We start from the raw sequence: 144,179 nt of genomic DNA, 5'->3' as shown, positions 1-144,179 counted from the left end.
AGATAGATAGATAGATAGATAGATAGCTGACCTCAAAGGATGCAACAAAAGGCCAAAAAAGCAACAACCCAACAGTTGGTTCGACCGGGAGTGTAAAGATACAGTCCTGATCAAAAGTTTAGGACCACTTGAAAAATGGCAAAAAATCATATTTTACATTGTTGGATCTTAACAAGGTTCCAAGTAGAGGGGAGATGGCACTATGATACTGGCACATTATGGGGGGATGTGGCACTATAATACTGGCACATTATGGGGGGAGATGGCACTATGATACTGGCACATTATGGGGGAGGTGGCACTATAATACTGGCACATTATGGGGGAGATGGCACTATGATACTGGCACATTGGGGGGAGATGGCACTATGATACTCGCACATTATGGGGGGAGATGGCACTATGATACTGGCACATTATGGGGGGAGGTGGCACTATAATACTGGCACATTATGGGGGGAAATGGCACTATGATACTGGCACATTGGGGGAGATGGCACTATGATACTGGCACATTGGGGGGGGGGAGATGGCACTATAATACTGGCACATTATGGGGGGAGATGGCACTATGATACTGGCACATTATTGGGGGAGATGGCACTATAATACTGGCACATTGGTGGGGAGATGGCACTATGATACTGGCACATTGGGGGGGAGATGGCACTATGATACTGGCACATTTTGGGGGGGAGATGGCACTATAATACTGGCACATTGGGGGGGAGATGGCACTATGATACTGGCATATTATGGGGGGAGATGGCACTATAATACTGGCACATTGGGGAGGGTGGCACTATGATACTGGCACATTGGGGGGAAGATGGCACTATGATACTGGCACATTGGGGGGGAGATGGCACTATGATACCGGCACATGGGGGGGAGGAGAGAGGCACTCCGCACTTGATACTGGCATATGGGGGGAGGAGAGAGGCATTTAATACTGGCACATGATTAGGGGGGCATCTATGGGGACACTTACTGGCACATTATTGGGTGGCACTGTGGGGCCACTTCTTATTGGCACATTATTGGGGGTCACCATGGGGCATCTACTGAGGCCACAAAGAAGGGGTATTTTATATGGGGGGCTCTGTGTGGTACTAGTATTATCAGGGGTATTATCTGTTTCTGCAGTATAGTATTGGGGAGCACAGCGGAACAGTATTGGGGGTGTTAGGATGATTTGTCCAGAAGATGGGAGGATGATGGAAAAGTAGTAAATTAAGATTTTTTTTTTTGTCAAACTGCAGAGACGAAAAATGGCTGAAAAATGGTGGTCTGGTCTGAAGGTCTGAAAGGAGAAGATGAGGAAAGAGAACATCAAAGGAGACGTCACTGGATGTAAGAGGTATGTGGCGCTGTATTACCCTGTATGTTCTGTAGTGATAGGGGCGTAACGATCGCGGTCATATAGGGTGCAACCGTGACTGGGAGGTGGAGGTTCAGACAAACTGACGCGGTCTGACTTTGTTTCTTACACCGTTCACACAATTATGTACAGGATTCGTAGGATTCGAGATTTGAAAGATTCAATATATTCGAGAACCTTTTCGGATTCGGATTTTAAAAAAAATGGATTCGTCCCACCTCTAAAAATAATGATTAAACTGAAACAGGCTGTTTTTCAGCTGATCCAAATTTTAGGACCACATGCCTTTGAAAGGCCAAATCTGTGCAAAGATGTGGATTAATTGTCATTTTCTGTCAGGTAGTCACACGTTGTGATGGCAAAGGCAAAAAAACTCTCCCTTTTTGAACGTGGTCGGGTTGTTGAACTGCATAAGCAGGGTCATTTGGAATTTCTAAAATGATCCTGAGGGTTATGGAACAAAAAAGGCAAGTGGAAGACCCAAAAAAATTTCATCAGCACTGAGCCGGAGGATCCAATTGGCTGTCCGTCAAGACACTGGACGATCCTCGACCCAAATTAAGGCCCTTACTGATGCTGACTGCAGCCCCATAACCATCAGACGGCATCTGAGACTGAAGGGCTTCAAAAACAAAAATGTCTTCAAAGACCTTATCTCCCTGAACGCCACAGAACTGCTCGTTTGGACTTTGCAAGAGAGCACCAAACATGGGACATTCAAAGGTGGAAGAAAGTTTTATTCTCTGATGAGAATTTTTTTTACCTTGATGGTCCTGATGGTTTCCAACGTTACTGGCATGGCAAGCAGATCCCACCTGAGATGTTTTCTTCGCGCCACAGTGGAGGGGGCGCTATAATGGCCAGACAGTACATGTCCTTCGTGCAGCCGTCTTCACTACTTGGAGAAATGTTCCCACTCACCTCATGGAAACGCTTGCATCAAGCATGCCGAAACAAATTTTTGAAGTGATAAACAATAACGGCGGAGCTACTCATTACTGAGTTCATGTTTGGAAGTTGGATTTCTGTTTTGGGGGGGGAGTTAGTTTTTTTTGGAGGTGTGGTCCTAAACTTTTGATCAGCTGAAAAACAGCCTGTTTCAGTTTATTCGTTGTTTTCATTAAATTGAATGCTTAAAAAATGTTTTGTCTCACTCCCATTTCTTCTTGTTGCATGTTGAAGCTCTACTTGGAACCTTGTTAAGATCCAGCCATGCTAAATATGATTTTTTGCCATTTTTCTAGTGGTCTTAAACTTTTGATCAGAACTGTATAAGGAAGGCGCTAAGAATGGCCTCAAATAGGAAACACCAAGACCCGAACAACCCCAGTCTGAGGGAAGCCTACAACAACATACTAAGGAAATACAAAAATACCCTCAGAAAGAAAAAGCAAGGCAACATCTCAACCAAGCTACTCCAACTCCAAGATGCTCTCCAGGACAACTCATTCTGGGAACTATGGAAGCACATGGACAAAACCAGCAAGAACACCAACCTCCACATCCAAAACGGCAACATCTGGCTCCAGTACTTCAAGGATCTTTACAAAGCCATCTGGAGGGAGGGCCAAAGCTCAGAACAAAAAGAAATCCTGAAAAAGCTGAAGGATATGGAGGAAATAAATCAAATATTTCCAAAAACCTCTAGAAACAACGATCACACTGCAGGAGATACCAGAGAGGATCTCAGTGATATAGAGTAAAAAATCCAGCGGCCCAAATGGGATCCTTCCAGAAATGATCAAATACAGCCCACCAGGTATCCAGGCCGCATTAGTAAAACTCTACAATGTTGTGCTGAGTGCTAGCTATTTCCCCCAGAGCTGGAACCAGTGCATCATCACTCCCATACACAAGGGAGGAGACAGGTACGACCCAGCCAACTATAGAGGGATATGCGTCAGCAGCAACCTGGGAAATCTCCTCAGCAGTATCCTGAATAAGAGGATCCTCAGCTTCCTCACCCAGCACAACATCCTCAGCAGAAGCCAAGCAGGCTTTATACGAAACCACCACACCACGGACCGCATCTACACCCTGCAGAGCCTCATCAAGAGCCATGTCCACAATACAAAGCATTGAAAGATCTATGCCTGCTTTGTGGACTTTAAGAAGGCCTTTGACTCAGTGTGGCACCTGGGCCTATTCCTGAAACTTCTTGAAAGCGGAATAGGAGGAAAAACATATGATGTCATCAGAAGTTCCTACACTGAGAACAGATGCAGCGTGAAGGTAAATGGGAGGAGAACGGCTTATTTCCGGCAGAGCCGAGGAGTCAGACAGGGCTGCAGCCTTACTCCAACCCTGTTTAACATCTACATCAATGGAGTCCTCCACAGCTCTGGAGTCCTCCACAGCACTTGGTCTCACCCTCCATGACACAGAAGTGAAATTTCTCCTTTATGATCTTCTGCTTCTATCGCCAACTGAGAAAGGTCTCCAAGATAACCTGAAAATCCTGGAGAAGTTCAGTAACACTTGGGCACTGCCCATCAATCCAAAAAAAACCAACATTATGGTGTTCCAGAAAAGAAACCGGAAAGCAGCCGTGCGTCCTCCCTTCCTGCTAAACAACTGTCCACTTTCAGAAACCGACAGCAAAACCTTCTATGCCATCAGAAGGCGTCTGTATCATCTTAAAGCACCAGTGAACGTCTGGCTTAAAATTCTTGACACCATCATTGCCCCAATCCTCCTGTATGGTAGTGAAGTCTGGGGCCAAGACATATGCCTAGACCGGGCAAAGTGGGACTCTGGGCCAACAGAACTATTCCACCTAGAACTCTGCAAACACTTTCTCCAGGTCCACAGGAGCACCTCAAACAGCGCCTGTCGAGCAGAACTGGGCAGATTCCCACTTTACTTTGCTGTCCAGAAGAGGGCACTATCTTTCAGAGCCCATCTGCATAGCAGCAGTCCCAGCTCCTATCACCACAAAGCCTTGCTACACAAAGAAGCCCCAGAAAAACAAAGCACCCTGGAAGAAGTCACCCAAACCCAGCCTACCCAAGCCACCAACCAATACAGCCTGGCAAAGGGGGGAATCTAGAGGACAATACACAAGAGCAAAGAAAAGTATATAAGCATCTGGAGGAACGACATACGAACATCACAGATGCTGACAGTATACCAGAGCCTGCAGAGGGAGTACAAACTGGCCCATATCTGGAGAAACTCCCCAATCCAAGAGACCGACAGATCCTGAGCCGGTACAGACTGAGCACCCACAGCCTGCTATATTGAATCTGGGCATCACCGACAGAGGTACATGCCCAGGAAAAGTAGACTATGCCAGCAGTGTGACCAGGAGGCCGTGGAGGATGAGGCTCATTTCCTGCTGCGGTGCCCTAAATACTCAGCAGTGAGGGAGACTCACTTCAGGAGACTGTCTGATCTCTGCCCAGACTTCACCTCCATGGAGGAGGAAAAGAGACTCTCCATACTGTTGGGGGAAGTGGAGAACACAGTGGCCATAGCAGCACAATATATTACTGCCTGCTATAGACTGAGAGGAGCCTGATATACCATGGAATCCTTTATCCCCACCCTGGACGTGTCCCCACCCCCCAACCCTGCCCAATTATTTCCCACTTGCTTTGGCAATGCTAAAATGTATTTAGTCCTGCCAATAAAGCTTATTTGATTTGATAGATAGATAGATAGATAGATAGATAGATAGATAGACATGAATAGGCCCATATTAAGCATGTCTAGGATATTAAACAGTGAAAAGCTATGTACACCTTTGGGGCAATTTTTTTTTATCAGTGGAGGAGAGCGCTGCTATTACATGCAGAAATCTCCTCCACAGTGGGGGGAGGAGTGATTGTTAAAGGGGTATTCCGGTTACCATAAATATAACTTATGTTTTAGACTAATTCATCATCAATAATTACTTGAGATGAGCGAATTTCCGCTTATGAAATTTGTTTGCGATTCGTTTACTGGTAAAAGCAGAATTGCGTTATGGATTCCTTTACCATTGTTTGCAATGGCTGAATACAGACTATTACCAACTAAAAATGTGATCTGTCAGGTTGAATTTTTTTTAGCTGTTGTCTGCTGAAAGTGTGTATGGCAGAAATATGGCTGTTCATCTGCCACTTTGTGCAATCTCAGTTTCAGTTTCATTTTTTTAAATTATGTCCCTCATCTGCCTGTTAAGGGCTCCTGCCTGTTAAGCTAGTTTTTTGTGAAAATCTTACCTAAATGGTGCATGCTTCCATATTTTCTGTGTGGTCATTGTGGAAGATTGCACCATTGATGTATAATTCGGTATAATAGTATTCGGTGCTGTCTGTGTGGAACAAAATACTGCATCAAAAACTACACCACACAGTGTATCATTGTGGGTTTCCAGTCTTAGCGTACGACCACATTGCATGGTCGTGTCGCATTTGTGATGTTGCCCTCTGTGGTTGAGAAACCACATGGCTGTAAGGGATGCAGCTGGCTCTTGTTAATTTTTTATGGTGAGAGCAGTGAGACTATGGAACTCTCTGCCTGAGGAGGTGGTGATGGAAAGTTCACTAAAAGAGTTCAAGAGGGACCTGGATGTATTTCTGGAGTGTAATATTATTATAGGCTATAGCTACTAGAGATGGGTTGTTGATCCAGGGAGTTATTCTGATTGGAGTCAGGAAGGAATTTTTTTCTCCCTACAGTGAGGAAAATTGGCTTCTACCTCACAGGATTTTTTTTTTGCCTTCCTCTGGATCAACTTGCAGGATAACAGGCTGAACTAGATAGATAGGTGTCTTTTTTAAGCCTTATAAACTATGTTACTATGTTACTAGGGGTAGGGTGGAGGAACACAGACCAAACAGATACAATGTTACAATTAACGTCTGTCATAGACTTGCATTAGAACTTACAAACAGTTTTTAGAACTTCAAATCAGTTTTCCCAAACAAAAACAAGTCTTCAGACATAATAACATATATAGATAAACCAGACATCCAAAAGGTCAGTCTGTCTGGTTTTGATGGTAAACAAATCTGGCTTATGGTAACTGTAAAAAATTATAAGCTTCTAATTATTAGCTAGAAAGTCTAAAAAGTCTCTCAGTATTTGTTAACCTTTTCCACAGTGCTGTGCCAATACAGTGCAAATGAACAGGATATATATGACAACAGACATATAAAATGCAGTTACACAGTATTAACCCATTAATGACTGGGAACTTTTTATTAATTTTAGTTTTTTACTCCCAGCCTTCCCAAAGCCATAACTTTTTTATTTTTTTATTCACATAGTCGTATTAGGGCTTGTTTTTTGAGAGACAAGATGCACGTTCTATTGGCACTATTTACAGTTGCAAAAAGTGTGGTGGGAAGCGCAAAAAAATTCCAAATGGGGTGGAATTATGAAATAAAAAACATTCCGCCAAAGTTTTATGTTTTTTTTTAGACAATTTCCTACACAGTAAAACTGACCTGTTACTTTTATTCTCCAGGTCAGTCCAATTACAGTGATACCACATATGTATAATTTTTCTTGTGTTTTAATACTGGAAAAAAAAATAACTGAAAACTTTTTAATTTCTTTTCATCATTGTCGTTATTATGTGTATGGAGCTGTGTGAGGACTCATTTTTTTGCGGGGTGATTTGTGCTTTCCAAAGATACTATTTTGGCATGTGTATGATTTTTTTTTATCACTTTTTATAAAAAAAATTGTGGGAGTTGAAGCAAACAAAAAAAAGGTAATTTTGACTTTTATTTTTCATTTTGAATTTGCTGTATGGTAAAAGTATTTTTATATTTGAATAGTATGGGGGTATTTGATTAAACTGGGATTTTAGACATTTCTAAATTCTGATTATTTTTTTGCTATTTTGTAAGAGACAACTCTGGAAGTGTATAGATATGCAGGATAATTGATCTATCGCACAATGAACCAAAAGTGTCCCTCTTTGACCGTCCGAAAAGTTGGGAGATATGAAACAGTGCCTGACCCAAAAGATGGAGAGAGCAGAGGCAACCCAGAGGACCAGAGCACCGAAGAACAGGAAAGTATGAATCTTCTGTTTTAGTGGCCCTGCTGCGGGGACTTTTTTCAAAAAACACTGTTGAAAATTTTTACTAAAGACCAACTGAAAAATAATTTTTGTCCAAAACGAGTAAAGTGCAGTCTGAAAAAAAATTGCCACTGAATGTGTTCAGAGCCTTTAACTTCCGATAGTCACTCATGGTATGACTTTCGCATTTGAGAATTGAAGATGCATTGACTGTGCTTTAATGAGTTGTTCAGGATAGGTCATCAATATCAGATTGGCTGGGGACTAACTCTCAGCATCCACGCTGATCAGCTTTTTAAAGGAGTTGCAGCACTCATGCAAGCGCTGAGTTCTCTTCAATGTTTTCCTCCAAGCCATTGACACTGTAGTTCAGGCTCAGAACGGACCACAGGGCTACAGGTGGATCCACTGGTGGGCCTCTGAGTAAGGTGGGCCCCTAGTCTCCCACCCCCTGCACAAGTGGCACATAACACAGTAGACTTACTGTACTACATACATATATTCAATGTACAGCACCTCAACCAGCCTATGTTCATATAAAAATACTGGGTACTTTATTTAACAAACCACCCAATTTATTATAGATGCATCAGGAAGCTGAGATGGTTTCTTGGTATAGAGGCAGGCCAGCCAGAATCCTTGTTCTTAGTGTCCAGGCTTCTTGAAAGGACCCCATAATCTATCATCTTGTAGCGTATTGCTGCTGTCTGCCACTGTGTGAGCAAGCAATATTTCCATGCAACTGTGCAGAGGGCCCCAGAATAAATTTTACCGGAGGGCCCTAGGGCCCTAGACAACCCAGTCCGAAACTGCTGTAGTGGCGGGGAAGGGTAATTACAACTGCTTGTCCCATTCACTTCCATAACACTTAGTTGTCAATTCATTCATACATTTCTGAGAGGAATAACAGAGGAACAGCACAACACAGTTAAAAGATAAGGTGCTTCAGAATTGTTATTTCTTGGGGAATTAACAGAAGTATTTACCAAAACAGGCATGTCAGGAGAGGTGACTAGTGTGACTAGAGTGGGCACTACAAACCGTAGTCCATCCCTGGTTAAACCAGATAGATGACCATAGTTATAGGAAGTACAGTAGTACGTGGTACCTTAGGGGTCTAATTGCTCTTCTGCTACAGCAATACTATAAATGGCATGTGCCCTGGTATGGATTTGGCACTGGGACCCAGGAGCTTTAAGTTATGCCAACAAGCCTCATAAACTGAATACCCCACCTTGTTAATCATCGTGAGGGCACTTTATACACAGAGTTTGCTTTGCCAAGATCCAATTCACAGACTACCACCCAAATTAAAACGTAGCCTTTAATAAATATTCCATAAAAATTGAAACGATAAACAAATAAACAATAAAGAAAAGGGGCAGTTTTGTAGGTCTGAGTATAGGTCACTAGATGGGAACTTTCCCTGATTCTGACCCTATATTGTTGACCCTGTCTACAAGGCGGAATGACCGCTCCGATAGGGGCGATCCCGTACTCAAGAACCTCCTAAGCGCCCCTGGATGGCCTTGAAGGGGAAACGGCCCAATGGTGTAATGTGGGCTAAGGTTACTTCCATTTCACTTGCGGCAGAGTGATCCGGCAAGCAGTTCCGGCGCCGGAACTGCCTGCTAGATCTGGCAAAACGTATGCCAACTGATGGCATTTGTAAGACTGATCAGGATCTTAAAAAGTCTTAAAAATGCCTGATCAGTCAGAAAAATGCATTGCAATGCCGGATCCATCTTTCCGGTGTCATCCAGCAAAACGGATCTGGCACTTATTTTTGTCACCTTTTTTTCAGTCTGCACATTCCTATGGAAAAAAATGCTGGATCCTGCAATCAGGCAAGTCTTCAGTTTTTTTGGCCAGAGATAAAACTATAGCATGCTGCGGTTTTATCTTTTTTCTTATCAAACATCCTGATGCATCCTGAACAGATTACTCTCCATTCAGAATGCATGGGGATATAACTGATCAGTTCTCTTCCGGCATTGAGCCCTTTTGACGGAACTCAGTGCCGGAAAAGAAAAACGCTAGTGTGAAAGTACCCTAACGCAGGTCTAAATAGATGACCTAACATAAATGCCAAAAACAAAAAATAATACAAGTATGGTAGAATACTGCTGCCAAAACAGCAACCGCTGATAGATAACAAAAGTTCACTTGTTACATGGCCAGTAGGTCACCTTGCCCCCTCATGTGCGATGAAGACAGATAGTCAACACAGATTATACTGTCATGATAGAATGTAATAAAAACAACAAGTAGCAGGCAAAGATTATGCTGTGGCAGGCCACTCCACCATGGACACCACGCTGCAGCCCTCCACGGCATCGAGCCAGACATCTTGAGGCTGTCACCTTTTGCCTTTCACATGGGACATGCAAGTACCATTGGGCTATCATGACAGCATAATCTTTGCCTGTTTTTATTACATTCTATCATGACAGTATAATCTGTGTTGGCTATTTGTCTTCATCGCACATGAGGGGGCCAGGTGACCTACTGGCCATGTAACAAGTGAACTTTTATCTATCAGCGGTTGCTGTTTTGGCAGCAGTATTCTGTCGGATTAGTACATTTGTGTTACCACTGCCGGATGGCAGCACTATCTTTAGTGAATTTTTGTCCCCAGATGAGCCCTTGTACTACATTGGGCAAAACGCGTTGGCCTAAAAATATTGGGAGATTTATCTAGATTATAGTCTGATGAGTTGTCAATTTTTGGCGGCTTAGTGTATTAGGCTCTATTGTGAGTGGAGACAGTATCCGACATTTTATTAGTGGATATCTACCATACTTGTATTATTTTTTGTTTCTGGCATTTATGTTAGGTCATCTATTTTGACCCGCGTTAGCCCACATTACACCATTGGGCAGTTTCCCCTTCAGGGCCATACAGGGGCGCTTAGGAGGTTCCTGTGTATGGGATCGCCCTTATTGGGGCGGTCATTCCACCTTGTAGGCAGGGTCAAAAATATAGGTTCAGGGAAAGTTCCCATCTAGTGATCTATACTCAGACCTACAAAACTGCCCCTCTTCTTTATTGTTTATTTGTTTATCATTTCAATTTCTTTATGATTGTGGGTTACTTTTTATGGAATATTTATTAAAGGCTACGTTTTAATTTGGGTGGTAGCCTGTGAATTGCTAAAAGTACATATACTACTTATAGCAACCTTATCCTCTGATAGGTTACGGTCTTAGCTGTGATATTATTGCCAAGATCCATCAATTTTGTAAGATGAGATACAAACATACAGGACAAAGTCACCCTCCAGACCTCCTCTGTGAACCAGAAGGCTGCACTTCTCCTCGGCCTACTCAGAATGAATCTGTTATTTTTCTTTGCTTTCTAAGCAGTGACCTCACCCCTTCTACATCCTCACATCCTTCAGAATTTCAGCCCTGCCTTCATAACCAATCCTTTGTTCCTTACCTCAAAAACAAGCTTCAGATGGATTGAATCCCCTAACTCTACGTGTTTATAGTCGTTTTTAACAGTTATATTACTATACCTCCCAACTCTTGAAAATACAAAGAGGGACACTATGTGCGTTAATTTTTTACATACTAGGCCACATCTCTAAGGCTACTTTCACACTGGTGTTCCTGGGTCCGCTTGTGAGATCCGTTTCAGGGCTCTCACAAGCGGCCCAAAACAGATCAGTTAAGCCCCAATGCATTCTGAATGGATAACGATGAGTTCAGAATGCTTCAATTTGGCTGCGTTTGGTCTCCGTTCCGCATTTGAGGCGGACACTAAAACGCAGCTTGCAGCGTTTGGTGTCCGCCTGACGATGCGGAGCCAAACGGATACGTCCTGACTTACAATGTAAGTCAATGGGGACAGATCCGTTTTCACTGACACAATATGGTGCAATTGAAAACGGATCTGTCCCCCATTGACTTTTTTTTAAATGAATAATGCAAACAGATCTGTTCTGAACGGATACAAGCGTTTGCATTATCGGTGCAGATCCGTCTGTGCAGATACAAGACGGATCCGCACCGAACGCAGGTGTGAAAGTAACCTATCTCTGCCAAAAACATAACAATAGATATCGAGTTCCCTTGATGCCCCCATATAGTAATTATTCCCCCTTTTGTGCCAGCACATATTAGTAGTGCCCAAACTGTGCCCCCTTCAGAGTAATGTCCACATTGTGACCTTCACAGTAGCTATGCCCACATTGTGCCCCTTCACAGTACTTGTGCCCAGATATCACCCTCTTCACAGTAGCTATGTCCAGATGTGCCCCCTTCACTGTAGCTATGCCCAGATATGCACCATTCACAGTAGGTATGCCCTCATTGTATGCCCTTCACAGTAGTTATGCCCCTCACTGTAGTTATGAACAGATGTGCCCCCTCACAGTAGTTATGGACAGATATGTGTCCCCTTACAGTAGTTATGCCAGATATGTGCTTTCTCTCATTAATTATTATTATTAAAGTGCCATCCATTCCATTCCAGCTATGTGCCGCCTCACAGTAGTTATGGACAGATATGTGCCCCCTCACAGTTGTTATGCCAGATATGTGCCCCCTCACAGTAGTTATGCCACATATGTGCCCCTTCAGAGGAAGTAAAAAAACAAAAACAACAGTAAATACTCACCTGGTTCCTCCGATGATAACAGCTCAGATGCCGACACTCCCCAGCAGGATACTGTCACACATCCCACTTGCTGTGTAGGAGGAGCAGAGGCTGATTCCCAGCCTGTACCACTCCTCCTACACAGCAAGTGTGATGTGTGACAGTACATCGTGCTGTTGCTCTGGAGCACTGGCAGCTGAATGGTGAAGCGGGGACCGGACGGCTCCCTGCTTTACCATTACAATCAGCTGTCTCTGTGTTCTATGATATTACATATGTAGCAGACCTGGGTTTGTCAATTGAAGCAATGTTTTAATGTAGGTTTTCTTATGTACAGGCAAGAATAAAAAGGCAAGACATGTCAAGCAGGTACAAATTTAGAGGATGGTAAACTGGGAAATTTTTGTGTGCCATTATTTTTTGGAATGGGAGCTTTGACCCTTTCAGCCCTGGAGGATTTCTCGTTTTTACCTTTTCGTTTTTTCACTCCCTGCCATACCTTTTTACAATTTATTTCGTTCATATATCAATATGAGGGCTTGTTTTTTGCGGGACAAGTTGCACTTGCTAATTAAATATTGCATAGGATTTATTGGGGAGCGTAAAAATATTCCAAATGAGGTTAAATTGGAATAAAAAACGCAAGTCTGCAACAGTTTATGGGTTTTGTTTTTAATTTAATTCTACAGGTCAGTACAATTATGGTGATATGTATCGTTTCAGAGAAGAGCTACTAAACTGGTACATGGATTGCAGGATAAAACTTACCAGGAAAGATTAAAGGACCTTAACATGTATAGCTTGGAAGAAAGACGAGACAGAGGGGATATGATAGAAACTTTTAAATACATAAAGGGAATCAACAAGGTAAAAGAGGAGAGAATATTTAAAAGAAGAAAAACTGCTACAAGAGGACATAGTTTTAAATTAGAGGGGCAAAGGTTTAAAAGTAATATCAGGAAATATTACTTTACTGAGAGAGTAGTGGATGCATGGAATAGCCTTCCTGCAGAAGTGGTATCTGCAAATACAGTGAAGGAGTTTAAGCATGCATGGGATAGGCATAAGGCCATCCTTCATATAAGATAGGGCCAGGGGCTATTAATAGTATTTAGTATATTGGGCAGACTAGATGGGCCAAATGGTTCTTATCTGCCGACACATTCTATGTTTCTATGTTTCTATGTATCATGCATTTTAATACTGGAAAAAAAAAAAAAACTTGAAAAAAATCTTTTTCTTTTCATCGCCATATACTGACCCCTATAACTTTTTTTGTAGTTATGTTTATGGAGCTGTGTGATTGCTCATTTGTTGGCGGGGTGATCTGTATGTTTCATTGATACCCTTTTGGAGTATAAATGACTTTTTACCACTTTAAATTTTTTTGTGGGAGCTGAAGCAAACAAAAAACAGCCAATAGGCCATTTAGATTTTTTTCCATTTCGCCATTTGCCTTATAATCATATAAACGTATGCGTTTTCGCATGCCCATGATGTTTGTTTTATTGTTTATATATTTTTATTTACATTTTGGGGAAAGGGGGTGATTTGAATTTTTATATTTTTTAAATTTCTTTGTATTTCTAAAAACTTTTTTTTTTTTTACCCTTTTTTTTTGTAGTTATGCCAGATCTGTGCTTTCTCAGATTAATTATTATTATTATTATTAAAGTGCCATTCATTCCATTCCAGCTATGTGCCGCCTCATAGTAGTTATGGACAGATATGTGCCCCCTCACAGTAGTTATGCCACATATGTGGCATTAGATTGCTTCTCTCATACACTCCAATGCACTGGAGTATATGAGAAATACACTATGGGAGTCATTTATGAAGATAAGTACGCCACTTTTTGGAGTACTTTTATCGCAGATTCGGTGTCTAAGGGGATTTGCAGCCACATCTGTGACTTTTCCTCACTCACTCCACTTTTCCGAGGTGGCAAAAAAAGGGTGCAGGCTGTTCACCAAGTCTCATTTATAATTTTCCATGCCTGTTTTTGGTATAGAAAAATACTAAACTCTACGCCACGCAAATTTTTAGCTGAATATTCGCAATAAATTTGTAATTGCAAAAATCAGCAATGTAATATGCTCATATTGCACACACATTTCATTAACTATAACAAACAATCACACAAAGATTAGATGTCAAAAAGCTGGGTATGTGCAATCCAACAATCCATCCATGAGACAGGTAGTCAGCATACCTTACAATAGCAGCCTTGTGTGCAATGAGACATTCAAGACCAGCTCTCATCTCACTGAGAGCCTGTAAGCCTCAAAGTTGCTTGATTTGAGTTGGATGGCTTGGGGGACCTGTGCACCTACATCATTATCATTAGGGTGACAAAAATTGAATTTTTTTTGGATGCCAGCTAACTCTTCTCTCACCAGCTAACTCTTCTCTCACTGCTTAGGAGGGCTGCATAAAAATTTTCAGTTTTCTAATTGTCCTAATGTTTATATTCAATAACATTTCTATACAGTTTTGTCATGTAAACTAATTTACATAAGCATCGGCATATGGGAAAGACATGCAAATTAGCAGAATTTGCCTTGTTTTTCAGCTGAAACACTATTTGCATGTCTTTCCCATATGCCCATGTTTATGCAAATGAGTTTACATGACAAAACAGTACAGAAAGGTTATTAAATATAAATGACAATTAGAAAACTGAAAATTTTTATGCAGCCCTCCTAAGCAGTGAGAGGAGAGTTAGCTGGGAACCCCAAAAACTATTTTTTGTCACCCTAATAATAATGATGTAGGTGCGCAGGTCTCCCAAGCCATCCAACCCAAATCAAGCAACTTTAAAGAGGACCTTTCACTAGTTTAAAAACTAAAAACTAACTATATCAGTGGGCAGAGCGGCACCCAGGGGTCCCCCTGCACTTACTAGTATGTCTGGGCGCCGCTCCGTTCGCCCGGTATAGGCTCCGGTGTGTGCAGCTCCCTCTTTTGTACGGGGCAGAGTTTTTGTATTAGGGTTGTCCCTTGCTGCAGTGCTGGCCAATCGTATCGCACAGCTCATAGCCTGGGAGCCTATACCGGGCGAACGGAGCGGCGCCCAGACATACTAGTAAGTGCAGGGGGACCCCTGGGCGCCGCTCTGCCCACTGATATAGTTCGTTTTTAGATTTTAAACTACTGAAAGGTCCTCTTTAAGGCTTACAGGCTCTAAATCAGATGAGAGCTAGTCCTGAATGTCTCATTGCACACAAGACTGCCATTGAAGGGTAAGCTGACTACCTGTCTCATGGATTGATTGTTGGCTTGCACATACCTGACTTTTGGCATACAGCCTTTGTGTGATTGTCTGTTACATGTTGTCTATTGTATGTTATAGGTAATGATTTACTTTAAAAATAATATAGCATCTATAAAAATAAAATATTAATGATAGGTTAAATAATAACTATAACAAAAAAAAAGGTATGGATGATAGATAGCATAATGTGGATAAAGAAAAGCTATATATAATTAGAGATGTCGCGAACATAAAATTTTCCGTTCGCGAACGCGAATTTCCGCAAATGTTCACGAACAGGCGAACCGGGCGAACCGCCATAGACTTCAATAGGCAGGCGAATTTTAAAACGCACAGGGACTATTTCTGGCCACAATAGTGATGGAAAAGTTGTTTCAAGGGGACTAACACCTGGACTGTGGCATGCCGGAGGGGGATCCATGGCAGAACTCCCATGGAAAATTACGTAGTTGACGCAGAGTTGGGTTTTAATCCATAAAGGGCATAAATCAGCTAACATTTCTAAATTTTTGGAATAACGTGCTTTAAAACATCAGGTATGATGTTGTATCGATCAGGTAGTGTAAGGGTTACGCCCGCTTCACAGTGACAGACCAAACTATGACAGACCAAACTCCCCGTTTAACGAACCACAAACAACCGCAAACAGTCCATTTGCACAACCGCAAACTCCCCATTTGCACAAGGTTGGATACCAAGCTAGCCATGTCCCGTTCCTTGTCCTCACTGACGTCATTGAAGATCTCTTCCTGCACCCAGCAACGTACAACACCAAGGGTCCCCCGAAAGGTGACAACAAGCCCCCTGGGACGCCTGCTGTGGTTGGTCTTCCACCTCCTCAAAGCCACCATCCTCCTCTGACTCCTCTTCTTCAGACTCCTCTCTCTGCGTTGCCGCAGGTCAAGCAATCAACGACGACAAGGCTGCTTCTGGTGGTGATGGTGACCACAACTCTTCCTCTTCATGCTCATCTACGGCCTGATCCAGCACTCTTCGCAGGGCACGCTCCAGAAAAAACGCATATGGGATGAGGTCAATGATGTTGCCTTGGGTTTGACTGACCAGGTTTGTCACCTCCGCAAAAGGACGCATGAGCCTACAGTCATTGTGCATGAGCGTTCAGTAAGGCGGCAAAAAAATTCCCAGCTCTGCAGAGGCTGTCCTCTTTTTTTTTTTTATTAAAAAAATCTGTTCTTACCAGTTTAATCTCTGTTTTGTCCCCTATCAGGGGCTGGTGTGGTGTATGGAATAGATTTTAGGAACTGGGAGATGGAAAAAGATGCTTGGTCGGTCCTCTTACTTCCAATTTGGGGTACTGCGCGTGCGCCGTGCAATGTACTGTGCTACCCTATATGAGTGGTATGTTAAGTAGTACTATTCCTATCAGTTTAATCCCTGTTACGTCCCCTATCAATGGCCGGTGTATGGAATAGATTTTAGGAACCGGGAGATGGAAAAAGATGCTTGGTTGGTCCTCTTACTTCCAATTTGGGGCACTGCACGTGTGCCGTGCAATGTACTGTGCTACCCGATATGAGTGGTATGTTAAGTAGAACTATTCCTATCAGTTTAATCCCTGTTACGTCCCCTATCAAGGGACGTGTATGGAATAGATTTTAGGAACCGGGAGATGGAAAAAGATACTTGGTTGGTCCTCTTACTTCCAATTTGGGGCACTGCGCGTGTGCCGTGCAATGTACTGTGCTACCCGATATGAGTGGTATGTTAAGTAGTACTATTCCTATCAGTTTAATACCTGTTACGTCCCCTATCAGGGGCCGGTGTATGGAATAGATTTTAGGAACCGGGAGATGGAAAAAGATGCTTGGTTGGTCCTCTTACTTCCAATTTGGGGCACTGCGCGTGCGCCGTGCAGTGTACTGTGCCACCCTATATGAGTGGTATGTTAAGTAGTACTATTCCTATCAGTTTAATCCCTGTTACGTCCCCTATCAGGGGACGTGTATCGAATAGAGTTTAGACAACCGCAAAGAGTTGTCAATAGTTGACACACTCATGACATAAATTTTATTCCTCTATGAGTCAATCTTGGTGTAGTGATGACTGTGCTTGTGCGCACGTTTGGGAGATTGCAGGCGATGGCGGTTTTTCAAAGCCTATGGTCGTGCTGAGGTAGTTCATTGACAGTTAAGTGACCCAGAAAACAATGATTCTGCAGTGTGGGCCCATTGTTTGCCTAGTAGGCTTTAATGATCACCTTAGATGATCACAAAGAAAATGTATGTTTTTTCTATGCAAAATTATCCAGCCGATCGCTTTCGGTATGTTCACAATGAAGCAACGACCTTATCATCTGGGGTGTGCCAACATTGCCATTGCCAACACACTCATAGAGGTGATCGCTTCATTGTGATACGCAAGCCCCTTCACCACAAGGTAACGATCACGAAGGGGAATTGACACATGTATGTGCCTTTTTTTTGTTTTGTTTTTGCAGCCACAGTGCAGCACCAGAGGCCAGAAAAATTAGGCATGTACACATGCCTGAAAAATTAGGCATTGTTGCAGCCGCTGTAGCAGCGGCTGGAAAAATTGATGTTTTCCAGGCAGAAAGTGTACTAAAACATTGCGGCTTGAACCCTAGTTGGTGGCGGAGAAGTCACGCAAGTCATCCGGCATGCATAGATTAAATACAGCAGTGTGTGGACCATTTTTAGCCCAAGGCATCTCATCAGACCTTTTTTAGTCAAATTCATCCCCCACTGTCAGTCCCTTCGGGATCCATGCCTCATTCATCTTAATAAAGGTGAGGTAATCTAGACTTTTTTGACCTAGGCGACTTCTCTTCTCAGTGACAATACCTCCTGCTGCGCTGAAGGTCCTTTCTGACAGGACACTTGAAGCGGGGCAGGCCAGAAGTTCTATTGCAAATTGGGATAGCTCAGGCCACAGGTCAAGCCTGCACACCCAGTAGTCAAGGGGTTCATCGCTCCTCAGAGTGTCGATATCTGCAGTTAAGGCAAGGTAGTCTGCTACCTGTCGATCAAGTCGTTCTCTGAGGGTGGACCCCGAAGGGCTGTGGCGATGCGTAGGACTTAAAAAGCTCTGCATGTCCTTCATCAACAACACGTCTGTAAAGCGTCCTGTCCTTGCCGGCGTGGTTATGGTAGGAGGAGGATTACTTTCACCTCTTCCCCTGTTAGATTCCCGTTGTGCTGTGACATCACCCTTAAACGCTGTGTAAAGCATACTTTTTAACTTGTTTTGGAACTGCTGCATCCTTTCCGACTTCCGGTAATTCGGTAACATTTCAGCCACTTTCTGCTTATACCGGGGGTCTAGTAGCGTGGCCACCCAGTACAGGTCGTTCTCCTTCAGCCTTTTTATACGAGGGTCCCTCAACAGGCATAACAGCATAAAAGACCCCATTTGCACAAGGTTGGATGCCGAGCTACTCATGTCCCGTTCCTCGTCCTCACTGATCTCATTGAAGGTCTGTTCTTCCCCCCAGCCACGTACAACACCACGGGTACCAGATAGGTGACAACGAGCACCCTGGGATGCCTGCTGTGGTTGGTCTTCCTCCTCCTCAAAGCCACATTCCTCCTCTGACTCCTCTTCCTCAGACTCCTCTTCCAGCGTTGCCGCAGGTCCAGCAAGCAATGCTGATAAGGCTGTTTCTGGTGGTGATGGTGACCACAACTCTTTCTCTTCCTCTTCACGCTCATCTACGGCCTGATCCAGCACTCTTCGCAGGGCACGCTCCAGGAAGAAAACAAATGGGATGATGTCGCTGATGCTTCCGTTGTCACACACCACTTTGCCGATCTCCAGTTGGTGCGGAGTCAGCCACTGATCCACCTGTGCGTTCAGGGCGGACAGGAGTGCTGGTCCGGTGTGACTCTCTGCTTTCAGGCAAGTCAACCCCAAGACGGCGTGACACTGTCGTATCCGGGATGTGGAATAGCCCCTGGGGAGCTGGGGGGGTGCAGTTGATGTGGAGCAAGACGCAGCAGCAGAAGAGGACTCAGCCGAGGAGGTTAGTGGAGAGGATGGAGTAGGAGGAGTAGAGGAGGTGGCAGCAGGCCTGCCTGCAAGTCGTGGCGGTGTCACCAACTCCTCTGCAGAGCCACGCATTCCATGCTTGGCAGCCGTCAGCAAGTTTACCCAATGCGCAGTGTACGTGATATACCTGCCCTGACCGTGCTTTGCAGACCAGGTATCAGTGGTCAGATGGACCCTTGCTCGAACACTGTGTGCCAGACATGCCATGACTTCCTTTTCCACAATAGAGTACAGGTTGGGGATTGCCTTTTGTGAAAAAAAAATTCGGCCGGGTACCTTACACTGCGGTGTCCCAATAGCTACAAATTTGTTGAAGGCCTCAGACTCCACCAGCTTGTATGGTAAAAGCTGGCGGGCTAAGAGTTCCGACAAGCCAGCTGTCAGACGCCGGGCAAGGGGGTGACTCTGTGACATTGGCTTCTTACGCACAAACATTTCCTTGACAGACACCTGACTGTGGGCAGATTAGCAGGAACTGCTGAAGGTGAGAGGCGGAGTGGCGGGTGGTTGAGAGGGGGCAAGGAGGACAGCAGTGGTTGACGTGGCTGAAGATGCTGGACCAGGAGGAGGATGGTGGCTTTGAGTTTGTGTGCTGCTTGTACTCATCATGTGTTGATCCCATAGGCGTTTGTGATGTGAGATCATGTGCAAAGCAGTTATACCTAGGTGGGTGTTGGACTTCCCACGACTCAGTTTCTTTTGGCACAGGTTGTGAATGGCATCGCTGTTATCAGACACACAGACACACAAAAAAAATGCCACACTGTTGAGCTTTGCAATGACGGCATTCTGGTGGTGGCAACAGCATGCGTTGATTGACGTGCTGTCTGGCTGACCCCGGGTGCCGATACATGCTGTCTGACTGTGCCACTAGCTCCTTGCGACGACCTCCCCCTGCTTCCAACTCGTCTCCTCCTCCTCTCTGTCTCCCCATCTGAACTTTCCCCCTGTTCTTCTTCTCTTCGAGCGGGCACCCACGTGACATCCACGGACACATCATCATCATCAACCGCTTCACTTGTATCTGACAACTCAGCAAAGGAAGCAGCAGCGGGTACAACATCATCATCATCATCACACCGTACGTCCATGTGTGTAATGCTGCCTGACTGAGACATATCCCTGTTATCTACATCCTCTGGCAATAATGGTTGCGCATCACTAATTTCTTCCAACTGATGTGTAAATAACTCCTCTGACAGATCAAGTGAAGCAGCTATGGTGCTAGTGTTGGTAGTGGCGGCAGGAAGGCGAGTGGTAACTTGAGAGGTGCCCGAAGCTGAGCTGGAGGAGGATGGTGTGTCAAGGTTCCAAGCGGAAGCTGTAGAAGATTGGGTGTCCTGTGTTAGCCAGTCAACTATGTCCTCAGAACTTTTCGATTTCAGGGTACGTGGCCTCTGAACACTGGGCATTATTCTAGGGCCAAAGGAAATCACAGCACCACGACCAAGACAGCCCCTGCGGGGTTGCCTGCCTCTGCCTGTCATTTTTTTTCTTTGATTAGTGGTACTATGCGTGCAAGCTACTGTGGCACCAGATATGAGTGGTGGGCACTGGCAGTAGTGGGCACAGTACACGCTGTGGGCCTGACACACACGCTGGCAGGCAACTGCAATTATATTACATTGAATTTTTTTTTTACTCTCTTAAATGCAAGCTACTGTGACACCAGATATGAGTGGTGGGCACTGGCAGTAGTGGGCACAGTACACGCTGTGGGCCTGACACACACGCTTGCAGGCAACTGCAATTATATTACAGTGAAAAAATTGTTTTACTGTTTTAAATGCAAGCTACTCGGACACCAGATATGAGTGGTGTGCACTGGCAGTAGTGGGCACAGTACACGCTGTGGGCCTGACACACACGCTGGCAGGCAACTGCAATTATATTACAGTGATTATTTTTTTTTTACTGTTTTAAATGCAAGCTACTGTGACACCAGATATGAGTAGTGGGCACAGTACACGCTGTGGGTCTGACACACACGCTGGCAGGCAACTGCATTTATATTACAGTAAAAAAATTGTTTTACTGTTTTAAATGCAAGCTACTATGACACCAGATATGAGTAGTGGGCACAGTACACGCTGTGGGCCTGACACACACGCTGGCAGGCAACTGCAATTATATTACATTGATTTTTTTTTTTTACTGTTTTAAATGCAAGCTACTGTGACACCAGATATGAGTGGTGGGCACTGGCAGTAGTGGGCACAGTACACGCTGTGGGCCTGACACACACGCTTGCAGGCAACTGCAATTATATTACAGTGAAAAAATTGTTTTACTGTTTTAAATGCAAGCTACTGTGACACCAGATATGAGTGGTGGGCACTGGCAGTAGTGGGCACAGTACATTCTGTGGGCCTGACACACACGCTGGCAGGCAACTGCAATTATATTACAGTGATTTTTTTTTTTACTGTTTTAAATGCAAGCTACTGTGACACCAGATATGAGTGGTGGGCACTGGCAGTAGTGGGCACAGTACACGCTGTGGGCCTAACACACACGCTGGCAGGCAACTGCAATTATATTACAGTGAATTTTTTTTTACAGTTTTAAATGCAAGCTACTGTCACACCAGATTAGAGTGGTGGGCACTGGCAGTAGTGGGCACAGTACACGCTGTGGGCCTGACACACACACTGGCAGGCAACTGCAATTATATTACAGTGAAAAAATTGTTTTACTGTTTTAAATGCAAGCTACTGTGACACCAGATATGAGTGGTGGGCACTGGCAGAAGTGGGCACAGTACATTCTGTGGGCCTGACACACACGCTGGCAGGCAACTGCAATTATATTACAGAGAAAAAATATATAAAAAAAGCAGACTGATGTACTAGCCCTAAAAAAGGCTTTTTGGGGTGCTGTCAGGACGCTGTCCTTACAGCAGATCAGATGAGTCTTTGAGGACTGGAGTGGACACAGAACACTGGCCTAGCTAATGATTTCCCTATTAAATCAGCAGCAGCTGCACTGTCCCTGCTCTCACTAACACTGCAGCTTCAGAATGAATCTAAGATGGATGCTGTCCTTGCTTTTTGATAGGAGGTGGGAGGGTCTGGGAGGGAGGGTATGCTGCTGATTGGCTGGAATGTGTCTGCTGACTGTGAGGTACAGAGTCAAAGTTTGCTCACTGATGACGTTTAGGGGGCGGACCGAACATCGCATATGTTCGCCCGCCGCGGCGAACGCGAACAAGCGATGTTCGCCGGGAACTGTTCGTCGGCAAATAGTTCGGGACATCTCTATATATAATAAGTGAAAAAATATTATAGCTTTATCCATTGATAAAAAAAAAACTAGAAAATTTGTGATTACAAAGTTATAGCACTATAATCTAGAATTTTGTGAATACTCGAAGTGCTGATATTTGCAATAAAAATTTGTGATTAGAATATTCGCGCACTAATTGTCACATCGCTCTATTTCAAGGGGCCGCAAATAAATAAAAAATGTCGATTGGCTATAATTTGCATCAGTTTATTACTCAAGCTAGTACAAAATGATTGGTGAGGAATGATCGCTATCACAGTTATTCCGCCTTCATTTAGTTATATTGATATTGGTAGCCCATCCCTGATTACACAGAGAAATGTGCTGCTGATAATTGTAAACCTTTCATCCTGATAAAATATGCAAATCAGCCAACAAACGAGTGATTCCTTGTTTATCAACTGATCAGCAGCACGATTATACCGGCCAGATATCACATATGAGCACTCCTATGAACAATTTTTCCCAGTAATTGTCCCAAATATTGTGCTGCAACATGGCCCCTGAAACCAAAGAGTTATTCTTACCTGCTCCCTGCCACTCTGGTCATCTGCACTGCCTCCATCTTCCGGTCCCCGCGCTGTTTACACCTGGCAGTGCATGGCCATTGTCACATGTACCTCTCCAACCAAGGACTGGCTTCAGCGGTGATTTGGCCACAAGCAGCATGTCACTGCTGAAGCCAGTCATTGGCTGTAGAGGTGCAAGTGACCATGGCCATGCACTGACAGGTGTAAACAGTGCGAGGACCAGAAGATAGAGGCTATGGGGGCAGCGCAGAAGACTGAATCAGCGGGGAGCAGGTAAGTATGAACCTTTTGTTTCAGGGGCCATGCTGCAGGAACTGGTTAAAAATAATTTTTAATGGAAAAGTAGCGACATTTCCTTCCATCCTGCCTCCTGCCAGTCATAGGGGCCCTGCAATAACTAGTAAGCACTTTCCTTCACTGGAAAGGCCGGCGCTCACTGGTTATTACCGCCTCCTGCCGTTATAGGGGCCCTGCAATAACCAGTAAGCACTTTCCTTCACTTCAGAGGCTAGCGCTCACTGGTTATTACCACCTCTTGTCGTTATAGGGGCCCTGCAATAACCAGTAAGCGCTTTAACTTACTAATGGGGAAGGAGCTCATTTGTTAACCCTTAATGACCAGGCTTGAAAGGGCCCTAATGACCAGACACTTTTTTATGATTTAGCACAAGTGGTTCAAACGGCTGTAACTATCTTATTTGTTAAACTACCAAAATAAAATCCGCCTAGTATATATATCTCTCTGTGTAATGAAGACACTATATGGTAGTATTAGTTGATTACTGTATGGAGGTATATATATATATATATATATATATATATATATATAGTGGGCATTCGCTCTGGTAGGCAGGTTAGAAGACGCAGTATAGAGGCAACCACAAAGTCTTTAACTTAAACAGTTCAGTGTTTATTCACACAGAAGGCAAAACAAAATGACAGTTCACAGTCTTGGTGTTCGTTCACACCATGGAAAGTCCACAGAACAAAACATTCACCTTGTTAGCAGTTTTTCATCAGCGGTCCCCAGCAGGCTTTAGGGACCTGTTTTCCAACATGCGTCTCTCAGCACTTTAGCACGGCACACATCTTCAGATCCCAAACCACAGAGACTCCACAGCTTCACTGTGAGATAGAGGATAATCCACCCCACCTGCTTAATGGTGACTGCTTTTTATAAGCCTCCCAAGACCCGGCCTGGAACGTGGGGAGTAGCCACCCACCCAGCACTTTGGCTACTCCCAGTAAGAGCCGTCCCGGATCAGCTTTACAGCCATACTAACCAGCTGAAGTGTCAGACTGCAATAATGACATTTCAGGAAAAAAAACGTCTCTTACCTCACCGAGGCCAGGAACCTCGGTGAAACATACCGCCCATCAATGACGACCCCTTGTGTTCCTTCCTACAATATATATAAATATATATATATATATATATATACTGCTCAAAAAAATAAAGGGAACACAAAAATAACACATCCTAGATCTGAATTAATTAAATATTCTTCTGACATACTTTGTTCTTTACATAGTTGAATGTGCTGACAACAAAATCACACAAAAATTAAAAAATGGAAATCAAATTTTTCAACCCATGATGGTCTGGATTTGGAGTCACACTCAAAATTAAAGTGGAAAAACACACTACAGGCTGATCCAACTTTGATGTAATGTCCTTAAAACAAGTCAAAATGAGGCTCAGTAGTGTGTGTGGCCTCCACGTGCCTGTATGACCTCCCTACAATGCCTGTGCATGCTCCTGATGAGGTGGCGGACGGTCTCCTGAGTGATCTCCTCCCAGACCTGGACTAACGCATCTGCCAACTCCTGGACAGTCTGTGGTGCAACGTGACGTTGGGGGATAGAGCGAGACATGATGTCCCAGATGTGCTAAATTCGGATTCAGGTCTGGGGAACGGGCGGGCCAGTCCAAAGAATCAATGCCGTCATCTTGCAGGAACTGCTGACACACTCCAGCCACATGAGGTCTAGCATTGTGTAACGGGGTTCCGAAGGTGCACTCGGTCTCCCATTAGCCGCAGACCTGCTGCTTAGCTTCTGGAGCGAGGATCTGTGTTTGACCTCGTTCCCAGGGCGGCTTTGCTAGCTGGGAGGCCCCCTGCTCCTAAGTCTGCCTTGAGCGCCGAGCTGATCACTCGGTGCTCGACTGGTTGGTCTGTCGGTCATGTGACGCTGGCCACGTCACATGACCCTCACTCTTCACTATAAATACAGGCAGCCTGCTGACCACAGGTTGCCTGTTAATTTAGGTTCCACCTGTGACTTTGTCTTCCTGGAGTACTTACCTCCTGCTGAATTCCTGACGATCCTCTGCTTGCTCCTTGTGTACTTTGCTGCTCTTCTGGTATTCTGACCCCGGCCTCCTCCTGACGATTCTCTGCTGACTCCTTTGGTACTTCACGACTCTCCTGGTATTTATGACCCCGGCTTCTCCTGACAATTCTCTGCTTGCTCCATTTGTACTTTGTAGCTTTCCAGGTATTGACTCGGTCCGTTCACGTTCTGTTGTCTGTCTGTCATCCCTGCACTTATTCCAAGCTAGGGATTGCCGTCCAGTTGTCCCCTGTCATTAGGACTCGCGAGGCAAGTAGGCAGGGCCAGGGGTAAGGGTGGAGCGCAGTGGTCACTTCCCTTCCCCCTGTGTGTGTGTGTACGCGATGGTTACACATTGTCTTGCATTAGGAGGAACCCAGGCCAACCGCACCAGCATATGGTCTCACAAGGGGTCTGAGGATCTCATCTCGGTACCTAATGGCAGTCAGGCTATCTCTGCCGAGCACATGGAGGGCTGTGCGGCCCTCCAAAGAAATGCCACCCCACACCATTACTGACCCAATGCCAAACCGGTCATGCTGGAAGATGTTGCAGGCAGCAGAACGTTCTCCACGGCGTCTCAAGACTCTGTCACGTCTGTCACATGTGCTCAGTGTGAACCTGCTTTCATCTGTGAAGAGCACAGGGCGCCAGTGGCGAATTTGCCAATCTTGGTGTTCTCTGGCAAATGCCAAATGTCCTGCATGGTGTTGGGCTGTAAGCACAACCCCCACTTGTGGACGTCAGGCCCTCATATCACCCGCATGGAGTCTGTTTCTGACCGTTTGAGCAGACACATGCACATTTGTGGCCTGCTGGAGGTCATTTTGCAGGGCTCTGGCAGTGCTCCTCCTGTTCCTCCTTGCACAAAGGCGGAGGTAGCGGTCCTGCTGCTGGGTTGTTGCCCTCCTACGGCCTCCTCCACGTCTCCTGATGTACTGGCCTGTCTCCTGGTAGCGCCTCCATGCTCTGGACACTACGCTGACAGACACAGCAAACCTTCTTGCCACAGCTCGCATTGATGTGCCATCCTGGATAAGCTGCACTACCAGAGCGACTTGTGTGGGTTGTAGACTCCGTCTCATGCTACCACTAGAGTGAAAGCACCGCCGGCATTCAAAAGTGACAAAAACATCAGCCAGGAAGCATAGGAACTGAGAAGTGGTCTGTGGTCACCACCTTCAGAACCACTCCTTTATTGGGGGTGTCTTGCTAATTGCCTATAATTTCCACCTGTTGTCTATCCCATTTGCACAACAGCATGTGAAATTGATTGTCACTCAGTGTTGCTTCCTAAGTGGACAGTTTGATTTCACAGAAGTGTGATTGACTTGGAGTTACATTGTGTTGTTTAAGTGTTCCCTTTATTTTTTTGAGCAGTGTATATATAGATACAGCTACCTAGAAAAAAAGAATGGGTCACTGATGGCCCAATTTTTCATAGTACCATCTCAGGTGATTCATTTTAGGACATCTTGAAAATATACTGCATGCAAACCCCCTGAATTATCTTAACTAGCATATCACCGTTCAATGCAGAACCAACAGTTACATGACAAATTTACTATCTTCAAATGAGATTTGTGCTCTGGTCCTTTTCTAGTGCAAAGTCCCATGTCTACCATAAAGTTCCTTCAAATAGTTGTTCAGTATTATCCCACAAGCAAGTGTGCTTGGCCATGTACTGAATGGGTTAATATCCTCTCCCCTGGGGTTTCAGCAGCAAAGACAGACATTCCTCTCCTCCTCCCTTACATCCTCTTCCTCCTCCATCGCTTTCTCCCACCCCTGGCTGCTGCCCCCTCTCCTCCTCCTTTCTCTCTCAGTCCTGGGTGAGGAGACGCAGGGAAACACTGGGCCATGAAGAGTGGGATCCTACTAGCCCTTGTAGCCCTAGTCCCTCTGTGGTGCCAGGCTCAGGAGACTGAAGAACAGCGGTCCTGTGATGGGGCATTTGATCTGTACTTCATTCTTGACAAGTGAGTGTCCAGAGGGGGAATATGAGGGGGAGGCAGGCAAGAGACAACAAAGGCAGAGTTTGCAAGACATGGGAGAAGTTTGCATCAAGGAGGGAGAGAGTGCATACAAGGCTAAGTGCTGTATCCAGATCCAAAATATGGACTAAGACCTGCTAAGCCTGTACCAGGATCTTAAATATCCATACTACTATATACGTGTACTTCGCTGGGCAGGATTCTTAATTGTCCTGAATGTTATGGCATATTTCTTCACTTTTTGGAGAATCCCAAATGTAATCTATTAAAAGTACCGCCATCTGACTTATTAAACAGAGGCGTCGCTACAGCCCTAGTCCTGTATCTACAATCTCTGGTCAATGCAATGTGACTTGTTGGCACCCAGCACACTGGGCAACTGTCTCGCCAGTCCCCTGTGGCACGTGGCTGACTTTAAGGATACGGCCGCGCATTCACTTTCCTTATGCAGTTTTGGAAGCCAAATTCAGGTGCAGATCATAAAAAGAGAGTAAGGGTATGACTACATGGAGCTGTCACGAGGTGCTTGCGACGCGGCCATGCTGCGTTTGAGTACCGCACAACCATATAGGCTCTAATTAAACGAATGAGATCGCACTGTTTAGACAGTCTGTATTGGTAATGGCTCCGTGGCACCTGCAATACCGCTCGGCCATTAACAATAAAGACCCACTGAACAGTGCGGTCTTATTAGAGCCTTCAGTGGCCCATGCGGCCATGCAGTACTCAGACGCAAGTGACACACTTCCGCGCCACGTGGTTGCACCCGAAGTATTAAGGACAGATACCAATTTTCGTAATTTTTGAATTCACTCCTGGTTTTGTTTTCCAAGACTGAATGGGGAAACTTGACCGTACCCTAAGATTCTCAATGGGGCCGTTCTTTTGGACAGTGTGGACACACATATCTAATGATATATCTATTGTCTGCTGTGTGCTGTCCATTCATCAATAGCATTAATGACTGGACGTCTAGAAAACTATTTGGCTCCACAAACCTCAGCCTCCATTTACATACAGATTTGTGTGATATATTTCTAGAAGCTTTTCTTTCACATGCTTTGTGCAGGACAATAATTGAATTATCGGAGATCTCAGGAGGCTTCCATTATGTGAAGCACTTCAGTCGGCTATCCACCACTACTCAGGCTCACGCTCTGTCAATACTGCGGCCCTCCTGGGGATATTTCAGTCTGGGCTCACAAATCACATGGGATGGGACCTGAACTTTGAGCATGTGACAGAGTAGCACATCACTGTGATAGGCCTTGCTTTGGACAATCTCTGGTGTAACATCTCAGTTCACATGGTTACTTGTGGTACATGGACGTGTACAGCATTGCACACGGCGAAGCATTTTGTGACAGTGGGCTCTGTAGTGAGACTGGCTGGAGGATCCATGTGGAGTTGGTCTACATAAAACTCTCTTTGTTAGGTTTCTGTAGCACTGACCCGATGCTGCGTCAGCGACTGAGCTGCGGTGTATGTGTGTTTACTGACAATTACAAAAACCTCTAACACACAGACACAAAATACCCTACACAGACTCACATACACTACACAGACACTACACACATAAACCACATATACACATGCATACACCACTCAGACACACAGACACATACTTACACCACACACACATACAACACATAGACACCCATACACTATATAGACACATACACCACATATACACATGCATACACCACTCAGACACACACACATGCCACACAGACACACACATACTTTACACAGATGCGCATACACCACGCAGGCACACAGACACATACTTACACCACACACACATACAACACATAGACACCCATACACTATATAGACACAGTACACCACACAGACACATGCATACACCACATAGACAAACATACACCACACAGACTTACACATACACCACATATACACATGCATACGCCACACAGACACACACATACTGCACACAGACACACACATACTGCACACAGACACACACATACACCACACAGACTTACACATACACCACATATACACACACATACACCACACAGATGCACATATATGCCACAGAGACATACATACACCTTACACATGCAGCACACAGGCACACACATATATACCACACAGACACACACATATATACCACACAGACACATACATACAGGGAGTGCAGAATTATTAGGCAAGTTGTATTTTTGAGGATTAATTTTATTATTGAACAACAACCATGTTCTCAATGAACCCAAAAAACTCATTAATATCAAAGCTGAATATTTTTGGAAGTAGTTTTTAGTTTGTTTTTAGTTTTAGCTATTTTAGGGGGATATCTGTGTGTGCAGGTGACTATTACTGTGCATAATTATTAGGCAACTTAACAAAAAACAAATATATACCCATTTCAATTATTTATTTTTACCAGTGAAACCAATATAACATCTCAACATTCACAAATATACATTTCTGACATTCAAAAACAAAACAAAAACAAATCAGTGACCAATATAGCCACCTTTCTTTGCAAGGACACTCAAAAGCCTGCCATCCATGGATTCTGTCAGTGTTTTGATCTGTTCACCATCAACATTGCGTGCAGCAGCAACCACAGCCTCCCAGACACTGTTCAGAGAGGTGTACTGTTTTCCCTCCTTGTAAATCTCACATTTGATGATGGACCACAGGTTCTCAATGGGGTTCAGATCAGGTGAACAAGGAGGCCATGTCATTAGATTTTCTTCTTTTATACCCTTTCTTGCCAGCCACGCTGTGGAGTACTTGGACGCGTGTGATGGAGCATTGTCCTGCATGAAAATCATGTTTTTCTTGAAGGATGCAGACTTCTTCCTGTACCACTGCTTGAAGAAGGTGTCTTCCAGAAACTGGCAGTAGGACTGGGAGTTGAGCTTGACTCCATCCTCAACCCGAAAAGGCCCCACAAGCTCATCTTTGATGATACCAGCCCAAACCAGTACTCCACCTCCACCTTGCTGGCGTCTGAGTCGGACTGGAGCTCTCTGCCCTTTACCAATCCAGCCACGGGCCCATCCATCTGGCCCATCAAGACTCACTCTCATTTCATCAGTCCATAAAACCTTAGAAAAATCACGCTTGAGATATTTCTTGGCCCAGTCTTGACGTTTCAGCTTGTGTGTCTTGTTCAGTGGTGGTCGTCTTTCAGCCTTTCTTACCTTGGCCATGTCTCTGAGTATTGCACACCTTGTGCTTTTGGGCACTCCAGTGATGTTGCAGCTCTGAAATATGGCCAAACTGGTGGCAAGTGGCATCTTGGCAGCTGCACGCTTGACTTTTCTCAGTTCATGGGCAGTTATTTTGCGCCTTGGTTTTTCCACACGCTTCTTGCGACCCTGTTGACGATTTTGAATGAAACGCTTGATTGTTCGATGATCACGCTTCAGAAGCTTTGCAATTTTAAGAGTGCTGCATCCCTCTGCAAGATATCTCACTATTTTTGACTTTTCTGAGCCTGTCAAGTCCTTCTTTTGACCCATTTTGCCAAAGGAAAGGAAGTTGCCTAATAATTATGCACACCTAATATAGGGTGTTGATGTCATTAGACCACACCCCTTCTCATTACAGAGATGCACATCACCTAATATGCTTAATTGGTAGTAGGCTTTCGAGCCTATACAGCTTGGAGTAAGACAACATGCATAAAGAGGATGATGTGGTCAAAATACTCATTTGCCTAATAATTCTGCACACAGTGTACATACATGACACAGACACACACATACTGCACACAGACACACACATACACCACACAGATGCACATATATGTCACAGAGACATACATACACCACACACATACAGCACACAGGCACACACATACACCACACAGATGCACATACACCACACAGACACACACATACACCACACAGATGCACATATATGCCACAGAGACATACATACACCACACATACTCCCTCTTTGACCATCCAAAAAGTTGGAAGGTATGCACATACACCACACAGACACACACATATAGCACATAGGTACATGCAGAAACACAGATGCACTGACAGACATGCACAGACATATGCATCATACAGACACACACAAACAGAAGCGCAGATATACAGACAAACATAATCACGTCACACATACACAAAAACACCAAACAAACAAACATACACAGATAGACCTGCAGATACAAAAACACAAAAAAGGAAAACAACACTCACAGAGGGGGGCTTAGGACCCCAGAATATATTGGTTTTGCCTTTAGTTTGTATTACTAGATGCACATCCTGTACAAATCCCAGCATATACATGAATTGCCTGTGTATACATCCTGATACCAAAAACAAGGCTTCCTTCCTCTATTCTGTATGGACTGCCTCGTCTGTGTCTAGAAAACAAAGAACAACACCCAAATTAACTGGAGCATTTCTATTTAAAAAGGACCTGTTTATATTACAGATATGTCAGTTTTTGTAAATTCTTGTCTTACTATAATATTTTGGGAGCTTCTTTTCTTATTCCTCTGCATTGTACCATTCCTCTATTATACCTCCTAGAAATGTATGAATATATTGACAATGGGGTGTTACCAGTTGGGGTTTGCCAGTATCGATTCAGCCAGTGCCAGACTTTGACAAGAGGAAAGGTAACTCCCAGGTTTAAATTTATTCTTCAACGTCTAGAAGAAATTACTGAGGAAAGGCACAACACAGAGCTCTAAGGGATCATGCACACGACCGTGCCGTTTTTGCGGTCCACAAAAAACGGATGCCGCCCTTGTGCCTTCCGCAATTTGTGGAACGGAACAGGAGGTCCATTATAGAAATGCCTATTCTTGTCCGCAAAACGGACAAGAATAGGACATGCCTCATAATTTTTGATGGGCCACGGAACGAAGCAACGGATGCGGACAGCACACAGAGTGCTGTCCACATCTTTTGCGGACCCATAGAAAAGAATGGTTTCGTATATGGAATCAAAATACGGCCCGTATACGAAACGCAAAAAATGGTCGTGTGCATGAGCCCTAAGAAAAGATTCTCCAGAATCAATATTTTTGGGAATGCAAGTATTTACTGAAATATACAAGTCATAAAAAGCTGATGGGTCCTCTTTAAAAGAATTGTCCACTTTGGATAACCCCTGTGTAGTGGGTGCTTCCCTTGACAATGAGCTCATCCTTGCAGATTCCAAATAAATTTGGCACGTAATCCAGGTCACTGAAAAATCTGAGATTAAATAGGCAACACCCACAATATACTGTATTAAAACAATTGAAAAATGTATCGCTCAGGACAAAAGAGTCTATTTTTCCAATTTTCTCGTTCATGAAGACTATGCCAAAACCATGAATAGGGTATATTTCTCATTTTCTGTAGGTCAGAACCTGATGACTTAAAATTCATGTAATCTGGAATACACAAGGAAAAATCTTAGTCACGGTCATTTCTCAATGGTCAAGCACCTTCCAGGTCAATGCTTGGAAATACAGTGAACAGGAGCATATGACAGGGAATGGTCCAGCATCTTCCAGGTCAATGCTTGGAAATACAATGAGCAGGAGCATATGACAGGGAATGGTCCAGCACCTTCCAGATCAATGCTTGGAAATACAATGAGCAGGAGCATATGATAGGGAATGGTCCAGCATCTTCCAGGTCAATGCTTGGAAATACAATGAGCAGGAGCATATGACAGTGAATGGTCCAGCACCTTCCAGATCAATGCTTGGAAATACAATGAGCAGGAGCATATGACAGGGAATGGCCCAGCATCTTCCAAGTCAATGCTTGGAAATACAATGAACAGGAGCATATGACAGGGAATAGTCCTGCATCTTTCAGGTCAATGCTTGGAAATACAATGAGCAGGAGCATATGACAGGGAATGGCCCAGCATCTTCCAGGTCAAGGCTTGGAAATACGATGAGCAGGAGCATATGACAGGGAATGGTCCAGCATCTTCCAGGTCAATGCTTGGAAATACAATGAGCAGGAGCATCTGACAGGGAATAGTCCAGCATCTTTCAGGTCAATGCTTGGAAATTCAATGAGCAGGAGCATATGATAGGGAATGGTTTAGCTTGGGATGCCCAACAAACATGTTGCAGGACCTGGACACAAGCTAGATGTAACCTATGACAGCCTACAAATTGAATTGAATGTTAACCAGAAAACTGATATCTGGAACTTTACAGGAAAATTTATTTACTGGTTAAAACCTTATTTTGGGTAACCTCTGATGAGGAACTTAGCAGCACATATTCAGTTCTTCTTTCCCCAGAGAGGCCACCATCTGTGATGATCATATGCCCTAACAAGGCTCATGTGAGACAGAATGGACAAAATGCTGCAAAAACTAATTATAATATATGCTGAAAACATTTCATTTAGGCCATTGGTTCTCAATGTATGATACACATACTGAGAAGTTACATATCATGGTGGTATTTTTATCTAATTTGTTTAGTTGTGGCTACTTGGCATAGAAAAGCGGCGCAACACTGTTTTAGGACAGATGATTTATTAGGAGCTAAATGAAAAAAAGTGTAAAACCCTTTAAAGAAGACCTACTATAAGATTATTTTTTAAGTACACTCTGCTTTTAATGGAAACTCTTCTTTGGAAAGTCTTCTTTAAAGGCGATTGTGATGATGGACTAAGATTAGGACAGGTCATCAGTAAGTAAATTGTAGAAGTTTGATTTCTGGCACCCTCATCCATCAACAAGTACCATACCCCTAAACTGTTTACCTAGTCTCAGCACTGAACATATGGTTGAGCTGTAGTGCCAGGTGCAACTGCAACCATGTGTATGACACCGTGCCAGGATAAACAATGAAGGGGAGTGCTGTGGCTCCTTCATTCAGTTGATCTGGAGTTTGAACCCACTCCCCAAATATTAAAGTCTCAGAAAACCCTCACACCTCATTTTAGAAATCCTATAGATTAAAGGGGTTCTCTGAGACTAGGAACCCTTTTGCCAGACAGGGTGCAGGGAGCTTGTTGATGGTACCTCACACTTCCAGTCCAGTGGGGACCAGAGCTTCTGGTTCTGGAACCAGAATGCAGGCAAGGTGAGCATTTTTTGTTATAATCCCTGCATACTGCCTGACAATATTGAAAGGGGTTCCCAGTCTCTGCAAGCCCATTAAGCCAGCACGCAGAAGATTTCTGACCCATTTTGTCTGCAAGAAATCATGATGTAGAATGGTAGCTTCATGCTGATAAGACTGATAAGACTTCTAACGCTCAGGAGAATGAATGTCCTCCATGAGTGAAGCTCAGATTGATGTAGAGCATAAGCAAGAACCCGTCTCGTTGCTATGGGTAAAAGCTCCTTCAAAAGCATATTGGGTATAGGTTCCAGAGCAAAGTGAAACTTCAAACACTTCCACTACTTCATCACAGGTCATTTCTCCTTCTAGCTATTTATTTGGTTTTATTAATCATATCTCCTGAAAATGTGAAATGTTTTCCTGAGGCAATTAAAAGTGTAAAAACAAAGTAAAACAGGTAGTTATACCTGAAGCTAGGATACGGTGGCCTCCTGACTCTTGTGTTGTCCTTTGTGATTTTAGGTAGATTGTGATATTTCAGTGAAGTTTGGACTCCTTTTACCATGCATGCTGGATCGGTTTGCTGCTTTGATATCAATCTGCACTACATAACTGTATATATAATGTGTATCTGCTCTATATACAGTACAGACCAAAAGTTTGGACACACCTTCTCATTCAAAGAGTTTTCTTTATTTTCATGACTATGAAGGCATCAGAACTATGAATTAACACATGTGGAATTATATACATAACAAACAAGTGTGAAACAACTGCAAATATGTCATATTCTAGGTTCTTCAAAGTAGCCACCTATTGCTTTGATTACTGCTTTGCACACTCTTGGCATTCTCTTGATGAGCTTCAAGAGGTAGTCCCCTGAAATGGTCTTCCAACAGTCTTGAAGGAGTTCCCAGAGATGCTTAGCACTTGTTGGCCCTTTTGCCTTCACTCTGCGGTCCAGCTCACCCGAAACCATCTCGATTGGGTTCAGGTCCGGTGACTGTGGAGGCCAGGTCATCTGGCGCAGCACCCCATCACTCTCCTTCATGGTCAAATAGCCCTTACTTTCAAAGTTTTCCCAATTTTTCGGCTGACTGACTGACCTTCATTTCTTAAAGTAATGATGGCCACTCGTTTTTCTTTACTTAGCTGCTTTTTTCTTGCCATAATACAAATTCTAACAGTCTATTCAGTAGGACTATCAGCTGTGTATCCACCTGACTTCTCAACGCAACTGATGGTCCCAACCCCATTTATAAGGCAAGAAATCCCACTTATTAAACCTGACAGGGCACACCTGTGAAGTGAAAACCATTTCAGGGGACTACCTCTTGAAGCTCATCATGAGAATGCCAAGAGTGTGCAAAGCAGTAATCAAAGCAAAAGGTGGCTACTTTGAAGAACCTAGAATATGACATATTTTCAGTTGTTTCACACTTGTTTGTTATGTATATAATTCCACATGTGTTAATTCATAGTTTTGATGCCTTCAGTGTGAATCTACAATTTTCATAGTCAGGAAAATAAAGAAAACTCTTTGAATGAGAAGGTGTGTCCAAACTTTTGGTCTGTACTGTATATATAACTGTATATATTCAGTATATCTGGTACTAAAAATATATATCTGCTCTATGCCTGCTAGTAGAATGACATACACTATGTGCTTTATAGCTACTAATATAAATGCATACATTAATGTTCTATACTTGATAGTGTAACTATATATGCATTATGGCTGGTTAAACATGTATAAACATGTACCATACCTAGTACTAAAAATGTATATGCACTGTGTCCAGTATTGTAACTGTATATGTGCAGTATACACTGGCAATAAAAAGAAATGAACCCATTAATTTGTCCCCCGTCCCCAGACTTCAGCGTCCTGGCGCAGATGCAACATCTGCACCTCCTAGGTATGTGCCTAACATACTCCTAACCAAGCATATAGCCTTCCTACTGGCGAACCAAACAGAGTTTTCCCTGAAAGGGTTACTTTAATGGCAATGCAAGCTTCCGGCAATGAATATGGAAGCCTCAGGTCAGCCCACTCTTACCACAAAAAAACTGGACGCCTGCTGATGTATTTTCAGGACAATCGTTAAGGAAAGATACAGTTTGTTTGTTGAGAAATTTGCAGATTCCCATGTCATGTTGATGATCCTATCTCGCTTCCATTTCCTCAATGCTGATGTCACACAGTAATTCTAAATGATTACAAGGTCCTTTCATCTACTTTTTGTCCCCAACACTAAGGAAACTTGGTACATAATATGCAAGGCTAACTTTAAAGGAGTTGTCTCACTTTATTTATCATGTATACAAAGTTAATACAAGGCACTTACTAATGTATTGTGATCGTCCATTTTTCTGTCTTTGCTGGCTGGATTCTTTTTCCATCACCTGTTTCCAGGGGTTAAGACCACCCTGTAATCAAGCAGTGTTGGTCGTGTTTACACTCTATGGGAAAAAGCAACGGCCTATGCGTTCCCACTTCCCACTTAAAGAAGGACGCACAACCCCTCAGATGTGTAACAAAACCCATTTTTTGGATGGGGTCGGTTACAGCTTATTGTACTGATTAATTATAATCACAAAGTTGTTCTCCATACATTGTAACCAGAACTAGGGGGAAAACTGAAGCGGTATGCCAACCACCGGCCCTGGTGGACAAGTCCACCCATCAGAAAAACCACCTCATCTCCAAACAACCACCAACCGCCAGCTGTGACCTCAGGAAATTGAAAACAGTAAATCCTGCTAAAACAAGAAAAACATGTCAACAGAAGCACGCAATCAAATGGCATAAGGCAAACTACCAAAACAGAGAGGGTGGGAGGGCCAGAAGCTCCAGCAATCCACCGGTGAAAGAGGTGGGTGGAGCATCAAGCAACCCTTTATATTAACACTGATCGGACAGTGCCATTAATCACAGCCTGCAGGAGAGGGGGTTAGGAGAGGGAGGGAACACATGCCAAACCCTGCCCAGGGGTAGCCTAACTCCCTCCTCCCTCACCCCCTCCCCTGCAACATGACAGGGGAGAACACAGCAGCCCAGGAGGTCACAAATTAACCATTTCAGGTGCTTTACCCAGTGTCTCCTGCAGTCAATGACAACTTCCCTAAATGGTTTGTTGTCTTCAATCTTGTATAACAGTACATCATTAGTGATGTCCCGAACTATTTGCCGGCGAACATAGCTTGTTCGCGTTCGCCGCGGCGGGCGAACATGTGCGATGTTCGGTCCGCCCCCTATACATCATCATTGAGCAAACTTTGACCCTGTACCTCACAGTCAGCAGACACATTCCATCCAATCAGCATACCCTTCCTCCCAGACCCTCCCACCTCCTATCAAAAAGCAAGGACAGCATCCATCTTAGATTTATTCTGAAGCTGCAGTTTCACAAATTTGACTAAGTTGTAATCGCAATGCGATTAATACAGGTTATATTAATCGCGTTGCGAATTCAACTAAGGCCTCTTTCACACTTGCGTTGTCCGGATCCGGCGTGTACTCCACTTGCCGGAATTACACGCCGGATCCGGAAAAACGCAAGTGTACTGAAAGCATTTGAAGACGGAACTTCCAAATGCGTTCAGTGTTACTATGGCACCCAGGACACTATTAAAGTCCTGGTTGCCATAGTAGGAGCGGGGAGCGGTATACTTACAGTCCGCGCGGCTCCCGGGGCGCTCCAGAGTGACGTCAGAGCGCCCCATGCGCATGGATGACGTGATCCATGTGATCACATGATCCATGCGCTTGGGGCGCCCTGACGTCACTATGAAGAGCCCCGGGAGCCGCACAGACGGTAAGTATACTGCTCCCCCGCTCCCCACTACACTTTACCATGGCTGCCAGGACTTTAGCGTCCCGGCAGCCATGGTAACCACTCTGAAAAAGCTAAATGTCGGCTCCGGCAATGCGCCGAAACGACGTTTAGCTTAAGGCCGGATCCGGATCAATGCCTTTCAATGGGCATTAATTCCGGATCCGGCCTTGCGGCAAGTGTTCCGGATTTTTGGCCGGAGCAAAAAGCGCAGCACTGAAGACATCCTGATGCATCCTGATGCATCCTGAACGGATTTCTCTCCATTCAGAATGCATTAGGATAATCCTGATCAGGATTCTTCCGGCATAGAGCCCCGACGACGGAACTCTATGCCGGAAGACAAGAACGCAAGTGTGAAAGAGCCCTTAGAGCTGGGTTCCCAATGATTGTATTGCTAGAATATAACGAAAATTGAGAATATAGTGCTATATTCGTCAATTCTAGCAATACAACCATTAGGAACTCAGATCTAAGTTGTAATCGCAATGCGATTAATACAGGTTATATTAATCGCATTGCGAATTCAACTAAGAGCTGGGTTCCTAATGGTTGTATTGCTAGAATATAACGAAGATTGAGAATATAGTGCTATATTCGTTATATTCGTCAATTCTAGCAATACAACCATTAGGAACTTAGCTTTAAGTTGAATTCGCAATGCGATTAATGCAGGTTATATTAATCTCATTGCGAATTCAACTTACCACACTCGGTGTCAACTACGTAATTTTCTATGGGAGTTTTGCCATGGATCCCCCTCCGGCATGCCACAGTCCAGGTGTTAGTCCCCTTGAAACAACTTTTCTATCACTATTGTGGCCAGAAAGAGTCCCTGTGGGTTTTAAAATTCGCCTGCCTATTGAAGTCTATGGCGGTTCGCCCGTTCGCGAACATTCACGGAAGTTCACGTTCACCGTTTGCGAACGGAAAATTTTATGTTCGCGACATCTCTATACATCATATAGGGGTAGAGGCAGCAGAAGATACCACACAGGACATCATTCAACTCTTGGTATGCTTTGTCTTTAGCTACATGGGCCATCTCTTCATTAACTAATGGTAATTTGTTCACTGGAAACTGGTCAATAGAGGTCAGCATAGTCATTAAAATGCATACACTCTGTTCTCTGAAAGGTACGCCATAAAAGAAGATAGTCCATTATGCTCAAATAAAACCATAAAAATCATATATCACTTTGCTAATGTCTAACTCAAAGTCAAGCCTGCTTATAAAGAGTCACTGTGGGCACAGTTCTGTTTTGTGTGCAGTCGTGGCCAAAAGTTCTGACACATTTTGGTGTTCACAAGGTTTGCAGCTTAAAGGTTTTTAGATCTTTTTGTCAGGTGTAAGTACATTTCTAAGCATTTCATAATTTCTGTAAACTTTTATTGACAAATACATCAATTTTATGCAAAGACTCAATATTTCCAGCATTGACCCTTCTTTTTTAAGACATCTGCAGTTAGCCCTGGCACACTGGATATCAGCTTCTGGGCCAAATCCTGACGGATGGCAACCATCACCATCTGTGTTTTTGTTTCTGGGCCTTTTTGAGGATTGACCATGGGTTCTCTATGGGATTGAGATCTGGGGAGTTTCCTGGCCACATTGTCAATGTTTTGATCATCAAGCCACTTAGTTATCAGTTTTGTCTTGTGACATGGTGCTCCATCATGCTCGAAATAAACATTGTTCATCACCCAATTGCTCCTGGATGAGAGAAGTTGCTCTTGGAGAATGTTTTCATGCCATTCATTATTCGTGGCCATGTTCTTAGGCAAAATTGTGAGTGAGCCCTCTCCTTAGGATAAGAAGCAACCCCACACATGAATGCTCTCAAGATGCCTTACTATTGGCATGACACAGGACTAATTTTAGCGCTCACCTTTTCTTTTCCAATAATTTTTTTTAGATTTTTTAGTCTGAAGGGGGCTTCATCAGAGAAAATAACTTTACCCCAGTCCTCTGAAGTCCAATCCCTATGCTTTACCACAGTCCTCGGCAGTCCAATCCTTTACAGAATGTATGTCTGTCCTTGATGGGGGTTTTTGGAGTGCCTTCTTTGCTGCCCTCCAAAAGCATTCACCTCACCGAGCAGGCAGATGCATTCACACCTGCCTGCTGCCATTCCTGAGCAAGCTCTGCACTGGTGGTGACCCTATCCCTATGAGACGGTCCTGGCACTTGCTGGTCTTTTTTTGGCACCCTGAAGCCTTCTTCATAGCAATTGAACCTCTCTTGTTGAAGTTCTTGATGATCCAATAAATGGTTGACTTAGGTAATTTTTTTACGAGAAACAACGTCCTTGCCTGTAAAGCTCTATTGATGCAACGCAAATGATGTCTGCATGTGATTATTTAGACATAACCGTTGTTAACAAAATAATACAATGATTTCAAGCACCAACCTGTCACGACTGTGACTGATCCAGACAGGTCTGGGAGGAGAAGGTTGCAGCGACTTGCTACTCGCGATAGCTTGTGAGTTTGCTCCGTGGTTCAGGGTATGTCATCCGGGTTTTGCCTTGTGAACCTTTTTGTCCTGACTGGGAGTTTGTAGGCATCCTTCTCAGGTGAGTCCTGTCTGCCACTCCCAGCTACTATATTAGTTTCAGTTTCACTTGCAGTCATTGCCAGATATAGTCCCTACTTCCAGTGCTATTCTGACCTTTGAAGGAGATCGTTTGACAGTGTTGCTGTGGAGCTTTTGCCCAGCGTGGACTGTCGTGTTTGGGATCGCCTTCTCTGCTCGTGACTGGATAAGTCTATCTCTGCTATAGATTGTTTGTTTGTTGCTGTCTTCCCCTGTTGTTCTCCTAGACGTGAGTGATGGTGACTAGTGCTCCCATCGGCCTTTCCCCAGTCTAGTCTTGTTAGGGTGAGTGAGGGTTTAGGCATACTGCTCGCCGCACGGGTTCACACCCCGTCTAGGGTATCAGGGCAGACAGGTGCCAGCTTAGGGTTAGTCAGGGGTGGCCATTCTATTTCCCAACCGTAGATAAGGGTCCCCCTTCCCCTCCGTCTGGTGCGACACGACTGCTGCTGGGATAGCGGTCGTGACACAACCAGTCTGCTCTTCTAATTCAATTAGCATGACAGAGTGATAGCAGCTACATAGTCCTTGTTAACACTTTCTCCTGAACTAACAAGACGATCACTGAAATGATGTTAGCAGGTCACTTCGTAGCAGGGCTAAAATGTAGTGGAAATAGTTTTTTTGTGATTAAGTTAAGGCTACTTTCACACTCGCGTTTTGTGCGGATCCGTTCAGATAATACAACCATCTGCATCCGTTTAGAACGGATCCGTTTGTATTATCTGTAACATAGCCCAGACGGATCCGTCTTGAACACCATTGAAAGTCAATAGAGGACTGATCAGTTTTCTATTGTGCCAGATTGTGCCCGATTGTGTCAGACGGACACCAAAACGCTACAAGCAGCGTTTTGGTGTCCGTCTCCAAAGCAGAATGGAGACTGAACTGATGCAAACGGCTGCAAACTGATGCATTCTGAATGGATCCTTTTCCATTCAGAATGCATTAGAATGCAAGCTGATCCGTTTTGGACCACTTGTGAGAGCCCTGAATGGATTTCACAAACGGAAAGCCAAAACGCGAGTGTGAAAGTAGACTAATTTTGATGGCAAGGCATGACTTTGCAATTAATGCAGTTGATGCAATTAGTCACGTAAAAACTGAAGCAGCAAATTTTGTAAAAACAAAAATTTGTGTCAGTCTTAAAACTTTTGACCATGAGTGTAGAGTGTTGAGAGTGCCCCTTGTCTTGCCTTGCTTAGATGAGTTGATGAGATCCACTTCTGAAGAATACTATGGAAAAAAGATACTGAAAATTAGGGATTCCACTGCAGTCCTGTAAGACGTAATTATGAAAGGGAAGCACCCAACACTCCACTTGCTTGTCAGTAATCCGTCATTAGCTTTCCTCAACGTTCATTATTAATTCTTAATTCCATAGAAAAGATAAAAAGTAAGCAGTAATTGTTGGTATAAATCTAATACTAAACAGTGTTAAATGAATACCGAATGGTTGCATTAATTGAGCACTGAAAATTGGTATTAACTGATCACTGAATGATCGTATTACCTGAACAGTGAATGATAGCATTAAAGGGGCTTTCCCATCTAAGACAATGAGGGCATATCGCTAGGATATGCCCCCGTTTGTCTGATAGGTGTGGATCCCAGCAGTGGACACCAAGAACGGAGCCCTGAGAGTGGGCATGCACAGCTGCCCTCCATTCATTTCGATGGGGCCGCTGAAAATAGCCGACTGCTGGCTTGGCTATTTCCGTCGGCCCCTTAGAAATGAATGGGAGCGGTGGCTGCGCAAGCACGTTGCACTCCCATTCACTACTACGGGGAGAGCGCTTGGTGGTAGCTGGACCCGGAGTAACCTGGGGTCTATAGCCACCACCTTCCACACTCTGTTCAAGATATAGGCGCGGGTCCCAGTGGTGGACCTATCAGACAATGGGGACATATCCTAGTGATATACCCCCATTGTCTCAGGTAGGATTACCCCTTTAAATGAGTGCTGAATCTTAGTAATTCTTAGTAATTGGGATTAATATGTGGGCATTAATTGCACTAATGGCTGCTTTACAGTGTAATATGATCCCAACTGAGAAGTTTTGTTCAAAACTGTAAAACAAGAGAAACAAGCAGCACACCCTATATCTTCTCCTCTGGGTGCAAGCCAAGGGGGATCTGGGCCAAATAGTCCAAATTTCAAACTTTCAAAGGAAGTTGCAGCACTCCTCATGCTAAAAAATGAACATTTTTTACCCATCCATTTTGCAAAATTTCAGCTCCTACTAAAGGTTTATTTAAGCGCATCAGCACATTGCTTGAAAATATTGAATATAAAATCATAGTTATTTTTTTAGCTAAGGCCTTATTCACACAGTGTTTGGTCAGTGATTTCCATCAGTGATTCTGAGCCAAAACCAGGTACCATTTAAAAATACAGAACAGGAGCAAATTTTTCCAGTATACCTTATGTCTGTGTAGCCTCCAGTCCTGGTTTTGGCTCACAATCACAGATGCAAAAAGCTGATCAAACACTGATGTGTGAATGAGGCCTAAGTGAGGAAAGCTGTCACTTTCTTTGGTTGCTCAAAATTCTGATAAATCACAGCCTTGCGTGGACTCTGTTCCCATTTACTGACTAGGGGCTACTTGACTTAGGCTAATTTCACACTAACGGCAAAGAACTCCGGCAGGCTGTTCCAGCGGGTGAACAGCCTGTCGGATCCGTGCTGCCACTAGTGCACGCGTGCCCCCGGACTACCGCTCCGGCCCCATTGACTATGACATGTCGTAGTTTTATTCCGGCCGCCATGTCGTAGTTTTATTCCGGCCGCCTCTCGGCATGTTTGCCGTGCTGCCGCCGGAACTCCGGCCTGCCCCCATTATAGTCAATGGGGCCGGAACGATAGTCCGGGGGCACGCGCGCACTAGCGGCAGCACGAATCCGACAGGCTGTTCACCCGCCGGAACAGCCTGTCAGAGTTCCTCGCCGCTAGTGTGAAAGTACCCTTAGTAGGACTGAGAAACACTGGTGTAGATAAACAGCAGATCACCTTTCAGGTTACAGCAGTACCTTCTGAACTAGCGTTCACAAACGTCTGACCACAGTGCAGAGTCTACTCATCAGTAAGTGCTGACAAATCTGCTTTTTGTTAGACTTGTTTTCTTCTGTTCCCTAGTTTCTCTCCTGCCCAGATTCTTTCGATAAGCACTTTTGCACATAATTCCTTGGTTAGAAAAACCTCAAGGTTTTGTTAACGTTGCCAAAAAAAGTTCATCTCTGCAAATTTTTGTCTGAATGGTAACCAGAGAATTTTTGAGCTTCACTAGTAAAGGATAAATCTAAGCCATGAGAAAGTTCATATAATTTAGGATTCATGCTAAACCTACGAGCTTTCTGGAATCATAATGTCTTCATACAGATGCAGTTTTCTGACAGATTCCTTGTAGCATTGTCCATCAGACCCTGTGCTATGAAGGTATTCTCCCCTTGAGCCATTGCTTCATGAAAAGAATATTTTTGTAAAGCTGGTCAGAGATATTGGAGCGAGCCCATGAGAAGAGGAAAAGAGTTATAGTAACAAGACTGGTGGTCCAATACTGTCTCATTCTGTTGCTCCACTAGGCCATGCATTGAGGGTAAGGGTGCTCCTGTTATTCCCTTCGGGGCACAGTCTGGTTGTGGGATCCTTCTGCCTGATGTCAGTGGACGTGCCCTTAATTTTGAAGGTTTTGAGGCCTAACTACTTTCACGCTAGCGTTTAAGTTTTCCGGTATTGAGTTCCGTCATAGGGGCTCAATACCGGAAAAAAATGCTTCAGTTTTGTCCCCATTCATTGTCAATGGGGACAAAACTGAGCTGAACGGAATGCTCCAAAATGCATTCCATTCCGTTTGGTTGCGTTCTTATACCGGAGAGCAAACCGGAACATGTTGTAGTTTGCTTGCCGTTTTCTCTGACACAATAGAAAATGGATCCGTCCTCCGTTGACTTTCAATGGAGTTCATGACGGATCCGTCTTGGCCATGCTAAAGATAATACAACCAGATCCGTTCATAACGGATGCAAGCGGTTGTATTATCATTAACGGAAGCGTTTTTGCTGAACCCTGCCGGATCCAGCAAAACGATAGTGTGAAAATACCTTTAGGGCTCATGCACACCACCGTATGGCTTTTTCAGTGTTTTGCGGGCCGTTTTTAACGGATCCGCTTTTCCGTTTTTGGTTTCAGTAGTGCTTCCGTTCCGTTTTTCCGTATGGCATATACAGTATACAATAATTACATAGAAAAAATTGGGCTGGGCATAAAATTTACAATAGATGGTTCCGCAAAAACGGAACGGATATGGAAGACATACGGAGTACATTCCATATGTGTTCGGTTTTTTTTTTTTGCGGACCATTTAACTTGAATGGAGCCATGAAACGTGATTTGCGGGCAATAATAGGACATGTTCTTTCTTTGAACGGAACGGAAATGCGGAAACGGAATGCAAACAGAGACACTTCAGTTTTTTTTGCTGACCCATTGAAGTGAATGGTTCAGTATAAGTAACGCATACTGAACGCAAAAAACGTTTGTGTGCATGAGCCCTTAGGCAGGGTTCCTTGGTACAGCTGTAGATGTCAGTGCAGTGTAGCAGTGCAGGGAATAATGAAGTCAGGTTAGCAACAAACAATTTACTGATACTGCATTTAATTCCTTATACAGTTGCAAGAAAAAGTATGTGAACCCTTTGGAATGATATGGATTTCTGCACAAATTGGTCATAAAATGTGATCTGATCTTTATCTAAGTCACAACAATAGACAATCACAGTCTGCTTAAACTAATAACACCCAAAGAATTAAATGTTACCATGTTTTTATTGAACACACCATATAAACATTCACAGTGCAGGTGGAAAAAGTATGTGAACCCCTAGACTAATGACATCTCCAAGAGCTAATTGGAGTGAGGTGTCAGCCAACTGGAGTCCAATCAATGAGATGAGATTGGAGGTGTTGGTAACAGCTGCCCTGCCCTATAAAAAACACACACCAGTTCTGGGTTTGCTTTTTACAAGAAGCATTGCCTGATGTGAATGATGCCTCGCACAAAAGAGCTCTCAGAAAACCTACGATTAAGAATTGTTGACTTGCATAAAGCTGGAAAGGGTTATAAAAGGATCTCCAAAAGCCTTGCTGTTCATCAGTCCACGGTTAGACAAATTGTCCATAAATGGAGAAAGTTCAGCACTGCTGCTACTCTCCCTAGGAGTGGCCGTCCTGTAAAGATGACTGCAAGAGCACAGCGCAGACTGCTCAATGAGGTGAAGAAGAATCCTAGAGTGTCAGATAAAGACTTACAAAAGTCTCTGGCATATGCTAACATCCCTGTTAGCGAACCTACGATACGTAAACCACTAAACAAGAATGGATTTCATGGGAGGATACCACAGAGGAAGCCACTGCTGTCCAAAAAAAAAACATTTCTGCACATTTACAGTTTGCACAAGAGCACCTGGATGTTCCACAGCAGTACTGGCAAAATATTCTGTGGACAGATGAAACCAAAGTTGAGTTGTTTGGAAGAAACACACAACACTATGTGTAGAGAAAAGGAGGCACAGCACACCAACATCAAAACCTCATCCCAACTGTGAAGTATGGTGGTGGGGGCATCATGGTTTGGGGCTGCTTTGCTGCGTCAGGGCCTGGACAGATTGCTATCATCGAAGGAAAAATGAATTTCCAAGTTTATTAAGACATTTTGCAGGAGAACTTAAGGTCATCTGTCTACCAGCTGAAGCTCAACAGAAGATGGGTGTTGCAACAGGACCACCACCCAAAGCATAGAAGTAAATCAACAGAATGGCTTAAACAGAAGAAAATACTCCTTCTGGAGTGGCCCAGTCAGAGTCCTGACCTCAACCCGATTGAGATGCTGTGGCATGACCTCAAGAAAGCGATTCACACCAGACATCCCAAGAATATTGCTGAACTGAAACAGTTGTGTAAAGAGGAATGGTCAAGAATTACTCCTGACCGTTGTGCACGTCTGATCTGCAATTACAGGAAACGTTTGGTTGAAGTTATTGCTGCCAAAGGAGGTTCAACCAGTTATTAAATCCAAGGGTTCACATACTTTTTCCACCTGCACTGTGAATGTTTACATGGTGTGTTCAATAAAAACATGGTAACATTTATTTATTTGTGTGTTATTAGTTTAAGCAGACTGTGATTGTCTATTGTTGTGACTTAGATGAAGATCAGATCACATTTTATGACCAATTTGTGCAGAAATCCATATTATTCCAAAGGGTTCACATACTTTTTCTTGCAACTGTACTGCACTTCTCTAGCTTCTATAATGTTGGGGTGCAACACTTTCTCTCTGCAATGCCACCTCAGGGTGGATCCTTAACATCAGACTATGCTCTGCAATGTTTTTAAACAGGTTGCTCTACTAAGGGTACTTTCACACTTGCGTTGTTGGATTCTGGCAGGCAGTACCAGCACCAGAACTGCCGGATCCGGAAATCCGTATGAAAACGGATAGCATTTGTAGACGGATCCGGATGCGGATCCGTCTCACAAATGCATTGCAATACCGGATCCGTCTCTCTGGTGTTATCCAGAAAAACGGATCCGGTATTTTTTTTTAAACATTTTTAAAGGTCTGGACATGCGCAGACAGGGAAACCGGATCCGTTTTTTCCGAAAAACTTGGTGCCGGCATTAATGCATTTCAATGGAAAATAATGCTGGATCTAGCATTCCGGCAAGTGTTCCGGAATTTTGGACAGAGAAAATACAGCAGCATGCTGCGGTATTTTCTCCGGCCAAATACCGTAAGAGTGACTGAACTGAAGACATCCTGATGCATACTGAACGGAAAGCTCTCCATTCAGAATGCATGGGGATAAAACTGATCAGTTTTTTTCCGGCATTGAGCCCCTAGGACGGAACTCAACACCGGAAAAGAAAAAAGCTAGTGTGAAAGTACCCTTACTGTATAGGTCCACAATGTCCTCTGCAGGATGTGGATATTCTTTTACAGAGATGGCCAGTCTGCATTAAAGGGAATCTGTCACCTGGTTTGAGCATATTAAGCTGTCACCATTGCCATGTACAATAAACTACCTTCTTTCCTGCAGTGGTCTTCTTTCTTCTCTTCATGGTTTCATTTTGATAAAAAAGCGCTTTTTGTGATATGCAAATGAACCTCAAAAGTGCCCAGGGGGCAGTTATTCTTCATCTCTTGAGCCCAGTAACGCCCCCCTGCAGTGCCCAGCCCGTCTTAATTTCGAGCCCAAGCACACCTACTTATTATGAAATATCGTCCCACAGCCGAGGTGAACGACGCCGCCCCCTCCGCTACGTCAACTAATACATTCAAGCTACACCCCTGGTTTCTTTCTTTTGGCCGCCGGAAATCTCGCGCAGGCGCAGTACCACTGACTGTCTGCGCCTGTGCGATCAAATAGCTCCTGAGGGCAACAGCTTCAAAAGTGTCACTGGGCTCGGCGCATGCAAGTATGGACCCATTAAAGGTCCTCCAGTGGCCAGCAGGGATCAAGAGGTAGCTGACTTGGGCCCCCCAGGAACAACTGTGCCTGGGGCAGCTGCCACTTTTGCCCCGCGTTAAAGACGGCCCTGATGCCACCAATTCTGAGACAGCACCCTTAAAAAGGTATTCTGGGTGTACCACATCCTCCTCCTCTGATTTGGCAGTCTCTGTAACTCTAATGCTCCTCACCGCAATCGTGCTGGTTTGGGGATGCGGAACCTGATATTCTGTTCTTGTGATCATGGGGGTCCCTGCAACATTTGACACCTATCTAGTGGATATGTAATGAATGTTTTACATTGGAATCCCTCTTTAAAGGGGTTCTGCAGTTTTTTTAAACTGATGATCTATCCTCTGGATAGGTCATCAGCATCTGATCGGCGGGGACCAACACCCGGGACCATTGCCGATCAGCTGTTTGAGAAGGCAGCGGCGTTGGCAGTAGCGCGGCGGCCTTCTCACTGTTTACCGCCTGCACAGTGATGTCACGACTAGTATCAATGGCCTGGGCGGGGCTAAGCTCTGTCCGTTTGAATGGAGCTTAGCCCCGCCCAGGCCATTGATACTAGTCGTGACATCACTGGGTTTGAGGTAAACAGCGAGAAGGCCGCGGCATTACTGCCAGCGCCACTGCCTTCTCAAACAGCTGATCGGCAGGGGTCCCGGGTGTCGGACCCCCGCTGATCAGATGCTGATGATCTATCCAGAGAATAGATCATCAGTTTGAAAAAAACTGCAGAACCCCTTTAATTACACATGTCCTTTGCTGCCCATTGTTGCTGTATTTGATACCATGTGCATAATCATTGCTGAAAAGTGTCATTGAGGTGAGAAACTAATGGATACAAATACTTGGCTATTTGATAGGCCCTGTATGTATGCATTTAGTAGGTGTCTGAACATATCCTTTTTGTGTAGACAGTCTGAACTGAAATACTGCCGAGTAATAATTATCTATGAATTCTTTATATAGTTTTACGTCTCAGACGTTCTATTTTAATTGTGTAGTCAAGCAGCAACATGAAGCGGAATCATTCTCATCTCTGGTGCATATTAATTATTGGTTTAATCTCAAAATACAAAGTACAATAGCATTTTTGCAGTTCTGTACATTTTTTTAATTGTCTCAACAAGACAACCTCTGAGGCAAAGAGTCCCTTGGACATTGAGCAGCGGTGCGCATGCGTGACCCCTGCTCCATTCAAACACAGGACCCCTGTTCCTGTGATCCCTGAGTGTCCCAACTCTCATACCTCCAACAATTATACATTTATCACTTTTTTGTGGTCCAACCCCTTAAATGCTGGAATACTGGCTGCCTCCAGCCACCACTAGGAGGAGCTCAGGAGTTTACTGAATACTGTTTCTTTATTGAGTATGATGTATCAGCAGTATACAGTAAGCTTTGTCCATTGGTATCTGCAGGCAGACAGAATATTATCTTATCACTCTACATCAATGCTTCTCAATTATTTTCTGTCATGCCCCCCCTAGGAAGAAGAAAACATTTCGCGCCCCCCGCGCGACTGTAAATAGTATCATTTGTCTATAAAATTGTTATAAGTACACCTCTGCATAACACTGTATCCTTATTAACGTATAAGAGAATAAAAAAAGAAAGAAATGTGGATCGGACACACACTTATGGGGGGATCTGTGGATGACGGACACTTATGGGGGGATCTGTGGATGACGGACACTTATGGTGGGATCTGTGGATGACGGACACTTATGGGGAGGATCTGTGGCTGGCACTGTTACAAGCGGATCTGTGGCTGGCACTGTTATATATGTGCCATCCACAGACCCCCCACCCCATAACAGTGCCATCCACAGTGCCCCCCCAGCCCATAACAGTACCATCCACAGACCCCCACCCCTTAACTGTGCCATCCACAGATTCCGTGTGCCCGCCGCCACCGTTTAAAGTTATTAAACATGCCCCCCTCACTCCTAATAGTACCGTATATCCGAATTTCTTCTGTATAATGCCGGCAGGCGGGCCGGGCGGCCGGCGCGTCCCTCAGTGACGTCACTTGTCTGCGCCGCCTGCTTCATTCATAAAGAAGGCGGCGCAGGCACGTAACATCACTGAGGGACGCGCCGGCCGCCCGGCCTGCCTGCCGGCATTATACAGAAGAAACTCGGATATACGGTACTATTAGGAGTGAGGGGGGCATGTTTAATAACTTTTAATTCAATAATACATTTTATATTAGTATACCGGAGGGAGCGGTGGGGCGGGGCTATAGTACAGTGGCCGCACCGCCCCACCGCTATTGCCGGCCCCCAGCTCCTCCTCCCAGTCCCTCCCCCGGCCCCCGCTCCGTACATCGCGTCCAGCGCCTGCGCCGGCCTCTGATCAGACGGGAGATGAGCGCTTCCACAATGGAAGCGCTCATCTCCCTGCCGCATATTACACTGCGAGCTGTTGGCCGCCCGGCGCCCCTGTTGCTATGGCGCGCTGTGCGGCCGCACAGCCCGCACACCCCAAAGGCCGGCCCTGAACGAGCCCCCCTTTACGGAGCCTGGCGCCCCCCCTGGGGGGCGCGCCCCACTATTTGAGAAGCACTGCTCTACATCTACAGTATGCAGATGATTTGGAGCTCTGTATCTGAAAAAAGAAGTGCATTATAAAGATTAAACAACACTTGAGGTCATAGTTCCACCTGGGCCATGTCATCTTCACTGGTTCTATGGTAATGATGTCATTGATTGATGAGCACTCGCTCGATGAAGTCATTCATTAGTTACGTCAATAAAATATGCCATATTCAAGGCTACTTCTGTACAAATGAGTTTTTCCAGCATGCTGGGAGTGGAAATAAATGATCGCATGTAGGAAATTCATTGTTTCTTGCACATCTGAAATGAAATACAAAAAATAGAATCTGAAATATAAAAATAGACTATAATGCTGATGAATTCTAAAACTGTAAAATACGCATTTATCCAGATATCCATAGAGATCATATAATCAGATGGATCTGAATAAATGCAGGACTGATAGTTGCTGTCATTACCCATACCTGCAAACTGTCCCATTTGTCACTGAACAACTAACCAGACCTCAAAATGTACCATCATATATGGCTCAAATGTATGTCATTAGCATCTATGGAAAGGCAGATCATCATCCCATGCTGTGTACATGGGACAAAGGAGAAAGCAAGGTCATCAGTAGTCTCATTATTTATCAGGAGGCAGAATGACTGTAAGGCTAAATGCACACGATAAGGATTGCATGCGGATTCTCTGCACGGATTTGCATGCGGAAAATCCGCACCGTAGGTCATGTACATTGTATTCTATGAGAATTTGAAATTCTGAATGCACACAATGCTGATTTTTTTTCACGCGGATTTTGACCTGCGGTGCAGATTTTTAAATCCGCAGCATGTCAATTTATTTTATTTTTTCTGACCGCATTTTCTTTATCCGCACCAAATCCACATGCAAATTGACCGCACGGATTTGCCTGCAAAAACCTGCGGATTTAAGTGCGGATTCTCCGCACATGAATCCTGAACGTGTGCATGTACCCTCAATGAATCAGGTACTTGCAAACTGTTCTTGTTATGTAATATTATTTATTGTTGTATAATATGTAAATGCCCTCTAATATACCAGCTTATCTCTTTATGGATCAGTCGGAGTGACAATCCTGAATTACCCCCCACAGGAAGTTAGGTGCTGGATTTAGATCCGCCCCTAGCTCAGTTAAGGGGTTGCAAAATGGCATTTATCATGTAAATACAAGGCACTTACTAATGTACTGTGATTGTCCATATTGTCTCCTTTGCTGGCTTGATTCATTTTTCCTTCACATTATACACTGCTCGTTTCCAGGGGTTAGGACCACCCATCAATCCAGCAGCGGTGGCCATGCTTGCACACTATAGGAAAAAAGGCTGGCCTCTCTAGTGGCTGGGAGCGCACATAGTCACGCACGTGCAGCAGCTCCTGTCCCAGCCACCTCGTACCTGCACTGCAGCGGTGGATGTAACGCCTGCAAATGAGCAGTGTATAATGTGATGAAAAAATGAATCAAGCCAGCAAAGGAGGCAATATGAACAATCACAATACATTAGTTAGTGCCTTGGATTACATTTCTCTACATGATAAATGCCATTTGCTGAAGTCAGACAACCCCTTTAAATAGTGTGCAAGTGGAGGAAGTGAGATGCTGCTAACTCCTCAGAGAACTAGGCCTGAACTCCAGAGAACCAATATCTCTGAGAGATCCACAGAGAGAAAACCCTCTGGACTTTACAGTGCTCCAGAGGGAAAGGAAAAAATAGAAGGTCCAGAATCTGCATGGCTGAGCATTGCAGTCAGTAAGGTATTTGCTGTTTAAGGCTGATTGGTTAGACACCCTTCTGGACCACCATATCTTAATCCTGTATCCCTCACCTGGGCATTACAGCCTGTAGAGATGAGCGAATCAAATCCCACAAAGTGGAATTCGATTCAAATTTTAGGGTGAATCCGATTTGCCTCGAAGCTAAATTTCCGTTTGCTTCGTGTCAGCGAATCGACTTAACCTGAAATAGTGTAAAAACCCCCAAAAATTCAAACTTACTGCCTCCATTTGCTCGCGACGGGCTGCCAGCCTCCATTTTGATTGAAGATCTCGGCCAAAATCCCTTAAGTGGTGACGTAATCTTGCGCCACGCGAGATTTTGCTCCAGATCTTCAAGCAAAATGGCGGCGGCCGGCATGTCGCGAGCAAATGGAGGCAGTAAGTTTGATTAAATTTTTTTTATTGTTAATTTTACACAGTTTTTATACTCAGATACCGCAATCATGCATGAACGCGGCATCTGAGGGGTACAATGACGGGGGTGGTGCTATCGCAGCTCCCTGTCATTGCACCCTATACTTCTCAAAAAATCCGTCACAAAGCAATTTTTTTTGTAAAATTCAGCGAATCAGCCGAATCGAACTTTTCAATTATTTGCTCATCTCTAACAGACACTATTGCAAGAATAATATTGCCAGCCTTAGATTCTGCCAACAGAGACTTTGGAGAGATAAAGGGAAGGAGTACTACTATCGCCATCCTGGCTTATATCCATACATTGCTATTGGGGAAGATTTGCACTGTAGATTGTTTGGAACTGTGTTTGATACCATTGGATGTACTACAACTCCCATTCTGCACTTTAGTATAGAGAGACTTGTTTATTTTCTATAACTGGCTTGGTTACCGACTCCTGCACCATTCACCTGCCTTGCACTCGTACAATACTCATAACACCTAGGGCACTCCAGCTACCATCAGGCAAGAGCCTCAACATCAGGGTGTGCCCCAAAGAAAATAAAGGCTGTGCCCTCCTGTCACTGCCCTGGCCCTAGAGAGCATCGGTGTGAGGATTGCAACTGTGAATAATTATTGCTGCCAGAGCCACTACCACTCCTATCCTCCACTCCTGCTCCTCTGGGTCCTGTGACATCAACACCTCAATTTGAAAGCTGGAGGCAGATAACATAGTATCACACTATTGACAATAGGTGATGTGGACAGTTCAGCTCCTCCTCCCTCCTCCCCCTCCCAGCACACTGAACTCTGTACAGTGCATGCTCACAGCACTCTCCATACAACTCAATCAGTTCTTTTCTGAATTTTGCTAAAGTTATGACATCAAATGAGGACCTAAGTTTAAATCTTAGCTAATGTATTTATCTGTCCTAACACACGCTACTGTGATTAAAGGGGTAGTCCATATCCTTATCCGCAGGACAAAGGATAAATATTAGATTGGTGGGTGTCTAACCGCTGGTCCCCCCATACTGATCATGAAAATGGGGACCTATACCCCACGGGGAACCCCAAAATGAATGGAGCTGCAGGTAGGGCATGTTGACTGCTACTCCATACATCTATATAGGGCTACTAACTGAATAAAAGCACTCAACCTATTCTCCAGCAGTCCCATAGAAATGAATGAGGGGTCCTCTGTCACGGAACCATGAACCAGACGTACAACAAGAGATAAGTGAAAATAAGAAGGCTTTATTGAAAATAAAGCTGTAAAGCAAAAGTCCAAACGGATGGTGAAACCGAGCAGAGTCTTTGCGAAGCCAGAGGTCAGGAACCAGAAGGGTAGTCAGACGAAGCCAGGATCAGGAACCAGCAGGGTAGTCAGACGAAGCCAGGATCAGGAACCAGCAGGGTAGTCAGACGAAGCCAGGATCAGGAACCAGCAGGGTAGTCAGACGAGGCCAGGATCAGGAACCAGAAGCAGCAGCAGTCTTAGAAGCATGTGAACACAAGAGGACCAAGCAAGGAACTGAAGCCACAGACCTCCTATATATATGAGCTAGGCATCCAGCTCCTCCCAGGGGAAGGAGGAGCCGCAGGGTGGAAGGCTACAAGAAACCCAGGACCCAAGATGGCCGCCAGCACATGTCAAACGAAGGAGAGCAGCAAGCAGGTAAGACCATGACAGTACCTCCCCCTCAAGGGCCCCTCCTCCGCGGAGCACAAAACGGTTTCTGAGGGAAGCGTGCGTGGAAGGCTCGGAGCAAGGCAGGAGCATGGACATCTGCGGAGGGAACCCAGGAACGCTCCTCTGGACCATAACCACGCCAATGGACCAAAAACTGCAACCGACCGCGGACCAGGCGTGAGTCCAGGATATTGCTCACCTCATATTCCTCACGATTGCCCACTTGGACCGGACGAGGCCGAGGAACCGAGGAAGTGAAACGATTACACACCAGTGGCTTCAACAGGGAGACATGAAACACGTTGGAGATCCGCATGCCAGGAGGAAGCGCAAGGGCATAGGCTACCGGGTTTACCCTGCGAAGCACTCGGAAGGGACCAACAAAGCGAGGCGCCAGCTTGGGAGTGGGCACTCGAAGGTTGAGGTTGCGGGTGGACAACCATACACGGTCTCCGACCTGGTAGGAAGGAGCAGGCGCTCGTCTGCGATCAGCCTGGAATCTCTGGCGCTGCGCAGAGACCTCAAGGGACTTCTGGATCTGTACCCAAGAAGCACGTAGGACGGAAAGGTGATCCTCCACAGCCGGAATATCCTGGGGAGAGAATACCTCCGGTAACACGGCAGGTTGGAACCCATAATTGGCCATGAAGGGAGACGTCCCAGAGGAAGAGTTCACCGCCGTGTTCCTGGCAAACTCAGCCCAAGGCAGGAGGTCAACCCAATTGTCTTGGTGATCGGAGACATAGCAACGAAGGAATTGCTCCAAGGCCTGATTGGATCGTTCTGCGGCCCCATTGGACTGAGGGTGGTAGGCCGAGGAGAAGGAGAGATGAATCCCCAACTGGGAGCAAAAGGCGCGCCAGAACCTGGACACAAACTGACTCCCCCGATCCGACACAATCTCCTTAGGCAAACCGTGCACCCGGAAGACCTCCCTGGCAAAAATCGTGGCCAACTCTTGTGCAGAGGGTAACTTCTTGAGAGGAACACAGTGGCACATTTTGGAAAACCGATCCACAATCATGAGAATGACCGTATGGCCTCGGGATGCAGGGAGGTCCACAATGAAATCCATCCCCAGGTGTGACCATGGGCGCTCCCCGGTGGCTATGGGTTGCAGAAGGCCCAACGGAAGGTGCCGAGGGGACTTACTCTGGGCACAAACGGAGCATGCCGCTACATATGCGGCGATGTCGGAACGTAGGGAAGGCCACCAGAACAGACGTGAAACAGCCCAGGACAGCTGATTCTTTCCAGGATGCCCCGCGGTCTTGGAGTTATGGTAGGTTCGCAACAACCGAGTGCGCAACTCCTCAGGCACAAAACATCTGCCGTTGGGTCTCCCAGAGGGAGCACCAGATTGAGCCGCCAAAATCTGCTCACCCAGGGGAGAGGTCAGGCTGGTGCGAATGGCGGCCAGGATCTGATTCGGAGGTATGACCGAAGTCGGAATCGACTCCTCCCTGGACAGCTCGGAGTACTGCCGTGATAAGGCATCCGCCCTGATGTTCTTGGAACCGGGTAGGTAGGAGACCACGTAATTAAAACGTGACAAGAACAGAGCCCATCTGGCCTGACGTGGTGTCAATCTCTTGGCCTCAGAAAGGTAGGTCAGATTCTTGTGGTCCGTCAGGATGAGAACCGGAACCACCGAACCCTCGAGCAAGTGCCTCCATTCTTTAAGGGCCTGCACGATGGCCAATAACTCCCTGTCACCAATCTGATAGTTGCACTCCGCGGAAGACAGTTTCCGGGAGTAAAACCCACAAGGAAGCAGAGGACCCTCTGGTGTTCTACGCTGAGACAGAAGGGCGCCTACTCCCGTCTCAGACGCGTCCACCTCGAGGACAAAGGGCAACCCAGGGTTGGGATGCGACAGAATCGGAGCCGACACAAAGGCGGACTTTAGGGCCTCAAAAGCTCGGATGGCCTCGAGCGGCCAGACCTGGGAATTACTGCCCTTCCTGGTCAGATCCGTGAGAGGCTTGGCCAGCATGGAAAAGTCCCTGATGAACTTCCGATAATAATTGGCGAAGCCCAAAAAGCGCTGCAGGGAACGAAGACCACTGGGCTGGGGCCACTGTAAGACAGCCGAAACCTTCTCAGGATCCATGGAGAACCCCTCAGCGGAAATGATGTAACCTAAGAAGGTTACCTGGGATCGGTGAAATTCGCATTTCTCAAGCTTACCGAACAGCTTGTTCTCTCGTAACCGTTGCAACACTCGTCTGACATCCAGAATGTGGGCCTCCATGGATTCAGAATATACCAAGATGTCATCCAAATAGACTACCACACACTGCTGCAACAGGTCACGGAAAACATCGTTGATGAATTCCTGAAAGACTGCGGGCGCATTGCACAACCCAAAGGGCATAACCAAGGATTCGTAATGACCGGTCCTGGTGTTAAACGCGGTCTTCCACTCATCGCCCGCCTTGATCCTTACCAGGTTATATGCCGCCCTCAGGTCGAGTTTGGTAAAGACCGTGGCCCCTTTAAGGCGATCGAACAGCTCGGAAATCAAGGGTATCGGGTAAGCGTTCTTGATCGTGATGCGATTGAGACCCCTGTAATCGATGCAAGGCCTCAACTCACCGCCCTTCTTTTTCACAAAGAAAAATCCAGCCCCTGCCGGGGACGAAGATTTGCGAATGTGTCCGCGTGAAAGCGCCTCCCTCACGTACTCCTCCATGGCCTCATTCTCCGCTACCGACAGTGGATAGACTTTGCCACGAGGAGGAACGGCACCAGATTGTAACTCTATGGCACAATCGTATGGGCGGTGCGGAGGTAGGGCAACCGCGCGCACCTTATCGAATACATCCCGGTACTCCTCGTATTCAGGAGGCAACAGAGAGTCCGAGGAAGTACACAGCAACTTGACAGACCCATGGATGCAACTAGCCCCACACTGCGGTGACCACGAGAGGATCTCGACCGATCTCCAATCGAAAGTCGGATTATGCTTCTGGAGCCAGGGGTACCCCAAGACCACCGAGTAGTGTGGAGACGAAATAACCTGGAGGCAGACCGACTCTCTGTGAACGGCACCAATGGCTATTCCCACTGGAAGGGTCTCATGAGTCACGTGTGGCGGCAGAAGGGGTCTGCCGTCTATCGCCTCAAGAGCCAGTGGGGAACCTCGAGCCTGCAGAGGAATGGAATTGGCGGCAGCGAACACACTATCAATGAACAAACCACCAGCACCAGAGTCCACCAACTCCTGGGTCGTCACCGAGCCCCCGACCCAGGAGAGGACAACAGTGATCAGTGGTTTGTCAACACGGGAAACCGGGGACGAGGAGACTCCACCCAAGATCTGCCCCCGACAGGATCTCAGGGTACGAGCGTTTCCCGGACGGTTCGGACATGCCAACCGAAAATGCCCACCGAGACCACAGTACATGCATCGGCCCTCGCGTCTCCGGAGTGCCCTCTCCCCCTCGGACAGGCGAGCAAACCCCAGCTGCATGGGTTCACCCCCAGACAAGTCATCCCCAGGAGGCGTGGGAGGAGAGGGAGGCACGGGTGGGACAGCAAACGTAGGCACCAATCTGTTAGAAGACCTCCGCAGGTTCTCCTTAAAGGAAGGTCTCTCCCTGAGTCTGGTGTCAATCAAAATCAGGAAAGAAATAAGAGACTCGAGCTCAACTGGTAGGTCCTTAGCTGCAACCTCATCCTTCAAGGCATCCGAGAGACCATGAGAGAAAGCAGCGACCAGAGCCTCATTATTCCAGCCCACCTCTGCTGCCAGGGTACGAAACTCAATGGCGTATTCAGCTACGGATCGTGAACCCTGTCTGATGGACATAAGGAGCTTCGCAGCAGAGGCAGCACGAGCCGGCACATCGAATACCTTCCGAAGAGAAGCAACAAAACCGGAAAACTCGGCAACCACCGGATTGTTGTTCTCCCATAAAGGGCTGGCCCAGGCCAAGGCCTTGTCCGAGAGCAGCGAGATCAAGAAGCCCACCTTTGATCTCTCAGTAGGAAAGGCATGTGGCAGCAACTCGAAATAAATGCCCACCTGGTTAAGGAAACCTCGGCACTGAGTTGGCTCTCCCCCAAAGCGCTGTGGAAGAGGGGCAGAACCGGTCATACCCCGAAACACCGCAGGCGCAACAACAGGTGTCGGGGTAGACTCTGGCGCAACAACCGGAGCGGCAGTAGGAGCGAGCCCAGGAGCGACAACCGACCCATCGGCAACGGGAGCGAAATGAGCCGTGCGTTCAAGCAGGGTTTGCAACGCCACAGCGAACCGACCCAACAGGTGATCCTGCTGATCAAGTCTGGCAACCAGCGTGGGTAGCGAGGATGGCCCTGTACCGTCAGAATTCATGGCTTGGTCCTAATGTCACGGAACCATGAACCAGACGTACAACAAGAGATAAGTGAAAATAAGAAGGCTTTATTGAAAATAAAGCTGTAAAGCAAAAGTCCAAACGGATGGTGAAACCGAGCAGAGTCTTTGCGAAGCCAGAGGTCAGGAACCAGAAGGGTAGTCAGACGAAGCCAGGATCAGGAACCAGCAGGGTAGTCAGACGAAGCCAGGATCAGGAACCAGCAGGGTAGTCAGACGAAGCCAGGATCAGGAACCAGCAGGGTAGTCAGACGAGGCCAGGATCAGGAACCAGAAGCAGCAGCAGTCTTAGAAGCATGTGAACACAAGAGGACCAAGCAAGGAACTGAAGCCACAGACCTCCTATATATATGAGCTAGGCATCCAGCTCCTCCCAGGGGAAGGAGGAGCCGCAGGGTGGAAGGCTACAAGAAACCCAGGACCCAAGATGGCCGCCAGCACATGTCAAACGAAGGAGAGCAGCAAGCAGGTAAGACCATGACATCCTCGTGGGGTATTGGTCTCCATTGTCATGATCATGGGGGTCCCAGTGTTCGAACTCCCACCAATCTAATAGTTTTCCCCATCTTGTTCATAGGCGCTAACTTGCTACAACCAGAATACCCCATTTAACACTTGCCAAAAGTACTGCACTTTTCCTAAGCCAAGTCGTGTATGCAGTACAGATGCGACTTGCCTTCTAATGTGGGACTTCTTAAAAAAAAATTTGGTGCCATTTTATATGCCAAAATCCAACAAATTCGGCAATAGTTACATTTTTGTATTGTAAAATTAGTCCAGTTGGTTAAGATTTATCCACATGGCCAACTTCTAAAATGTATCATATGATTTCACAGCTAGGTTTGTGAAACCAACGGATGTCTATAATTTTTACCAGGCTTCATGTCATTTTGCCAGCATAACTATTGTTATTTGACTCCAAGCAAGGGGTAGACTTAAAGGGGTTGTCTCAGGGTAGGCACTGGTAGCATGTCCCTAGGTTATACTGCGGTTTCCTATTACTGCTGATGATTTGTTTTACAACCACATAACCAAAGTGGGAGACATAGGAGATTGTAATGTCCAATGCTATGTAGTGGAGGAAGTAAGACAATGACAACAGCACACAGGATTTACCCTCCCTACCTGATCTCTTGCCTTTGATGATGAGAAGTTGTAGTGAAAAACTTACATAAACCTTTAAAAAATATAAAGTATGTCACAGAAAGTGTGGATGCTGAAGAATAACTAGTTGAAGGGGTTTTCCAGGCTCTTGATATTGGTAACCTGAAGTACATAGGAGCTGAGCTGCGGTAACCAGGCACGGCCACTACAATTTGTACAGAGCTGTACTTCCACATCCATTCAAAGTATTAGTTCCAGCACCAGAAGCTACAAGAAAGAATACAATTACAGAAAGTTTCATGGCCTTTTCAGTCAATGGTGCATTATTATACCATTTGAGATGGTTAGGTCTCATCTTCAGAAAAGGTGGGATCTCCCATCAGGTTTTCTGTTCAAATGTGGTATGTAACAGTATCTTCCATCATAGCAGTAGTGTTTTGGATCTTCGCAGCCAGTGGTGAAAAAACAAAAAGGTGGTAATGTAGTCCCTTTTTATTGGCTAGACAGAGGTTTTCAGGCTTACGTTTCTTGAGGTGTTGTGGAGCACACACAATATCCAGCTCTAATTCTATCTTGGAAATGTAGTCTGTTAGAATATTTGTGGTCTACAGCAAAATGACATTATGGGTTTTTCTCAAAGTATTCCATGTGATATAGTCCAGTTAGACTTAGTATGTGTATGGCTCTGTAAAGAGCTGAAGGCATGGAGGTACAGTATGAATCTTTGAGTGTGTATTTTAACTCTGTACAACTTGAAACTTGATCATGTGCATGAGCCCTTCTGATCTTATGATGTGCAAGCTCCATGTGCATCTTTATTTGTAAAAGAACGGTACTGCCCACATTTAACCACCTGTACTGGCGATTGATTGATCTAATTATGTTATTTTTCCACAGGTCTGGTAGTGTGAAGAACCACTGGCATGAAATTTACTACTTTGTTGAGAGCCTTACTGAAAAATTTACAAGGTATGAATGAAGTTTGTGTTGCGCAGGTAGCCCGTGCTGGTTGCTGCCCCTCTTCTCCTAGTGAGCACAGGTGCTGCATTACTCACCCAGCTGGCTTCTCTGCTGTGTGATGGTCCAATGGCTGGTTGCCTCTAGGTACTTAAGACACCTTCCCCTAGGGGAGGATGCCTGAACTTTAGGTTGTCTTGCTTGCTAGATTTCTGCGAAGGTGTGCTGTTCTGTCCTGTGTACCTGCCTGTTTACTGATTCTGAACTTCTGCTGCCTGACCTGACCTTTTCATGTTTACTGTATTGACCCTGCCCTGACCTTGGACTAGTTTCACAGATTCGTACTTACTTTGCCTGTCCTGACCTCTGCCTGTTCCTGACTACTAGTATTGCCTAAAGCCCTTTGTGTTTCACACTGGGGTCTCTGTTCTCCATGGGTGAGCAGCCAACCACAGCAGGACTATTCCAAGAGTTATCGGCCGGGTGGCTCCCCTACAGCAAACTCCAGATCCCTGTATAGAGTGAAAGAGTGAAAAACAGGGGACTGCCAGTATAACACTCTTAGGACTAACCCTATGACAGACAGTTGGTTGGCACAGTTGGTTTACATCCACTGCCTGTGTCACTTTGTACTTTTTGTCCATTATTTATCCACAAGTCCAGTTGTCTGGTCCTCCAATCTCATCATTCATATTACATCTCATCTGTTGATAAAAACATTACAAAAAAAATTGCAGTGCTTAGCCTGATACTTGTGCTTCAAGAAATTCTAGGAAGGATACATCTCTAGAAAATGATAATGGAGGCTAAAGCATTCTTGGGGGCTTCATTGTTAAAGTTGGTCATATGTGTTAGTCAAAACTCTCCAGTATTGGTGGAATTAGCCGTCAATCTACCATGTATGGGGTTTCAACTGTCCCCAATGACAGATGTTGGAGAAAGAAGTCTGGCTTTTTTAATTTCCTTTTTTGCCTCTGGGAGTTACGAGATTGGTAGACATGTTTTACCACCTTCCTTGCCACATAGTGCTGTTACATCTTCTCTACATCCCTTTGTAGGAGTGTACAGGACACCCTTATATGATATCAGTTGTGCATCCTGACACACACATAGACACTCTGCTCACCAGTCCCTTACGGTAATTGCTTTAGACGATAGGTGATACCCCAAATTAGCATTAGTACCTATTACTGCTTTGTTATTTGCCTTTACGCTTTTACTTGCTTATTGGTTTATCTTGTACTATTTGGTAATGTACCATTCTATGTTTAGCCTGGTACCAGTGGCGATTTTTAGTTTTTTATTCTATGAATTAAATAGCAATTGTACTATTTCTTATATCTTGTTCTGCCACATTTTATTGTCTTTATGGTTGTTAGCTGTACTAACAAATAAGCCTAATAGTTTTGCATATTCGAATACAGTAAATAGTATATATACAGTGCTCAACACTTATCTGTACCATCAGCCCTGACCTCAGGAGGTTGCCAATGTGTCTACTGACCTTTTTTATCATCATGAGGGTTGGACAAAGTATTCAGTATATTAGTTGTAAAGTAACTTCTGTGTGACAAAGGTGGAAAGTTTTCCATTTACCACAATAAGTCCACATGGGATCAATTAATCTCTGAGAACTGCAGAGATTTTCCAGCTGCTAGAGCGCTGTTTCGGGAAGTTCTCATCTTTCCCATTTTGAATACACTATTGGCTTTGGCTCAAAAAACAGCACAAGAAACTGCCACAAAATACTGAAAAGGAATGACATACGGAGACATGCAAAGGTTTTGGCACCCCTGGTCAAAATTACTGTTGCTGTAAACAGCTAAGCAAGTTGAAGATTAATAATCTCCAAAAGGCATAAAGTTAAGCAATAAGCAATATCAGTGTACTATTTTGGTTTTGTACAATTTTAGAGTGAAAACGTAAAGGAGTACCATGAGTATGGGAACTCAAGAATGTTTGAACGCTCAGATAGGGTTGACCAAGTTCTCAGACCTTAAATAGCCCATTAGGGTTAAAGGGTTTCTATCACTTCGTATGCCATAATTAGCTCTCAGACACTAGCGATCCGCTAGTGTCTGCTCTGGCCAACCATCCTAATATAACAGCTTTTGGGGCAGCCGTTTTGCTAAAAAAATAACTTTTATAAATATGCTAATGAGCCTCTAGGTGCTATGTGGGCGTCATTAGCACCTAGAGGCTCCGTCTACCTTCATACACAGCCACCGCCCAGCGCCTCCCTCCAGCCCGCCCATCTCCTGCTGAATGCGATCCTCCGTGTGACGCAACGGACGAATTCTCGCGCATGCGCCGTGCGCGGCTGTATTCGGCGCATGCGCAGTGAATGTCTGACCGCTTCCCTGCTCAGACATCTCCACTGCGCCTGTTCCTTGGAGCACTATGACGTCATCGGCGCAGGCGCAGTGGAGATGTCTGAGCAGGGAAGCGGTCAGACATTCACTGCGCATGCGCCGAATACAGCCGCGCACGGCGCATGCGTGAGAATTCGTCCGTTGCGTCACACGGAGGATCGCATTCAGCAGGAGATGGGCGGGCTGGAGGGACGCGCTGGGCGGTGGCTGTGTATGAAGGTAGACGGAGCCTCTAGGTGCTAATGACGCCCACATAGCACCTAGAGGCTCATTAGCATGAGCTTTGCGGACAAGAATAGGCAGGTATATTAAAGGCTCTCCGTGCCGTTCCGCAAATTGCGGAACGTGCACGGACGCCATCCGTGTTTTGCGGATCCGCAATTTGCGGACCGCAAAACGCATCACGGTCGTGTGCATAAGGCCTAGAGGTGCAGCACCTAAAATTGTTATTTGTCAGAATCCCATTGCGCTGTGTAAACAGGGATATGCTGCCAAAAAACAGGAATTTGCATGGGGACGAAAAATCACAGTAGTGATTGTTCATCCCCTTGTAGAAGCGGAGGAGCTACACAGTCGAGCGATCAGGTACCAGTGATTGGAAATAAACAATTTGTCCCTGATCATATGCGCCCATGTAAATAGGACATTGCTACACACATCCTGTTACAGACAGTACAGAATGGAAGTGTGTACCTCCAATATGGCCACCCACCAAAGTTTTTTAAAAGATAATTAAATATAGAAGTGACTATAAGATCCTCATTGCCTTTTTTATTCACTCACCATATTCTCTGTATAGTTACTGTGCATTCATCATGTATTCACTGGACTTCCCTGATTTTATGAATGTTTGTGTTTCTTTTGGTACAGTCCTATGCTCAGGATGTCATTTATTGTCTTCTCCTCCCGGGCAACAACCATCATGAAGTTGACTGAAAAGAGGTAAAGTGCTAGCATGACTGTGGATTTTCTGCAACCATTTTTTATAATTATCAAGTCCATTCACCAAACAGCCCAAAAATGTGCAAGCCAACACAATATATTACATATATATAAATATATAATATATTAGATTGGTGTTCCCAAAACTGTCCTCAAGGAGCCCCAACAGGTATTGAGGATTTCCCAAAAGTTGCTTTCCCACGAGCATATTTGCAAGCCGTATATGGCCTAGATTTTATGGCCCACTGCTAATGTTAATGAATAGAGCTATCCATATAGAAGTATAATTTCCGTCAGTGTTGAAAACCAAAGCATGTCCTAGTTTTGTGCGTATTGGTTTCCAAATATGCACATTTTAGTCTATGAGAGATCATAAAAATGCAGGAAGGAAGGAATACGCATGTAAATGTGGAAGAATTACTCATTCATTACTGATGGCAGTCTGGATGGCATATCATCCAGAATCCGTGTGTATTCCGGAAGCGGAAAACTCACAGATTTCCACACGCTTCTGTGAAAAAGGCCATAGAGACAGAAAAGGGAAGACTATTTAAATCACTTGTGCACAAGGAAATAGTCTGCTTGAGATTAGAAACACAGTGCCCCTCTTGTTTGTAGGCTGTGTGTAGTACTGCAAGACACCCAGCTGTAAACTGTGAAGTTACAGAGTTATTGCTACTCATCAGTTCAGAGTAGGGTTCTGCTGAGCTGTTTGAGATTTTCTGTTCCAAAATTTGACCCAGTGGTTCCCTACAGTTGGAACCAGAAAAGGAGTTTGGCAACTTGCTTTAATTGACATTTTTTCCTCTAATAGGGACCTTTGCACTTTATCAAGAAGCTTTTCTATATGACAGTGCATCTGCTTTGATTATTTTATTTAGGGTGCTAAGTGTAATACTTTGCTGAAGTATATGTTTTTACTGTATTTGTTTGGCTGCAGTTGATGCAACTGGGCCCAAGCCAAAAGGTCAACCAGTCTGGTAAGGAGACCAGTATTCTTAATGCAGGGTCATAACAGGGTGTGCTGTGTTACAGATGTCACATTGGGGCCCACTTATCTATTGGTAGTGGTTTGCCAAGGTGGTTAACATTTTTGTTCAAGGGTTCCCACATGCTAAAAGGAATAGGAAAACCAAGTATTCCTTCCTGCCATACATGTGTTCTAAGTCTTAGGACTCTTTCACACGTCCGTGATGACATGCGTGACAAGATGGTCACTGGTTCATCCGTGAAGATGTCTATGAAGATCCCATGTTTGCTCCGTGTGTCCCTTTTTTTGCCCTCCATGGACACTGCTAGGCTGAAAATTGGTTTCTAGATCATCTCCAATCAACAATCTGTGTAAAACATGGACCAAACACGGATGGTGCCTGTGGTTTTCATGGATCCATAGTCTGTTTTAACTTGAGGGATCCCTAATCATGGACAAAAGTGGGGCATGCTTCATGGTGTCACCATAGACCCACGATCGGTGGAAAATCACTGATGTGTAAATACACAAATTACAGTTGAAGGGTGTGCAATGAGCAGGACCGTGGTACGGTTAGGCGGACGCCAAAATATGCAGTGGGTCCGGATATGGGTATAATAGTCTATGTTTTTTGTTTGTGATGCCAATTGCAGCGTGCGCAGGGTACAGTCTCAGGGCCCTTTAAGGTGTTGCAACTCACGTACCAGGTGAGGAATGCCAGAGTGGTGTAACGTCTCTGTGTAGTAGTAGGTATAGTGTCAATGGTGTCTCCTACCTTGGTACGGCTGGACTCCTGGATCCTGGCTCACTTGCAATAAATGAGTGTGTTGCTAGTAGGAGTAATTGAGGATTTTGGTAGCAATGAATGAGATCCAGACTTGGAATATAATTCAACTTGTCTTTACTGGAGGCAGCATCAATCCACATGAGATACAGCTATAGTCTTGGGTCCCAGCGGGTATTGGCAATATATGGCAGGGATTACTATCTCTTCTGCTTCTATCATATGCCTGGAGAATATGGCAGGAATCTATATCTTCTGCTCTGTCTATCTTCTGCTGTGTTGGGGACTTACTAGCTGAGGAGGAATTTGGCTTCTCCTGGTCTCTGGATGTTACAGTTGTGCTCACAGGGAATGGTTCGTCCTGAAGTTCTGGAGATGGCTGCTTGCTGGTCACCAGTTGAGGCTGAAGGGCTCAGACTGGGAAGGGTGATCTTTGGTCTCAGCCGAGACAATATTCTGGGTTGGGATCCCTAGAACTGGGAGCTCCTACCAGCACAGCCTTCCCCTAGCTGGGGTGGCTGGCACACTAACTGTAACTTCCTTTCCTCCCCATGAGGCAGGATGTGGGAACATTCCACACCTCCTCAAAGAGGGAGGAGTTAAACTGGAATGTACTATTCCAGTCTAGATATGCTAAACTGTTACTAAAGCCCTGGTAACATATTGCTGCCACCTGCTGGTGAACATGAAAATTACAGCAAATACATGTAACAGGCTTAGAAAATGCACATTGTGAGAATGTGATGTTACATTAAACAGGATGACAATGCGGATACACTTAACAAATAATAGCGGGGAAAAAGAGTTTAGTAACATAACTCTGGGATGTTACAGGTGCATGTGCTGTCTGTGGAGACCACGGAGTACACGTCCGTGATTCATGGACATGTGAATGAAGCCTTAATTAGTGATTTTATGTGGATGCAAAAATGAAATTATTTTGTATAAAAATGTCCCATGTTGCTATGTGGTTGTCATTCACTGTCACTGTGTATATGTCCTTTACAGAGAACTGATACGCCAAGGCCTCCAAAAGCTTCAAACAGAGGTGCCTGGGGGTGACACATTTATGCATGAAGGATTTAAAATGGTAAGTAAAGTTGTATTTTTGATACAAAGTTGTCAAACCAATAAACCCTGATATTTTCTACACATAATAAGTTCCCATCTTCATACTTCAAAGGGCATTACCTACAAAAAGTAGCTTTTACCTATTCACAGGACATGTGATAAATGTCGGATTGATGGGGGTCTGACTGCTGGGATCCACAGCGATCCCAAGAACAGAGGGACCTCCAGATCCCTCTCTGAATGGAGTGGCAGCCTACATGCCGTTCCACTGCTCCATTCACTTCCCTGGGACTTACCTAGTTGTCCATGTTAGTCCCACAAAAGAGAATGGAGCCGTGCACCGGCATGCACACTATCACTCCATTCAGAGAAGGGATTCAAAGACCCTTTATTCCCTGGATAACTGGGGGGTATCAGCAGTCATACGATCAGACATTTAGTAATATTTATCTGTGGAGTGAAATCTCCTTGATGAACGTCCAAAAGTCATGTCATTATTTGGCACCCCCTGCAGTGTACCACAGGGACTGTACCATGTGGATGAGACCTAGTGGTCCAGAAGTTTGGTAGTGCTCTAGGACCTGAAAACTAAGGGGTGCCAAACAATGTTCCTCAACTGAGAAACTAATGAAGCCGATTAGGGTTCCAAATGCCCTATTAGGATATACAATCATTGTAGAACTGAGTACTCTGCATAGGACACCCCTCAATGAGCTGGGCCACTCATGTACTACACTGTTACTCCTACAAAAATTGGCGGCTGGTATCGGCACCTAACCCAGGATGATCATCATACTTGCCACAATGACCCTAATATTTAAAGGTTTGTGCCTATTACGTGACACATTTTAACCAGTCCATGACACTTACCACTTATGATGTCTTCATATCCAGAAGCATTCAGTCTAATACACCTTTTAATATTATACCACAATGGTCCAATAAGCCACATCACAATAACTTAAGGCATGTCCAACATTAATGATAATAGTATCTCCAGTTGTTCACTCATCCATCCTGACTGTTCCTGAATATTTTTCACAGGCGAATGAACAGATCAATCAGGAGAACAGAAGAAGTAAGTTATGCCCTATTTACCGTGTATGATCATATACAATAAAGATTTTAGGTAACACTCCGCCTGCAGATGTCACCTGCTGTATAGGTATAGATGTATCATATGTATAGATTGCCATGCTCTCTAAATTTCACAGTTCACAGAAGGGCCTACACAGTACAATACTAATGCTGCAGAGGTTAGTTTGTTGGTTATCACATTTCATTTTAGCTCTACTACATTTGTAGCTCATCGTTGGCAAATCTCTCTCACTGTCATGGAACATGGCAGATTTCTACAGTATATACACTAACAATACATACAGAACTTGTGAGGTATATAGTAAATATGGACATTACACTATAGTAAGGCAAAGCATGAAATAATAAAGGAAATGTCCTTTGTTTTAAAGTTGCTTCAAAGGCGCTCCGTGAGTGCGCTATATTGTGGCAGCGGTATCGCAGCCGCAAAGTCTGCCGCATAAAGGGGGGCACTGTAATAAATAATATGATACTGCGCTCTGGGACTATGGACGTGTTTATATTTAATACGAGAATATGATGTGTTAATTACATCCAGCATATGAGTATACACCAATCTACAAGTATCTATCTGGCTCAACCAGTGTACCTGTAGTGTAGACTCCTGCTTGTGCTCCGATGCTCGATGCGGTGGTTCGTTCCTGAGATCAGGGATTGTCGATTACATTGATGCTAATCGCCGAATCATCGATGCTGGAGTCCGGGATGTAAACCAGTCAAGGTATCGTATAGTTTGGCGTGCTGCTTCGCGCCCCGGCCGGTGGCGCGATGCTACAGCAGGTAGAGGTTGGACAAAATTTAGCGCTCACTAGGAGCAGCGAGTGACGTCACTACCGCGGTCAGCAATGACCACAGGTGCCAGGTATCTCTTCTTCAACGCGTTTCAAACAGACACTGTTCTTCATCAGCGAAGCATCGGAGCACAAGCAGGAGTCTACACTACAGGTACACTGGTTGAGCCAGATAGATACTTGTAGATTGGTGTATACTCATATGCTGGATGTAATTAACACATCATATTCTTGTATTAAATATAAACACGTCCATAGTCCCAGAGCGCAGTATCATATTATTTATTACAATAAAGGAAATGTTATTGTTGTAAGTGATATCTGCATTTTTACCCTCAGGTAACAGTGCGGCCAGTGTTATCATAGCGCTCACTGATGGGGAACTGCAGCAAAACCAGTTCAACTATGCAGAAAATGAGGTACCTCAAATATTCTCACTCTGACACTCTCTCGCTAACCTCTCTCACACTCCCTTACACACTGTCTCACAGTCTCCCACCCTCTCTCTCACTTCTGTCACTCACTTACTCTCCTATATTCCCTCTTTTTTTCCCTCTTTTTTTCAGCCCTCTTTTCTCTCACAAACTCACTCTTTCTCACCCTTCTCCCTCATGTTCTCACATTCCCTCACTCATCTCTCTCTCCTACACCCTGTCTCTCACTCCTTGTTAGTGACTCATCTGCTTACACTCTCACATTCCATTAAATACACTCTCTCTCACTCTGACATTACCTCACACTCTCTCATACTCTCTTACTCTCACATATACACTCTCTCAAACACTTTTCCACTTTCTAAGAAATATGAACTTTCTCAGGTTTTTAGCTGTAGACTGTGTTTTGTAGCATCTTCCTGTATTTTAGATGAATTAGGCATCCTTCAGTTCCAATACAATGTCCAACACCCACTGAGGAAAAGCATCTCCTCAACATGATGCTGCAATCCTCTTACTTCATGGTGTCTGCTGATGAACATCCAATGGCAGATTTGTGAGTTCCTTGACTCTGAAAACACTTAGGCCCCCTTTTTTTTTTTTGCAGGGCCGGGGGGGATTGTGAAGTTATTAAAATTGTAATGCGGGCACTCAAAATCTCTTTAGTATTTAGATTGGTAGGGAAAATTACTCTGGGCATATGCCTCTGGCGTTACTTCAAATTTTACCCACCTGCTTGGTCTCTTTGGAAGAAAAAACCTTCTTCCACACTTTATCTTGGGTCACGTTGATGCTTTCTAGCTTTGATACTGCTTCTCTTTAGTAATAACTTCTTTCTCGCCACTCTCCCAGACAGGTAAGTGTCTGTATGCAGAGCTATGGTTGACTGGTGCACCTTCATTCATTCTTGGGCCTCATGCACATGACCATTGTGTGTTTTGCGGATCCGCAAAACACGGATGGCGTCCATGTGCATCCTGCCTATTCTTGTCCGCAAAACATGGACGAGAATAGGACAGGTTATATTTTTTTTGCTGACCACGGAACGAAGCAACATTGAAGTGAATGGGTCCGCATCCAAGCCGCAAAAACAACGGCCGTGTGCATGAGGCCTTGGACTGAGAAATTTGTTGCTCCTTGATATAATTGTTGGCCTCTCTCTGGCTTCCTTTAATGTTGAGATGTGAGGGATGGCCTTGTCTAAGCGGGACCTGGGTGGTATGGTTCAGCTTCCATTTCCTCATTATTGACCCAACATTGCTCACTATTCAAACACCTGAATATTACTTGTAGCTTTTTCCTATCTTATACATGTTTGTATCTTTACCATACATCTGATGTGAGCTTCTGCACCACAGGAGTAGGAGAATACTTATGCAAACAAGCAGTTTTCAGGGGTTGAATTGTGAGTTTCCGTTATCAAATGGACATTTTGCCAAGTCCCATTAATATAACAATAACGAGTGATCTGTAGTCACGTTAAGGGAACACTATTTATATTTGCCCACACAAGCTGCGGTATGGACTCACCAGAGATGAGTTATGGTTATTTATTTCTTTTACAGGCTGATAGAGCTCGGAGTTTGGGTGCTATTGTATATTGTGTGGGAGTAAAAGACTTTAATGAAACACAGGTAAGTACAACTACTACAACCACTACCACTACTGCTATGGAGCATGAGAGGTGTTTTCAAAGTGCTTCTTTCTTGGCCACCACCATTTAGCGACACTAAAGGACGCAATTTAAATTAATTAAAGGGGGTGATCACTTCAACCTATATTTTACAAAAGGGCTAGAAATAATCAATTTACTAATATACTGTAATGTGCTCCCTGCTGTGCTGTGAACCCCCACCTTTGTGTAGTGTCAGCATCCCTATTTGTACAGTCCCAGTCTGGCCACTGATGGGGGGGCACGTGACCAGACCCGATCATCAGCGGCTTCTGTCCAATAACATTGCGCACAGCATAGGTAACTAGTAGATACATACTGTGTCCATGATGTACAGCTGTAGGACATATGGCCACTGCAGGCAATACCGTCACGTCAGTGCTGCCATTTGTAAACAGGCAGCTTTAGGATGACTGGACCGGTGCCACAGAGAGAGATGGTGGAGAACGGGTAGTGATTTCTTATTTTAGCCCGATTTTTTATTATCTCTAGTTGCCCTGGAGCTATTTTATTCTCTGTTTGCCTGTACCGGCTGTTATGTGTGTTTGACCCTGGATTTTCCCTGTCTACTCTACCTGCCTGACCCCTCTAAATCTGGATTTCTGTCTCTAGTGACCATAGCTTGTTTTGTACGTTTGTACCTCCTGTAGCACTGTTAGCATTTTGGGAGCTATATGGTATTATGTAGCTTTTGTATGGTAGTGTTTTTCAGACACTGGATGGAAGTATTATTTATGTATTATATGGTGGTATTATTTGGAAGCTATTTGGGAGTATTATTCAAGAATTGCAGTATCTAGTGAACGGTAGTTTTCTGTGGGCAATGAAGTTATTATTTAGACATTGTAAGGTAGTATTTTTTTGAATTAGGCAGCTTGTCTAAAGGGAGCCCTACCTTGCTTGTTGCCCGGGCTCAATATTCGATAAAATAGCCCCGCTCTCAATATTGATGTACTGTGCAATGAATTGTATCACATATTATATCTAGTGACGTGACTTATGCAGCAATGGTAACAATTCTCTGGCATTGTGCCCTTTCTTAAATTAGATGTAACATTCATAGAACTGACAGGGTGCTAGCTTCTCTACGCCACAAAAGCCCTACGACCATCCTTCCATATACAATTTGGTGCACATTTCTACTCCCTTCGGTTTCAGCTGCGGGAACTGCCCCTTGCTGCTCATTTGTACCCATCTTGCACAATGTGCTTTCATTCCATGTTACATTAAATAGTTTGTCAAGTCTGAATCCATGATATGAAGCAGAGGGACAGAGACAGCCGTGGGCAGTGAGGCAGATTTACATGGACACAGACAGGATGGAAACAGCCAGACTGTCATAGAGAGAGATTTTCAGCAGGGGCACTGAGGGCAGGATATTATTATACATGTGCAGCAGTAGTACGTACTGAAATAACATCCCCAGTTATTAGTACAAATGTATGCAAACACTAGGTGGTCACCTTTATACATTGGGGGAGAATTATCAAAACTGATGTAAAGGAAAACTGACTTAGTTGCCCATAGCAACCAATCAGATTCCACCTTTCATTTCTCAGAGCTCCTTTTGAAAATGAAAGGTGGAATCTGATTGGTTGCTAGGGGCAAGTAAGCCACTATTCCTTTACATTAGTTTTGATAAATCTCCCCCAATAATTGTGTATATGTTTCAGGAATAAATTGTTTCGTATTTGCTGCACATCTTACATTACCAGCTATATTACCATTCATTTGCAGTGTAGATTTTAAATCTGCAGCATGTCAACTTAAAGCTCAAGCACACGACCGTATGTATTTTGCAATCTGCAAAAAACGGGTCTGCAAAAATACGGATGACGTCCGTGTGCTTTCCCTATTTTGCAGAACGGAACAGCTAGCCCCTAATAGAACAGTCCTATCCTTGTCCGTAATGCGGACAATAATAGGACATGTTCTATTTTTTTGCGGAACGGAAATGCAGACATTCGGAAACGGAATGCATACAGAGTAACTTCAGTTTTTTTTGCAAACCCATTGAAATGGATGGTTCCGCATACGGTCCGCAAAAAAAAAGGAACAGACACGGAAAGAAAATACGTTTGTGTGCATGAGCCCACTCTCCATATTTTCCACTGTGAACTTCATCCTTTGCAATGTACTGGGTGACATCTGTGGCAAATCTTCAACAAATCCACTCGTAACTCATGCAGATTATGATGTAAATTTTTTTGCAGATTCTTCCTCAGATCCATCGCAAAGTCCAAAGCAGATTTTTCCATCACAAATAATGTCCCATGTCGACATACTCTGAGGGTGCATTCACACAACCGTATCTATTTTGCAGTCCGCAAATCAAGAATCTGCTAAATACAGATGTGGTCTGTGTGAATCCCGCACTTTTCACACCGCAAAATGGACAAGAATTGGACATGTTCTATAATTTGAAGCATCCATGTGCTGTTCGCACTTTTTGCGGCTAAATTTGAAATGTATGGGTCTGCATGCGATCCGCAAAAAATGTGGGCCGGACCAAAAATATGGTCATGTGGAAGCACCCTAAATGGGAATTTTCGACAGTTGACTTTAATGACATACGTATCAGCAGCAAGAAACTCATGCCATATGTAGATGCAAGTGGTAATATTGGGTAGCAAGTGCTAAATGAGCTCTCTGTTCCGTAGCTCTCCACCATTGCTGACAGCCTCGACAATGTATTCCCCGTGACAGGTGGATTCCAGGCTCTACATGGAGTTATTGACTCAGTGAGTATACATCTATATATACTGCTACTTCAAAAAATGGAGCCATATGCCTTCAATCCATCTCATTAAAAAGTACAAATGTTATTAAAGGGGATGTCCAGCAGGGAAAAAAATTCTCAAAGGGCTCACAATGAGTTAAAAAAAAAAGAGATAAAAGTGATACAGGAGGCACGTGACCATCTGCCGATTCTTGCAGCAAAGGTGCAGTGAGCTGTTATGTCGATCATGCGCATTATCAGGATAACAGCTGAATGCAACTTTACCACAAGCATTGGCTCGGGTTAGAGTAAGTGGATCCACTGTGAGCCGGATGATCGTTGTCTCTTTCATATGCATGTCTGTCTGGCCATTATCTGGCCAATCAGCATCAGCAACATCCAGGGGTGGATTGTCCATAGACCCTACAGGTAAATTTCCCAGTCAGCTGACGCCCCAGGGTCCCACCCATGCCTTCTGTTAATTTTGACCTGCCTACAAAATGGGGCCACTTTTAGTTTTTTTTCCAGGACCACTTTAAGTTCCCAGTCCGCCCCTGGCAACTTTACATCATTAATTTTTATTCTCTAAGGCAGCCCCCTGACTAACCTTATCTCTGCCAAGAGGAGGCTCTTGGATGGGATTGCCCTTGTCAGGGTTGGAGCTCTTTTTTATGTAGAGCATCCAGGGTGAAGAATAGGGTACCCAGTTCGTTACCTTGTCCTGGGGGCATTACTTGGTCCTGGGAGCATTTCTCTTTCCTGGTATAATTATTATTATTTTTTTGCTATTATCACACTAGTGGTACTAGGAACCTTGTCTTACAGATACAGTAATATGGTTATATTTAACATTTTTAACATTTCATTTCTTACTTTTCCATGATAGTACCCTTTTTGGGTGTGGTTTGACACCAGCAAACCCCCTACAGTAAAAGTTTGAACAGATCCTTTTCAGGTTGTCCTCACCCAATACAAAGAAAATGAGACCAACCTGCAATACCTCCCCTTCAACAGGGTCCCCGTAGCAGCCACGTGGCCTGCCTCTGTGGCACATAGAGACTGGAAGCTAGTTAGGTATTTGGCTACAGTTCTGTCAGTGACAACCTCTTTCAGATAGGAGCAATTAAAATCATGGTTTTACTATATTTACTATACTTCATTTATCACGGTATATTTTGTATATGGCATGTGAACATTTTCATTGGTCTGTCTTCAACATCAGAGAGGAAGAGAAGACTGTTGGCTTGTATAAGCAGTAATGGATATGCAATATTTTTTCTATGACTTAATCTTAGCTGCCAGAGGATGCCAAACAGAGAACTGCTTCTTCTTTCAGATCTTGAAGAAATTCTGCATAGAAATTCTGGCTGCAGAGCCGTCCAGTGTCTGTGCTGGGGGTGAGTACATGGTTACCACAGGAATGAACAGTTTTGACGGTCGGAATAGAAATTGGAATATCTAGCATTCTTAAAGTGGCCTTGCTAAGTCAATGATACCTATTTGCTCTGTATTACAGTTAGTACGCTGAGTGATCAATATGATTCCAGTGGTTATCCTCAGGCATGACAAGGAAAAATCCCATCCCTGAGCCCGAAGTTCTTTTGCCTAACCCCCCCCCACATTGTGGTATGGGTTGCAAATTTTTTTTCCATAGTGTCACTGATTTGGTGTAAGGCTTCACATACTGGTGCAAGGTTTCACAGATCCAGCTACAAAGGCGTTCTTGACAATTGGGGGCCGAATATTAGTTGGTCACATCGTTTTTGATACTTGGCTGGTACAAAATGTTAAAGACTTCTATATCTCCAGAAAAACTGTATTGTTAGAAAAAAGGTATGTGGGGAATTGGCCCAGGTATCATGGAACGGAGATGGATGGGGAAACAAACACTAGTAACTTCTGTCCTACATATCCTCCAAGTTTGGCACCATAATGAGGAGCCTATTATGATCTTTGCTTTGGTACCCCCTCTTTATTCTCTATATACGCTTCTGTCTGGTCATTGTTTTCATATTGGTGCATCTCTGATGAGGCCAGGTACACTCTTTGGGAAAAAGACGGTGCCAATTTTGCCTGCAATTTTAGTGCAACTAACTTCCAGTTTGTATACTAATTGGGAGGTTAGCTCAGAAGAAGGTGGGAGAGGCATAGCATTGAATGTCAGACACATTAAAGTCTTTATGGCAAACATATATGTTTGACACCATTTCAAAATTAAATCCTAGCTGAAATCTTGCAATTTTCCAATTGTCCACTGTGCCCTTTCAAATCTACAACGAACTGTGAAGGGTCTATTAGACAGAGCAATTATCGCTTGAATATGTGTCTAATTATTCAGATTTGAGCAAGTTTTATTAAATGTAATAGCGTACGACAAACAAACGTTGAGCGTTCATTTTCTGTGGATCAGAAAAATCGGACTAAAAAAATTATCATTAGCCGGTGCCACATCCCCTCATCTAATAAGTCGTTATAGGTGTAAATGCTGTAGTGGCGAATGAGCAATGATCGCAATAACGAGAAAACAGTGAAGAATATTTAGTGATTATTGTTTTGGGTAATTTAAAGTCTTTTGAACTCAAACAACTCGCTAAATCATTGCTTGCCGCCAATTAATGAAATAATATCAGCTTGTTTACCTGTCTAATTCGAGCCTAACACCTCTATTAGGACTAAATCAAATCACTGCCAGTAGGTGATCAAACATTTCTTCTGGACCCCACTCATAAAAAGAATACAGGCCACATGGACCCCCAAACCCCCGTCCCCCTCCACCATTACCAGTTCATTATTTTGAACTACCTCAAGCACCATCTTAAAGGGTTTAGCCCATCTCATTGGTAACATATTGCTAGGATATTCTAGTAATGTCAAATAGGTGTGGGTCATCCAAAGTGAAGGACCTTGTATCCGCAGAGTGCTCTCCATTCACTTCTACAGGAGCTCTGAAAAGAGCCACCCAAGCATGCTCGGCTATTTCCGGAAGTTCCATAGAAGTGAATAAAGAGCGCACCATGCAAGAGCGGCCACCTCTTCATTCACCTCTATTTGGCCCTCCCAGAAAAATGAATGGACGGTGGCCGCACTTGCGCATGCACTCTCATACAGTTTGGGGACCTGTTCTAGAGATAGATGTGGGTCATAGAGGTGGGATCTGCACCTATCTGACATTGGTGGCATCTCCTAGCGATATGCCATTAATCTGTGAGATGGATGAACCCTTTTAAGTCTGCTTTCATGCTGAATAATACAGTTATGTTAATATTGGTACTACGGTCACAACACCCTGACTCTTTCCATAGGCATGCCCACAACATTGCATGAACTCCCAGTTGCCTGCTATAAAGCAAATCTCAGGAACTGTTGTAGAGGGCCTATACAGTATAGTTTATACTACAGATGGCAGAAGCAATCGCTTGTCCCCATACAGAGGAGATGATTATTGCATGTAAATGCAGCTATTACCTCAACTCATTATCAGGCAATTATTGGGAGTGTTCAAGTTCTTCCTGATAATTGCCTGGCCATCAGCCTTTGTAAAAGGACAGTTATATGGGCCTATCAAGGGAAATATTAATGAGCATTTCTCTTAATGTTCTTTACATTCCATTGTCTACTCTGATTTATAGACATTTGGGACAGGAGGGGTAACATGCAGATGCATATTTGGAATTCAAGTGAAGCTATTGAAAGGGTGTATATCTCCTACAGGGAATTGAATGCATAGTATGTTATAGTGAGATGGATTGTATTGCAGGGCTTTTCATTTCAGCAATTTACAATTCTACATTCTACAGTATGAATATAATCATGATGACTTCAGGTCAAAAAACTTTTGTTCCACTAAAATGCGGCCGTACAGGGATGGACTACCATATATCATTCTGACTGCACATTACTGTAATCATGGTAGATATAGCTATCTCACTAGACTGATAAGTACTTTACCTGTATAGTGTACATTGGTCATTTACAGCAGCATGTGGTATCACTGGCTGGTATGTGGTGGGCGTAGGTATAATGTTTGTCTGGGAGCTTCATGCTGCCACTATAAAACTTTTCAGAAGCAGGTTTTTATATAATGAAATATTTTTTATTGGGCCATAGAGACCTGGAATGCATGATGTGGCATTAAAATGTTGCCAGCTGTCCATGAAGACATAAAGTCAGCTTAAAGGGGTCTTTCAAGATTCTGATATTGAGGACCTATTCTCAGGAAAGATAATCAATATCAGATCAGGAGGGGTCTGACACTCGGGACCCGTGACAATCAAATGTCCTGGCAGCTTACGAAGCACAACGCCGTCCATTGGATAGCCTCTGTGCTTGGTATTGCAGCTCAGCCCCATTCACATGAAGTTGGACTTAGGCCATGTGACCGATGAACATGACATCATGGGTTGGAAGAGGCTGCGGCACTCACGGAGCACAAAGATCTCTTCAAACGGCTGATCGGCAGGGGTTCTGGGAGTCAGACCCCACCAATCAGATATTGATGACCTATCATGAGGATAGGCCATTAGTATTAAACATTTGGACAACCTCTTTACTGGCCCCTTTTAAAAGTGTCATTTTTAAAAGACATCATCATCGAAAGAGAATCTCTGGGTCGCAAACTCTTTTATAGCAGATAGTATACTGTACATATAAAAGAGTATGAGCTTCATAGTAAAGACCACACTTCCATAACCCTTAGGTCAATCTCCTTTTTTTGTTAACAATCCAGTTCTTACTACTGGTAAGGGTTTTACCACTCCATGGAGATGGGACCTACCAGAGATGGATCCTTTCTCTCCAAGACCCCAATATCGGTTGTATGAGCTTCCCACTATGATATGTACATCATTGACTGTGGGGGGAAAAAGGCACCAGAATTAGTTGTGCAGGGGAGGGAGATTTTATTAGATTACAGAAGCTGAGTTAGGCTTTAAGACCAAATTAGACTTTTTTCCAGCTGTTCCTCAAATGCCAACTATGTGATGACCATTGTAAGGGTAGAAGCCAAAATATGTGAGGAGAATTCAGACAATAAATGTCCTGTTGCTAAGAACAATGCTCGGATTGAAGCGCACATCAGCACTATGTTTCCGCTCTAGCAGGATGGCAGCCTGTTACTGGCATGTGTGACAACCCGATGTCTCCATCACTCATCTATCTCTACAATGTGAATGAGCACACAGGCGACCCACCCGGCCGTAGAGCGGTGATGCTTTAATTACTTGGTGGGGGAGGAGGGCCTGAAGCATTGCCATCACCCGCACCAAGCCCAACCTCTCCTCCTCCCCATGCTGCTAACACTACCCCAATTTAATCCTCCCAATGACCTTTTCCAGTCCTCTGTGCTACCCTGTCACAATCAGCGATGGTCAGAGTGACAATAACTTGGTAAGAAAAGGATGCAGTGACTGAGGGAAATCAGATTAACCACTTGGCAGAGAGTGAAATGAGCAGTTCTTGGGAACTGGAACATCGGGGGATGATCAAATTTATTTTCAGAATATGTACAGTATAATGTGTGTGGTATAAATACATTTTTTAAAGTGGTTGTAATTCAGTTCTGGAGGCGTAACATGGGCCCCAATTAAAACAGACCCCACACCTATTACATGTTATTTATGATACTGATCTCCTCATATGTGGTAGGGGGAACTCTGAAGATATTTTTCCTTTATTATATGGCTCTTGTAACTGTTCTGTAGTATGTTATATTATATAACACATTAGGGAGCATAGAAAATAATTGTCTAGATACAACAATAAATGGCATAAATGAACGTGAGACATCAATAGGAGGACCTGTTCGCCATCTACATGGGCTTCATTCAGATTTGCATAATGTAATTGTATTTTAGATTCCACTGCATCCAATGGAAAATGACACATTTTTTCAGACAGAAAATCTTGGAGGCATTCCGACATATAGCAGGGTCCAATAAAATCTATGGGTGCACTATTACAGCTAGGTAAGACTTGGAGCTAGAACACCGCCATTTCGTTTGAAGCCTTACAGTCCGTATTCAGGAGGTAATACCCAGATCCAGGGCTGCCATTAGGCCAGTACAGTTAGTACTATAGTCAAGGGCCCAAGCCAAAGAATCTACCCTCATTTGTCAGCTGCCCTCTGCCACTTTATGGGACTAAATGCATATAACATACACATATGTACCTATTAACTTCACAGGCTCCAATTAGTCTTCTGTTATCCTCCCAGGGGCCCAGGAATTGTATGGTAGGCATCCGAAACAGTACCTTAAAATTGTAGATTATTACAAAATCTTTACAATTTTTATGCTTCATAATGATCAAGTGACTCTCTCCCCAAAATATTCAGTTGCCTCCTTCAGTTACTCACCCAATGTCCATAATGGGTTACAAGAGGAAGGATTGGGGGCTTGAAAGTTTACTGTATGGTACCTAGATATTTCTAATGGTCCATTCATTAGTAGTATGCACACAGTACCTCTAAAATATTTAAGACGGACATCTTGAAAAACCCTGAGACAGTTCCAGGAACATGTTCCCTTGGGTGCTGGGTGTGCCTGTGAAGCTGCGGAGTGTGATATGTGTCTGTATTATCATGCTTGAAGCATACTGTATATAGTTCTCTAGCTGTGTAATTGTATTGGGATTACTCCCATGCATTAGGTGGGTCTGGCTGTACAAGCTTTCCTCGGTCAGGATAAGTTCATTGTGTCAAAGTCATCAAATCTTGCTTAATTTTAGGAGTGTTCCTTGTTAGAACCTGGACTGTGTTTCAAGACACAAGTGCTGCCAAGTGGGGTTTTTTCAATTCCTCCAAAATATTTTTTTTAAAGATGTTACAGATTGTGGATTAAAAGCTTCAAGTTTTGCTTCTGACAATGTCTAAATAAATACTCCTATAGAACGTTCACATACAGCCCACATAATACTGCTATACAGTGCCAAAATAATATATAATATTCAAATAATCCTCCCACATAGCTGCCTGATATAGCTTAAAGTGAATCTATGACCAGTGATCTCCCTATCAAACTGTTTGCATAGACACATAGCTGTGGTTCACTTGATTAAAACACAGTTTTTTTGTTGATCCGTGGCACCGTTCCTGAGTTATGATACCTTTTCTTTATAAGCAAATTAGGCCTTTGGTGCAATGAAGGCATCACCATTGCTCTTGTTGCACCCAAGCTCTGCTTATTTCTGTGGCAGGCCAAAGAAGGAAGTGGAGCTTGGGTTCAACAAGAGCAATGGTGATGTCCTCATTGCACCAAATAACTAATTTGCATATTATGAAAAAGTATCATAACTTGGGAACGGAGCCTCCATCCATTCAACAGAAGAAAATCAGGTGAACCACAGCTACGTGTCTATGTAAACAGTTAGACAGGGAGATCACTGGTGACCGATTCCCTTTTGTTACCCCTTTATTGTCTGGTTTAACAGACAACAAAATCCCCCATGTGTCCTTCCCCAGCACCCTTAAGACACCTGCATGACATTGTGATAGAAATGTATGGTCAAACTGTGCCACACTGAATATGGAAGCTGTGGGGGAGGTAGGCTGTGAGCAGGGGATCGGACATAGAGGAGGCCCTCTTTTTTCACTGGAGTCACACTGCCTGGTCTTAGTTCCTATAGGCTCTTTTTATCTGTATATTTTAAAAGAAAGTCCTTGTGTAGCCCTAGCCTAAGACTCACATGTCTTATCTGTCATATCTGCCATCTTTCAGCCCCTTTATCATACTTTAGCTAAACATGGCAAGTCTGGTATTTCTTTATGACAGCCACAATGATGAATCAGAGGTCTGCTCCAGGCTACGGTACTGTAGTGATACTGAAATCTCATATTGCTTCGGTCTCCATATAGCCAGGGGCTACATCTACTACATGCTATGTTCTTAGTACTGACTATAGTTTCAATTAACACAGTTATTAGGCATCCTGAGAATGATGAATCCACAATGCAATTAGGCTAAGCATTTTCATTTTCACTTCAGATGCTGGTACAAATGTGGAGAGATAGGCTTTTCCTGCTAGGGTTGATTATTCTGCCTTGTAGGTCAGGTCCTACCAGGACATTTAATGACTTCACTGTGAAGCTCAGGAATAATGCTGCTTCATGTGAGAGAAATTCACTGATCCAAATTACTGTCATTAGCTGCTCATTTTGAGAATTTGCAGGATAGATGAATGGATAGATGGATAGAACATAAATCGATATTAGATAGAAATGAGAGATAGCTAAATAGATAAAAGATAGATAGACAGATTATACATATGACAATAATGACATAAGTATATATTAGATAATTGATAAATAGCAAGATGATAGATAGATAGATAGATAGATAGATAAATGATAGATAGATATTAGATAGATAGATAGATACCTGTAGCTAGATAGATAGATAGATAGATAGATAGATAGATAGATAGATAGATAGATAGATAGATAGATAGATGGAACTGAAATAGAGTAGATAGATGGATTGATAGCTATGACTTAGACTTAGTTTATTAAAAGACAGATAGATAGATAGATAGATAGATAGATAGATAGATAGATAGATCAGAAAAACAGTACATTCTAGAAAGACAGGGACCAGGGAAGCATACTTTCATAATCCAGGCCATGCATTCTGGGTACCTTGTGGTCAGACCATCAGAAGAAAGGTATGGTCAGCATCCTGCTGTAGAAGCGGGTGCTTTTCTTGGTGCTGACTGCACTGTTTTACTGTTATGCCAGATCTGCATCTTTGTATTATACGGAGGAAGTTGTGGTGAGGACTAAATTCCTGGAGCGAGTATGTGGTGTTAGTAAATAGAACGTACATCATCTCCTGCTGCTCCCAGTACAGACAAAGGAAGGTCTAATCCTGCTACTTAAAGGACGAGAAAAACATGGCTGCTTTCTTCTGTCCACAGCCTGAGCCTAGTATTGCAGTTCAGCTTCATATACAGCTCAGCTTCACTCCCATGACAGGGTATTGTCAAGTCCTTCCATGCAATGTACCCAATGTAAATGATGACGCGACATCAGGAATGGATTTAAACTAGCAGAAGGACCCGGCTTCGAACGGGTATATTTCATCTATTTAATTTAATGTTTCTGTGTGTCGTTAAAAGATATCTACAGTATCCCCCATAACAGTGACCTCTACAGGAACCCGCCCCACTGTCTGCTGAGCTGTGTATCTAATCCTATCCTGTGTGATACTGCCTGCTGAGATGTGTATCTAATCTTATCCTATGTGATACTGTCTGCTCAGCTGTGTATCTAATCCTATCCTGTGTGATACTGTCTGCTGAGCTGTGTATCTAATCCTATTCTGTGTGATACTGTCTGCTGAGCTGTGTATCTAATCTTATGTTGTGTGATACTGTCTACTGAGCTGTGTATCTAATATGCTATCCTGTGTGATACTGTCTGCTGAGCTGTGTATCTAATCATATCCTGTGTGATACTGTCTGCTGAGCTCTGTATCTAATCCTATTATGTGTGATACTGTCTGCTGAGCTGTGTATATAATCATATCCTGTGTGATACTGTCTGCTGAGCTGTGTATCTAATATCCTATCCTGTGAGATACTGCCTGCTGAGCTGTGTATCTAATACTGACACGTCATATGACTGTATATTTAAGGACCTGCAAACTGCTAAAACCTGTGATCAGTTGTTATGGAAAGCTGGAGTAGGACCAGCGAGCTTCTATTGGCAAATAAGGGACATGTGACCATGTGTATGGCAGTTGGCATATGAAGAGAAACACTTGCAGGCTTGTATTGGCTAATGCAGGTAATTTTTGGGGAATATCTCAGGACAAGTAAGTCCTAGAGAGCTAATTCTAAAACCATCCCAGACACCTGATGTACCTGTGTGCCAAATTTGGTGAAGATCGGTCTAGTCGTTTGGTCGCGCATAAAGAACACAAAGACGTCCAGACAGACAGATACTCATATTTGTATATATAAAAGACTAGCAGAAGGACCCGGCTTTGCACGGGTATATTTAATCGATTGTGCCCACATCTTTGACAGTGACTGCATCTTTAACAGTGACCTCCACAGTGCCTGCCCCTTTTAACAGTGACCTCCACAGTGCCTGCCCCTTTTAACAGTGACCTCCAAAGACAGACAGATAGACAGAAACTCATTGTTATATATATACTTCGCATAGGTATATTTCATCTATTTCATTTTATGTTTCCGTGTGTCGTAAAAAGATATCAACAGTTTCCCCCATAACAGTGACCTCTACAGTACCCGCCCCTTTAACAATGACCTCCACAGTGCCCGCCCCTTTAACATTGAACTCCACAGTGTTCACCCCTTTAAAGGGATTCTGTCACCTCGTTTTCGGTTATAGAGCTGCGGACATGGACGGCTAGATTGCCGCTAGCATGTCCACAATATACCGGTCCTATAGGGCTGTGTCCTTTTATTTTGTTTAAAAAAAGATTTTAGAGATATGTAAATGAGTCTTGTAAGGTGCCCAAGGGGCTGTACGAACCTTACTGGTGCCCAGCCACGCCCCCCTGTGAAGGAGCCCAGCACCGCCTATGTCCTCCGAATCTCCTCCTAGCTCACAGTTGGATTGCCGTAATCTCGCGATGAGCTTAGATTATGGCAATCTAACTGTGACAAAAGGAGGAGATTCAGGGAACATAGGCGGTGCTGGGTTCCTTAACAGGGGGGGGGGGGGTGGCTGGGCACCAGGAAGATTCGTACAGCCCCTTGGGCACCTTACAAGGCTCATTTACATTACTCTAAAATAATTTTTTAAACAAAATAAAAGGACACAGCCCTATAGGACCGGTATATTGCGGACATGCTAGCGGCGATCTAGCCGTGCATGTCCGCAGCTCTATAACCAAAAACGAGGTGACAGAATCCCTTTAACAGTGACCTCCACAGTGCCCGCCCCTTTAACAATGACCTTCACAGTGCCCGCCCCTTTAACAGTGCCTGTCCCTTTAACAGTGACCTCCACAGTGCCCGCCCCTTTAACAGTGACCACCCCTTTAGCATTGACTACCCCTTTAACAGTGACCTTAATAGTGGCCGCCCCTTTAACAGTGACCTTCATAGTGCCCTCCCCTTTAACAGTGACTTCCACAGTGCCCACCTCTTTAACAGAGACCTCCACAGTGCCCTCCCCTTTAACAGTGACTTTCACAGTGACCGCCCCTTTAACAGTGACTTTCACAGTGACCGCCCCTTTAACAGTGACCTCCCGGCTTGGCATGGGTATATTTAATCTATTTCATTTTATGTTTTCGTGTGTCGTAAAAAGATATCAACAGTTTGCCCCATAACAGTGACCTCTACAGTACCTGCCCCTTTAACAATGACTTCCACAGTGCCCGCCCCTTTAAAAGTGATCTCCACAGTGCCCACCCCTTTAACAGTGACCTCCACAGTGCCCATCCCTTTAACAGTGATTTTTACAGCGCCCGGTCCTTTAACAATGACCTACACAGTGCCCACTCCTTTAACAATAACCTCCACAGTGCCCGCCCCTTTAAAAGTGACCTCCACAGTGCCTGCCCCTTTAACAATGACCTCCACAGTGCCCGCCTCTTTAACAGTGACCTCCACAGCGCTCACCGCTTTACCAGTGACATTCACAGTGCCCGTCCCATTAACAGTGACCTCCACAGCGCCCGCACCTTTAACAATGACCTCCACAGTGCCCGCCCCTTTAACAGTAACCTCCACAATGCCCGCCCCTTTAACATTTACCACCCCTTTAACATTGACCACCCCTTTAACAGTGACCTCCACTGCACCCTCCACTATTAACTGTGACCTCCGTAGTGCCCGCCCCTTTAACAGTGACCTCCACAGCAGCTGCTCCTTTAATAGCGGCCCCTGCCCCCTTAACAGTGACTTCCATAGCGCCCTGCCCCTTTAAGGCTAGGGATACATGACGACATATGTCGAGCGACATTTTGTCGTACCAATGTCACGCAACAATTTTTATAATGATAGGCTATGATGTCGCAATGCGACATGCTGCGACTGCGACAGCACCGCCGCAAAAATTCCATCCAAGATGGATGCATGTAGCAGTATAGTTGTGCCGTCATAAGTAATATGACTGAATATTTAAGGACCTGCGAACTGCTAAAACCTGTGATCAGTTGTTATGGCAACCTGGAGTAGGACCTGCGAGCTTCTATTGGCTAAAAAGGGACATGTGACCGTGTAAATGGAACGCAGTTTGGATTTAAGTGAAAGGCTTGCTGGCTTCCAGTGGCTAATGCAGGTCATTTTTTGGGAATATCTCAGGAACGGTAAGTCCTAGAGAGATGAAACCCGGTCTAAAACCTTCACGGACACCTGATGTACATGTGTGCCAAATTTGGTGAAGCTCGGTCCAGTCATTTGGTCACGCATAAAGAACGTCCAGACAGACGTCTAGACAGACAGACAGACAGAAACTCATTTTTATGTATATAATAGACTAGCAGAAGGACCCGGCTTTGCACAGGTATATTTAATCTATTTCATTTCAAGTTTCCGTGTGTCATAAAAAAATATCAACAGTATCCCCCATAACAGTGACCTCTACAGTACCCGCCCCTTTAACAATGACCTCCACAGTGCCTGCCCCTTTAACATTGACCTCCACAGTGCCCTCCCCTTTAATAGTGCCTGCCCCTTTAACAGTGACGTTCACAGTGCCTGCCCCTTTAACAGTGACTTCCACAGTGCCTTCCCCTTTAAAAATGACTTTCACAGTGACCGCCCCTTTAACAGTGACTTTCACTGTGACCACCCCTTTAACATTGACTTTCACAGTGACCGCCCCTTTAACAGTGACTTTCACTGTTACCGCTCCTTTAACAGTGACTTTCACAGTGACCGCCCCTTTAGCAGTGACCGCCCCTTTAACAGTGACTTTCACAGTGACCGCCACTTTAACAGTGACCACCCCTTTAACAGTGCCTGCCCCTTTAACCACCTCCCGACCGCCTAACGCAGGGATGCGTCTTGCGGGCGGCCGGGTTATTTCTCCTGGACGCATCGGCGCGTCCTCTCGCGAGACGCGAGATTACGAGCATAGCTGGCCACCTTTATGTGGACAATTTCTACACAAGTGTGCCCCTCTTCATGCATTTGTTTCTAGAACAGATTGGATGCTGTGACACCGCGCGACCTAGTCGCCAGGGCTTCCCCCAGCAGCTCGTTACCACCCGTCTTGCAAGGGGGGAGAGGGCTGCCTTGTGTAACGAAAATTTGCTCGCGGTGAAATGGAGAGACAAGCGTGACATTTACATGCTCTCCTCCATTCACGCAGACACGACAATCCAAATTGAACGGGCAACCAGTGTCATTGAAAAGCCCCTCTCGGTCCACGACTATAATTTGCTCATGGGAGGGGTGGACTTCAATGACCAGATGTTGGCTCCTTATTTACTCTCCCGCAGGACCAGACGCTGGTATAAGAAGGTGTCTGTATACCTAATTCAATTGGCTATGTACAATAGTTTTGTTCTCTACAGTAAGGCTGGGAGAACAAGATCCTTCCTCAAATTTCAGGAAGAGATAATTGAGAACCTCCTGTATCCAAGAGGTTCCGTGGCCCCAACCACCAGTGTAGTGAGCCGTCTACACGAGCGACATTTCCCCAATGTCGTTGCTGGTACCTCAACCCAAGCGCCACCCCGAAAAAAAATTTGTGTCTGTAGCAGGAGTGGAATAAAGTGTGACACCCGCTATTTCTGTCCTGACTGCCCTGACCACCCTGCCCTATGCTTAGGGGAGTGTTTCCGGAAGTACCACACACAGGTACACTTAGTATAGGGATTGCGTGACACAGGACAGGCACACAGGGGTCTTAGGGCCCTTTCACTCACAGCTGCTGCAAACCTCTCCTTTCACCTCGGACAAAGTGCATAATGTACTTCGCCACATCTCTGGGCGATTTGCGCTTTGCACATTGTCCCATGGGGAAGGAGAGGTTTGTTCTATAAAAGGTAAAAAAAAAAAAAAAAATCACAGGTAAGCAAAAAAGTTAATGTTCCAAAAGTTGTATAAAGTTTATAAAAGTTAATGTTCTGTTTCAAATGTTATATAAAGTTAATGTTAATAAATTTATTGCGTTGCGGCCTGTTTTTTTTTTTTTTTTTACCTTTTAGGTGGACCAACCGATGAACCAGCTGCAGCACTGATGTGCATTCTGACAAAAGCATTGCGCTACTGTCAGATTACACAAAGTCGGTGTATGCGGCGCTGCAAGACGAGATTTCTCCTCTGCAGTAAAAAAGATACGTTTGCCGAGGCTTATGAGCTGAGGGGCGGTGTTCATATGCTTTGGCAAACATTTTTTATAAAAAAATAAAAAAATTCTGGCAATGATTTATTCATCCACATCGATTGATGTGAATGGAGAAATCGGGTTTGCCAGGGCATACCAGCTGAGTGGTTTTGGATGTTGGGTGGAGCTCCTATGTCCTGGCAGACGCCTTTCCCCTCCTTTTTTTTTTTGCACATTTTTTGGCAGAGATTTTTTCATCCACATTGATCGATCCGAATGAAGAAATCTGTGCCGTTCATTTTTTCTTTCAGCCCAGAGGCTGAACGAAAAAAAAAAAATCTTATTACCCGTATGCTCAATATAAGGAGAATAGCAGAAACTCCTAATGCTGGCCATACATGTAATGATTGTGGAGACCCTCAAATGCCAGGGCAGTACAAACACCCCACAAATGACCCCATTTTGGAAAGAAGACACCCCAAGATATTCGCTGAGGGGCATATTGAGTCCATGAAAGATTGAACTTTTTGTCCCAAGTTAGCGGAAAGGGAGACTTTGTGAGAAAAAATAAATAAATCAATTTCCGCTAACTTCTATTAACTCGCCATGCCCCTCGCTGAATACCTTGGGGTGTCTTCTTTCCAAAATGGTGTCACATGTGGGGTATTTATACTGCCCTGGCATTTTAGGGGCCCTAAAGCGTGAGAAGTAGTCTGGAATCCAAATGTCTGAAAATGCCCTCCTAAAAGGTATTTTTACATACAGTACAGACCAAAAGTTTGGACACACCTTCTCATTCAAAGAGTTTTCTTTATTTTCATGACTATGAAGGCATCAAAACTATGAATTAACACATGTGGAATTATATACATAACAAACAAGTGTGAAACAACTGAAAATATGTCATATTCTAGGTTCTTCAAAGTAGCCACCTTTTGCTTTGATTACTGCTTTGCACACTCTTGGCATTCTCTTGATGAGCTTCAAGAAGTAGTCACCTGAAATGGTCTTCCAACAGTCTTGAAGGAGTTCCCAGAGATGCTTACCACTTGTTGGCCCTTTTGCCTTCACTCTGCGGTCCAGTTCACCCCAAACCATCTCGATTGGGTTCAGGTCCGGTGACTGTGGAGGCCAGGTCATCTGGCGCAGCACCCCATCACTCTCCTTCATGGTCAAATAGCCCTTACTTTCAAAGTTTTCCCAATTTTTCAGCTGATTGACTGACCTTCATTTCTTAAAGTAATGATGGCCACTCATTTTTCTTTACTTAGCTGCTTTTTTCTTGCCATAATACAAATTCTAACAGTCTATTCAGTAGGACTATCAGCTGTGTATCCACCTGACTTCTCCTCAACGCAACTGATGGTCCCAACCCCATTTATAAGGCAAGAAATCCCACTTATTAAATCTGACAGGGCACACCTGTGAAATGAAAACCATTTCAGTGGACTACCTCTTGAAGCTCATCAAGAGAATGCCAAGAGTGTGCAAAGCAGTAATCAAAGCAAAAGGTGGCTACTTTGAAGAACCTAGAATATGACATATTTTCAGTTGTTTCACACTTGTTTGTTATGTATATAATTCCACATGTGTTAATTCATAGTTTTGATGCCTTCAGTGTGAATCTACAATTTTCATAGTCATAAAAATAAAGAAAACTCTTTGAATGAGAAGGTGTGTCCAAACTTTTGGTCTGTACTGTATACCCATGCTGGGTGAGAGAAATATCTCTGTAAAATGACAACTTTGTATAAAAAAATGGGAAAAGTTGTCTTTTACAGAGATATTTCTCTCACCCAGCATGGGTATATGTAAAAATACACCCCAAAAAACATTGCCCTACTTCTGCTGATTACGGCAAAACCACATGTGTGACACTTTTTTGCAGCCTAGGTGCGCAAAGGGGCCCAGATTCCAAATAAATCTTCTATGAACTCGCCATGCCCCTCACGGAATACCTTGGGGTGTCTTCTTTCCAAAATGGGGTCACATGTGGGGTATTTATACTGCCCTGGCATTTTAGGGGCCCTAAAGCGTGAGAAGAAGTCTGGAATCCAAATGTCTAAAAATGCCCTCCTAAATGATACTCATTGGAATTTGGGCCCCTTTGCGCACCTAGGCTGCAAAAAAGTGTCACACATGTGGTATTGCCGTACTAAGGAGAAGTTGGGCAATGTGTTTTGGGGTGTATTTTTACATATACCCATGCTGGGTGAGAGAAATATCTCTGTAAAATGACAACTTTGTATAAAAAAAATTGAAAAGTTGTCTTTTACAGAGATATTTCTCTCACCCAGCATGGGTATATGTAAAAATACACCCCAAAACACATTTCCCTACTTCTCCTGAGTACGACGATACCAAAATTCCAATGAGTATCTTTCCGATTTCACAGGGCATTTTTTACGCATTTGGATTCCAAACTTCTTCTCACGCTTTAGGTCCCCTAAAATGCCAGGGCAGTATAAATACCCCACAAGTGACCCCATTTTGGAAAGAAGACACCCCAAGGTATTTCGTGAGGGGCATGGCGAGTTCATGTAAAATGTTATTTTTTGTCACAAGTTAGTGGAATATGAGACTTTGTAAGAAAAAAAAATATATATCATTTTCCGCTACCTTGTGACAAAAAATAAAAACTTCCATAAACTCACTATGCCCATCAGTGAATACCTTAGGGTGTCTTCTTTCCGAAATGGGGTCATTTGTGGGGTGTTTCTACTGTCTGGGCATTGTAGAACCTCAGGAAACATGACAGGTGCTCAGAAAGTCAGAGCTGCTTCAAAATGCGGAAATTCACATTTTTGTACCATAGTTTGTAAACGCTATAACTTTTGCGCAAACCAATAAATATATACTTATTGCATTTTTTTTATCAAAGACTTGTAGAACAATAAATTTAGATAAAAATTTATATAGAAATGTAGTTTTATTTGAAAAATTTTACAACAGAAATTGAAAAATGTCATTTTTTGGCCAAAATTTTGGTCAATTTCGATTAATATAAAAAAAAGTAAAAATGTCAGCAGCAATGAAATACCACCAAATGAAAGCTCTATTAGTCATAAGAAAAGGAGGTAAAATTCATTTGGGTGGTAAGTTGTATGACCGAGCAATAAACCGTCAAAGTAGTGTAGTGCAGAATTGTAAAAAGTGGTCTAGTCATTAAGGGGGTTTAAGCTAGGGGAGCAGAGGTGGTTAACAGTGACTTTCATAGTGACTTCCCCTTTAACAGTGACCGCCGCTTTAACAGTGACCACCTCTTTAACAGTGACTTTCACAGTGGCCGCCCCTTTAACAGTGACATTCACAGTGACCGCCCCTTTAACAGTGACATTCACAGTGACCGCCCCTTTAACAGTGACATTCACAGTGACCGCCCCTTTAACTGTGACATTCACAGTGACCGCCCCTTTAACAGTGACTTTCACAGTGACCGCCCCTTTAACAGTGACTTTCACAGTGACCGCCCCTTTAATAACAGTGACCTCCAGTGTGCCCGCTTTAATAACCGTGACCTCCACTGTGCCCACCCCTTTAAAAATAGTGACCTCCACAGTACCCACCCCTTTAAGCAGTAAAGAAAAATGGCTGGGTTGTTATGGAAACCTGGGGTAAAACTGTGTTTATGGCAGTTGGGATTTGAAGAGAAAGACTTGCAGGCTTGTATTTTGGGGGGGGGGCTCATTTTTTGGGAATATCTCAGGAACGGTACGTCGTAGAGAGCTGAGACCCAGTCTAAAACCTTCCCAGACACCTGATGTACCAAAACCTTCCCGGACACCTGTGCCAAATTTGGTGAAGATCGGTCCAGTCGTTTGGTCGCGCATAAAGAACGTCCAGACAGACAGAAACTCATTAATATATATATATATATATATATATATATATATATATATAAGAGATTAACAAACAACAAACATATGTAAAACATACCTGGACCAAGCGAGCTCCAAACCATAAAATGAAACAATAACTAACTTTGCCATATAATATATCAAATTAGTTCTAACTCATCCAAAGGAGGTCCTCAAAGCCACAAACTATAACCTCATCCGCTCACAGAACACTTTCTGTACCTACAGCGGATAAACGATGGCTTGCAGGCACCAAATCACTGACTGAGGGGTATTCGCAAGCCCCTTGACCCCCATGTAAGTGACTGGTCCTCCAGCTGGAAGCTCTAGATTGTAGCCAAGCAACTCCTCCTTTTGTTCGTAAATTGGAGAGCTACAGTGGCTACCGGCCAATCTCTGAGCCCATCCATTTATTACCAACTTTGGGAAGCCCACACCAGCCCACCCCCCAGATAATGAGACAAGTCCCCAGCATGCTGCAGCATGGCTAATCCCCCATTCCAAATTCTGCCAAACCAACAACCAATAGCATCCATCACAGTTACATCATGGAGGACTTTGCCCAGTTTACACCCTCGGGAAAAGTGGCCAATGGCCCCTCCCAGACACCATTTATAAATCCCCTGATGACCCTAGGGTACGCAGTATGCTACCAAGCCTGCCCTCCTTAATGTGCCCCATGTAACCATAATAGTCTCTCAAAAACCCCATCACGGTGACCTCCCCTGCTCCACTTAAACGTAGTCTAATTCAACTAACTACTGGAATTCTCTGTTAAACATAGGTGGTCAAGTTCCCATGAGCTCTTGCCCCTACTTACAATACGGCCCTGCTTTTAAACTTTACGTTTACAGTTTGGGCAAATGCAACTCAGATTACTGGCATTTCCTTATGTGTCATTTAGAATGATGATGAGTAATTTATGATTCAGTTCCAGGTCATCAGATGTTTTCATTCATGATGGCACTGAGTGTTTGATGCCCCATGAAAGGCCCTTTCATCTAGAACTACCCTTTGAATGTTTTTCTTTGTGTGTTCTCTTTTCAGAGTCCTTCCAGGTGGTGGTACGAGGAAATGGCTTCCAGAGCGCCCGTGACACCAGTCAAGTCTTGTGCAGCTTTAAACTCAATGATAGCTTCACTATAAGTAAGAACACCACAGCAAAGTATAACAAAGTACAGAGGAGAAGTGGAGCACTTACCCATGACAATCAATTGGTTGGTTGCTATGGGAAAGAATTCCCCTGTTTTCTTCCACTGTTTTTTATAAATCTCACCCAAAGTGTCCGTAGATTACCTTGGTGTACTTTGTAATGTAAGATTTCACTGCTGCCAATTTCTAGATCTCCTGCCACTCCTCAGTTTACCCATCAGCATCTAGATATGTCATCCTTAGATACAGTACATCATTGAGCACTTCAGGCCACTCACAGCCCACCACATTGGAGTGTTGTTTTTAGTTGCTACTGCAGTACGCAGCCCTGCAGGGTGAGCGAATGTGAGGTCACGGTTAATAGGCAGAACGAGGTTTGCTCTTGGTACTCACAGTTTATAGATACCCTGGGCAGGCGTACAGCAGTGATGGAGAGGCTGGCACATGGATCCTCTGGGGCACTCTCTGTGTATAGGGACCAGGCCAGGTGGTAGGTGAGGTGCCCTAGGTGTTGTAGGTTTAATGTGCCTGTGGCAAGATCCCTTAAAGTTCGTGACGCCAGTGCCGGTAACGGTGGCACACCGATTCCTTGCAGTAATAAGTGAGGAACACACGTGCAGTGAACCAAAGCTTCCTTTTACTGAACAGGTTAACTATTTACAGTCTTTGGTCAGTTCCACATGTATAAGATGGCGACAGGCAGGCTTTACATCAAATGGCAGGCACAATGTTCTTGCAAGATACTCAGAGGGTAAAACACTTACAGATCAGGCTGCACTTTTCCTCAGAATCCTGTCTGTCTTTATTCCAAGGCCCGTATGCCCTATTGCTGGCTTTATCATTGGTTAGGGAAAACTTCCTCTCGTATATGACTCCTTGCTGTGAATATATCCTTCTGCCCTTCAGCTCTCTGTTTGGCTGGAACAAGCTTGGCTCTGCACTGTACTTTTATGGGAACTTTGTTTCTCAGGAGGCAGACTCTTCTCCTGGTTCAACTTCTGTGCTTCTTTTGCTCAGGAACCCTCAGGCAGGCTAGACTGTACTCACTAACCTCCTGGAATATACTGCACTAACCCCTTCCTTTCTGGGCCTAACTATATATACTAGGGGGTTCCCTAGCTCCCTCTACAGCTTGGGAGGAGAAACTACACCCCTGACAGGCCTGGTACACAGGAATTAACATGGCATTACAATGCAATACAAAATACCATTCTCCCACAGGAGGTGGAAGCAACATAACCCTTAATAGTGCCCACCTTTATGTAGTGGGATACTACACTACGCTTATTATGACATGACATATTGTTGACACTGCTGGATAGGACCCCTGCTACTAGCTTCAAACCTCCATCACTCAGGAGAAATCTGCAGACGGGCAAACTCCTTGAGTCCCAACTAAATTTGCAGTTACCTGTTACAATGGTTTAGCTTGGGAAAATGACTAACCCACTGGGCACCAGGTATTATTAAACAGCTTTTCTGCCCTACTCCACCAGGGATGCTAGCAGTAACCCATCACCACGGTAGACCTGCAGAGGTCCTTCGCTACCTTAACCCACCAGTGATGTTATCATTACCACCTTTTCTACTCTAACTCACTAGGGATATTACATTTTTTACTTACACCACCATAGACTACCAAGGAAGCAAAATACTATAGGTTGCCAGGATTTATTCGAATGCTGCATGGAATATTTATCTAGATATTGGGTGAAACTGTTTATCTGGACACTGTGTAACACAAGATATATGGATGCAATGTCTATATGGCTGCTGTATGGCTAATTATGTGGATGCTAAATGGCAATAATTATCTGATGCTTTTTCGGATTGCTCAGCATCTCCAAAATGGTCCTAATAAATTATTATAAAGAATATGGTAATAAATTTACTGTAAAATTCCACTTTTGTGGAAATGTATATGACCCTGGAAATTGTATTCTATAAAATTGATGTCCTATGTGTGTCTATGTGTCTTCCAGATGAGAAGCCGTCTATCATAGAAAACACTTACCTGCTATGCCCTGCTCCAGTAATTGAAGAAGTTGGACAGTATGTATCTTTAATTTGTGGTTCTGTTGGCACATCCAGTGGGTGACTAGTTGGGTCCAGATAGACATTTTTTTGTGACTCAAATGACTGCTTCTCTGTCATTTTCACTATACTTTGTCCAAGTCAGTACAATACCCAATCTTTAATCTCTAGATTCAGCGTTAAAATGTGCTTGTGTAGTAACTATCCCCAAAATAATATTGAACCATGTTCAGATGTGACTGGGAAAAACAAGATGGTGGACATTCATAAGGTAGCAAATGGATGCTCATGAATGATGCCTACTACCTTCTGTGACCGATCCCTATACTATGACTCAAAAAATTATTCATCAATAATTAGGCTCTCTATACAGCACTGGGTCACCATAGAACAATTAGGGTTCTACATGATTTGTTATCGTGCAGTATCTATTACCAATGTACTCCCTCAGGCTGTCGCTCCCTGGGGTTGGTGCAGGAGGGGCACCCTATGTTCCCTGTAGCTAGCTGATGGTGATTTTGGGGTGGCCTTGATGTTAAATGTCCATGTTGGTCTGAGGCAGGGCTTGAAGTGATGCAATGGCCTGAGTGTGGTGTTAGGAGAGTCAGTAATCAGGCCAGATTGAACTTAACAAAAGTCTCTCTTTACTGTGTACCAATTAGGAGTTGTAGTACATTCATCAATTATCTGTACACAGTGCAAATTTCACCCAGATGTCCAACATGAGCTAAGCAGGTGTTTACAGCAATGGCCCTCTGATTACTCTTTCTCTTGCTACAGTCTCTACTACTAAGATCAATGGCTTACAACTGCAATATGTCTCAATGCCTGCAAATCGTATGGCAGCATGAGATTCCAACAATACCACTGGCAAAATCATACCTGAAGTGTGCAGGGTGTCTGAACTCAGTATCCCTCCACTGCAGCCAGATCTGGAAATGCTGTACAAAGATCTCCTTGCTGACTAGAACGTTGTCACCTATGTTATTAATCTAGGATGCATTGGGTGGCTTAACTTGTTTTCCTTTTGCAGCAGCAAAGACTACAATTCTCTCCGCTGGTTACCTTACTTACTCACGGTGTAGGCAATACTCTAAATCTCTTCTCTCCATCTCTGTAGAAGTAGCAGAGGACACACGGAAGCATTAAAGCTGAATGCCTGGGGAGAGGAGCTGAATGCCTGCTCCCTATCTCATCCAGGCCTGTCCTCACACACTTCCTACTCATAGAAGACTATAAATTTCACTATAATCTTTTGGAGTTAGGGGGAGGGATAAGCCCACACCAAGCTCCAGAGAGGGCGAGGTCAGGATAGTTAACTCCGGCCAAGCCTGACTCACGCTGGAACATACTGAGTGTGTTATATAACATAACAGTGTATCACATAACATTAAATGCAGAACATTACCATAACAGTGCATTATCAAACATTTGCAGATACCTCATCTGGGGTACTGCACAGTCACTGAATGGCCTACAAGAGTATTGTGCGAGCATACACTGGTGAGTGATCAGAGCATTCATGCCTGGAGCTTAGTGAGCACTATGCAGTGAATCACGTGATCGCTGGGTGTCTCAAGGGAAGAGCAGTGCTGCAGGGTTTGGCATACCCTGATCAGCTCTGCTTGTGTAAAAAGGGACGTGTCTACAGGTTAGGGAAGGCAGTACTTGGCTTACCCTAGTCTAGGACTCCAAACATTCTTATTGTGGAAGGTGGTCTTGATTTCTTCATCTTCTTTTTTAGGGTGATGTATCTACAGGTCAGCATGAACATGGGCCTCAACTTTATCTCTAGTTCTGTGAGCATCACCAGTACACATTGTGTAAGTATCGTGGGTGCACCTTAAAACGACAGACTAGTTATGTGTCACAAACTATATCTTGTCCCTCTCTAACAAAACGGCCAGTTTTGGAGGTGGCAAACTGGGCCTCCGATATTGTAGGCCAGCCTTGACCACAAGGGGATTTATAATTAATCCTAGACCACCAGGGACTTTATGATAAACTCCCTTACTGTCCCAGAGTAGCAGGGGTTAAACCAATGACTCCTTCCCTTTCCTAGAATACCAAAGACCTTATAATTGGCTCTTTTTGCACGTTAGACCTCTTTGTGGATGTTAACATTAAACCCTCTACTATCCTAAAATCTGGGATGCCTCCATTAAAGTGTTCCTATCTTAATTATTTGAAGGGAGTCTTTCACCTATATTGACCGTTATAGAACACTAACACCATTATTAGCATTATAGTCCCCATATGTGAATGCTACTTGCTGTTTAGCTGGCCGTCGCTTATTTTCTTCAAAAAACACTTTTATTCAATATGCAAATTAGGGCTGAAGGTGCCCAGGGGCGGCGTTTAAGCGGCCAGTGCCCAGGCCCCTCGTCGCTATTCATCTGAAACCCCTGCCCTTTTACCACTCTGGCCCCCTCTAGGTTCTTCTGCTAACCTCCTCCCTTCAGTGTGAAATGCTGCACCTGCGCCGTGCATCCGAATCACCGTGCCTGCTCACAGCAATACCCATTGTGGGCATCAGCATCCGAGCGTTTATTGCGCATGCGCCGACCCCAACATCTCGATCTAGCCGGCGACGAGGGGCCTGGGCACCGGCCGCTTGAACGCCGCCTCTGGGCACCTTCAGACCTAATTTTCATATTGAATAAAAGTGTTTTTTGAAGAAAATAAGTGACGGCCAGCTAAACAGTAAGTAGCATTCACATATGGGGACTATAATACTGATAATGGTGTTAGTGTTCTATAACGGTCAGTATAGGTGAAAGACTCCCTTTAAGGCCGAAAAAAGCCATTTGTCCATCCAGTTCGGCCTTTCATCCTGCAAGTTGATCCAGAGGAAGGCAAAAAAAAAAAAACTGTGAGATAGAAGCCAATTTTCCCCACTTTAGGGGAATAAAAAATTCCTTCCCGACTCCAATCAGGCAATCAAAATAACTCCCTGGATCAACGACCCCTCTCTAGTAGCTATAGCCTGTAATATTATTACACTCCAGAAATACATCCAGGCCCCTCTTGAATTCCTTTATTGTACTTACCATCACCACCTCCTCAGGCAGAACAGACATGGAAATTAATGGATTCGTGGCCGCCTCTCCATTCACACCAGCAGCAAGGGGTCAGGGGATAGAGATTTCCTTTGGGCAACCCATTTAGATCTTTTACTACTATAGATGGCAGAGTTGGCACCATTTCAAACTTCACCACTACTAGGCATTGCCACCTCTAACCCCTTTACCACTCTTGATGAAGATTAACCCAGAAACCTTTCAATATTATTTAGCAGTGAATGTGGGAGCTGTTTTTCTGTATTTTTGGGAACTATATGACAGTATTTTTGGTTTCTTAAGGGTAGTATTATTTGGATACTGCATACTACAGTATTTTGTTGGCAGTATTATGCAGCTTGTACAGTCATGGCCAAAAGTTTTGAGAATGACAAAAATATTAGTTTTCACAAAGTTTGCTGCTAAACTGCTTTTAGATCTTTGTTTCAGTTGTTTCTGTGATGTAGTGAAATATAATTACACGCACTTCAAACGTTTCAAAGGCTTTTATCGACAATTACATGACATTTATGCAAAGAGTCAGTATTTGCAGTGTTGGCCGTTCTTTTTCAGGACCTCTGCAATTCGACTGGGCATGCTCTCAATCAACTTCTGGGCCAATTCCTGACTGATAGCAACCCATTCTTTCATAATCACTTCTTGGAGTTTGTCAGAATTAGTGGGTTTTTGTTTGTCCACGCGCCTCTTGAGGATTGACCACAATGTCAACGTTTTGGTCCCCGAGCCACTTAGTTATCACTTTTGCCTTATGGCACGGTGCTCCATCGTGCTGGAAAATGCATTGTTCTTCACCAAACTGTTGTTGGATTGTTGGAAGAAGTTGCTGTTGGAGGGTGTTTTGGTACCATTCTTTATTCATGGCTGTTTTTTTGGGCACAATTGTGAGTGAGCCCACTCCCTTGAATGAGAAGCAACCCCACACATGAATGGTCTCAGGATGCTTTACTGTTGGCATGACACAGGACTGATGGTAGCGCTCACCTTTTCTTCTCCAGACAAGCCTTTTTCCAGATGCCCCAAACAATCGGAAAGAGGCTTCATTGGAGAATATGACTTTGCCCCAGTCCTCAGCAGTCCATTCACCATACTTTCTGCAGAAGATCAATCTGTCCCTGATTTTTTTTTTGAGAGAAGTGGCTTCTTTGCTGCCCTTCTTGACACCAGGCCATCTTCCAAAAGTCTTCGCCTCACTGTGCATGCAGATGCGCTCACACCTGCCTGCTGCCATTCCTGAGCAAGCTCTGCACTGGTGGCACTCCGATCCCGCAGCTGAATCCTCTTTAGGAGACGATCCTGGCGCTTGCTGGACTTTCTTGGATGCCCTGAAGCCTTCTTAATAAGAATTGAACCTCTTTCCTTGAAGTTCTTGATGATCCTATAAATTGTTGATTGAGGTGCAATCTTAGTAGCCACAATATCCTTGCCTGTGAAGCCATTTTTATGCAACGCAATGGTGGCTGCACGCGTTTCTTTGCAGGTTTTTTTGGGATTAAGTTAATTTTCATGCCAAAGAAGGACTATGCAATTCATCTGATCACTCTTCATAACATTCTGGAGTATATGCAAATTGCTATTATAAAAACTTAAGCAGCAACTTTTCCAATTTCCAATATTTATGTAATTCTCAAAACTTTTGGCCACAAGTGTACATAGTTGGACACTGTATGGGAGTATTATTCATATGTGTCTGTATTGTGTTTTTAGTCTGCTATTTTGCCTTTCAAAACTTTGCCCTAATACATTTCCGGCACTCTAGCTGTGGTGAAACTACGAGTCCCAGCATGCTCCATTCAAATCTATGGAGTTCTGAGAACAGCCAAGCAAGTGTGCATCTTGGGAGTTGTAGTTTTACCACAGCTGGAGTCCCGGAGGTTAGCCATCACAGTCATAGAATAATAGTTTGGTATCTATCTGGCCACCAAGTACCTATGTGATAATAAGATCCAATATCTTCCGCAGCGCACTGGAATCATTCTCTTCATTGCCCTGCTGATACTCTTCCTTCTACTTTTCCTGGCTTTGCTTTGGTGGTTTTGGCCACTTTGCTGCACTGTGGTGAGTACTGGCAATGATGCAATCCATTTTCAGCAAATAATATTTATTCATTGTATGACGAAATCTTCTGCAATATACAATAAGCTTTGTGTAGCAGTTTCTCCTAGCTTTGAAGATATTTGCTTGTAGTCTTTGAATTAGAACCTTTAAGGCTCCTTATAGATGTCCCAATTTAAAGAGATGTTTCTCCACGGCAGATTTCTCCATCCAGAAATGTGTATATTGTGGATAAAAATATTTTATTGCCCTTAGTTATCATAGAAAATCACCATTGTTTCATGAAGGAAATCCATTGATCGCCTATCACTGCTGGGCAGCGCTGCATTTCCCCTGCAGTGGCCCCTACTGGGTAAAGTTAGTATTACATGTCAGCCTCCATGAATGGACCACATCTGCCAAAACTAGAGCAACTTTTTCTTGACGCTCTCTGCTCTGTTTAATAGAGGTAGTTCCAAGCTGATGACCCATGTTCATTACATCCATAGGCCTGAATGTGACAGGTGGGAAGGGGTTATGCTGAAATATATGTCTGTTTTTTGACAGGTGATTAAAGAGCCACCACCACCTCCTCCTCCAGCACCAGTGAGTATTGAGCCTTGTATACCTGCATGCAATGCATCTAACCTTCACCTTGTTCTTGGACCTCTCCACGCTCCATTTGTCCACTGTATTATGAGTGTGATGTAACGGTTGATAAAGAATATTTCCCATTAGAGTCCAAGAACTAAATTCGGCTTTGGTCAAGTTGTAGGATTAGCCCATGTGGGAGCTGTAATGGCAAGCCATATTGATTGTCATACAGCTTTTTGCAGAGGTAACTAAAGGTGGATTTACACGGCGCAAGGAGAAGCCGATTGTCTGGAAAGAAGTGTTCCTTCCAGACAGTCGGCTGCTTGTTAGGCTATGTTCACACTGGCGTTTTGGTTTCTGTTTGTGAGATCCGTTTCAAGGCTCTCACAAGCGGTCCAAAACGGATCAGTTTTGCCCTAATGCATTCTGAATGGATAAGGATCCGATCAGAATGCATCAGTTTGCCTCCGTTCCGCTCTGGAGGCAGACACCAAAACGCTGCTTGTGTCCTGACACACAATGTAAGTCAATGGGGACAGATCCGTTTTCACTGACACAAAAGAAAACGTTTTGGCAATGTTAAAGATAATACAAACAGATCTGTTCTGAACGGATGCATGCGGTTCTATTATCAGTGCAGATCCATGACGGATCCGCACCAAACGCGAATGTGAAAGTAGCCTAAGTGGAGGTGAAGCACTGAATTTACATGCAGCGATCACCTCCACGGTATGAGGATGAGCGATGGCTGCTGCTTGTCCTCATACAAAATCATTGCCCCTGGACAACAGAGTGCTGTTTAGACCACACAATCTGCTGCCAAGGAACGATGATTGAGGTGTCCACACCTCAGATCATTTCAACAGATTAACAAGCATTTCGCTCATTCATCAGGTGATCTGCAGCACCTTTAGACAGGCAGATTATTGGGAATGAGCATTCATAGGAACGTTCACTCCCGATAATCGGCCCGATATTCGAGCCATGTAAATCCAACTTAAGAAATGGCTAGAATTCCATCTAAAGAGGTTGTGTCTCCATTAAATGTAATTTTAATATAATTTACTTTCTGTTACAAATATGCTCCAGGTGTGAGATATTCTCATGACATCATTATAATGGTGCCCCCTGATGTTTAAGCTGTATAGTAATGTGCATGTCCACTAACTGAGGAGGTCACACGTGCTAAGTTTCATCCTGAAACTGCCACCAGAGAAGGGTATGCCCCCTGAGCTGCTAGCCTGAAGAGAATTTAGCATAGTAATTGGACCAATAAATGGGGCGAACTCTGGATCCATGTGAGGTACAGAGCTGGTTCTAGCTTTGTTAGAAAGAGACTAATTTCCATTTTTTACATCAACCATGTCATGCCATCATTATTTCCATTTTTTACATCAACCATGTCATGCCACGTTTGAGGCCTATAAAGTGGTTGCTTCAGCATAGATCTCTATATAAACCTTTGTGCAGTGAGATCCCTCTAGCTATGGCTGCAGGCCAACACCACGTACTCTATGGCTGTGTAAAGGAGGTAAGCAAGGAATATGGAGCTTTGTATCAGAAAACCAGGACCCCAAACCTTATAAAGAATTCCGGACCTATTTGGAGTAATTCTAATTAATTAGATATTTTTGGTGTCACATATCACCATTATTAACCCTGTAATCATATTAGGTATTAATTGCTATGCCACCCTTGACTACCATGGACAATGTGCAGTACAACACCTTAGACCCTATGGACATAACTGAAGTTTGCAGGGGGGTTTATCATGGACCACCATTTTGGACTACACCTTGTCATAAATTAGGTGCATCCTTCAGCAGTCCGTGTGCTTAGAGTGAAATCTACGCCAGCTCAGAGTTGGCATAGTCTTTTTTGATGCCAGAAAAATGGCGTAAAAGAAAATAAATAAGCTGGGCCTCTCCCCAGCCTTGCCACGCCCCCTTCTTGGGAAAGTGTAGTGGGTGGCGTAGAAACACCACTTGTGCCTAGATTTAAGGTTTAAAAAGTCACAAACACGAATAGGGTCATTTATCAAACTGGTTTAAAGTAGACCTGGCTTATTTGCCCATAGCAACTAATTAGATTCCACCTTTTATCTTTGACAGCTCCTTTGGAAAATGAAATGTTGAATTTGATTGGTTGCTATGGGCAACTAAGCCAGTTCTACTTTATACCAGTTTGATAAATGAACCCAGAAGTTTGTTACTTTATTATGCCAGAAATGGAGGACGAGAATGATAAATTCCCCCCTTTCTCTCTGTCTAGAGGGTACACACATAGCTTTGGGGATACTTTGAAGTAATTTTTTTTTGGGGTTACTTGGCTTAGAAACAGCGATAAATACTGTCCTAGACCAACAAGAATTGAGGTATTCACAGCTAAATCACTCTAGACCACCTGACCCTTACAGAAGTACTATAGGGTAGGCCTCGAAAAACAGAACCCTGTGTGGTTTGTACAGGATAATGGAAGCATGAGATATGTACCCGTTACAGGAGATGGTGGAAGTGGTTTCTGACAGAGGCTATGCAAAGTTGTGCCCTTCTTACCATTTTCAGGATCACCTTCAGCAACACCACCTGTCCCATATTCCAGACATTTTAGTTTGTGGACTGGCTGGAATTAGTTTCATAAACTTCACCCTTCATGTAACCCCACAGATAAAAGTCACTCACTGTCTGGTGACCATGGAGGCCGCCACAACCCTTTGCTCACTTTATGTTGTTTTGTGAATGCCGCATGAAATCAGCACAGAGTCAGATGTGAAGTATGGCAAGTTGCCCTGTCTTTCTAGAAGAAACAGTATTTACGCTCAGAATTGCTCGTATATGTCCATATACACTGCTGGGTTCCAGAATCTGTGTACCCATAGCTGTGCAAAATGCCGATTATTGAATCATGAAGTGGATTTTGGTGCTGTTTGTGTGAATTTTGTGTGTGCCAGTACCTATAGTTTTGTAAATTAATACACCTGGGTAGAGGGAACCATGCTTCATCATGGATGGTTTATTGCAACGGACTAAATGCCACTCACTTCTGTTTATCCCCCTCCTGTAACTCCTGTTAAACTGACACTCATTGTGCCTTCTGGTGAAGTGATTCAAAGGGGTTGTCACGAAATATATTCTACATTTTTCAAAACAACATCTAGATCTGAATATTTTTGTAACTGTAAAAAATGTAGTATAGCTAGACCTATTCAATTAAATGTATCTGTATAGCGCCACCTGCTGTTGGTTCTTTTCCTTATTTTTTATCCATCTCACTGAGCTGTTTGAACATGCTCAGTTTAAAGGGGTTTTTCGAGATTTTAATACTGGTGACCTCAGGATACCCAGGACCCCCACGAATCGGCTGTTTGAGAAGCTCCGCGGCCTTCTCGCAGCTTTTCCTAGGCCTGTGACAACATGTTCATCTGTCACATTGCCTAGGCGCAGCTCAGCCCCATAGAAGTGAATGGGGCTGAGCGTAATACCACGCATAGCTCCATACATTGTATAGGAGCGCTGCTGCCTTCTCACACAGCTGATCGGCAGGGGTCCTGGGTGTCAGACCACCACAGATCAGATACCGAGGACCTATCTTGAGGACAGGTCATCAGTATTAAAATCTCGGAAAAACCTTTAAATCTTCTACTGCTACCAGCCATTTGTTCTGTTAGAAGCTGTGGCAGTTACTAGGAGAGAGCTGCAGCAGAAAGGACACACCTCCTGAGCTGATGATAATCTAGCATTTGGGGCAGTAAATGTGGAGATCTCTGGACCCATGTGTTGTACAGGGCTGGTTCTAGCCTTGTTAGAAATGTATTGTCATGTACTATATGATCTGGTCTAATTTTCATTGTTTACATCCACCATGGCATAACCCTGTTATTAAGTATACATCGACATGTTCTGCTGAGATAATTTTCATGTCAATTTCTTAACATTTCTCATAAACCTTGTATACTGCTTTTTGCTGGAACAGGAAGGTTAGAAAATTCACCAGAAAAACAGTCCTACGCTATGAGTTCCATACAGTGTTTTGGACTCCCTCACACATACCATTCCTGTCCTCTGCACAAAAAGTGCCACTCGACTGGCAGGGAAGGATACGATGGGCCTCATTAATTTCTTAAACTGCTGTGGTAAAATGAAAGCTGATCTCTGATTGCTTGCTATGGGCTACAAAGACAGTTTTGATGAATGAGGTCAGATAAGCATTATCCTGTACAAGCCACACAAGGGACAAGGGTCTGTTTTTCATGGCCCACACTGAATTACTTAGCCTTTACACACTCTTATGGAGATTTATCAAACTGGTGTAAAGTAGAACTGGCTTAGTTGCCTATAGCAACCAATCAGATTCCACCTTTCATTTTTCACAGCTCTTTTGGAAAATGAAAAGTGGAATCTGATTTGTTGCTATGGGCAACTAAGCAAGTTCTACTTTACACCAGATTGATAAATCTAGCCCCCTCCCCCCCATGTAATATAATTTATGTAGACATTTTTAATAAGAGGGAATCTTTCCTGTCTCCATTTTGGGCAATAAGGCACTTGTACACCACCCTTTGAAAATCAAGTGCTGCCTAGTTCGGAATGTGCTGACAGATTTGCTCTGCTCGTTTTTTTCTAGAAGGCCACATGGTAGGTCATTGACTATAATTGGCTGACCATGCAGCCCTTAAAGAAAACCAACTGGACCTAACAGGAGGCAAGTGGCATGGCGCATTTCTAGCACTAGTACTGTCACTTTATATTAGAGATCAGCAAAGGTCACAGAGGTCAAACTTTTGCCATTCCGACACTGGTAGTATACAAATGACTGTCATTGATGAGACAACCCCTTTAAGCATGTCTTTCAATGACTATCTACCATATCTTACATTATACAGTACAATAATATAAAATTGTAATTACTCCTGCAATATATGCAGGAAATATCACACATGAATATTGAGTAAAACCTGTACAAACCCTGGAAACAGTAAAATTCTTTCACTGGAATGTAAGAGGTTTTTCATTTTTTTTTTACCTGCTGGGTTAGCCATGTGCCATCCAACAAAATCTTCATTCACAGTTCAATACATTATCTAGAACCTCCCTCTTCCACTCTGACTCTGTGGATATATATACACAGGTTTCCTTTTTCAATCCTCCCTATGTATGGTATGTCTCACCACGACCTCTAGACAATGTGTCCATTGTTCTATAACATCAAGAGACTCATCAACTGCATCTATGAAAAAAATACGAATTCAAAAACCTTCCACAAAAAATGTATTTTCATATATACTTTATCATCTTTGACGCCTCACAACATCCACCAGTTTTGTAAGCGTTTCCTGCTTTCGATCTCCCCTTTTAGATTGTGAGCCAAGCTGATCATGTTTTGTAACTGCTTACTATTGCTGCAGTGCCCCTGCAGGAAAAACAAAGTATTACACTTATTGAAATGTCCAGTTGGTCCAATGTCCAGCTGGTAAGGGTCCAACTATTTTGATCCCAGTTTGTACAATGAAACACCGGGGAAGCACTGTGCTGTTTTGTCTCGTGTCAGCTCCACACATCTTTTTCTGGATACATTCTTACTATTTGGACTCCCAAATGATAAAGCACCAATGTCTATATTGAGAAAACCCTTTTAATTACAGTGGACATCATTTGGGTTCCTAAACAAAAGACGCCATCTGTTTATGATTTGGCAGAACGGCTCCTTAATAGATGAACTCTGATTTGACTTTGTATTATCATCATGTGGCATTTTATTTTTTTGTCTAGAAGGCTTAAATTCTTTCCTCCATGTCGTCTGCAGACATGTCACATGATCTTTGGAATGTTTCTGTATTCCCTATGAATCTATCTTTACAGAACAAAAGGGGCCATTTATCAGATGCTCCCAGCTGCACGACTCAAGTCAAAATAATGATGGTACCTTCACAATGAAAGAACAGGGATGAGGACTGGAGTTGGGATTCATTATTGTTATATTTTATTATTTATTTTTAAGTTCCTGGGCGCTGTACATCTAAAAGGGAGAGAACATGCACGACATGTTATTGACTTGGTGGCAGCAAGAGGTGGAAAGGGCTTGGGTGTGTGGGTTGAAGGACAGGATCAAATGTTATCCCAGGGCAGTGGATGTAAGAATTTTAAAAGAGAGCCATTAACTGATATAGCTGATATACATGCTAAGGTTCTGTATTGTAGGGAAGTGACATCTGGACCAGAGAGGTAAATTTGGGTGTCATCAGCATAGAGGTGGTATTGAAACTCGTGGGACTTTATGAGCTGTCCCAGGTTGAAGATATAAATGTGGAAGAGTAGGGGCCCCAGGACAGAGCCTTAAGGGACGTTAACAGAGAGAAGGTGTTATGAAGAGGTGGTGTGTGAATGGGAGACACTGAATGTTTGATTAGTGATGTATGAAGTGATCCAAGAAAGGAACAAGTCTCTGATGCCGAGGATATGAGAGTTTGTGACAGGAGGGAGTGGTCAACTGTGTTGAAGGCAGAGGACAAGTCTACGTGTAGAAGAAGGAGCTCAGAGAAATTACATTTAATTTAAACATGTAATAACTTTGGTTAGTGCAGATTCACTGGAGTTGGGGCCGACGCCAGATTGTAGATGGTCAAAAACTAAGTGGAATGAGATGTGGGATGGATAGTTCAAGGTCAACATGCTGTGGCTAATGTTCTGAACAGCTGTTGCATCAAGAGAGTTAAAGGGGTTGTCATCTGAAACATTGGTGGCACCCAAAGAATGAAGCTCCCAAAGAAAGTGAGATCGCATTGTGCATGAGTGTAAGGTACCTGTAAAAGGTAGTGTCCGAAGTGGAAATAGTGTGCTTGAGATCCAGGCAAAGCGTCGTCAGGCAAATAGTTCACAATCAAAATCCGGAGAAGAGTCAGGCAGGCTAAGGTCATACACGATCTGGCGGCAAGGTACAAAATCAGCAGGCTGTAGAATAGTCGGGATATCAGGCAGGAGTTCAATACAAGGAAGATCACTGAAGTCAAAACACCCAGGGAAGAAATCCAAATAAACGGGCACTGAGTGATGACCTCACTTCCTATTTAAAGGCTGTCCAGATTGAGAATTGTCCACAGCTGGCAGCAGGTGGAGCTAGAGAGTATGATGCAGTGTTGAACACAGTAAGGACATTCCCAAAGTCTAGATCTCTTCTGTAGCACAACAGGTAAGGCTATGGTTTAAGAGACCAGGAAGATCCCGGTTCGAATACAACCCGGGTCATGACAATGAGTGACCACCCTACATTCATTTTTAGGGGAATGCCAAAAATAGCAAAGCACTGGCTCTGCTATTTCTGGCAGTTCCATAGAAGTGAATGGAGGGAACTTCACTTCTATGTGACTTCTGAAAATTGTTGAGCTCCCCCGAAGACAGAGATGCGACCTGCACCTATATGACATTGGTGGCATATCCTAAAAATATGCCACTAATGTTCAAGGGGAGACAACTACTTATTTTCAACTGTCAAAAGAAACTTGTCTTGGTCTTGCTTATGGTTTAGGGTTCACCTAACACTAACACTGTTCAACAATCTGGCTAATGGGTGGCCTGTAGTTTAGATTTTTGTGGGTCTTCGGAAGAGGTATATATGATAGGGGTGTTAGCACTTACCTTTACCTAAAATGTTATTGAACTTGCTTGATAGTGCTGTCCGCACCGACTCAGAAGAAATGTATAATGAGTTTACTTTTTTAATCTTGTTTATTCAGGAATCTGATGATGAGGACGGTTTACCAAAGAAAAAGTGGCCAACTGTGGATGCATCTTATTATGGAGGAAGAGGCGTTGGGGGTATAAAGAGGATGGAGGTAAAACAGGGGCAGTTGTGGTGTTTACTAATCCAATAGCTATAACACTGACAGTAAAGGTTCAACAGCATCAGCGTGTGTAGGGACACGCACCGTTACAAGGGAAATAATAACACCAAGTTGTACATGTATTTATACATTTCTAGCAGGAATGGTAGAGTGACATCACAGAGCAAGTTCAAAGAAAAGATACTCCAGAATAGTTATTTCATTTGAAGTGTTTGCTTAGGACTCTTTCACATAAGCGATTTGGATTGTGTGAGGAGCTGTTCAGGAAAAAATGGTGGTTTTGCACGCAAGTTCAATAAGTTCTGTCTGCGATTGTGTTCCGTGTGTGCTCCCTCTTTGTTCAGATTGTATCCAGATTGCACGTGTTTTTCACACACTTGAAAAAAAACTGGAGTAACAATCTACATCTCCTAGCAACCATCAGTGAAAAACGCATTGCATCCGGATTCTTTTCGTTTTTCATGCAAGCCCCATTTACTTCTATAGAGACAGGGCTATGTGAAAAACACACAATATAGAACATAGTGCAATTTTTCATGAACACACAGATGATGAAAAATGGCACTCATGTACACAGGCCCATTGAAATGAATGGGTCAGGATTCAGTCTGGATGCTATGCAATCACGACATATATCGCATCCGGATGGAAAATTACTTTGTGTGAAAAAGTCCTAAAACAGACATGTAGATGTAGTATATGTTAAATAGATTTTTTTTTTTTTTAACTGTAGGTGAGGTGGGGTGGTAAGGGCTCCACTGAAGAAGGAGCAAAACTAGAGAAACCCAAAAATGCTGTCATTAAACTGCCAGAGCAAGAATTTGAACCCTGGGAGCCTAAACCAAAGAAAAACATGCGCCGTAATAATCCACAGGAGAGGAAATGGTACAGTCCAATCAAGGTAAAGAAGATGTTACTTCACAACATATCTCTGTCTACATCTAGAATTATGGTAGGTGAACTTACTTCTGACTTCATGTTTCACTCCAGGGTAAGCTTGATGCGATTTGGGCTCTGTTGAGGAGAGGATATGACCAAGTGTCACTAATGAGGCCGCAGACAGGAGACAAGGTAAGAACATATGACAACATGTCACTAGTCACTTCCTTGTGAGAGGTCATTTAGATTATCTAAACAGACTTTATATTTGTTCTCCAAATGGTCTACAAGTATGCATTTGTACCAGTGCTAATATGGTCACTCACAAGCCACTTTCTTGGCCAATGTACTGTATTTTGAGACAGGGCTACAGCAGTGAACTGAATCTTGTGGGAAAATTTATCTTCTATTCTGTCCATGGCGACACTTATCTCCATTATGGTCTGGCAGGTCTGTGTTATTATAGGAACATTGTACATAGCAACCATCCAAGTGTCATATTTCCAAGGCTAGAAAGATTGAAGCTAGATTGTTTTTGGTTGTTGTGTCCAATGTCCCTATGATAATAGTAACGGAGGGCAAAAAATGTTGCCATCAGCACACTGACCTGCTGGGTTACCAGGGCCAGAAGTATTGACATGCTGACAGATGAATTCTTAGAGAAGTTTAAGCTCATTATATTAAAGGGTATTCTAGCCACAGTAATGGTGATAAATGCTATATCATGGGGAGGTGACAGCTAAGACCTCCATTGATTACCAGAATTGGGGAGCCTTGTCCACTACCCCACCCTGCTACAGGGCTACAGATAGGAGAAGTGAGCATGCCCCACGCGACTCAATTCAAAGTCAGTGGAACTGATATGTTTTGTCAACGTTTTCTACTACATGGATTTGTAAAAGTCAAAAGAAGCCACTTCTTCACTATGAGTTTCTTTTGATCATTTCCCATAAACTACTGTTTTGGGGACAAATTCCCACAAACTTCCAATACTAATTGACTGTGTAGTGCCTGCACTGTTGTTCTGCTGGGCAACACTCAGAAGAGGAATCAGTAATCGATGTTTGAGGGACAGGCAGTTTGTTACTTCCCTGCATATCATAGTTTTCTTTAGTCTTTAAAATTTATTGTGTTTTTGTGTTTTCTCTCTTTTTTTTTTTCTAGGGACGCTGTATCAATTTCACAAGAGTTAAAGCTGATGGAAGCCAGGCTATCTATAAGCCACCTGCCAGAAGTGCTTCACCAAGCCCTCCACCACCTCCAATGCAATCACCTAAACAGCCTCCTCATCAACCACCACAGAGGCAACCTCCACCAGGTCCTCCACCTTCACGAATGCCCCCAGGTCCACCCCCTTCTCGTCCTCCTCCTGATCCTATGAATTGAGCCCATGCCATTGGCTTCTGTACGCTGGACTGAATTTAACTTTGTTAAAGCAGCTGCACGACTGCAGTAAAAGAATAGTTCTGGCCTGCAGTAGATCCTGAAATACCAATATGACTGGTGTGTTCACTTTGGAAGTAAGAACAGGACACATCATGCATAATAGTCATTTTTACATTAGAATGCATTGCAACTGTTATGTTTTGAGGTGGCATATTTATATGGCCACTACAGTGCTCACATAGGTCTTCATTATAACCCAGAGCTTCATGAATCCCGTGGCGTGCAGCTGCTTCTAACTCCTTCGCTGTTTGGATGTTAGTCTGGCAGCCAAAGGGTTACATGTACTCAGTCTATTTATTCTGTCTGTTTTTATATGTTAGAAATGACAAATGGAGTTTGTTGCTGGCCAGCAAAATGTGCCCCATTTGTGCTCAGGTGACAGCCTGACCTCAGTCATCTCCTTTTGAATCTTGTATCATGTAAACTCTATTCAGATCAGGTTTTCATTTTTTGCTTCACATTTGTATACTAAATTCCATTAAAGGAATAGCACTGGATACCAGCTTGTACTGTCAGGCATGCCAGCTAGGATCCCTTCCTTGATCCCAATAGGTCCCAGTGGCCCAATCAATCGCAGTTCCCATGCAGAAATATGAGGACAGCGCTAGGACAGGTTAGTGTAGAAGACCAACACAAGAGCAGGGCTGAGATGATGGCTCCTCTAGTTGAAGTTCTTAGCCTACTATTGGCCTCAGACTGGTCTCTTGCCATCTGCAGTGGGGGCATCAGTTATTCTATCTCTTTGTATAAATGTGTATGTGAAAGTTGTGTACAGCATTAGCATGTGACTGCTGGGCAGTTCAAGTAATTTATAAGATCTGCTGACAATCTCCATAACCTCCATTCCAGTAGCCAGAAGTCACAATTCGTTGGTTCTAACTCAGATGTCATCTTCTAAAAGAAGGAATGTAATTGATTTGAATACATATGTTTGTAAGTTTGTCCCTATAATTAAAGTTTCAGGATTTTAGGCATACACAATCCATCATTCAATCTTATTTTCTTAGCTCCAATCCAACAAGTCTCTGGAAATCACAATTTAAAATGTTTTAAATTTGACTTTTACGCTACAATAGTCTACAGCTATTTAGAGGGGCAATAGTTTGATCTTCATTGAGGTTATTGAACCAGTATCCTGCAAGTTCTAAGTTTAAAATGATGGAATAGTGCAAATTAATGCATGGATGAAAGACACTGTGTTCAGACAGAATGTTCTTCCAATCATACTTTCAAAAACAAACTAGATTAGACTGGTTGGCTGATATTGCACATAGTTGATATTTTCTAAAAAGTGTTGTCAAATTTTGAGAAGAGCACCACTGTAACACCTGACCTCACATAGCTCTCTATGGCAATGCCACAAATAATAGTAACCTAGTGCAGTCCAACAGTTGGGTCAGTTTTAAGGTTCCTTGTCTAGGGATCTGTCTGTAGCATACACAGTAGAGAAGGGGCAACATAGCAATTAAGGTGCACATTATAATTCCTCTGTACATAGAAGACTATACCACACAGTAGCAACCAGGACTCATCTCTCGAAGGCCCCATAGCAGGTCATTTTTCTTACATATGTAAGGGACCACTATCGCAGGAATGTGCAATCTCACCCAGAGTAGAGCTAAGAGATAACTATATCATTACGGTTGATTTTGACACAGCCCATCATTGACAGTTCTGCCCATGGTGGGATGGTGGTATTGGTACAGTGCTCAAACCAGTGGGAGAGACGTCACTTCAGCAGGTTTTATATTCAGGCCTCTCAACTGCACAGCTTCTCTTGTTCGTTCACTCAGGAGTTTCACCTGCGGCTACTCTTCCCTCCTCCAGCTGGGCTCAGCTCCAATTAAATGCAGGTCCCAGAGCCTAGAGTCACTGAAAGGCAGTCTGCAGATACAAAATCTTGCCTTGACACATCGCCCGACCGGCAGTAACCAAACTCGGCCTTAAAGGGAACCTGTCATGTGGATATTTGATTATAATCTAACTAATTATATACAATCATTAACTACTAAAAAGTACCTTAGCTGTATTCACTTACTGGTGTGACAGATGGTTACCTCATAATATACACACAAAGAGGCCACATGCCAATGAGCTGATTTGAGTCCAGCGTGATGTCATTGAGTCCAGCGTTTATTTAATTCAGAGCTATAGCCACTCCCCTGCCCACCTGCTGCTGATTCATATGGAAAATAACTGTCAATCAGCAGCAGGTGGGCGGGGAGAGTCAGGAGCTCATGAATATTCATGACTCATCATTATCAGCTGGAGCTTTTCAATACAAGATGTTGGCAGATTGACTGGGTCAATTAAAGAAAGTGACCCAGCATTTTGCTAAGAGAATCAGTCACTTATTTATGTTGCCCTTAGTTAGGACATCATAAAACTGGTGACAGGTTCCCTTTAAATACCAGTCCCAGCCCATGTGAGGGACATTACATCAGAATCATCAGTCCCCCACAGTCGAAACTGGAACTGGCACATTTTCCCCTCTCTCATCAGTAATGGCAGCTAGGGCAGTACTTCACATAGCTATATTTCTTTGAAAAGTACTAACGCAACACTACGCTCATCACTTCACTAGAGGGTCTACCCTTATCAATGCTGTGGTACCATTACCAAACATTTACATGTACATATCAAGCAAATTTAAATAACAGAGTTTAATTACAATAACTTCTCCTGGTAAAGTGGGAAATCTTTCTGTTCACCTTACATAAAACCCCCCTCCCGATTTCACAATTGCTGTACTCCACAATCAATTGCAAGCAACCTAAGACAATAAGAATTGCAACATACTGTGGCATGAACCACATTAAAACACTTTTAGTTCTATAATAAAGTCTTAGCTTTTTAAGATAAACTATGGCATTTTAACCACAGCACCATAATTGACTATCACTGGCACATTAACATTTATTGGCATCTGTACGAGGCTTTTGTAATCATATAAAATGTCTCCTCTCCTAACTGCTATCTTATTTTTGTCAGATATCTCAGGAAACTCTGACCCACAAACTCACTGGGCTTCTCTCTATCAGCTTTTCTTGGTTCCCCCTTTAGCCTCTGGCTTGTGCTTCTCCTTGACTTCTTCCTCCCCTGTGACTACTTCCTTCATCTCCTCAGGTGGTTGCATCATCCTCTCCCAGGGATAATATCAATTGCACCTCAGCAACTTTGAAGTGTGGGCTTGCCTGGCCCTGCCTACTCAAGGCATGTCCAGTGGCGCCTGCTTTAGGGCCTGAAAAGGAGCAAACAAGTTGGGCTCCTTTTCATTCTCATACCAGATCTCTGGTTCTCTGTAGATTTCTGGTCAGTAATAACTACGGCCCACCACCACCATGGCTCGTGTTCCCATTTTTATTTGAATCTCTGTCCATACCAGAAATTGTGGAGGTATTCATAATGACCTAGCATCCCAACTGGCCATCTTTTGACAAACAGCTGTTCTCCACTGTAATTCTCCTATGTGAATCCAAACCCCTTCTTTACATCTAAGTCCCTATTTAGTGTTGCTGATAGAATCTTTCAGCTGACAGCCCTGTCAGCAGTTCTCTAATTTCTGGTCCCTATTTACCCATTGCAATTCCAAGGACACTTCTGCATTTCTGGATGGTTCCAAAGTGTTAGCCTGCCCTCTGTCCTGCAATTGGGTCACCAACAGCTCATCCAATCCATTCAGTACCACAATACAACCCCCCACCCCTAGACTGTCATGGTCATGTCTATATTCGGTCTGGGAATCCTGTTGTCTGTTTTCAAAATATAGGTGTATAGGGCATCCCATGTAGAAATGTGTAGTCACTCACCCGGGGTAGAGCTACTAGACAGCATAAGGATGACTAGAGGCAGACTGCAGCAGTTTTAAGTTTGGGTGTCTCAAGACCAGTCAGCAGGCACAACAACCTCCCTTGACATGTTCACCTGGCCTAATCTAAAAACCGATCCTGGGAGATGTGACGTTACGATCGTCAATGCCTCCACACTGGAAACTAGAACTAGCATGTCTGTCTCTCCCATCAATCATAGCAGTTAAGACTGAAACTCCCTAATGCCATATTGCTTGAGGGAGCACAACCCCAACATTACCCTCATCACTACACTAGAGGGCCTACCGATATTAAACCTCCTATCTAGGAGCTGCAGGCTACTTCCGTCTTCCCCAGAGACTTGCTGCTGTGATGCCATTATCCAATTTATATATATGCTAACATATCACATAAATGAAAGGATCAGAAAATAATTACAATAACTCCCCCTGGCAAGCTGGGAATGCTTTCTGCCCACCTCACACATACAAGCTTTTGGTTAGGGTACAGGAGCTGTGTAATATTGTGCTGCTGTTTTATACTCACCCATCTTAAGTAGAAAAAACTTTCATGCTGAATGGACATTTGGAATTGTAATTTGGAGGTGGCCATTCTTTAAGTTTAACAAGTCGTCATTTTCTAAATAACAAGTATAATGTAAAGGAGGGAGACAATGAGAGATGACCCCACCAAGTGAAGGTTACACAGGTTGACATGAAAGTTCATAGAAACAGTATATGGGATCACATTACACAGGAATGCATTAAGAAGATTTTTTCTAATAAAAGCAAAAGCAAACCCCCAAAAAATACTTTTTTTAACCAAATATATTCACTCGGGTGTAACAAAGTTGGCAAGGAAGCCATCTTGTCTAGTGGAGGTTAGTCAACATAAGAGAATTATATATATATATACAGTATATATACCATACTGTAACGTAAATATTTTACGTTCAAATGTTTCTGATATTTAGAAATTAAGCCATTTGTTATACAGTACGCTTTAGCTTTCTATTTCTGTATTGGTATTTCTGTTGAAGGTTCTTGGTTATGTTGTTTGTGGAATTTTTAGATGATTGCCTGAAGATCCCACACATTACAGATGTAGCAATCATGATCTTGATTCTTAGCAAATTAAGTAAACAATGGCAATAAAATTTGAATTGACTTTTTCAATGGAATGGCTTTTGTGATGTGATAATGCACCATACATTGATATGACACTCAAGTTTACAACAGCTCCATCTGTATATCAGATGACTGTAGAAGTTCTAAAACTATACTTTCTATCATTAGATATCCAGAAAACAGCATCAAAACAGTGGCATACGTACACGAGATAGGGACCCATAGTATAGAGTAAAATGGACCCCCATTATGGTGCTGGGTTTCACAACCAAGGACAGTAGGGCCTAGTGTTTGTTATTTTCTCTTCCTTTCATGGTCCAACTGTTGATTTCCAACAATATAATTCTCTCAAAAGGGAAGTCCTGTACAGAGCATGGCCAATAGCAAATAATATAGGGCCATATCTCTCTTCAAGCCCAATTGCAGCTGCATGAACTGCCTCTATGGTATCTACACTCTTGGTCGAAAGGCTGGGCTTCTAAGGAAGTTTCGCCAAAGATGGACATAGACTTTTAAGCGTAATGGTGTGTAGTTAAATTGAACATCAATTCTTGTAAATTATCTTTTAAAGTGATGATGAATTACTCCAGGTCAAATAACTGGTCTATATCATTGTCATTTCAGTACTCTTTTTATATAGGATTTCTTATATTAACAAACATTTAATACTTTTTTCCAAGGTTGTCTAGATTAGAACATGTTCCGATGCACTATTGTCTTTTAGAATATGTGTTGCATGATTGCTACATCGGGGAAATGGAATCAGAAAACAATATTGCTGACAACTTCTACTGCAACTCAGACTACCACAACCATATGTGTATGAGACGCTTTTAAACTTTATTGTCTCTCCCTCTTTCTGAAGTTGTAACTTGAAATTCCTGAGCCCAAATGCAAAATGTATCCCAGAACCCCCTACTTTCACTTATAGTCCTGGTATTTTCCTGTCTGGTATAGGCATTTGACTCCATAAGGCACTCAGGCCCAAGGCCAATTATAACCTCTGTATCCCTAATATTTATGTCCGCACGTCTTGTCCACCACGTAGAGAAAAGTTCACTCTGCTCCAGTTCACTCTACCTATTATGTACTGTTGTGGTGGCAATAAAGAGAGGGACCTTGCACAGGTTCATACAGAGAGGGAATTAGCCAGGGGTTCCTCTTAACAGGCCGTATTGCTGACTAGTAAAGAGTTGATCAATTTGAGCTCTTATAGCATTATGCAATGCGCCTAGAAATTTAGATTTAGTCTTCTCAAATTGTGACACCAATTTTATGGAGAATAGGTTAGAAAATGTGTCCAAACATCAAATATAATTTTTCTCCTTGAAGAGAATCTGTCACCAACCCTAATTATTAAAATCACTATATAGGTGGTAGGATCATGATTCAGAATATGTAAATACAGTGTCTACTCACTAGCTATATCCCCCTGTAATCACATAGCCATTGTGTGATTAGGCCCCTCAGAGTCCTATCAGTTATATCACTGAGCTTAAGGCCTCTTTCACACGAGCATGACGGATTTGCACCATTTTGCAAGCAAGTTCAGTCAGTTTTGTCTGCGATTGCGTTCAGTTATCCAGTTTTTTCCGTGCGGGTGCAATGCGTTTTGAAAACTTTTGATGTGTTTTTTATGCGCGTGATAAATAACTGAAGGTTTACAAACGACATCTCTTAGCAACCATCAGTGAAAAACGCGTTGCATCCGCACTTGCTTGCATATGCAATGCATATTTCACTAAAGCCCCCTTCACTTCTATGGGTCAGGGCTGCATTAAAAACGCTGAATATAGAACATGCTGCGTTTTTCACGCAACGCAGAACTGATGTGTGAAAAAAATTGCTCATGTACACAGACCCATTAAAAAGAATGGGTCAGGATTCTGTGCGGGTGCTATGCCTTCACGTCACGCATTGCACCTGCGTAGAAAACTCGGTCATGTGAAATGGGCCTAAGAGTTGACCTCTGTAACTGATAGAAGAATGTACACCATCATCACCAGCTGTCCTCCAGCAAATGTGCATGTGCCATGCACCTCTCTCATTACTGCACATATATTGCTATCTGTAAATAGGGAGCCAGACATAGATAAATGGAAGAGTCGACATTACAAGACCCAGTTTATAAGTTTCTTAAGAAATCTCATTCTGATGTAGACTGTAGTGATGAGTACATCAGCTCAACAGGAAGAACATATGAATATTTAGAAAGTGGGGTAAGCAAGACTGGTGGAGTGAGTGTGAACTTAACAGGACACTTCTATCAGAAAGGGTTTTTTAAACTATATACATAGAAAACTTTTTTTGACATTTCTAGATTTTTTTCTTTATTTCGGCAGTACTATGCCATTGAAAATCAAATACATAATATTGTCCTTATGTAGCAGTCACCACAAATGATAAAACCTCCTATATATATATATATATATATATATATATATATATATATGTAATCTATTGTCATTTTACTACTGCTGTGAGGGGAAGATGTTATCTGAATGGTAATCTGCATGATAATAGTACGTGTAGAATTGGGACACCAGTATGACAGCCTTTTTGTTCTCTTGATAGACCTAGATGAAGTTGCTTGATAGACCTAGATGAAGTGCATTGTATTGATGAGTGTAATGTGTCATGTTCTAATTGAGTCACTACAGGGGTCTCTCTCTGGTTGTAGTGATGGTCTGACTGAAAAAGTTAAGCAAGACTGTTTGCTGTGCTAAATGCCCAAACAACGAGGAAGCACCAGAACAGGAAGTGAGATACATGGATTTTAAACAATTATATCCAGAAAAACATCCACAGTTTTTTTTGATAAAAAAATACATAGACTATTCACATATAGGTTGTTAATATGTAGAATTAAACATTTTGATGGAAGTGTTCCTTTAAGAAAATTTGCATAGAGTGCAATTCTACTAGTGGGGGGATGCCAATGAGTACAAATACGATTGCACCAGTTTATGGAGGTTAGACATTGTAACAGACTCTCTTGGGGTGGTTTCACACATAGCTTTTTGTGGCAGTTTTTGAGCCAAAGCCAGAAGTGGATACATCAGATAGGAGAAGTGTAAGACCTTCCTTTATATATTCCATTCCCTTTTAACCCACTTCTTACATTGGCTCAAGAAAACTGCCACAAAAACTTGTGTGTGAACCAACCATAAGCTGGTAAACCAATATAGTTTTTTATGCGTTTTTTGGAGCCAAAACCAGAAATGGATCCAGCAGGAAGTTTAAATTCCTCCTTTATATATCCCATTCCTTGTGAATTCACTTCTGGTTCTGGCTCAAAAAACTGCTTCCAGCCTTTAAGGCAATACTAAATCCAAAGCTGTTCAGTAAGGGAAGTGACCTTATATTAACTATGTTGCATATGGAGGGTGAAGGGTTTCATAGTAAAAAAATCTAAATGAGGGAGGCTTTCAGGAGCTGCTTGAGACCACCACACTCCTCACCACCTACAATAGGAGGATCTGGTGTCAATTACAATTTTCATGACTCAAGTACATTTGTTGTGCAAGTTCTCATCGTCTTACTAAATTAGAGACAAGATCAAACCAGAATCCTACCCCCCCTCTCCAGGGCACCCATATCAGTCACATGGGCTGCCCCGATGGTCTTCACAAAGAAGTAACTATGAGGAAGGAAGTATTAATACGGAGTGTTCTAGTTTCAGTATGTCAATGTTTATATCGTATTCTATGACACACATCCAGGTACATGTGTGTTCAAGCTTTATAAAGTCATGTTGTAATCCTTTCCTATCAAACAGTCAATAAATGGTGTCAATAAAACTGTCTTTTTTGTATAATTCTTATGTTTGCAAATGATGGCTTCTGTGATATTTCCCGTAGTCTTTATGAAGTATTTGTGCCTGAGCAGTGACGCATTTCAAGGTATTAATAAGCACAATTTGTACTGGTCAATATTACTGAATGATTAAAGGATACGTACATACAGATGTCAGCTTCATTAGATGTATGCTTTCATATTGCATTAGCTGTGAACTATGTGAGAAATGTTCCAGCTGTTAAAGCCTTATGAACTGGTATGGTATCCATAAGGAAAACAATGCAATTATACTCTGTCTCCCTGTAGCATTTGCATACCCTCTTCCCAGAACTCCACGGGAGCATTGTCTGCCCTATAAGACTCCTCATGCCATTTAAGACGCTGTCCATAAGGAGATATTGTATTCCCCAAATACTACAGTGAAAAATCATCCCCCCTCAATAGCCCATATAAGCAGACAAAGGAGTGTAGATATTGGCCTCTTAAAGGGGTTGTCCGGGTTCAGAGCTGAACCCGGACATACCCTTCTTTTCACCCCGGCAGCTGCCCTGAGGCTGGCATCGGAGCATCTCATGCTCCGATGCGCTCCCTTGCCCTGCGCTAACTCTCGCGCAGGGCAAGGTCTCTTTTGTTTTCAATAACACACTGCCGGGCGGAAACTTTTGCCCGGCAGTGTGTTTGGTTTTACTGGCTAGGGCAGAGCTAAATCCCACCCATCAGTGCCGGTGACGTCACCGGGCTTCATGGCAGCCCCATGGAGAGCCCCGGTATGTCACCGGATCTCCAAAAAATGCCTTTGCCCTGCACGATTTAGCAGGGGGGCTGCCGGTGGGAAAATGGAGGTATGTCCCTTTAACCAAAAGTCAACATATAACCTCACCCATGGTGCTTGGGGGGTATATGTGGCAACCACTCTTAAAGACATTTGTGCAATGCACTTTGGGGGAATATGTGACTGACCCTCAGCAGGCACAGAGCTGTGGCATCTTAGCCACTTATGGGGCACATGCTGCTGGCAAACACTTAGGTGAATGTAAAAAGAAGTATTTAAAGGGGTTGTCTCACTTCAGCAAATTGCTTTTATTATGTAGACAAAGTTAATACAAGGCACTTACTAATGTATTGTTATTGTCCATATTGCTTCCTTTGCTGGCTTGAATCAGTTTTCCATCTCATTATACAGTACACTGCTTTTTTCCAGAGAAGCTGGAGCTTTTTCCTATAGTGTGCAAGCACGGCCACTGGTGCTGAATTGCAGGGTGGTTGTAAAACCTGGATACGAGCAGTGTATAATGTGATGGAAAAATGAATCAAGCCAGCAATGGAGGCAATATGGACAATCACAATACATTAGTAAGTGCCTTGTATTAACGTTGTCTACTTGATAAATGCCATTTGCTGAAGGGAGACAACCCCTTGAAGAGATTCACAGTTTCCTGTCCAGGCCTATCTTGGCTGGATGTAAAAAAAAACACCATTGTTGATTGTGATGTCCGGGTCCCATTGTTCTGGGTTCCATCAGGGCCCTTTGTGATGTCATCTGATGACCAGCCGCCGATTAGTCCCTTGTGACACGCACAGTGTTCTGTCCATTGTCTGTAGAGGTGGGAGGGCTGGCTGCTGCTAAGTGGAAACTGCTGGACAGCTTTCTCGCCCCCAAATACAGTTCAGATTTTTTTGATTGAAAACGTCTTTATTACAATCAATCGTCATACATGCATACTGTGGTACTGTGACGCAGCACAGCACTCAATAAATTACAAACAATCGTCTTGGCGAGCATGGCATTGTTATACACTCACCTAAAGAATTATTAGGAACACCATACTAATACAGTGTTGGACCCCCTTTTGCCTTCAGAACTGCCTTAATTCTATGTGGCATTGATTCAACAAGGTGCTGATAGCATTCTTTAGAAATGTTGGCCCATATTGATAGGATAGCATCTTGCAGTTGATGGAGATTTGAGGGATGCACATCCAATCACATGTCCGAAGCTTTATTGATAAGACAAAAACACACGGGGGGAGAAGGGGGGAAGGAGAGCAGTTCAGGCCTCTTCTTCGTTGACGTCATTGGAGATGTTGTAATCCCGCAGCAGGCTGTGGATAAGTCTGCGGCAGTCAAGGACGGACATGTTCTCCCTCCTAAGCACAAGCCGGTTCCTGGAGACCCAAATAGCGTCCTTAAAACAGTTCATAAGTCGCCAGGCCTCCTGGATGGCCTCAACAGTATGAATCCCAGGAAATAGTCCATACAGCACCGAAGTGCATTGCAGGCTGTTCCTAGGCACAGAGTCTTTGAGTTCATGTTCCAAGGCGTCCAACTGGCGCTGTGCAAAGTGGCACTCCCAAAACAGGTGATAAGATGTTTCCTCCACGAAAGGGCACCTGGGGCAGTACCGGGTTTTGCACAGATTACGGGCATGCATGAATGACCGGATTGGCAGTCCGCCCTGAATGGCCACCCATGACAAGTCCTTATGCCCGTTGGTCAACCTGTTTGACGAAACATTAGTCCAAACTGTCTCTACGGTGTCGTCATGGATCCCTGGAATTGACTCCACCACATCCTTTGCTCTGATGAGTTTGTGGATAGTTTTTGGCTTCCACAAGTCGGGCTTGAGGCCCTCCAGTTGATGTTCCCTCACAAACCTGACGACGTCCCCGTAGAACTAGGGAGCGTGCCAGTTGTAAGGGATGGAGCTGTCCCACTTGTCCTAGCCCAGACCCCTCCAGAGGGGCAGGAGGAAAAAGTGAGACATAGCCTTGCCCGCAGAGCCATTGGCAGTTCTCAGAGTCCGGCGAACGCTGTCACAAAGGCGATCCGCAATAAAGTGGGCAGGTCCGGTATGCCCTTTCCGCCCTAGCGGGGCTCTTTGTACATGATGGCTCGCTTTACTCTGTCCATCTTAGATCCCCAGATGAAGCGAAACACTGTCCTGGTGATGGCCCTGGAAACGGTGGCAAGAGGGGGCCATGCCTGTGCGGTGTATTGGAGCACGGGCAAAACTTCATTACGCGGGACGAGTGCTTTCCCTTCAATCGTGAGGAGTCTGAAGCTCCACAGTCTGATTCTTTGATTCACCTTGGCCAAGCGTTCTTCCCAAGACTTGAGGGCTGCGCCTTCCTTCCCGAACCAGACTCCGAGGATTTTGATGAAGTCCGATTTGATGTTGAATGGAAAGGGGGCAGAAGAGGCCAGTTGCCAGTCCCCGAAGAGCATGGCTTCTGACTTGCCGCAGTTGACTTTGGCCCCTGAAGCTTGTCCGAACTCCTCGCAGGCCTGGACGAGTGCAGTCACCGAACGCCGGTCAGCGCAGAAGACTGTCACGTCGTCCATGTACAGCGAGCACTTGACCTTGTAATGTCCTGGTCCTGGTGCGGCGATCCCTCTGATCTCCCCATTCTGCCGGATAGCCTCCGCGAAGGATTCTATAACACAAACAAAAAGGAGAGGTGAAAGAGGGCAGCCTTGCCTGACCCCAGAGAGGACAGGGAAGGGGTCAGTCTTCCAACTGTTCACCAACACCGTGCTGCAAATGTCAAGGTACATTAGGTCAACAAAGGAACAGAACCTCCTGCCCAGACCCAGCCTGCGCAGTGCCTTGCCCATGAACTCGTGAGAGACCCGGTCGAATGCCTTCTCCTGGTCCAGGCTGACCAGGGCGGCATGAACACGGCGGTCCTGGATGTAGTGTACCGTGTCTCTCACAAGGGCGAGGCTGTCTGCGATCCTGCGGCCAGGGATGCCGCAGGTCTGATCCGGGTGGATGATTCCGCTGTTGACGACCTTCAGCCGGTTGGCCAGTACCTTGGCGAGGATCTTGTAGTCCACGTTCAGGAGAGAGATGGGACGCCAGTTTTTCAAGTCACATCTCTCCCCCTTCCGCTTATACAGGATCGTGATCATTCCTTCCCTCAACGATGGGGGCATCCTACCCTCCACCACCATCTCCTCATAGAGTTCCAGCAGGTCCGGACAGATCAGATCCCCCAGTGCTACATAGAGCTCTGCTGGGAGGCCGTCACTGCCTGGGGTCCTGTCGGACCTAAAGGATCTAGCGGCAGAGAGCACCTTCCCCACCGTCAGAGGGTCATCCATGGCCTCCGTACCTGTCGGATCAAGATGGTTAGTGATACCTGACAGGAATTTATCGGCAGCTGTCTTGTCGGTGTTCTTCGGGGAGTAGAGGTCGCTGTAGTAGTCTGTGACGACTCCCATTACTTCCTCCTTCCCCAAGCGCATGTTGCCGTCTCTGTCTCGCAGTTCGTTCAGGGGCGTGTGGCCGGCGTGGAGTTTCCTGAAAAAGAAAGAGTTACACTTCTCACCCTTCTCCAGGTTCTCCACTTTGGAACGGAAGACGATTTGCCTGGATTCCTCCTCAAAGTGCCTTTTCAGGCTTTCTTTTGTCTCCTCCAGGTCCCCTCTCACATCCCAGCCGCACCGGTGAAGATCTTGCAGGGACCGCAACTCACGCTGCAGCGCTCTGAAGGCCTTCTTCTTCTCACACGCCTGATGTTGTTTGGCCTGAAAGAAACAATGGAACTGGACTTTAACATACTCCCACCAGTCACTAGTACATTTAAACAAGCATTTGTCGTTCCGCCAGGCTATGTAGGTGTCCCTTAATTCCGCCAGCACATCTCCCTGACTCAGAGCGCAGTTCAGCTCCCAAAACTACTTTTGCGCCGGGAGGCTTACTGGATTCATACCCTTGATACCCTCCATCCAAGGGGTCTCAATAGAGACTACGAAATCATGCATATCTGAGATTGATCTGTGTTCACTAGTGCATTTTTTCCGTTTACCATTATATATCAACTTCCATTAATTGGTATTCATTTTTTGTATCATTATTTTCTAGACATCAACCACATAAATGAAGGAGTATCTCAGCTGTACTGGTATTTAATTTTTAACCCCTAACAGGTATATTAGACGCTGTTTTGATAACAGCGTCTAATATACCTGCTACCTGGTCCTCTGGTGGTCCCCTTTGTTTGGATCGACCACCAGAGGACACAGGTAGCTCAGTAAAGTCCCACCAAGCACCACTACACTACACTACACCCCCCCCCCGTCACTTATTAACCCCTTATTAGCCCCTGATCACCCCATATAGACTCCCTGATCACCCCCCTGTCATTGATTACACCCCTGTCATTGATTACCCCCCTGTAAAGCTCCATTCAGATGTCCGCATGATTTTTACGGATGCACTGATAGATGGATCGGATCCGCAAAATGCATCCGGACGTCTGAATGAAGCCTTACAGGGGCATGATCAATGACTGTGGTTATCACCCCATATAGACTCCCTGATCACCCCCCTGTCATTGATCACCCCCCTGTCATTGATCACCCCCCTGTTACCCCCCTGTCATTGATCACCCCCCTGTAAAGCTCCATTCAGATGTCCGCATGATTTTTACGGATGCACTGATAGATGGATCGGATCCGCAAAACGCATCCGGACGTCTGAATGAAGCCTTACAGGGGCGTGATCAATGACTGTGGTGATCACCCCATATAGACTCCCTGATCACCCCCCTGTCATTGATTACACCCCTGTCATTGATTACCCCCCTGTAAAGCTCCATTCAGATGTCCGCATGATTTTTACGGATGCACTGATAGATGGATCGGATCCGCAAAACGCATCCGGACGTCTGAATGAAGCCTTACAGGGGCGTGATCAATGACTGTGGTGATCACCCCATATAGACTCCCTGATCACCCCCCTGTCATTGATTACACCCCTGTCATTGATCACCCCCCTGTAAAGCTCCATTCAGACGTCCGCATGATTTTTACGGATCCACTGATAGATGGATCGGATCCGCAAAACGCATCCGGACGTCTGAATGAAGCCTTACAGGGGCATGATCAATGACTGTGGTAATCACCCCATATAGACTCCCTGATCACCCCCCTGTCATTGATTACCCCCCTGTAAAGCTCCATTCAGATGTCCGCATGATTTTTACGGATGCACTGATAGATGGATCGGATCCGCAAAACGCATCCGGACGTCTGAATGAAGCCTTACAGGGGCGTGATCAATGACTGTGGTGATCACCCCATATAGACTCCCTGATCACCCCCCTGTCATTGATTACACCCCTGTCATTGATCACCCCCCTGTAAAGCTCCATTCAGACGTCCGCATGATTTTTACGGATCCACTGATAGATGGATCGGATCCGCAAAACGCATCCGGACGTCTGAATGAAGCCTTACAGGGGCATGATCAATGACTGTGGTGATCACCCCATATAGACTCCCTGATCACCCCCCTGTCATTGATTACACCCCTGTCATTGATTACCCCCCTGTAAAGCTCCATTCAGATGTCCGCATGATTTTTACGGATGCACTGATAGATGGATCGGATCCGCAAAACGCATCCGGACGTCTGAATGAAGCCTTACAGGGGCGTGATCAATGACTGTGGTGATCACCCCATATAGACTCCCTGATCACCCCCCTGTCATTGATTACACCCCTGTCATTGATCACCCCCCTGTAAAGCTCCATTCAGACGTCCGCATGATTTTTACGGATCCACTGATAGATGGATCGGATCCGCAAAACGCATCCGGACGTCTGAATGAAGCCTTACAGGGGCATGATCAATGACTGTGGTGATCACCCCATATAGACTCCCTGATCACCCCCCTGTCATTGATTACCCCCCTGTAAAGCTCCATTCAGATGTCCGCATGATTTTTACGGATGCACTGATAGATGGATCGGATCCGCAAAACGCATCCGGACGTCTGAATGAAGCCTTACAGGGGCGTGATCAATGACTGTGGTGATCACCCCATATAGACTCCCTGATCACCCCCCTGTCATTGATTACACCCCTGTCATTGATCACCCCCCTGTAAAGCTCCATTCAGACGTCCGCATGATTTTTACGGATCCACTGATAGATGGATCGGATCCGCAAAACGCATCCGGACGTCTGAATGAAGCCTTACAGGGGCATGATCAATGACTGTGGTGATCACCCCATATAGACTCCCTGATCACCCCCCTGTCATTGATTACCCCCCTGTAAAGCTCCATTCAGATGTCCGCATGATTTTTACGGATGCACTGATAGATGGATCGGATCCGCAAAACGCATACGGACGTCTGAATGAAGCCTTACACGGGCATGATCAATGACTGTGGTTATCACCCCATATAGACTCCCTGATCACCCCCCTGTCATTGATCAACCCCCTGTCATTGATCACCCCCCCCTGTCATTGATCACCCCCCTGTCATTGATCACCCCCCTGTCATTGATCACCCCTCTGTAAGGCTCCATTCAGACATTTTTTTGGCCCAAGTTAGCGGAATTTTTATTTATTTTTCTTACAAAGTCTCATATTCCACTAACTTGTGTCAAAAAATAAAATCTCACATGAACTCACCATACCCCTCACGGAATCCAAATGCGTAAAATTTTTTAGACATGTATATTCCAGACTTCTTCTCACGCTTTAGGGCCCCTAGAATGCCAGGGCAGTATAAATACGCCACATGTGACCCCATTTCGGAAAGAAGACACCCCCAGGTATTCCGTGAGGGGCATATTGAGTCCATGAAAGATTGAAATTTTTGTCCCAAGTTAGCGGAACGGGAGACTTTGTGAGAAAAAAATAAAAAATATCAATTTCCGCTAACTTGTGCCAAAAAAAAAAAATTTCTATGAACTCGCCATGCCCCTCATTGAATACCTTGGGGTGTCTTCTTTCCAAAATGGGGTCACATGTGGGGTATTTATACTGCCCTGGCATTCTAGGGGCCCCAAAGCGTGAGAAGAAGTCTGGTATCCAAATGTCTAAAAATGCCCTCATAAAATGAATGTGGGCCCCTTTGCGCATCTAGGCTGCAAAAAAGTGTCACACATGTGGTATCGCCGTACTCAGGAGAAGTTGGGGAATGTGTTTTGGGGTGTCATTTTACATATACCCATGCTGGGTGAGAGAAATATCTTGGTCAAATGCCAACTTTGTATAAAAAAATGGGAAAAGTTGTCTTTTGCCAAGATATTTCTCTCACCCAGCAAGGGTATATGTAAAATGACACCCCAAAACACATTCCCCAACTTCTCCTGAATACGGCGATACCACATGTGTGACACTTTTTTGCAGCCTAGATGCGCAAAGGGGCCCATATTCCAAAGAGCACCTTTAGGATTTCACAGGTCATTTACCTACCTAACACACATTAGGGCCCCTGGAAAATGCCAGGGCAGTATAACTACCACACAAGTGACCCCATTTTGGAAAGAAGACACCCCAAGGTATTCCGTGAGGGGCATGGCGAGTTCCTAGAATTTTTTATTTTTTGTCACAAGTTAGTGGAAAATGCTGATTTTTTTTTTTTTTTTTTTTTTTTATACAAAGTCTCATATTCCACTAACTTGTGACAAAAAATAAAAACTTCCATGAACTCACTATGCCCATCAGCGAATACCTTGGGGTCTCTTCTTTCCAAAATGGGGTCACTTGTGGGGTAGTTATACTGCCCTGGCATTCTAGGGGCCCAAATGTGTGGTAAGGAGTTTGAAATCAAATTCTGTAAAAAATGACAAGTGAAATCCGAAAGGTGCTCTTTGGAATATGGGCCCCTTTGCCCACCTAGGCTGCAAAAAAGTGTCACACATCTGGTATCTCCGTACTCAGGAGAAGGTGGGGAATGTGTTTTGGGGTGTCATTTTATATATACCCATGCTGGGTGAGAGAAATATCTTGGCAAACGACAACTTTTCCCATTTTTTTATACAAAGTTGGCATTTGACCAAGATATTTATCTCACCCAGCATGGGTATATGTAAAAAGACACCCCAAAACACATTCCTCAACTTCTCCTGAATACAGAGATACCAGATGTGTGACACTTTTTTGCAGCCTAGGTGGGCAAAGGGGCCCATATGCCAAAGAGCACCTTTCGGATTTCACAGGTCAATTTTTACAGAATTTGATTTCAAACTCCTTACCACACATTTGGGCCCCTAGAATGCCAGGGCAGTATAACTACCCCACAAGTGACCCCATTTTGGAAAGAAGAGACCCCAAGGTATTCGCTGATGGGCATAGTGAGTTCATGGAAGTTTTTATTTTTTGTCACAAGTTAGTGGAATATGAGACTTTGTATGAAAAAAAAAAAAAAAAAAAAATCATCATTTTCCACTAACTTGTGACAAAAAATAAAAAATTCTAGGAACTCGCCATGCCCCTCACGGAATACCTTGGGGTGTCTTCTTTCCAAAATGGGGTCACTTGTGGGGTAGTTATACTGCCCTGGCATTCTAGGGGCCCAAATGTGTGGTAAGGAGTTTGAAATCAAATTCAGTAAAAAATGACAAGTGAAATCCGAAAGGTGCTCTTTGGAATATGGGCCCCTTTGCCCACCTAGGCTGCAAAAAAGTGTCACACATCTGGTATCTCCGTACTCAGGAGAAGGTGGGGAATGTGTTTTGGGGTGTCATTTTATATATACCCATGCTGGGTGAGAGAAATATCTTGGCAAAAGACAACTTTTCCCATTTTTTTATACAAAGTTGTCATTTGACCAAGATATTTATCTCACCCAGCATGGGTATATGTAAAAAGACACCCCAAAACACATTCCTCAACTTCTCCTGAGTACGGGGATACCAGATGTGTGACACTTTTTTGCAGCCTAGGTGGGCAAAGGGGCCCATATTCCAAAGAGCACCTTTCGGATTTCACAGGTCATTTTTTACTGAATTTGATTTCAAACTCCTTACCACACATTTGGGCCCCTAGAATGCCAGGGCAGTATAACTACCCCACAAGTGACCCCATTTTGGAAAGAAGAGACCCCAAGGTATTCGCTGATGGGCATAGTGAGTTCATAGAACTTTTTATTTTTTGTCACAAGTTAGTGGAATATGAGACTTTGTAAGAAAAAAAAAAAAAAAAAAAAAATCATCATTTTCCGCTAACTTGTGACAAAAAATAAAAAGTTCTATGAACTCACTATGCCCATCAGCGAATACCTTAGGGTGTGTACTTTCAGAAATGGGGTCATTTGTGGGGTGTTTGTACTGTCTGGGCATTGTAGAACCTCAGGAAACATGACAGGTGCTCAGAAAGTCAGAGCTGCTGCAAAAAGCGGAAATTCACATTTTTGTACCATAGTTTGTAAACGCTATAACTTTTACCCAAACCATTTTTTTTCTACCCAAACATTTTTTTTTTATCAAAGACATGTAGAACTATAAATTTAGAGCAAAATTTCTATATGGATGTCGTTTTTTTTGCAAAATTTTACAACTGAAAGTGAAAAATGTCATTTTTTTGCAAAAAAATCGTTAAATTTCGATTAATAACAAAAAAAGTAAAAATGTCAGCAGCAATGAAATACCACCAAATGAAAGCTCTATTAGTGAGAAGAAAAGGAGGTAAAATTCATTTGGGTGGTAAGTTGCATGACCGAGCAATAAACGGTGAAAGTAGTGTAGGTCAGAAGTGTAAAAAGTGGCCTGGTCTTTCAGGGTGTTTAAGCACTGGGGGCTGAGGTGGTTAATAACATTTAATAACATGTAATTATTACTAACATGTGTTCTGATACCTGTTCCGTTTTTGATGGATTATTTTGATCATGTTATCATGTGACCATGTATTCACCGCCCTCTTTCTGGGCGTTGACGTCACAGGGAGGTTCCCCTCTCCAATCATTGATATGTGTGTATATATACGAGCTACTGACTATGTACATCTACCTGTTGAAAAAGGCAATTGAGCCGAAACGCGTCCTTTTCTATGAGACATATTGTTATGTGCAATAAAACTCCATGAGCATTGAAGTCACGTCTGCTAGGATCTTCTTTCAATTCCAGGACCCACGGCCCGGGGGAAACCCGATGCCTAGGGTGCACTGGACCTGAATGGCCCTGTGGTCAGAGAAAAAGCAGGGGACCATAGAGTGCCAACACCAACTGACTGCCCAAGAGGTAAACACAAAGTCGATCCGAGAACGGAGTGAGCCATCGGGCCGGCACCACGTATAATTAATGGAGCCGTTCCCCATGGATCCCACAACGTCCTGCAAGGACGCTTCGGTCACAATCTCAATAAGCAGTTTGGAAGTGACGTCTAGCTTGCTTGAGGTCCCGGAGCTGCGTCCGTCCCCTTCTATCGGGCAGTTGAAGTCCCCGGCCATCACTACGGTCTTGGTGGTAGCAAGCTGCGGTCGTAGGGCCTGGAATAACTCCAGTCGCTCACCCTTGTCAGGGGAGGCGTACACGTTGATGAGCCTAACCGGCTCTCCCGCCCAGGAGCCATCTACGACAAGTAGCCTGCCGCAGACGAGCTCCTGGACGGAGTCAAGTGTGAACGCGTTTCCCCTGAGGAGGATGGCAACCCCAGCCGATTTACAGTCACCACCACCGGACCAGTAGGAGGGGCCATGGGACCACTGCCTGGCCAGGTGGTTGTAGGACCTAGAAGGGGGCAAAGCACACTCCTGCAACATGTTAACGTCGGCAACCAGAGAAGTAAGGAAGGCTAGTATCGTCTGACGTCTAGACCGATCCCTGATGCTCCTAACATTGATGGAAAAAAGGTTAAAGTTTGCCATCATGTAAGAGAAAGAAAAAGGTTGGCAGCGAACGATACAGCCTAGTTACCACTCCGGACGTCCGGCGGTTTGCCCCTGCAACAGCGCAAAGCTGACTACGATCTCTTCTAGAGTTATCTGTAGCCTTATTAGGTCGACGGTCGCCCCGTTAGCCACTATTTCCTCCACATCGGTCTCGTCGAGGCTAGCGGGGGTGGAGGGTTTGCTGTTGGGGGTCCTTGTTGGTGGCCACCGGTTCTTCCATCTGCTGCTATGTTTCTTCTTTGTTAGGTGAGGCCACATCCTCTACCTCGACATCTTCTTTTTGGAGTGGTCAGCGATGGGGCTGTCCCTCTCCTTTCTCTTCCCTTTCCTCTGGCTGACATCTGGGGAGACAAGAGGGGGAAATTCCTCCATAGAGAGGGCTACAGCAGCTGGAGGAGAGGTTATTACTGCTGTAGTGGTGACAACGAGGCGGGTTGGGCTGGGGGCATGGGAGGGTGCCACTGAGGTGATGGGGAGTTGGATGTGGATGTCCTCAGTGGTAGTGACGACAGGGCAGGGGGCGGTTGGGCAGGAGGGGGAGGGAACGGGAGCATGGGCGGGGGGAGATGTCCGCTTACCCTCTTTCTTGGATGGCTTCTCTTTGGGCTTTGCCGCCGCCTGGACTGAGGCTTGGGAGGGGTTCCGGACGGCCAGAGCCCTGGCTGCGACTAAAGCCCAGGTGCGTTCCCTCTTTGGACAGTCCTTGTAGACGTGGGAGGCCAGTCCGCATAGGTTGCACGCCACCTTCTTTGGACAGTCTTTGGTCTCGTGACCTGTGACCCGGCAGATTCGGCAGGGATCCTCCTTGCAGTTCCTCATCTCGTGGCCCTTCTGTCCACACTTCCTGCAGAACTGTGGCATATCCGGGTAGTAGATGAGGCCGTGGGAGTTTCCGAGGGAAAAAGACTGGGGCAGGTACTGGAGGCCGTCTTCTGGGTCGCGTCTTTGTTCAGTTTCACGACCGCTGACCACTTCCCGGTCCAGAAGCCGAGTCCGTTCAGGATGTGGGTGGGTTCCCTCACCACTGTGCAGAATAGATTCAGGAAAGTGGTTATGTCTTTGCCGGGGGTGTGTGGATTCCTCATAGACACCGTTATCCTTCTCTCCTCCCTCTGGATGGGGCAATTCCCGACAAAGTGAGAAAACGTGGAGTCCGATGCCACCAATTTCACCTTCTCCCAATATTTTCTACAGATGTTGATTGACGCAAAGGTCACGTAGAAAATTCCGGTCATAAAGGTTTGGATGCTGAGGGTCTCCGGCTTTGAAAATCCCTGGTCCACCAGCATCTTCTGGCAAAAGATTTCCTCGGTCATCTCCGGGGTCTTTCCATCCACCTCCTTCAGCTTCATGGCGACGGTCTGCCGCATCCAGGGCTCCAGGAAAGGGGTGACCTGGCCGGGCTTTCTGCCACCCTTCTGCCGGAAAGAGGCTTCGGGTCTGGCCCCGGAGGGTCCAGGGGGCTTGGTGCTTCTTGGCCGGTCCTGCAGCATCCTTCTTGGTCTTGGGGGGCTTGGAGGTTGTGGCCATGGCTACTTCCCTTTAGCCATCTTCCTAGAGTGTCTTCGCAAAGCGTCCCTTTGCCCAAGTGGGCGGGGCTATGCGGGTCTTCTCCTTGCTGGGCGGAGCTTCTGCCAGTGAAGGTCTTCGCCGAGCTTCTTCTTCTCGTCGGGGTTCCTCGAGGCCGAAGTCTTCAGGCCGGGGTCTTCAGTCCTCGTCCTCGGGGTTCCTCGTCGAGTCTTCGCAAAGTCTTCTCCTGGATCGCAGTCGGAGAAAATCTTCCAGTAGTCGTGTTCGGGCTGTCGAGATCCAAGTAAGCACTGTCTAACGTCGTACACCAAGACTATTAAGCCACAGGCCAAGAGGAGGTCGGAGACCAGAGCACTCTTGTTCCCTGGGGAATAGCCCTACACCCAATAGCAGCAGTGAGCTAAAGCTGAATTTAATCAACGATGCTCAAAGGCAGAGTGCAGGGGGTACCCACAAGGACCTGGGCCGGCAAGTCAAGGCAGACTGATAAGAACAGATACTACACTTGATCTTAGCCAAAAGGCCGAGAAGCGAAGAGAGTTCAGATGCTCCACAAGAGGGAGACACAGGCTTACTTAAGGAATGGAAAGGAAGCTCTGGCATACCGACCAGCCTCCGCTTTTTACCTGACGGCATCAGGGAGACATAGGTGCTCCTGTGTGACTTGGGACAAACCTAAGCACCAAAACAGAGAAGGTAAAGGCACCAAGGTAAACATCCAGCCACTTCACTTAACCTACTTGCAGAAATCCACCCACAACAACCCCATCCAGGTGCATGGCTGTTCAACCAGGTCATTCAGAGGGAGTTTAGGAGCTTACAACATACACATTTATTATTGCGTCCAGGGTATAAACCTTATACAGTAAACGCCTCCTCTAATAGTGGCTGCAGTCAGCCAGGAGTTTATCATTTGTCTATGTAGGGGTTTCAAAACTACAGTATGTTTCAGAAAAGCAATGACATATATACAGTACTTAGAAATTAGTCAGCACAGAATTATGGATCTAATACTTATATGGAGTACAAACCTGGACATTCAAAGTAAGGTTAAGCCGTGTACCAATTTCCTTCATTATGCTTCGTTAGGGGGTGTATGCTTTTTTAAAAGCCCTGCATGCAGGACTTTTTTGTCTGCTCTTTTAAGTTGAATGTGGCGCACTCTGTGCCAAAACCAGTGCTTGCAACAAATTCACTTCAGTGGAGGTGATCTACAATACTAGACAACTCAACAACAGAAGAGGCAGATAACCATAGTAAGCAGCCATGTTTACAGCTCCTAGAAAATCCTATTAACAATGGTTCATTTAGTTCAACTCATTATCCTGCAGTGTTGATCCAGTTAAAGGAAAAGAAAACTCAAGGAGGAAAAAGCCAAATGACAACATCTTGGTAGAGAAGGAAATTCTTATAGTCATGGAAATCCCCAGATTCTGTTAAAAAAAAAAACACAAGTATGATTACACTGAATGATAAAAAAGATATCAAATGGACAATACAAGATGTAGTAGAAGAGCCTTGCCATGTGAGCTTACAATTTAAAAGATACACATAAAATACAGAAGCCTAGGTGCAGACCCTTGTGCACTCATCCATAAGTCTAAGCTAAGCTGTCAATAGCTTAACATGTTGAGCATTATAGAAAGCTTTCTGGCAAATGAAAGGATTGTCGCTTTCTTCTTGTCCTAATAAAGGAATGTAAGGAATGACTGCTAAGAAATGGCCATCGTTAGTGTGACATCTTATTGAAAGCGTCATGTGAAGACAGAGATGTGGACTGTTCTGCTGTCATGGTGGAATAACACAAACACTGGATGACTTTTCACCAACCCTTGTAACCGCAGGCCACCCGCCTGCCATGAACAATTTGTCAGTGGAGGCCCTGCTTCTGTCTTTGTAATCATGAAGGCTTCATACGCCTCACATAACCAATCTTAGAGATGACTTGAAGCCATAGTGCATTATGGAGCAACGCAAGTCAAATGTGAGGTTGGGAGCAGCACACATAGCTGCTTCATGTATTCCTCTTTGCTGCACAGGCATTCAAACATATTTAGAGATACACACAAATAAATATTTTCCGCAAATTATACAAAGTCAAATTAACTAGATTTTAGACAACGATTTTGAAGAATGCTACTGCAGACACTGCAAAGCTTCACCTCATGCACTGGACTGGCTTTATAAAATGAGCCATGGGCAAAACACAGAGTAGGACCCTTTACCCGCTAGGCATATTTACACAGTTGTTCTCGTTATATTATACAGTAGTGTTAAAAAATATAGCATTAAGGTTTTAAAAAAGCCAACACATTGCAAAATCATTATAATAACTTTTATTTGTATAAATGCAAATGCAGTGGGAACATTACACATTCAATTCCAAATCAACACAATAACAGCAGTTATCCAGTTTGTGTTAATCCTTTAACGAAAGTAAAGAAAAAGGAATATTAGGCTGGTCAAAAAATAGCAGTGCTAGCATTTTTCTTTAAAAGCTCTGAAATGTAATGTATGAACTGAAAAAATGTTTGAGACTTCAACATTAGCTGCATAATCATAGTTGCTGAGAACTGCTTGACATCTGGGTTGTATGGAGCCAAAAAACTTCTCGCCCCTCTGAACAGGTATTCCAGTCAGGACAATTGGACTACATTCCACAGTTCTTCTCCATTTTTGGGGTTTGCCTCATCAATCACATTTTTTATGTCACCCCACAAGTTCTCCATGGGACTGAGGACAGGGGATTGGGCTGGCCAATTCATTACCTCAATCCTGTTTGTCTGTAACCAAGATCTTGTTCGCTTACTGGTGTGTTTTGGGTCATTGTCATGTTGAAACAATTAGTTCAAGGGCATTTCTTCTTAATCATAGGGCAACATGATCTCCTCAAGTATTTTGATATAGTGAAACTGAACCATGATGCCTCATATGTGATAAATAGACCCAACACCATGGTATGACAAACATCCCCATATCATGACAATTGGACCCCCATGCTTTCTAGTCTGCATAGTACTGTGGCTTGAATTCAGTGTTCAGCCAAAAAGTAAAAATGTTGTTTTCATCAGTTCACAAAATGTTGCACCATTTCTCTTTGGGCCAGTCCAATTTCTTGGCAGATTTTGACCTATTCAGGACATGTCGGGACTTGGCAGGGAGTTATTGCTGATAATTAGTCTTCTGATTGCAGCAGTACTCACTGGTAACTTCAGATCTTTCATCTTACTGGAGGTGATCTTTGGTTGAGTCTTTGCCATTTTGGTTATTCTTCGATCCACTCGAACACTAGTTCCCCGCTTCCTTCCATGTCTTTCAGGTTTTGGTTGCCACTTCAAGGCATTTGAGATTATTTTAGCTGAGCAGCCTATAATTTTCTGCATTTCTCTATATGTTTTTCCCTCTCCAATCAACTTCTTAAAGTATGTTCTTCATGAGAACAATGTCTAGAATTACCTATTTCCCCAGTATTTCAGAAGGAAATGCACTATAACCAACATGTGCAACATTTCCAAAGAATGAGTGACTTCACCAATTGAACTCCTCACTGCTATTATTTTGAGCATGCCGCTTTCAATTAATGATTCGATTACTGAGAAATAGCGGCATGCTTATCCTAACTGTTGTGTCTGTTATTTTTGTATTACTCTATTACATTTACAAGTAAATTATTCGCTATGTGGAGATTTCACTTCTACCAAAAACATTGATTTATCTATCTATCTATCTATCTATATATATCTATATATATATATCTATATATATATACTGTATATATATATATATATATATACATACATACATACATACACACACACACACACAGTCAGGTCCATAAATATTGGGACATTGACACAATTCTAACATTTTTGGCTCTATACACCACCACAATGGATTTGAAATAAAACTAACAAGATGTGCTTTAACTGCAGACTGTCAGCTTTAATTTGAGGGTATTTACATCCAAATCAGGTAAACGGTGTAGGAATTACAACAGTTTGCATATGAGCCTCCCACTTGTTAAGGGGCCAAAAGTAATGGGACAGAATAATAATCATAAATGAAACTTTCACTTTTTAATACTTGGTTGCAAATCCTTTGCAGTCAATTACAGCCTGAAGTCTGGAACGCATAGACATCACCAGACGCTGGGTTTCATCCTTGGTGATGCTCTGCCAGGCCTCTACTGCAACTGTCTTCAGTTCCTGCTTGTTCCATTTTCCCTTCAGTTTTGTCTTCAGCAAGTGAAATGCATGCTCAATCGGATTCAGGTCAGGTGATTGACTTGACCATTGCATAACATTCCACTTCTTTCCCTTAAAAAACTCTTTGGTTGCTTTTGCAGTATGCTTTGGGTCATTGTTCCTCTGCACTGTGAAGCACCGTCCAATGAGTTCTGAAGCATTTGGCTGAGTATGAGCAAATAATATTCTCCGAAACACTTCAGAATTCATCCTGCTGCTTTTGTCAGCAGTCACATCATCAATAAATACAAGAGAACCAGTTCCGTTGACAGCCATACATGCCCACGCCATGACACTACCACCACTATGGTTCCCTGATGAGGTGGTATGCTTAGGATCATGAGCAGTTCCTTTCCTTCTCCATACCCTTCTCTTCCCATCACTCTGGTACAAGTTGATCTTGGTCTCATCTGTCCATACGATGTTGTTCCAGAACTGTGAAGGCTTTTTTAGATGTCGTTTGGCAAACTCTAATCTGTCCTTTCTGTTTTTGAGGCTCACCAATGGTTTACATCTTGTGGTGAACCTTCTGTATTCACTCTGGTGAAGTCTTCACTTGATTGTTGACTTTCACACACATACACCTACCTCCTGGAGAGTGTTCTTGATCTTACCAAATGTTGTGAAGTTGTTTTCTTCACCAGGGAAAGAATTCTTTGGTCATCCACCACAGTTATTTTCTGTGGTGTTCTGGGTCTTTTGGTGTTGCTGAGCTCAACGGTGTGTTCCTTCTTTTTAAAAATGTTCCAAACAGTTGTTTTGGCCACGCCTAATGCTTTTGCTATCTCTCTGATGGGTTTGTTTTGTTTTTTCAGCCTAATGATGGCTTGCTTCACTGATAGTGACAGCTCTTTGGATCTCATCTTGAGAGTTGACAGAAACAGATTCCAAATGCAAATAGCACACTTGAAATTAACTCTGGATTTTTTATCTGCACATTGTAATTGGGATAATGAGGGAATAACACACACCTGGCCATGGAACAGCTGAGAAGCCAATTGTCCCATTACTTTTGGTCCCTTAACAAGTGGGAGGAACATATGCAAACTGTTGTAATTCCTACACCGTTCACCTGATTTGGATGTAAATACCCTCAAATTAAAGCTGACAGTCTGCAGTTGAAGCACAACTTGTTTGTTTCATTTCAAATCCATTGTGGTGGTGTATAGAGCCAAAAATGTTAGAATTGTGTCGATGGCCTAATATTTATGGACCTGACGGTATATTGTATATATTACCTCAGATACAGTGTCCCCACAGATACCAACCAATAGTTGGTATAGAGATACACAGAAGTGTCTATCCATGCACCAGATTTGTCATCCACCCTGAGCCCCTGTGATAAATCTGCTGCAGGTCTATGTGGCTGTATAAATTTACGCCATCTATAAGATTAGTAATTCTGCCATTATACACAATCACTGTTGTCCAGCGAGATCTTTTCTTTTAAAGTTGCAGTTTTGTGAAGTCCTCTGAGCAGGTCAGTCATTGCACCCTATGGCGGTGTGCAGAGAGCTAGTGGCCACTGGTAGGAGAGCAACACTGAAAAGGGGCAAGGAGGTGAGTAACTGCTAAATAATACCTAAATATTGGAGGGGTTACTAGTCCTACATGGTCTAGTTAATGAAGCAGTTAATAATAGAGCTGCTAGTGGTGTATTGAAATAAGTGGATTTATAGTAAATTGGCAACTGGTAAATGCCCACGTTTGCAAACCCTTCTGGGCCCTACTGAACCTCTGTATCCCTCTGATTTCATAGGGAAGCATAGCTTTTCTTCTCAGCTGCATACAGAATACAACAGAGAAGCCAGATTACAGAATTATTTCCCATATATGCAAACATGAAATATGGTCCTTCAAGGGAAATTTTTTATTTTTATATAATGCAATCATGATTACTATTGAAATTTTAATGCATCTTTATGCTATCTATATTCTTGCATATAAATGTTTAATCTGGATAATACTGAGTCCTGGTGTAATTGCCTGAAAAAGTTTTGGCTTTGCACATTGCAGAAATATGTTGTATTAACCTGCCATCTGCTGGTCATATCTGGTAAGTGTCAACAATAATTTCTCAAGAGAAAGTTCTGCCTCACGAAAGGAGTTATTCGGTAATTATTATTGATGACCTGTCATCAATATCAGATTGGTAGGGGACCAACACCCAGGATCAGCTATTAGAAGAGGCCAGTGCTCCGTGAGCACGGCAGCCTCTTCCTAGGCCATGTAACATCACTGTACACCGGTCATATGGCCTAGTTGCAGCTCAGCCCCATTGAAGTGAATAGGGATGAACGTAGGGTTGCCAACTTTCCCAACAAAAAATAACAGCAAGGGTGTTAAGTCACTATCATACTGTGGCTCCCAAAAATATGAATGCCCCCATTAGTGCCCCCAGTAATAGTAATGCCCCCATTAGCGCCACCCAGAATTAATACTGTCCACATTAGTGCCCTCAGTAATATTAATGTCCCCATTAGTGACCCCCAGTAATAGTAATGCCCCCATCAGTGCATCCCAGAACTAATGCCCCCCATTAGTGCCCCCCAGTAAGAGTAATGGGCCCATTAGTGCACCCCAGAATTAATGCCCCCCAGGAAGAATAATGCCCCCTATTTGTGCCCCCAGGAAGAATAATGCCCCCATTAGTGCCCCCCAGGAAGAATAATGCCCCCATTAGTGCCCCCAGTTAGAATAATGCCCCCCATTAGTGCCCCTTTTCTGCTTTGCAAAAAAAAAAAACAACAACACTTACCTCCTCCATTTGCTCGCTCCACTGTGAACACTTCCTGCTGACTGGAAGGACCTGCGCTCCAGCGTGATGACACCTCACAGGTCCTGTTCTGCATATCCAGTCAGCAGTGCGAGCAAATGAAGGAGGTGAGTACTTTTTTTTTTTACTAACACAGGGGGGAAATTAAGGGCTGTACTAATGAAACCTCTGCAATGGAAGCGCTCATTAGTAACAGGAAAATACCGGCATAGAAAAAAAAAACAGCACCAGCAGGGCCACTAAAATACCGGCCTTGCAGGTGAGACACCGGCTGGGTGGCAACCCTAGATGAACGCGATACCAAGCACATCTGCTATACAATGTAGAGATGCCAGGAGCTGGACAACACTTGGGGCATGCCTGAAAAGAACAGACTATTACTTACCTAATAGATCCCTGTGCACTGCTGTGGCCAATGACTGTCTACAGCGGTCACAAGTTCTCGACATGATGTGACCACTGCAGCTGGATCAAAAGAGTCCAACAGGGAGACTAGGAGTGGCAATGCAGGATCTGCTAGGTAAGTAATGGTCTTTATTTCAGGCACGCCCCGAGTGTTGTCCAAATTCCTCCTGAAACCAGACAACCCCTTTAAAGGTTTTTTTTGGTAACAGAAGATTCATACTTACTTGCTCCAGGCCGCACTGTTCCTCCACGCTGCCCTGCTTTCTCCATATTGTGGTTCCTGTGCTTTTTACATCCGGCTGACTATGGACATGGTCACATGCACTGCTCCAGCCAATGACTGGCTACAGTGGTGACATGCTGATTGTGGCCACATGATCACTGATCACTACAGTCATGTTGACCAGGCCAATAGCCAGCCGTATGTAAATAGCGCAGGGACAAAAATATGGAGACAGTGGGGGGCAGCGCAGAGGACTGTAGCGGCGTGGAGCAGGTAAGTATGAATCTTCTGGTTCAGGAGGCAGGCTGCCGGCACTAGATACAATGTAATTTTTACCGGAAAAAAACCCTTTAAGTTTCATTCAGATGAACAGTGTTAAATTCATCCGTGTTCCGGCTGGTAAATACATATTTTTTTTTATCAAATCTTTATTTATTGAGATTCTTTCATATTACAAATACAAGTGAAAACCACAATAACAAAATACTGCCTCAGAACGAAACATATCTGGTTTCATAAGAAATACAGCGATACAAGCAAGGATTTGATCATCACATCTATGCAATGAAGTGAATAAGATGAATAAAAGGGAGTAAATTAGCACATTTTGAGACAAGCATTAAGACAGTCACCTACCATCCAACGTACAATGCATACCCTGAAGCATCTATATGAGCCACTTTATTTTTCTCTTCTCGTATACCTTTCTCATCTACCTCCTCTGACTAACTTTTTTCCCCCTTAAGCTGTACTCAGTCCTAGCTCTATTTGGCGAAAAATAGATAGACATAATAGGCATGATATTCTCCCTACTAATCTGACACAGGAGTGGAATTATACCATTCCTTCCATTTGCTCCAAGACATCAGGAACTTATCATGAGATAAAGATTCCCAGCTTGTCATTTCCTCTAACTGACAAATCTCTTGAACCTTGGACATCCACTCCTGTAATCCCGGTACTTCCTTAGACAACCAATATTTTGGTATTAGTAGTTTAGCAGCTGCTATTAGTTGCGCCACCAAGGAGTGTGCTGCCAACTTATAATTGCCATCCGGCAGATTTAGTATCGCTACTGAGGGAGTGATAGGAGATTTGATCTTACATATAGTTTGCACCTTCTCCGACACCATGTCCCAGAATTTCTTAATTTTTGGGCAGGCCCACCAGATGTGGAACATGGTCCCTGTGGCTTCCCCACATCTCCAACAGTCAGCAGAATATGCGGGCGAAATGGAATGCAACTTATCAGGTGTTTTATACCATCTAGTGATTATTTTAAAAGCATTCTCTTGTATTTTTATACATCGTGAGTAACCGTGCGAGTGTTTAAGTATTCTCTTCAAGGTATCATTGTTAATCGTGAGGTCCATCTCAGCGGCCCATTGGTCAATGAACTTAGGCCTAGTGCCAGAACCCATCTCTAGGACTTTATTATAAATCTGTGAAATTGCCCCCTTCCTGCTGACCGTTGTAGACCATATCCCATCATACCATGTAGGGACATAGTTGCTGGGGGTAGTACTCAAATATTGCTGGCAAATATTGCTAAATTGCGAGTATTGTGTCAAGGTCCAGGGAACTCGCCGAAAGGTGTCCTTAAGAGATAACAAGTCTGGGATCTTGCGGTTTACCAACAAGTCTCCTATTGCCACGTCCCCTAATACCGCCCATATTCCCATATCGTCTCTGAAATCTGCTTTAATCAAGTAGGGTAGAAGTTTGATGGGCGTCAAGGGGGAGATGTACTGAGTAGGATGCATAAATTCTGGTAGTTTATGCCATGAGTCCACCATGCCTTTAAACGTTAAAGAAACGCTATGGCCCCTGTGATGTTTTTGACCCACGGCCCATAAATTTGCTAGTCCTCTGGAACCCAACAGCTTCCTCGCTATTTGGCAGCCCATTTTTTCTACCTTTAGATTTATAATCTCAGAGTGAAGCCTCATTTGAATTGCCCTATAATAACCATTCCCATCCGGTAGTCCAAAACCACCCTTGTGTTTGGGAAGTATTAATTGCTTATATGCAATCCTGGGCTTGGCCTGATTCCACACAAACAAGGAAAAGGTTCTTCTTATCTGACCCAGAAATTGACGGGGTAATGTTATTGGTAAAGTCTGCATTAAGTATAATAATTTGGGCAATATATAAGTTTTGATAACATTTTTTCTCCCCAACCATGTCAAAAAAGGGATTTTAAGTTCTTTTAGTTGCAGCTTAATACTCTCCAATAATTTGGGGTAATTTTGGGAGAAAAGTTGATCCGGATGTTTCGTTATCTGAACTCCAAGATAATCTATACTCTCCGTTTTCCATTGGAAGGGGTAATGTGTTTTAAGGTGAGCTATAGTCGACTGAGGAGTGTTAACCCCTAATGCGACGCACTTAGCTAAGTTTATCTTAAAGTTAGATATAGTTCCGAAGTTATCTAATTGTCTTAGTAGCGCGGGGAATGCATCTTTAGGATTTGACAACAGCAGGAGCATGTCGTCGGCGAACGCCGCAACCTTATGTGTCTGGTGTCCTACCTTAAGTCCCTGTATCTCATTGTCCTGTCTAATCGCTTGTAAAAAGGTTTCTAAACAGAGGATGAACAAGGTCGGTGATAATGGGCAGCCCTGCCGTGTCCCATTCCTGATATCAAAATGAGCAGATAAATTACCATTTATGCGGATTTTTGCCGTGGGGGAGGAGTACAGGGATAGCACAGCGGTCACAAATTGAGGGGGAAAACCAAACTTATAAAGAGAGGCAGCCATAAATTGCCAATCCACTCTATCAAACGCTTTTTCTGCGTCAGTACTCAACAAAGTGATACTATGTCCATGTGACAAAGCATATTGTTGTGCCATGATAACCCGAAATGTGCTATCCCTGCACTCCCTTCCTCCCACAAAGCCCGACTGTTCCGGAGAAACCAAATTCCTGAGAAGGGGGGAGACTCTATTGGCCAACACCTTCGCCCATAATTTAACATCAGCGTTAAGCAATGAAATTGGCCTGTAGCTAGATGGCAGGTTAGGGTCTTTCCCAGGTTTCGGCAAGACTGTAATATGGGCTTCTAGTGCCTGCTTAGGTAATGGGGTTCCATTCATCAGTGAGTTAAAGAGAGAGACCATATAAGGACCTAAAACTGGAAAGAACTTTTTGTAGTATACTACCGTCAATCCGTCAGGTCCCGGACTTTTCCCCTTAGGTGTCGATTTCAGGACTTTCTCTACCTCCTGAAGCGTTATTGGGGCAATTAAAGTCTCTTTTTCCTCTGCCGACAATGATGGTAATCCCAAGTCCTGCAAGAAGGTTGCTGTCTTCCCTTGCCTAACAAGAAGCTCT

General features: G+C 44.0%; 1 protein-coding gene and 1 pseudogene across 1 annotated transcript; one reads left to right on the top strand and one right to left on the bottom strand.

Annotated features, from left to right (window-relative positions):
• The first annotated feature begins 27,243 nt into the window (after positions 1-27,243).
• Positions 27,244-113,239, top strand: LOC121003266 (anthrax toxin receptor 1-like). The gene is made up of 18 exons (XM_040434965.1): positions 27,244-27,431; positions 61,230-61,301; positions 64,532-64,603; positions 67,366-67,447; positions 68,473-68,506; positions 69,657-69,736; positions 71,317-71,385; positions 74,084-74,164; positions 75,479-75,539; positions 93,292-93,390; positions 95,379-95,448; positions 97,175-97,253; positions 100,470-100,565; positions 101,109-101,147; positions 108,865-108,963; positions 109,706-109,873; positions 109,963-110,043; positions 111,016-113,239. The coding sequence occupies exons 1-18, from the start codon at positions 27,313-27,315 to the stop codon at positions 111,235-111,237; spliced, it is 1,623 nt and encodes a 540-aa protein (XP_040290899.1). The 5' UTR covers positions 27,244-27,312; the 3' UTR covers positions 111,238-113,239.
• Positions 113,240-133,528: 20,289 nt separating this feature from the next.
• On the bottom strand, positions 133,529-133,730 carry LOC121006535 (annotated as a pseudogene).
• Between the last annotated feature and the right edge of the window lie 10,449 nt (positions 133,731-144,179).

The sequence above is a fragment of the Bufo bufo genome, chromosome 6 (assembly GCF_905171765.1).
Source record: "Bufo bufo chromosome 6, aBufBuf1.1, whole genome shotgun sequence".
In the NCBI taxonomy this organism is placed as follows: Eukaryota; Metazoa; Chordata; class Amphibia; order Anura; family Bufonidae; genus Bufo; species Bufo bufo.
This window is presented reverse-complemented; position numbering and strand designations above follow the sequence as displayed.

Coding starts and splice junctions, on each gene's coding strand:
- LOC121003266 (XM_040434965.1), top strand. CDS start 27,313: ATGAAGAGTGGGATCCTACTAGCCCTTGTAGCCCTAGTCCCTCTGTGG. Junction 27,432..61,229: donor CTGTACTTCATTCTTGACAA/GTGAGTGTCCAG, acceptor ATTTTTCCACAG/GTCTGGTAGTGTGAAGAACC. Junction 109,874..109,962: donor AATGGTACAGTCCAATCAAG/GTAAAGAAGATG, acceptor GTTTCACTCCAG/GGTAAGCTTGATGCGATTTG.